The following is a 141785-nucleotide window of genomic DNA, read 5'->3' on the forward strand; positions in this document are numbered from 1 at the left end:
CAAATGAAAGATTGAGGTGGATTTATGAAAGACCGTGTAGAAAGGAGGAAAGCTTGAGATGCGATACGTTCTTTGCCAATAGTAATCAGGACGTAAGAGAAATTTTAATGCTTCATTTACTTCTGGGCATATGAAGAAGCAGCTGAAAGAAAATGTCAACAGGAGCTAAGATGGAATAGGGAGACTATTTGTAATTGGAAGAATTTCCTCCGGAACATATGCGCAGTTGTTTCCCTTTTTGCCGAAAAATGTTTTTAAAAAGTTAAAGAGGTTTAAAGTTTGTTAATTTTCACCCAATCAGGAAACAGGATTTGGAAGTTGTCGTTTTGTGCGTGACGGCACGTCTTGTCAACTGTAAACAAGGCAAATAAATTGGGTGGGTGGGAGTGCAGGAGGTGGGGTAATTGAAATAAAAAAAATTGGGGGAGCTAAAACATGAATCTGAAAATTTTTTCTTTGAAATTTCCTAGGGGGAATTCCGAAGAATTGCCCATTTGATTCCTTGTAATGACATTAGTAATTCCCATTCTCTCCGGTGTCACTTCCGTACGTAAGATACGAAGTGAAAGAGGGAAAAAACGTCTGAAACGAGCATCGAATTCTAATCAAACATGCATTAAAAAAACTGTGATATACATAAAATTAAAATAAAAACTAGAATGTCTTTTGTTCATAGTATCAAACATATTTAGCAACGTTTAACCTAAAGTTCAAACTTGCAATAAATATCTAGAGCAAGGCAGCGAGCTGGCAGAATCGTTAGCACGCCGGGCGAAATGCGTAGCCGTATTTCGTCTGCCGTTACGTTCTGAGTTCAAATTCCGCCGAGGTCGACTTTGCCTTTCATCCTTTCGGGGTCGATAAATTAAGTATCAGTTACGCGCTGGGGTCGATGTAATCGACTTAATCCGTTTGTTTGTCCCCTCTGTGTTTAGCCCCTTGTGGGTAAAGAAATAGGTATTTCGTCTGTCTTTATCTTCTGAGTTCAAATTCCGCCGAAGTCAACTTTGCCTTTCATCCTTTCGGGGTTGATAAATTAAGTACCAGTTGCGTACTGGAGTCAATCTAATCGACTGGCTCCCTCCCCAAAAATTTCGGGCCTTGTGCCTAGAGTAGAAACGAATAAATCTCTAGAGCTGATAGTGAAAAAATCTAAGCACCATTTTACTAGTCATCAAGGGAGATAACTTTTGTACAGCATTAATCTTCGACGTTTAGCAGTTGTCTTCCCATTTTCTTTCTGCCATGAGCCCCAGTTGGGGATCTGCTAAAAACAGTCTCACTGCCGGTTGTTCGTTGTATTTAAAGTGAATTGCTTATGTACATTGCATTTGTAGAGGTGTGTTTAACAATATTTAGTAGTTAAAGTTTGTCATTATTAGCTCTGGCTAATTCTAGAGGACATTTTATGTCATAAATCACAAATTTTGAACTACAAAAATATCAACTGCTTTGAAAATTTTTTTGTTAATGAGAAATTTTTGTTAATGAGAAAGCAAAAAAGAGTTTGTATGCACACAAATCCACACATAGCAATCATCACCATTTAACATCCATTTGCCCTGCAGGCATGAGTTGGATGGTTTGACAAGAGCTGACAAGGTCAGGAGCAGCACCAGGTTCCATGGTCTGTTTTGGCATAGTTTCCACAACTAGGTGCAAGAGTGGCTGTATGGTAAGTAGCTTTCTTACCAACCACATGGTTCCAGGTTCAGTCCTACTGTGTGGCACCTTGGGCAAGTGTCTTCTACTATAGCCTTGGGACGACCAAAGCCTTGTGAGTGGATTTGGTAGAGGGAAACTGAAAGAAGCCTGTCGTGTATATATATATATATATATATATATATGTGTATGTATATGTTTGTGTGTCTGTGTTTGTCCCCCCAACATCGTTTGACAACCAATGCTGGTGTGTATACGTCCCCGTAACTTAGCAGTTCAGCAAAAGAGACTGATAGAATAAGTACTAGGCTTACAAAGAATAAGTCCTGGGGTCGATTTGCTTGACTAAAGGTAGTGCTCCAGCATGGCCACAGTCAAATGACTGAAACAAGTAAAAGAGTAAAAAGAGAGTAACTGAATGCCCAATGCCAACCACTTTGCTGAGTACTGTACTGGATGCTTTTTACATGGCACCATCATGAGTGTTTTTTATGTAGCACCAGCACTGCCTATTCTGCTCCCATGGAGAAATTTTACTGTGGTGACTGGGTCTTCTTGAGTACAGCACAGCACCATGTATCTCGGTCCTTTGTCATCATGAGGCTCAGCATTTTGCAGTCGACCTTCGATACTTCATCCCATATCTTCCTGAATCTCCCTCTTTCACAAGTGTCATCCACTTTAAGTGATCAGCACTTCTTTACACAATGGAAATGTCAAACAGTAGAATAAAGAATAAATATAAAAAAAAAAAAATGAAAGATCAACAAAAGAGGACAACCAAGCTGAGAATATTTCAGGTTTTATATTTTATTTGTCAGTTGAAGTAAACAAAAATACAAACAACAAAATAGGCAGCCTGTAAACCATAACATCATTTTCATGATTAAATTGTATCAGTCATGTCCAACTGCGATATACCAATATATACAAAGATCATTCATTTTATATATTTTACATACTCACACATTCTCACCACCTGTCACATAGCTAACACATGGTCACATCAATCTAACCTTCCTTTTTCTTCACAACCCCACCTACCATCTCCTATATTGTTTTATAGCCCAATTGAAGAAGTAAAGCCAGTCAGCTAATTAACTATGGCTATTTGCTGAGAAGCTACTGATTACTCTAAAGTGAAACTATAATGACTGCATAATAAATTACATATTCACTGAGTTTCCACGGTGGTGGGAGGTTTAAAAGAACATAACTAAAAGCACCACCTTCACAGTCACTGTACCACAATAGCAGCATTAACAACAGATAAACTAAATGGGCAAGATAAAGTAACTTAGCATGGAAGTTAGAAGTCCAGAGGTAGCTCGTAAATCTATTGAACTAAGAGGATATGAAAGACAAGGTATGAATTATAAAGGGTCATTTATACCAAGCAGGGAGCTGTGGAGAAAGTATGAGTGAACTCATTTGCAATAAATAGAGAATCTAAGCTGTGAAATGAGAACTCTCTCTCTGCCAACCTATCCCTTTGGAACTATCCAACTAAAGGACTGAGTCTCAAGACATAAATATATATATATATATAGTGGTTGGCGTTAGGAAGGGCATCCAACTGTAGAAACACTGCCAGATCAGACTGGAGCCTGGTGCAGCCGCTGGCTTCCCAGACCCCGGTCAAACCGTCCAACCCGTGCTAGCGCGGAAAACGGACGTTAAACGATGATGATGATGATGATATATATATATATATATATTTATTTATTTAGAAGCTGGTTCAGTTTGCCAGTCTTTACTGAGTACTCTTGCACTAACATTGTCACAGGAAAACTAACTGACCATCCCATTCTGAAGAGGAGGACAAGCATTTGATAAGATAAAACACAGAAATGCTGGTGACTCCACTGCCATAATGGATGACAAGGTTATAGAATTTGAGGGAGGGGGAAGAAACTAGTTGACTCAATCAACCCCAGTTTACAACTGGTACTTTGATTTATTGGCCCAAAGTTGACCTCAGCGGGAACTGAACTCAGAAAATAGAAACATGTTTAAACCCTGCAAAAAGCATTTAATCTGCTGTTCTACCAGTTCTGTAGTTCTTCCGGCCTAATAATTTCTCACATTGGCACAAGGGCCACAAATTTGTAGGATAGGGACTTAGTCGGTCAAACTGACCCTATTATTTCACTTGTCCTTTATTTTACCAAACTTAAAAGAATGAAAGGCAAAGTCAACCTCAGCAGGAATTGAACCAAGAATATAAAGGGTGTAACTAAAAATACTAAAGCTCCACCAATTCTGATCAATCTACCACTTTCTTTTCCATAATCTTTACTAATGTAGGCAGTACAAGGTCACATTTATGCAGAAACAGTGGGACAGTCAATAGAAAACTGACCCTGAGATTTGACAGCTCTTTATTTCATTGACTTCTAAAGTCAACCCTGGCAGTATTTACATAGTACCAATTATGTGGGCAAGAGGCTTGTCCACTTGTTGCAAAATCCAGAGCCACATGGTGTATATGCTTTCTACCAAAAACTGACCATTGGTATCCAACAAAGGAATGCAAACTGTTATATCTTTACTTGTGACTTTTTACTCCCTAGTAATAAATATTCATAAACAAAACTGGAATAATCAACAGAATGACAAAGTGCATTGTGTACCTTGACAGTCCGAGTTCAAATGCCATCAAGATCAATTCAGTTTTTCTTTCTGAGATTGATAAAATAAGTACTAGGTGAATGATGCAATTATCCTAGTCTACAGCAATATTCATGCTCAAAATTGCATACCTTGCTCCTATATTAGGAGTCAATCTTAGAATAATAATAATAATCCTTTCTACTATAGGCACAAGGCCTGAAATTTGGGGGATGAGGGGACTAACTGATCACATCAACCCCATTATTCCACTGGTACCTTATTTATCAACTCCAAAAATATGCAAGGCGAAGTCGACCTCGGCAGAATTTGAACCCAGGTGAAATACCACTAAGCCTTTTGCCCAACATGCTAATGATTCCGCCAGCTTACCGCCTTCATAATATTAATAATAATCCTTTCTACTATAGGCACAAGGTCTGAAATTTGAGGAGAAGAGGCTAGTCGATTACATAACCCCAATGTTTAACTGGTACTTATTTTATCAACTTCAACAGGATGAAAGGCAAAGTCAACCTCAGCGACATCTGAACTCAGGACGTAATGAGTAGGAAGAAATACTGCTAAGCATTTCATCCAACGTGCTAATGATTTTTCCAGTTTGCCACTTCAATAATAATAGCCATTTCTTACACAGCCATGGGGTCACAAATTTGAGGAAAGGGAACAGTCCATCATGTTAACTACAGTACTTGACTGATACTCTATTGACCCCTGAAGAATGAAAAACAAAGATGACCATGACAGGAGTTGAACACAGAATACAAAGAGCCATAATTCAATACTTCAATGTATTTTGGCCACCACTTATGATTCTATCAATGCACAACACATTATTATTATTATTATTACTTATAAAGATGGTGAGCTGGCAGAATCATTAGCATGCTGGGCAAAATGCTTAGTGGCATTTCATCTGTCTTTACATTCTGAGTTCAAATTCCACCGAGGTCAACTTTGCTTTTCATCCTTTAAGGATCGATAAGTTAAATACCAGTGAAACACTAAGATCGATGTAATCGACCAGTCCCCTCCCCAAAAATTTCAGGCCTTGTGCCTTTAGGAGAAAGGATTATTATTATTTATAATTGCCAGCCTCGTCTGGCCCCCGTGCCGGTGGCACGTAACAAGCACCATCCGATCGTGGCCGTTTGCCAGCCTCGTCTGGCACCTGTGCAGGTGGCTCGTAAAAAGCACCCACTACACTCACAGAGTGGTTGGCGTTAGGAAGGGCATCCAGCCATAGAAACGCTGCCAGATCAGACTGGGCCTGGTGCAGCCTTCTGGCTTCCCAGACCCCAGTTGAACCGTCCAGCCCATGCTAGCATGGAAAACGGACGTTGATGACGATGATGATGACAATAATAATGATGTTAGACTTTATAAACAGCAATTTGAAACAAAAATAGGTGAAACAAGACAACTTATGTGAACTACATATCCATAGCTTGATGGTTAACCATTTTTGTGACTATGCTACATAGAGCCTGCCATTCCATCTATCTCAAACTAATTGTTTCTGTTTTCAGTAGTAATTATAATGATGTGATGTTGACACAAGTGAAGCTGACAGGGGAGGAATGACTTTTACAGGACAGCTACAGGAAGGTATATACAAATGAATATGACCAGAGACAACTACTTGCATAACTGCATCCCCACCACACACACACACACACACACGTCGCTCAGTCATAATCACTTCTGTCTGTCAATTACTTTACACACATACACAGTCATAAAGGATAAGCAATACACACACACACAAACACACACACACGACCACAAACATACAACCACATATGCACAGGCACACAAAGAAATGTGCAGGCTTGTGCTGTAAATAATGAATGAATGAATGATAGAAAGAAAGAAAGAAAGAGAGAGAGAGAGGGTGGAGGATGAGTATGAATCTGAATATTACATCAGGTTGCAGTGAGGAAAGTACAGAGATAAGAAAGTAACATAGCAACACTGCAAACCCAATAATGTGCAGCTCAAATGGAATAAATATCCAAGTGCTTAACTTCCAAACGGAATTATCGTGAAAGCCTGGCATGTTATAATCAAACATAAGCCAGAAGATATCCACATGTCTCGAATGTTGCTGCTGCAGTTATTGCTGGTGTTACTGAAGAAATTACCAAATATGGTTGTAGCTTCACATTAGGAAGAAAATGAAGGTGCTCCAGACCTTGGCACAGAATGAATGAAGTATAGAGAAGTATAGGGTGCGTAGCAGAGCATGAAAAAAAAGACAAAGAGAGAGAGGCTTCAAGTTTTGTAGGACGTAGTAAGTACATGAGCCATAAATATCTGAGTGTGTATGTATGTGTGTGTGTGTGTGTGTATGTATATATATATATATATATATATATATATATATATATATATATATATATATATATACAGACACGCACACATACATAAATACAAAGACAGACACACTTACACAAGCACATTAGCATGTACAAAGATTAAAACTATTCCATATAATGCAGTCATGTTTGTTTATCTATTCAAAGCTGATGGTTTAGTCCAACACTTAAGCATTTTATTCAATATATTGCAATAATTCGGGAAACAAAATGCTGCAAATGCCAGAGTATATAGCAGCATAAACTCTCAGCATGTTTATGGTCAAGAGAGAAGTCTCTATGGTTGGTGGACTCTGAATGACTGCAGTAAATGGACAGGATCTGGTGAAAGTTTTTCAACCAGATTGTTTGTTTTATTTTATTTTCTGTGAACTTCATTCTATATATAGGCACAGGAGTGGGTGTGTGGTAAGTAGCTTGCTTACCAACTACATGGTTCTGGATTCAGTCCCACTGTGTGGCACCTTGAGCAAGTGTCTTCTACTATAGCCTCGGGCCAACCAAAGCCCTGTGAGTGGATTTGGTAGACGGAAACTGAAAGAAGCCTGTATGTATATATGTGTGTGTTTGTCCCCACCACCATTGCTTGACAACCTATGTTGGTGTGTTTACGTCCCTGTAACTTAATGTTTCAGCAAAAGCGACTGATAGAGTAAGCACTAGGATTACAAAGATTAGTCCTGGGGTTAATTTGTCCAACTAAAGACTGAAACAAATAAAAGAATATTTTAATATTCCTCAAAGTACCATTCAAATAATCTATGGAACAATTCTATTTCACACAAAAGACAGGTTCGACAATCTCCTGCTAATATCTACAGCCAAGTACATTTTTGAGGTCTGAACAAACGGTTAAAATTTCTAATTATGTATAAAATAATTTTATATTTGGCTTTCTATAAGGGTAGAGCTTATCAGTAGGAGTTGTAATTGTAATCAAGCAATCATCATCATCATCTAATCTCACCTCATTTTCGGAGTGTATCAAGGACTACATGATACTGTATTGTGCAGTCGAGTTTATTTATCCATTCAATGATGGTAGAGGGTGATTAGGAGATTTAACTGATATTTTAGCAAGTCGAGCAATTACTGAGAAACCTTCCCCTTTGATTTTTATGATTCTTAAGTTGATATTAATGATAATTTTTAAATTGAATACTTTAAATATCTGTATTAATGTGTTCTTGAAATTATCTATGCAGATGTCATTCAAATAGCAGGAGACTGGGAGCCATCATCTCTATTGGGTCCTACACATGAAAATCTTTTTGATTCATTTTTTCCGTAAGTGCATTTAAATGTACAAGACAGAAATTCACATATTTCTGTGCCTTCAAAGTTACCCACAGACATTCAAATATGGAAAAGTGGACATTAAAACACATACACACACACAGGGAGGGAGGGAGTGAGTGAGTTGTCCCTCAATTACTCAAATGAATAAATGAGCATTTCATTAAATTAAAATAAATTACTTGTGTGTGTGTGTATGTGTAAGAGATATGAGAGAGAAATGTGTGAGAAAGAATGTGTTGGGCAATTTAGAACAGCACTTGAAACCCAACAATTCCACAGAGAATTATGAAGTGGAAATAAAACATTAATATGGGAAGAGGTAGGGCCTTGTGCTGTGAGAAAGATTTGAGAAAATGTGGAGAGCAATCTGGGTTGATGAAAGTAATGTAACAGCCTGAATAAAGATGAAGAAATCAATTAACCAGAAAAGGCTCTAAATGAATAGAAGCTAGTCTTCGATGTTGGACAAAATATCATGACAACTCTATGATTTGCATGAATGAAAATCTGGTGAGTAACTATAGAAGGAACAGAAAAAACTAAGTAATGGTTCACTTTGCAAGAAAAAAGAAAAAGCAAGTTACCTAGATATAGTCTTAACAATTCTTATACTTTGAAATATAATACAGAATTATATTACAAACATGAAAATTAGAGTTAATATAACAATGATAATGACAAAACCAAACAGCTTGATAAGAAAAAATATAAAATCATTCTTAGATAAATAAGGCAAAAAAGAAATTTTTTTTGTTTTTAGTTTTGTGGGAAGTCAGTGAAACCATTTTGCTTGGGCTAAATGGGACTATCACAGCTTTTGACATTGGAGCTTATAAAATTTACCAGTTTGCCTTTAGTAAAACATTCATTCTCATCATTCCTTTGTACAGTATTAAAGGATAAAAAAATAGCACTTAATGTAAGAAATTACCTTCATAAGCATTGAATATGTTAAAATGTATTTCACTAAGTTTCGATATATGATACAGAATTATTAATTTTGACATGGGTGAGTATTTTCACTCACTCCCCTCAACTACATATAAAACTTAAACAGGAAAAGTAATGAGCTAGAAGAAATAATTTAAATATTAGTGAAAGCTTCCAAATATAAAGAAATAACAAGATGGAGAAACTAGTTAAAGAGATGAAGATGATAAAATGACGAGAGGGAAAGTAATCATTTTACATTCAAATTCAGAGACATTAACTGTGCCAAGAATCTATCAGCAGAGATAAGACATTGGCAAAGGTGAGGACTAGATAGAAAATACAACAGAGATCAGAGAAGTGGGAGTGGAAAAGCTGAAGAATTATTCTAGTAGTACTCTTCAGAATATGAGTACATACTTTAAGTACAATAGTTTCAGCTACAGAAATGTTACAAATGTTTTTATGACTGTTCCTTAGGAACAAAATATGATAGAAGAAAGGAAAAGATAAGGAGGAAAAAAAAAAATGAACAAAAAAAAAACCACTAATCTCTGCCAACTTAATTATAAAAGATGAAAGTTTTACACAGTAAAGAATGGCTGGGAGCATATAAAGATATAGCCAGCTTCCAGTTTGAATAGAGCATTAAAGCAGTAATAACTTGTGGTGACATCAAGCAACACAGCTAGCAGCAAGGTGCCTGGTGATAGAAGGGCATGAACCAGTCTGGCAGGACTCAGTTTTCCCATCCATGTTTCACACTCATTCCCCAACCATACCATTACAGTCACTTCCAAGAGAACCAAACTCAGGAAAGCCAGCATAACTAAGAGAACAAAGAGGTAAAGGTCTGGCACACTTAATGGACATGTGCTAAACTGCCTAAAATGTGTTGTGTTCTGCTGGCTTTAACAGCTGCGCTCGTGTTCCTTGGAGATGCTGGTTGTCACATAGTCACATTCAAAGGGGTTCGCTGATGGACTGCTCCTCGCTTCAAACGGGATGACCTTTCAAGAAAAGCAAAAGAAACATTTCTAAAATATAATTTAAGAAACAAAAACACAGAAAGAATAATATGCATGTATCCAACATTCTAGTTTAGACAAAATTTGGTGTATTTAACCCTTTAGTATTCCTGTTACTCAACCAAATATAAAAGACCTCTTTTGGTCATGAATGACTATGGGGTTGCACCTAGAAACTTCTCCTCCAAGGCACAAGCCCAGGCAAGGTTATTTACGGGGGACCAGCAGTTGCCTATGCATATCAGCCTCTCCTCTCCACACCATTGATGTTGTCCAAGGGAAAGGCAAAGGTCGATGCAATTTGACACTAGTGACCTTGCAACTCATTTCTACAGCTGAGTGAACAAACTGGAGCAACATGAAATAAAGTGTCTTGCTCAAGAACACAACACACAGCTTGGTCTGGGAATCAAACTCATTATCTTGTGATTGTGAATCCCACACTAACCACTGAGCCATGCGCCTTCACTACTAAATGTAATGCTTCTTTATTCACATTGTTTTGAATTAATCATGCAATATTTCATAGCTTTGAGATTTCAATGATGTAATTGTTTATTTTTAGAATGACATTGTAGGGTAGGTGTAAAAGGCTTGATTTGGCAAGTCTGAACACAAGACAGACTATTTGGGTTGGAAATGACTGGTTTAAATGCTAAAGGGTTAAATATCTTCACAATGAAAGAAAAAAGTCATAAAAGTAAAACTTTTCAGCTTTCAATCAACACTTTTCAAAGACCAAAGCTGTAATTAATATTTTAAACATAAAACACATAATAAAGACATTGACAAGAGAAATGTAGACAGAAGAAGAGAGAAGGATGGGATCTGAATAACTCATAAGATTTCAAATCTGCTCATCAATATAGTTTGTCGCTTTTAGGACTGACTTTGTAAATATTGCCAAAAGACAAGGACAAATGAGGTAGGAATTTTAAAATGCACATTTAATTTCGTCTTTTCGTCCTTCAACTGGTTTCAGTCACTGGACCAAGCCCGCTGAGGCACCACCACCAAGAGTTTTGGGCAATTATATTAGAGGCAAAATAGCAAAAATTGAGCTGGACATAAAGGAGTGTAATTAGAACATTCAGAAACAGAGACTTGCAGAAATAGAGCTCACTTGTGCAGGGGTTGCAAACACAGGTGTGGCTGTGTGGCAAGAAGCTTGCTTACCAACTACATGGTTCCAGGTTCAGTCTCACTGTATGGCACCTTAGGCAAGTGTCTTCTATTATAGCCTCGGGCCAACTAAAGCTCCATGAGTGGATTTGTTCCCAACCAACATAATGCTTCCTTATGGCCAGACAGGTTTCCACAGAATAATGAAAGTGAAGGACACCACTTGTATGAGTGACTCATTTACAATCATCACATTATATATATATATATATATATATAGGTGCAGGAGAGGCTGTGTGGTATATATATATATATATATAGGTGCAGGAGAGGCTTGCTTCCCAACTACATGGTTCTAGGTTCAGTCCCACTGCGTGACACTTTGGGCAAGTGTTCTCTACTATAGCTGACCAAAGCCTTGTGAGTGGATTTAGTAGATGGAAACTGAAAGAAGCCCATCATATATAATATATACATATATGTGTGTTTGTTCCCCCCACCACCACCACACACAAACACATCATCGCTTTGACAACTGATGTTGGTGTGATTACGTCCCCGTAACGTAGTGGTTTGGCAAAAGGGACTAATAGGGTAAGTACTAGGCTTACAAAGAATAAGTCCTGGGGTCAATTTGTTCAACTAAAGGTGGTGTTCCAGCACAGCCACAGTCAAATGACAGAAACAAGTAAAAGAGTGCATGTGTGTGTGTGTATATATATATATACACACACACACAAAAAAACAAAGGACTTATATCAGTTTCTATCTATCAAACCAAATCCACTCAAGTGCCATGCTGAACCCAAAATTATGTAGTTGGGAAACAAACTTCTTAACCACACAGCCATGTCTGCACCTAACATATATATATATATACACACACACACATGCACACACACACACACACATACAGAGCTCACACAAGCATGGCTGTGTGGTTAAAAAATTAACTTTGCAACTTTGTGATTCTGGGTTCAATCTCATAGAGTGATGCCTTGAGCAGGTGTTTTCCACTATATCCCTGGGGCTTTGTGAGTGAATCTGGTTGACAGATACTCAAGTAAACCTCCCCTGCATACAAGTGTGCATGTGTGAGTGCACATGCAGATGTGCATGTGCTTGATAATTATCACTCGGTGAAATAATGGTGGTATATTACATTACAACCAATGGCTTTGTGCTTTCAAAGACCAGTGGAATAAAAATGATCCCCTACTTGAAAAACATGTGAGGACTGGCAACAGAAAGAACATCCAAATGTGAAATCCTGCTTTATAAATCAATCCGCATCCAAGCTATGAAGCAGGGGGTGGGTTGAAGAAAAAAATTATGAACATGCTTCCACTCCAGTTTCTCTCTACCAAATTTCATTCCCAAGCTTCTGGTCAACCTGAGGCACCTGCCCAAGGTAACATGGTACCATGAAAAGAGATTAAATCCAGAACTGTGTGGTTGCCAAGTGAAATTCTTAATCATGTGAGCTTGTCTTGGTTACTTAAGTTAGCAGACCAAGCAGACCTATTAATAGTAATTTGGAGTAAATTTGGCCTTGAGCTGACAATAACATACACAGGCAACAATAACATGCAGTAAATTATCAATTAATTCATCAAAAATCCATACAATTAACTAATCTGACTATCATTGTTTAAAATGGCTATAGTTAAGTAGTAGTAGTAGTAGTAGTAGTAGTAGTAGTAGTAGTAGTAGTAGTAACAATAGCAGCAGCAGTAGCAGCAATGTAGTAGTGGTATTAGTAATATAAGTAGTTAGTAATTTAATTCTCTTTCTCATTTACCATTAGGCCCCACTGAAGTGCCTACATTTCAAGTAGTAATCAGTGGGCAGGGGATACACATACATAGGAAATGTCTCCCATTGCCTACCTAACCCAGACCCAAGGAAGGATTTCAACCCAGTACCTTCAGCAGTTCAAACCAACTATTCAGTGACTGCTTTTGTTTGTAACTATTTATAGTTAGGGCAAAAGATGCTAATGAGAGTTCACTGTCTTAGTCAACAAGCAAACCACAATGGTAGTGATGGTAGAGGCAAGATATGAACTGCTGGTCATCATTTTTCCCTATAACAATCAATTTGACCATCTGCAACACTCACACAAGGTTAGTAAATCAGAATCAAAAAACAAAACAATGCAGTAGTATATTACCAAGTAAAAAAAAAGAAGAAGAAAAACAAGCCTTGTTCCTTAGTCCCAACATTTCTTTTTTATCATGCTCCAGATGGTCTACCCTTACTAGCTATCATTATCATTTCATTATCTATTATTTCTTCCATGCAGCAAGTGTACAAGTATTTATGCTAACTGGCTCCTCCATAACATGCACAACAAAAGAAAAGGCAGCATAAAGTTGAAGTGGCACACACAAAACTTTGAGTAGATTCACTAAATGCGGTTTCGTGTTAAAAGTGAAATTTGCTACAGAAATGAGGAATCTATAACACAGAGAGGTACAGACAAGAGTGGTGCTGAGAACATGCAACAATTACAAAACCAAAAGACATTCAGTTAAGGGGTATGTCTACTAAACATCCTTCAGGATGTGGCAAGAGTTACTTGAGCTGTCCAATTTACAAGTTATGTCATATTCTAAGCTGTTATCTAATATGTGACAGTGTCTAATAACTAAAAACAAATGTTTTTGTTTTCAAGAAAAATAACTCAATCTATTCAACATAAAGCGACCATTAAATGTGTTCGAGGTAAACCTCTTCATCAATAATCAATAATTACATGTATTATTCAATCGATATTGTTTCCCCACACAATAAGGCTTTTGTTAGCTAATTGTGTCCTGCTCTCAATGAAACTTCACCGACTTTTGTCATCAATGTTTTTTTTAAATATGTTCTAAGTGATACACCAACATTTCATATCTACTGTGAACATCAATTTCATCTTTTTCAGGAAAGAGAATGGAATGAATTAAAAACAGTAAAGAGATAATTTGTTCACCTTACATACCAGAGATGTTGTCTGAACAAGTTTCAAAGCACTGGCAGAATCTTAATAACTGTTCTTTGCTGTTTTAATTACCTAATTTCCAAATTTCTGTATAACAAAATAAAGACACTAAAAATACATTTCTCAGCAAATTTAAATGCTACTATAAATTATTGATGTAGGGTGTTCTCTCTCACAAATAATCAGCTATAAGAATGAAGAATTAAGCTGACTTTTGTTTAAACTTTCATTTCTGTTGAGACTGAGTAGACAGTTGCGTTAACCAACCAACCTCTAGTAATAGTAATATGATTAGAATGAGTAGGGTAGCATAGTCAGCCAGATAACTATTCATGGAAAGATAAGAATTTAGACAGACCCAGTCAGCTGGTGAATGTTGGTTAGTCTTAACACCTACAGCACAGAAGTAATCAAATGACCAAATTACTGACTGATTGAAACTAGCACACATACACCCAATATAATAAGTTATGTATGCTGGTTAAACCTCTTACCTATCGAAGATAAAAGTGTTTTCTGAACAGTAGAGAGCATAATTCAATTACTCATAATAGGATCCTAACAGATAAACAATGAATAGGCCATAACTATATTTCAGGCCAACATATTATTTGGTCACTGTGCTGTTTTGATGAAACTAGATAGTATTTGATTAGTGTTTTGGCTGACAACATATGGTTCTAATAATAGTAGGAGGAAGAAAGACAGTAATAACAAAGGTGCTGAAATCAGGACGAAATAAAGCCACATAATCACAAACACGAAGAATCTGGAAACTTATAGCAATAAGGAACAAAAGAAAAAGTTACTGTGAAAACAAAAGAAGAAATGAAAGGTGTAATGAACAGAAGATGTGATGTTTCAAGCAAGAGAAAGAGATGTGTGTAGGAGCCAGTAGAAGAAGAAGAAAATACATATAAATGATGCAATATTCCTCACCAATACTGCCTTTCCATTGCCTTCTATCAGAATATGTGGTGGCACTGAGAAGCTGCTGCCTGTAGGGAGCAACAACAAAACACATAACAAACACACATGCACCACAGATGTTGCTCAAGTGACAATGGTAAGAAGGATAAGCAAATGTGACAAGAGCCAATGGAAACATTGGGGGGAAATACAATTAGGAGGTCAAAACAAAACAAAACAAAAAGAAAAAAAAGAAACAGTTGTTGCTAGGGTATGCATTCGAACTCAAAATAGATCGACAACAGGAACAGTGATAAATAACATGAAGAACAAGTGTGACAATGAATGAGAAAAAAAAGAAGCTAAGATAGAAAATTCAGATTAAAACACAAGAAATGTTTTAAGACAATAAAAATAACAGCTTACATACTTTGTCCCCACAGTAAATATTAAGAAAATACCTCAATTCTCTATATAAAACATTGTATATGTACACTAAAAAAATCAAAATATAGAAGTATGTTTGCATGGGAGTGAGTGTGTGCGTGTATGTGCATGAAATTTTAAGAAAATAAAACGATTATAAAAGTAAAACTAGTTGACAGTATGTAATAAAAAAAGGTGTCAACAGTTCTAGGAGACCTGAAATGATGTAAACTGCCACTGAGACCAGTGAACAACAAATGCTTGCATGACAAAGAAAGCAACAGAATGAAATACAACATAACAACACTTACTATTACTTCTGCAATGAAGGGGGGAAGAAATTCTGAAGGATCAGAAATGCAGACAAGGCAGGGCGGAAGGAACTAAGTTTGGAAACAAAACAAATTTGGGACATGATACTCATTTTCTTGCCTGTGTCTCAGCCATTACAGCCAACATGAACAACTCTTTTGTTAATGCTTTTAACAGACTGCTAAGCCAATGTGTAACATCAGATTTCAGTATCGTGTCTGCATTAGTTTTTATATAGACTTCTGGTGAAGCAATTTAGACAGGCAAAACAACAACTGAGTTGGTTAATTGCTTGGAGATGACAAATTAACATTTCAGCTGTTGTTTGTGTTTAGATGAAAAGAATCATAATAATGGTCAGCAATACAGCAATGATAGTTAACAAACACGACGACCAGGTCTCAATTCTTGGAAGATCAGAGCATTATTTCAGGACACATCTTTGTTGATTTGCAGAACAGTAGACATACTACAGAATATGGTAGTGTTGGCTGAATTTTAAAGCTTAAGGTGTGTCGATTGGAAGGCGTGTCATCAGAGCGGAGGAGGTGCATGTCGGGCCTACCTGTCAATATGAAAAACCTTTTTCTAATTCACAGAGTAGTTCAAGCGACCGGTCTTGTTGTGTTTCTGTTTGTTTCATTGCATCCATGTGGCCAGCAGCTGTTGTTGTTAGCTCGAGGATGGCTGGCAGAGACAAGGCGTGCTGTACAATTCAGTAATTCAGGATACTTATTGACAGCATCAAATAGCATTCTCTGAAGACTTTCAATGCATTGTTTATCTGGCCGAGAAGCCGGGGACACTAGCAAATGGACAGCGAATGAAGACCTACCAAATGACAAACAACGACACAATTAGACAAAGCAGAATCAAGCAAGAACAGGGAAACACAAGCCTTGTTCCTACCCTCTACATCCAGAAATATGGCTAGGCACAGACCTGTAGAAAAATTGGATAAGTTTCCAGAATTAAAGTTTTGAATTATTTTACAACATGAAATTTAAGGAAATGAATACAGGAAGATCAACAAGCAGTTAACTGATGTATAACTTGCTGAAATCAGGTGCATGTATGGTGTTTATATTTTACTGAAGATACATTAAAACATATCTAATTCACAACAGATACCACCTGCTTACAATGAACATTATAAAAAGGAACTTTTACATTACACTAGCCATCACAACATATGATTTTAAATGATTTATAACCTCACAACAGATTACCTAACAGAAACAAAATATCCAGTTATATTACTACACAGCTAATACTACCAACATTTAAAAAAAAATCTTTCAACAATTCCATTATCAAATACCTTGTCACTTCTGACATCATATAACAAATACAAATCAACATTTGTGTTTATTCATGTTCATCAAACAATATCACAATAACAAAGACCAATAATATTAAAACTAAAATATCACAGCAAATCACAGTTCAATACTCAGCAACTTGATCTGTAAATGGAAACAACAAATTGGACAGATTGATATTCCTTGGGTTTCATTTTTTCTAGAATGGGCCAACAAAACAGGTTTTTAACTGACGTTTCAGAAGAGCGAAAAAAGGTAACCAGCAGGGGCATAGCTAGAATAAATGGCACCATCAAAATTGCACCCCTACCCACAAACCAAAATTTTAATGGCTCAATTAGAAAATGATCTTGGCCAAAATTGTATCCCCCTCAAAGTGGCACCCAGGGCATGTACCCTGTTTGTCCCACCCTAGCTATGCCCCCAGGTAACAAAACAAAAATGATACACACACTATCACTGTTCTCTGTACTAAAGAAATAAAATATGGTTCAACTACAATAGCTCTTTGAAGAATTGAAAGAAAATGTAACCATACAATTCAACTGTGTGTGTGTGTGTGTGTGTGTGTGTGTGTGTGTGTGTGTGTGTGTGTGTGTGCGCGCACGTGCGCGTGTGTGTGTGTGTGTGTGATGATCCGTAGTTCTTATGCTGTATGGATCTGAAAATATGAATATTTACACATAATTTATCAGATCTGGTACCTTTATACTGTATGCCCTTTCTATGGCTAACAATGATGTGGGATGAACAACAATTTTTTCAGCTAGAAAGTCAGACAAGTAGATTAACATACACTGCACTCTAATAAAGGGATACAATTCCTGACCACAGTTATGCATGAGTGAGTGAGAGAGAGAGAGAGAGAGAGAGCTAAAAGTAAATCCCTATTCTCATGTACGCACACCTCTGTATCATAGATCAGACTCGAGAACCTACAAATTTTACTCTATGTTGGTATTTAAACCAGCTATGTCCAGCCAAAAAGTCTACCCATTTTATGTTCTCACACCTACTTTACAACGTCACTCAAAAAATAATCAAATCAAAATATTGAAGCTACAAAATAATGCAAGGTTAATTCAAAACAATGTGAATAAATACACATAACATTTGACTAATCTGAATGCTAGGGTTAACTGATTTTCAACAGCAAAACATCAACCAAATCTATGCGAATATATATACGTACAGATATACAACTATATAACTACATGTATGTCTACATGCTCTTGCGCAGAGTTAGCACTACATTAGAACCTGAAAGAGAAGCATTCAGTATAACTAGTTTCATTAAAAATTCCATCTTTTTGGTTAACTTTACTCCTAATTTTACTAATATCAATAAGCAATAGTACAGACCATACCAATAATATTTTAATACACCTCAAAAAGAATTGACCTTTCCACTAAGATTTGGATTAAATGGAATTAAAGGGAAAATACTAGATCAAATCTATCAATTTGTTATTGAGAATTAAGCGATATTAACTAGAACTGACTATGTCAGAGTAACACACTAACCCCTGGCTCACTAACATGCTATCTCCCCACTGTCTCTACTATCACTGCCACAGAAACTATTCCTTTGAAATGGCAAATCTTTTACTGATTCCACTTAGACACTTAGCTTGTTCATCTTTTCTCCTTTCATTGTGTCACCCATAGTGTCTACCTTCTCTAGGACATCATTCCTCTTGAATTCTATCGCTGTCAGGTCCCCACCTGCAGACAACTTGCAACTACTAAAGAGAAACAGTCTCAGAGACCCAGCACTATCCCCTTTAATCAAACCAATGAAATATTTAGATAAAATAAATAAACCATGGAAAGCCTATACTTTTAATATAATTATACACATTGCACTAGTTTAATTTTTGTCTAAACAAATCTAAAACATGACAGTAACACAAGGTTTGCCTCAACCAACTTCACACTTCAAGAAAATAATTTACTACAAGCAGAAATTTGTATTAGTTAATACAGCAAATCATATCCAAAGTCACACACATGCACGTGTGTTGTGTGTGTTATATTAGAAATTTATTTACCGTTTTAAATCAGCTGTTCTGTACTAGAGTGGGTGGGAAGGTATTTGTACACAGTTGGAAGAGAGATTTCTGCATTTTCTTTTACAGCTCAACGAAGTTCCATCTGCTATTCACTCAACCATGAAGCTGTAGTGAGCTCTTGTTAGCCAGTCAGGCTGTGTAAATATCCAAAAGTGCAGAAAGGGTTCCCACCCACACTAGTGGTATATAAAATTAGATGCAAAACATTAAACACACACAAATATTAGTTTAAAAAGTTAACCAAAGACTACTACTAAAGCTATCTCTTGAAAAACAAATAGAACTTCCAGTGGCTTACATTCTTAGTTTAGTATCAAAGAGTAAATTTTTTTTTTTTAATGAAAAGTACCAAAATATGAAACAGTACAGTTCAGCACTGAATCCTCACCTGCTGCATGCTTTCAAATATATACAGTGTTCTGGTCGGAGGAGTTTCTCGTCAGCTTTTGATATTTGCTCCTATGTGGTGCCAGCGACACTAAACTGAATGTTAAAACCAGTGCAAAGTGTGAGATGCTTATTTTCAGATTTAATTCACTCAGAAATATGACTTATAGAAACAACAGGCGATGTTGTAGTCCACATGTATTTTATTTTGTTCACCTTATATCTAAATAACTTTGTCCTAAACTGCCTCAGTGAAAATGTTCAAGGGAAAAGGAACCTGCAGATTCCATAAACCATGTGTCAATTCTTCACAAACAAAATGTATATAAAAAGCCTGTCTCATGACACTCCATGCATTGTTATTTACTACTGACCAACAATTCTTTAATGCAGTCTTTGCATACAACAGTCTTACAGATGTAGAGTTGGCTACCTATAAACATAATATGTACATGGAAACATAGCTATGTGTCTAATAAACATATATTTAGACCAGTTATGAAATGAGACCCTGTGGATTTGTATTATTATGTAAATGTGTTCACAATCTTCTCTACATAGCTACATCACTTTTAACCTCTTGGCAAATGTTGAAACAAAATGAAACTATTTCAGTTCAATCCCCATCCCAAGCTGTCAAAAATCCTAGTGACTTAAACCACGGGGCCTAATTTCACAGTGAGTCTAAATATATGTTTATTAAGCTTATCAATTTACTAAATTATTAAACATATTCATACCCACACTGTAATGGTACTCTAGTAATTAAAAGTATAAGTTGTTTATAGGTATTTATTCCTCTTATTACCATAGTTACTGATGAGTAAGATTCTCACAGTTGTAATCAGCCAAGTGCAGAGGTAACAAACCAAAATACTTGTAAAATAAAGGGAAAAAAAATGAAAGCAAGAATGATCTATCGATTCAGTCTAACTTATTTGAGTGGCATTCAAACAATGAACATTATGCTTGCATTTGGGATGAAGCCTTGATACTAGAAAGTAGGGAAAGATAAATCAACCAGTTGGTTGAGGACCAACAAATAATCTAGGGAATTAGAATCATGTCTAAAAATGCATTTATTTTTTTATATATGATTGTGTGTGTATTATTGAAGATGCGGTTAAGATCAAATCTAATCCTTTTATTGAAGAGGCTTTATATTTATTAGTCTTTATGCTTACTTTAGAACCAATAATGTTCTTAAGTTAATTAGTGTTTCCTGACTTCAACCTCATCACAGTAGTAGTAGGCAGCAAAGGATTGGGAGATTAATGTTGTAACTAATAAAAATCACCTTGATAATCCAGATGAGGGGTCCAAGAAGATCTTGAAGTGAACTAAACATGAAAGACCAATAAGGAAATACAAAATATCTTTAATAAAAAAGATGACTTCACTACAACAAATTTGAATGAAAAGAGATTATATATATATATATATATATACATACATACATATATATATATAGTTTAGAAATTCATGACTTCTTCATGATAAAAGCAGCAAAAAGGTCTGTACAGCTCCTTTCATAATACTAGTCAAAATTCAGCAAATCAACTCCAATTATTTTAACCTGAAAATTCAAAACTTCATCATGTGTAGGGTTTTATGAAAAAAATGCTGAGAACGAGTAAGGGAATGTTTAATGCTAAGAATATAAACCTCTGTTCATTCAGATGTCAACTTAAATGTATCCCCAAATTCTACTAGATTTTTCTCATTTTAATAAGACTTCAACCTTTTTTGGAGTTGAGATAGTACTGTAAGAATTGAAATTACCTCTCAAAGATGCTGTAATGTCCTTGGGTATGGAACTAGTTGTAATTCTTGTTCAGCTCCAAGTCAGCCATGATCACATAGATTTATGATCAAAGGAAATCTGGTAATGACTGTCCTGTCCTTTCTTTTTATACATAGACTAGCAGTATCGCCCGGCGTTGCTCAGGTTTGTAAGGGAAATAACTATATAAGCATTTTTAGAGAGTTACTTCCCTTATAGATGCCAATTCAGGCTTTCTTAGCCATTTCTGTTTTGGTGTCTTCAAGCCATGAAGTCGTTGTTCTAAAAGAACGCTGGTCTCCTTGACAATGCTTTACGACGTTGATTTCCTTACACTCCCTTCCCCACAGCTTCACGGGGGAGGGAAGAAGGGGGAGAAGCAAACAGGTGCAGGTGACCATCGACACACGAAAAATTATGCATTAAAATGGAATAAAAAATGATGTTAAATTATTTTTAAAATCGTAGACTCATCGTAGACGCGCGCTAATACTCAGACGGGCTCGAAAATCGTAGACTCATCGTAGACGCGCGCTAATACTCAGACGGGCTCGATGTGAATCACGACTATAAGATACCCGAATTTGGTTAAACTGCACCGCAAAATGTGGGAGTAGTTAGGAATCTAAATCGAAGGGGACAGACACTCACACAACTACAGTTTTATATATATAGATATCAGAGACTATCATCCAATGTGCTATTCCTTTTTTATGATTTCAAGGAAATCTGGCTGCTATTTTTTGCAAACCACATAAAGTCTCCCCCGCAGACCCATGGATAACATTTGTTTGTGAGAAGAGTATCATAACAAAATAGATTAGAAATACAATAGATTAGAATGGCCAAAATCCTCTCCCATAAACTGTAATAAATTAAAAAAATTGAGGGGGGGGGCAAAACAGAAAACAGGGGAAAATGAAAATATTCCTACATTAACAATCAGGCCAAGACCCTATTCGCATCAGTTATTTTTTATTCGTTCTCATATAGATTAGCTAAACCTAGTTCCTAACAAGTACACATGTTAGGTACCCAATCTCTAATTCTTAATCACAGCCTGAAATACAAAAGTTAACATATGCTGAGTAATCTAGCTTGAAATATATACATAAAATGATGCGACAATGGGAACTATTAATGTTACATTGAAGAAGAATTCTATTATATACACTTACACCAACCTCATCCCACTGTATATACACACACACACACAGCTTGATAGTGTCAAGTGTTATTTTAAGTAGCTAAATTATAGTGAATCTATCTGACAATAACAGAATTAAAAATAGTTTAGCACATCACAACAAATCTGCTACAGGTAATAAACTAGTCATACAAAGAGAGAGAGAGAGAGAGGCTGAGATGTTCGTTATTACACAGCTACAGATGTTTTACAGTTTTTGCTTGTTTGTTTCATTGGTTAGTCGGGGGGGGGGGGTGCTACCAGTTCACAAAAATAAACTATAGTTTCCAAAGAAATGTTCTATTTCCCTGAAACTGAAATTTATTTTAATTGAAATATTCAAGTTTTTGGCAATATCCTGAATAAGATATAAGGCTTTCAACTGGAAAAGGAAAAGATTAGTTAAAACTATAGAAATCATTCTTCCCATTGAAACATGTTTCAAAGCAAAAAAAAAAAAAATTTTTATGGCATATGACACTTTTTTTTTTTTTTTTTTGTAACAGAAAAAAACGTCTCAATCAAAAACCCCTACCCTAAAGCCTATGAAAGTCAGGGACAAAATTAGCTTATGGGAATAAGCTAATTTTGTCCCTAACGCTCACTATTAGGTGCTAATTTTAATCCAGACAGTGTCTTCTACCAAGCCTGAACCCATAGTAATATTTACTTAAACATTATTACTATTACTAGTACAATAATAAAATGTATTCTCTGGGGTTCTTTTCTTGCATATTTTATTACTGTAATCATGAAGGGTGAAAATGCATGGCCTAGTGGTTAGGGTGTTATACTCATGATCACTAGATTGTGGGTTTAATTCTAGAACTGGGTAGTATGTTGTGTTTGAGAGTAAAACACTTCATGTCATGTTGCTTTGTGGGTGAGAGTGTGGCAGAATAGTTGACATATCAGAAATGCTTTACCAGATATCTTCCAGCTCTCTACCTTCTGAGTTCAAATTTCACCTGCCTCATGAAGGCAATGGAAAACACTTGGGTATTCATCCCAAGTCTCTCATCATGGTAACCAAAGTTTCAGTAATCTAGTTCATACCTTCCCATGTCATATAAACAGTGAAGAAGGTTCACATACACAGGACCAGCCCCTGTGGCAGACCATTGTCAGACTAGAATCACAAAGGATATTTTCACTATCACAATTTCTTGCTTTGTGTTGAACTGTACTATTAATTCTTTTATATACAGCAATGTTTTCGGCAATAGCTAAGATACATTTATAACAGCTAGATTACTTTAAATATTACATGCCTTAAAGCACTAAAATATGTTTTCTTCTTGAATATGCACTGCTCCAATCAAGGTGCATCTAATATGCCCTTGTGTCTTTTATGTCATCAAACATGGTACACAAAATGATTTTAGAAGCACTCAAAACAAACCTTCCTGTTAACATTTAAATAAATAACGTCATCAAACAAATCAGCCATGATTGCTAACAAATAACCTTGCAACTAGTTCTAGTGTGGCCTATAGTTTTTTTTGGGTTTTTTTTTTTCAATCGTTTTTGTTTTTAATCTGGTTGATTAAAACTAATTTTTAACTGTAAGCTGTAATTTTTAATTCACCAATAAGACTTAGTGTTATACTGAAATCCAACAGATGAAATATTCCAAAGATGTTTTCCTTCTGTATTTCAGTTATAATATAATCCTTATATTAAACATGACTATGACTGAGTGGTTAAGAAGCTTGTTTAGCAGCCAAATGACTCCAGGTTCAATCCTACTGTATGGCGCTTAGGATGTCTTCTAAGTAAACAGAAATTGTGAGTACATATATGTATCATCATTTTAATGTCTACTTTTCCATGCTTGCATAGGTGAGGCAGAGTTTATTGAAGCAGATTTCCTATGGTTGGATGCCCTTCCTGTCACCAACCCTCATCTGCTTCCAAGCAAGGCAATATTTTCCCATGGCCAGATGTTTGTGCAGAATATTGGAAATGAATGACAATCATTTACAACAATCACACGATGTCAAGACAAAGAGAGACAATCGCAAACACACATATACAACAGGCTTCTTTCAATTTCCATTTACCTGGGTCTGTAGTCAAAGACACTTGCCTAAGGTACCATGCAGTGGGACTCAACCTGCAAACATGTGGCTGAGAAAGAAACTTCATAACCACACAGCCATGCCTGGAATGCATTTATATTACAGGTAACACCAATGTATCAGGTTGCGTCCCTTAATGACAAAAATAGTAACCTAGCAATTTGATAGAGATAAACAGAGATTGATAAAATAAGAACCACTGAGATCAATATGACTGGTAAAATCCTTCAAGTGAAATTAAAGATTATATATATTCAATCTGTTCACTTCAAATATTAATCTGCATTATATAAACCAATAGCTCAGCTATCAATACCATGGTATATTAATACCCACTACCTATCCTGCTCTGAATAATCTATTTACTAGCTAGCCACCCTTTGCTTTCTATTTCCATTAAAGTTATCAATCTCAATGTTCTGCAACGGTTGAAATACAAGAGAATTTTATAGCATGTGTTATCGAAAGTTTAATGTCTCCAGGGAAGATACCCTGACTGATAAAACAACAAAGTTAGCTCAGCAATAAAAAGGTTTCAATATTCATTTTTTTCTTATCAAGCACAATTCCAAATTTGACAGAAAAAGGATACAGTCAACTGGATCACAACCTCAATGTTGCTGCCTCATATTTTATCAATCACAAAGCAATAAAAGAAAAGCAACAAAATCAATATTTAGGGAATATGAAACTAAATACTGAATCCTTTTAGTTTAGCAGTCTACAATCTTGACTATTCTCACTGCTCTAATAAATGGCCAACAGCACAGATTTATTACAATATAACAGCCTAGAATCAATGGATTTTCTTTGCAGTATAGCATAATAGTATAGTATAATACAAATGTTTCAGATATGAAGCCTTAATAACATAATATACATATGATCCTAAAACTGAAGAACAAGGAGGTTTCTATTCCAGATAATTTCATCCTCTTAAACAAAGTGGAAAGCAAAAACCTACAAGTTCAAGACGTCTTTGTTTTAATGTCTATTTTCTATGCTAGCATGGGTTGGACAGAATTTGTTGAAATGGATTTTCTAAGGGTGGATGTCTTTTCTCTCACTAACCTGCATCTGTTTCCAAGTGAAGTAGTATTTCCCTCATGACCAGACATGTTTTCATGGAATATTGGAAATGGAGGACACCACTTGGATGATAGTGAACTTTGCTCACAACTATCACACAATGTCATGACAGGAGACAGTGACAGACATATGATGGCCTTCTTTCAGCTTCTGTCTACCAAATCTACTCTCAAGGCTTTGGTCAGCTTGGGGTTATAGTAGAAGACATTTGCCCAAGATGCCACACAGTAGGACTGAACTCAAAATTATGTTGTTGGGAAGCAAGCGCCTTAACCACACAACCATGCATGCACTGATCAATTATTCTAAATGGGTTTTCTCAGTGCCACATAAAGTCTCACAGAGAACACAATAAGCTCAACCCTTATCTAAATTTGAAATAAACTGGAGTTAAGTGGGCTGTACAACCAGGAGGCCAAGTTTCCAACTAATCAAAATGCTTATTTCTGAATAGCGCAAAACATGTTTCATGATTTTGTCTACATCCTCACACTTCCATACAGGCTTCAATTTAAAACAACCTCAAGACAAAAATTACTGACATCACTAATATATATTGGATTTGTGCCATAGTTTTAAATGCAAGCAAGCACTGAAGGTGGTAGAGTCTATAATAGATTCTTGTATACTATGGTAATTAGTCATGATGTGTGTATGTGTTTATGCAGGCAGAGCACTGCTGGCATTTAGTGTATTAACTTCAACTGCCAAAATATAGCAGACAATGGCAGACTGACTGACAGACAGACTAAGATTACACAACTCTCAAACTATTTCTTCCTTCTATTCAGACAGATACCAATAAGAATAGCCAGCAAACTTCTACTGCTAAAAGATCATGGTAAACCAATTGGTTAGATACAAACTAAATAAAATATCTGTCAAAAAAAAAATTAAATACAATACTAACCGTGGTGAATTAACAGGGCTGCCACTAGCTACCAAACCACCGCACGGCTGCTCACTGCCAGCACTGAAATTCCTACAAGAAGCGAGCTTTGTTTCGAGTGCCTGTTGTAAAAAGAAAAGAAAAATCGCATAAGAAAAATATACGCTCTCACACAGAAATGAAAATTCATTATGTTTCTACTTTTCAAAGAGTAATAACACTGTTGTAAATGAAATAGTTCCAACATATGTTTCAAATTGGCTTGCCAAATTAGAGTGCCCATACCACAGTCCCCATGATAAGCCCAACAGTAATAAACTTCTTTTTTCTTTGGTTAAAAGGGTAAAAGGACAAGGAGACATTCCATTCCAATAAGATAAAAATGTTTCTGTATTCACCACAAGGGCAACAGATGAGAGGACATTACATAGATCGTTATTATCATTGGTTTTAGCATCCACTTTTCCATGTTTGCATGAGTCAGGTGGAATTCATTAAGGCAGATTTTCTATGGCTAGATGCTCATCCTACATTCATGTAAGGTAATATTTTCCCTTGGCCAGACATGTTTTCACAGAAGACCAGAAATGAATGACATCACTTGTATGACAGCAACACTTGCTTATAACCATCATATAATATGGCAAGAGAGACACACACACACAGGGATTTTTTCATTTTCCTTTTACTAAATCCACTCACAAGGCTTTAGTCAGCCTAGGGTTATAGAAGACATTTGCCTACTTGTGACATAGTAGGACTACCTTGTAGTAGGAAAACAAATCATTTAACCACACAGCCATACCAGAAGACATTAAAAAAAGTTATTGTAAATAATAATGATGATGATAATAATAATAATAATAGCCCTGATACAGTATTAGTCAGTGGCTCTCATGGCTTTTCATCTTAACTGTTTTGTCTTGGTATGAAAGATGGGCTACACTAAATATTCTGCTCAATACCACAGAGTTGCTTGTCAGTTGTTTGACCTAACCAGTTGAGCATGGTCATTTAGTAGCTGACAATATGTGCATTTCTGATCACGAGCAGTGGACAAGCATCAATTCACCTCTGGAAACATGGGCATTTTGTTTATCCTCCTTAAACCACCCTTATTCAGGAACCTTTTGAGCAGGATGGGCTACTTGACCTGAAGAAAATTCTTACTGGGCCCCTACCCGCAAAGTCATGTGCTATTTATCATGATACAAGATTGTGTCACATACATATGGTTATGATGCATGTGCATGGTGTACCATTATCAGATAGGTAGTCATGATGAGCTTTGTATATTTGTATCCCAGTATAACTTTGATGGCATGCATTGCTCTCTCACTCAATAATAATATAAAAATTATTAATTAACCAAGAACAAGAATGACAGCAGTGTAAATTACACTAAATACTTCAGTGTATTTAATTTTGATACTCTACATTCAGAGCTAACTTAGGCCTTCATAGGGTGGTGAACTGGCAGAATTGTTAGCATACTGGGCAAAATGCTTAGCAGTGTTTCGTCTGTCTTTATGTTCTGAGTTCAAATTCCACCTAGATTGACTTTGCCTTTCATCCTTTCAGGGTCAATTAAATAAGAACCAGTTACGCACTGGGGTCAATGTAATCGACTTAATCCCTTTGTCTGTCCCCTCTGTTTTGCCTCCTGTGGGCAATAAAGAAATAACTTAGCCCTTCATATTTCTAGGGTTTATGGAGTATGGACCAAGTAATATACTGGCATGCATTTTACCAACTATCTCAAGGTTTAGCCTTGTTTGGTCAAAAAATAAACAAACATTTGTGACAGCAAGATATACATGGAAGCAGTTAATAGGTCAATTACTAAAGTTTTCTTTACAATAAAGGACATTTGCAAACACTATTAATACCCTTCAATTGTTGGTAGTTCTTTGATGAATTAGTTTTACTCTAGCCTTCAACTCTTTGATGAATTAGTTTTTCTCTAGCCTTTAACTCTCTAGCATTCAAACTAGCCATATCAGACCTAAATAATCTATTTTGTATTCAGACTGACCAGATCAGGCCCCCTCGCAACTACCTGCAATGTTCTTCTAAACATAAACAAATGCATCATTGAAATCTCAAAGCTTAAGGGATAATATATGATTAATTCAAAATAATGTGAATAAATAAGTTATATATTTGGCAGACTTACCTGAATACTAAAGGGTTAATCTTCTATAAAACTACTTATTTTAATGCAACATTTAAAATTATACAATCTATAGACCCTACGAGGCAGTTTGGGAACATTTCTAGCATTTAAAATAAAAACACCACAATGATTAAATGAGTCAGGGAAGACTGCCTAAATTTTCAGACCATCATGTCTACCTGTTTAAAGTAAAGAAAAAGGACAGATGGCTTGTATTGATTTCTTGATGTTGAGAGGTGGAACAATAAATAATTGCAAATTTGTTTCAGTGAACCTCATGTACAAATTCCACCACCAGACCACAAAATATTTCATTCATTAAATTATATAAATTTGGTGCAAAACACATTATATATATATATATATATATATTTGTTTTTATGTTCAATTAGAATAAAAACAATTTTACATTAATCTGATGGGTTACTCTATAATTTTATAGAGTACAAATTTATCATTCTTAAACAAGAATGTTGTTGACAATAACTTCGAAGTTTCAGCTAATTAAGCCATCATCAAACTGTCAGAACTTCAAAGTCACTATCAACAACATTCTTGTATAAGAATATAAATACACACACACAAAAACATTTGTGTGGGGGGTAGGGATCAGTTGAGCTGCTATAGAATTGCAGTACCATCTATCCTGCAGCTTATGCTGAAATTAAATTAATTCCATCGCAATTTCGACTTTGGAAATCTACATATAAGTAAAACAGGTGCTTGCATGAAGCATAGGGTAACTCAGTGCTACACACTCTAGTACCAGCAGCTATGAAAAACAAATCCACTCTATCTTGGAGAAGAGAAAGATCACAGCAGCAGCAGCAACTGTGCATTTTAGATTTTCTAGAAGCTGATTAAACATCTATTTATACAAATCAAAATACCACAACTTTTCTTCACAGGTGAGGCCACAACTGATACCTATACTTCACCATCACCTTCTCATTTTGATTTAAGCTGATAAAAAATTAAACAGAATGAGAGAGGCTTACATCAATAACATTTAGAGCCTAGGAAAAGTATCTCTTTTGTCATTCTTAGTTAGCTAGGATGAAATATGAATGTGCATATATGTGTTATTTCTAGTCTGATCAGATGGTTCAGACTTCAGATCAAAACGGTTCCAGTTCTGTTCATCTTGTCTTTTTTTCAGACAATGTCCTAAGACTGAACAATTCAATGTCTTTTGTCACATTCAGTGCCAACCATAGTGGAATTTAAAATGTTACACATTTACTACTACTTTATGTGATGAGCTGTTTAAGAATTGTCTTTTCAATTGTATTTCCTACATCTTTATGCATTAAAAACCCATTTCAGATATTTTTACAACTCCCCTAAATGATGACCACCAACAGAGCTGAGTCTTTAAGTTTACCCATCACAGATGTAACCTTTTTCTCCTCCCATCCATTAATACATACAGTTGTTAATAACTAAACATAAAACTGGATAATAGAATGTAGAATAAGGCATATTACCAAATGTGTGCGCATGAAAGAAAGAAAGTATGTGATAACAAGAGAATCAAAGTTCATCATTCATTTATCATTTTAACCAAATACATTTTCATGTTTGCATGAGTCAGATAAAATTTATTTTTCTATTGAGTTTGATTTTCATGGATAGATGTCCTTCTTGTCACCAACCCTTACTGATTTCCAAGTAAGGTAATATTTCCCCATGACCAGACATGTTTTTGCAGAATATTGGAAGTCAATGATACTGCTTGTATAACAGTGACAATCATTCACAACTCTCACAGATGTCAAAACAAGGAAATAAAAGGGTAAAGACCCCATTCGGTCATGAAGGACTATGGAATTGTACCTAGAAAGTTACCCTCTGAGGCACAAGTTCAGGTAAGGTTGTTTACGGAAAACCAGCATTTGCCTATGCATACCAACCTCCCCTCTCTCCACACCACCAATGTCATCCAAAGGAAGGCCAACACAATTTGGCACCAGTGACGTCACAACTAATTTCTACAGCTGAATGAACTGGAACAACATGAAATAAAGTGTCTTCCTCAAGAACACAACATGGAGCCCAGTCCAGGAATTGAGACAGGATTCTTTCAGTTTCTATCAACCAAATCCACTCACATGACTTTGTTTAGCCTAGAGTTTATAGTAGATTACACTTATGACATGTCCAAGATGCCACAGGGGAACCCAAAATCATATGGTTAAAAAGCAAGCTTCTTAACAACACAACCATGCCTGTCCCTTCTCACATTTCATACCAGTTACTTCAGTAGCAAATGTTTGCTACTGGATGCTTGATGAATACTCAGATATAATTACATTCATAAGTCAGCAGCATGAAACCTCCAAGCAGGAGTTAAATATTCTAGCTGCCAGACATTTACAAGACTACATACTTCAACAAGAAATATATAGAAACTCTTTCTCTCTCTAAGCATGTATCACACACACACACACAAATTAACTGAAAAAGGCTCTGAACACTTCAAACAACAATTCTTTGTAATTCTGTATAAAGACCAAGATGAATGAAGACATTCAAAGGATGTTTCTTTTGTTTTTACAACACCAATATTTCATCTGACAGATCTTTCATACTTTCCGTGTTCATAATTATAATTAATCCAAATCCAGAGATGTTGATAATACTAAAACAAATATTTATTTCAGTTCCTATAAACACATTTATTGGGGAGCAAGGGGTCATGTAGTGCATGGAGTTTCAAAAAAGAAATTAAAAAAATATATTTTTCCATTCATAAAATTTTGATGATTTCTTTTAATAACCCTATTCTATTTTATTATATACTATCACTATTTTTTTTTTAATATCTTAATAATCATTTCTTACATAGGCACATGGCATTGGAGTGAGGGAAGAGAAATGGTCAGTTACGTCATCTCCAGAATTTGTCTAGTACTTATTTTTTAAAATCCTATAGGATGAGAGGCAAAGTCGGTCTCCAAGAGATTTAGAACTCAGAATATAATGGACCATAACTAAATGCTGCAAGACATTTTGTCCAGTGCTCTAATGATGCTACAAATCCTCCACCCTCCTCTTAATAAGGAAAGCCAGAGTGGAATTAATCTCAAAATTACACAAGTTTGGTCTTTTCGGCACTGATTCAAGTTCTCATTTTCGCTTCTTGTTATCAAATACTTATAGACATTACTGTTATTCAACTCATTATGAAGCAGAAACAATGGAAGCAGAACAGAATATTTATAAAAGGAAAAAAGAAATAGCTTCAAATAGCTTATCTTATCTCATCACAGATAAAGTGTTGTGCCTTTTGGGTGCTAAACTTTGCTTGCCTTAATATCTTCCCATTTCATGTGCTACCTCATTAGCTGATAACATGGTGCATGGTAGAATGGCAATAATAATGATACAGCACTACTTACACTAGTTAGCTGTTGTTGTTTAGCTCCAAGGCTAGTGAAGTATTCTGGCTATAGCCATCCTATGTTTTTACTAGGCAGTGTAGACAGGACTGCATTATCCAATTTGACCTCACATTTTTTTTTAAAAACAGAGTGCAGTTTTGAGAGGTGTAGCTCTTATTTCTAGCATGTTAAGCATCCACATAGAAACCCCATCACTTATTTGAGGACTATTTGATTGTTCTGATGATGAAGGAAAACAAATATTTCCAAAACAACAAACAGGTTCTTAATATTTGTGCACAGGTTCAAATGCTACACTATTCTCTAATTATATTAAAAGTTTTTTTTCAAATGTTATTAAAAAAAATAATGCTGAATTCCAATACCAAAATAATTAGATGTCTATCTTAACATTTAATTAATCAACTGTAAAATAAATCCAGTCTTGCCAAGGGGTGGATGGCAGAATATGTATTTAGTTGAACAATTAACCCATAATGTAACATAAGCAACTGATAAAACATTACTACTAATTCAACTTCTGTTAGGTCTCACATTTCTCAAAAATATCCAAGAATACAGACTCGTTAGAAACAGAAGAAAACAATCTTCAACTACATTGCAACTTAGCAAAGTTGAAATATCTACACCGAATCAACAAATGGCATTTCAGTGAAGTCATCTCAGAATTAATAAGGCATGCGCTGGTTTAAGTTTTCTCTTGGAAAACAGCATTAAAAAATAACAGTACTTTGCATAGCTTTCCAGAGAATAAAAGCCAAAATTAAAAATAAAATAAAACATTAAACATATCAATGAAATGTTTGCAGATTACAGGAACACTATGAGAGAAAGGCTAGCTAATCTAGGCAACTAGCTATGATGTGAATCAAAGCAGATTTTCATAATAATAATAATAATAATCATGCCTGTAAAATAAAGAAACAGAGGAACAATAATAAAATACATGGATGAGTAAAATAACATTCAACAACAAATAGGAAGTAAATGCTGTGAGTGAGAAGTAGTTATTTTAATATGAACGGTTAGTAAAGTGTCAAGCTACTTACACCAACTTTCTGCAACAAATCTCCTACAATGGAAAGAGCTGAGATTCGGGCAGCCGAGGATATGACAGAGCCTGCAAGTGCAAACAGTTGAAAACATTGGCAAAAAATGGACATTAGCTGGAAGGCAGCAAGGCATTATTTCTCCCTCTCTCTCTTTTTTTTTTTTTTTTAAACATGTCCCCCCCCCCCCCCCATTTATTTATTTGTTTTTCTTCTGTTAGAAAGTTCTCTTGAAAGTGTAATATTGAGGACTTTGAAAATAGTAAAATATTAACAACAATTAAGCTGAACATTCCCAGCCAAATGATTAAATAGGTGCAAGAGGCAAGGTCTTAGCAATAATCGAAAAAAAAAAAAGAGATTTTACACCTTACATAATTTCAGTTTATCAGTAGACCTAAATTAACCAACCACACAGCCTAGTGCTCTTCAAGTTTCACCTTTTGGCTACTCAACTACCAAGCCATACTACAATACTACTACTTTCATCAAAAATGCAGAGACTAAGCTATTGAAATGTAATTACTATCGTTTGCAGCTGTTTCAATATTTAAAATTTTCAAGTAAATACATAAGCAACCCTTCAACTTCTGCTAGATACTCTTCCCCTTTCTTTATCTTTCATTACTCCTACTGTATCTCATACCCAAAATCTTACAAGAAGCACTCTCCCAAATCCTTCTTCTCCAGAAAAGCAACCCACTGGAACTGTCATCTCCCATATTCTACCATCAAGCTTTCATCTCAAGACGTTCAAACTGAACAGATTTCATAGATCCAATCACTTTCCAGGGGAACAGCACCTCTGATTTCCCTCTCTCCACATATAGCATGTGTGGACATGCTCACACTTCCAGATGGATTTTGTTGAGGTAGATTTTCTATAGCCAGATGCCCTTCCTGTCATCAATCCCCACCTGTTTCAAAGCAAAGTATTTTCCCCATAGCTATGAAAGACAGGAAACAAACAACCTCACATACATAACAGTGATGATCATTTGCAACCATAACATTAAGTCTAAGGTAAACACACAGGTGTGTACATGCACCTATGTGTGTGTATGTATGTATGTGTAAGTATATATATATATATATATATATATATATGTATGTACACATACATTTCAGTTTCCGTCTACCAAGTTTCCATCACAAGGCATTGTTTGGCCTGGGGCTATACTAGAATACACCTACCCTTGGTATCATACAATGGGGCTAAACCAAAGACTGCAGCCACACCTTCACCTTGTACATGTGTATATGCATACATAATTCTCCACCAGTACAATAACATGAGGATCTGTAAACTCTTTATCACTACCACTTCATCATTTCTAAGAAAGCATAGGTTTCAAAATCTGCTGCCCAAGTACAGAGCATGTGAGTTACAGGATCCTTTCTTAAAATGCTAAATATTTACCCAAGACATACAAAAATAAAATTAAATAGAGTGAAGGAAAAGGTGCAAAAAAAAATGCAAGATGTTTTCCCCGTATGACAGCATTAACATACACTTGACTTCCCATAATGGAAAGGAATTTTAAAAGTAAAATTATCTCTTGCTAATTGAGTCTCTTGGCAACAAGATGAAACCAAAGATTAGGACATAACTAGCAAAAGAAAGCCACACACACTACCTCAAATACCTTTTATTGCATTAATTCTCTCTTTATTAAAGTTTTTACATATGATTCTACTGATGAAGAAAAATTTACAACTTTATCTAATACTGGTTTCTAACAGCAGGAGGAGGATATTCCATAAAGTTCCTCATAAGACCAAATTTTCTATGAATTCATTCATATGACTAAATCATGGTATATCTTAGAAATGTATCAGGAGTGAATACTGAAAGATAAAACTGTAAACTGCTACGCCCTAACAGTTGATGAATTAAGTGAAATACAATTCTCTGAACTAAATCAAAACCAGGGTGAAAGGATCAAGAAAGAAGCTTCTCACAAAGAACCTTTCTCAGAGGTTATTTTATTTTGCTGGTGGTGTATAATTACACACTCACTCTTCTCTCAAGTTCTTTTTCATTAAAGATGTGTAGAAACAAAGTGGTTAGCCTTCCCAACATAAAACACCAATATAACAGTCAAGGGGTGGGGGAGACAAAAAAAAACATGATTGTAATGAGAATAACAATGACAACCAGAAATTAGCGAATAGAATATTTACATCATATTTCAGAGTAAGCACAGCAAGAAAATAACATGCATAAAAAAATAATACACAAATAAAGCTATAATAATTGTTAGTAAAGTCCTCAAGTTCAAAAGTAAAACAAGAAAAAGGATAGGAGGGGAGTAGAAAGGAGTGAACACACTGCAGGCAATAACAACTAATTCAGGAGTTATGAATAGTTTAAACAGCTATGAGCTGGCTGCTTCAGCATAGCTACAATTAAGAAAATCAAATAGCTTTCTAAACACATACTAGAGCGTGAGAGTTCACAACATCCAAAAGAAATATTTTGAAAAAAGATTGTGACCTCTAGGTTATATGAGAGCATTAAAAGACAATTTTATTTCAACAATCTGAAGACCAAGTCATTGCTTTACTGGAGCTTCGCCCAACACACCGACTACACTAACATGATCTCTCCTTCCTGTCTCTTCTAACATTACTATAGCAATTCTTGCTCCAATGAACTAACAAGCTCAGGATACAAACCCACTAGGCTCACTTTCTTCTCTTCCTCCCTATAGTGCTACACCTGCAAAACCTTGTATTAAACACTTCATTCTAACCTCCTGAAAATCTCTTCTTGCTACAGATTTTCCCTACATGTGCCAAAGTTACATATAAGCATAACTTTGTGCTTTAATTTAGATGAATATCACAGCCTGAACATAAATGAACTGGTAACCTTTTCTTTAAAAAGAAGTTAAATGTGAAACTACTGAGAAATTATGTTAGTTCTGCAGATTAAAACTTAAAATTACACAGGTTGTGAAGCTGAGATGCTAAATCTATCACACTATTGTCATTAGTTTAAAACTTCTTGTGTAAGCAACTTCTCACTCAGAACATTGCTTCAGTATGGATGGCTAACAACAGAGTCCAAACATACTTCATAGAGGAGAGCACAATTTTTAAAATATCTAGCAGTAGAAGAGAATTTTGAAAAGAGAAATTTTGAAGTTAGACAATATTAATATTTTTGTTTTTTTTTTTGAAAGCCTTAAAAACTTGAATTAACAATCAGAACTTATGAATCAAAATCACTTTTGCTACCTTCAGAAAAGGGAAACCAAAAATAATCTGAATGAATTAATCAACCAAACCTAACAGTTTGATAACAATTAAAATCGATAATAGTAAATGTTTTAAAAAGAACAACCAGAATATTCCTTTCTACTATGGGCACGAGACCTGAAAATTTGGGGGAGAAGAAAATAGTTGATTACAATAACTCCAGTGCTCAACTGGTACTTATTTCATCAACCCTGAAAGGATGAAAAGCAAAATGGACCTCAATGTTGTTTCAACTCGGAAAGTAAAGACAGACGAAAAGCTGATAAGCATTTTGTCCAAAAAACTACCTTATCGACCATCAATTTTTGTTACATCACTCGTAGCACAAAGCTCCATTTGTAGAAGGAATGGTATAGTCAATCGAATCAACTCCAGTATTGGACAAGTCCATATTTTATCAAGCTTAGATGAGATGAAAGGCAAAATGAGCTAAATCTAGCAGGAGATGAACTCAGAATGTAACCAGCACCAGAGTAACTTGATTAGGATGACTGTATTTAGCAGACAGGATGCTATAACAGGAGAAAGTTAGACGTGGGTGCCAGCACCAACTCCAAACAAGATGGAAAGTAAAGTTGACCCTGACAAGATATGAACCAAGATAATGTTAGCAACAACAACTATAACAACAGAAATAGGATAACATGGATTCAGAGGACTGTATTTAGCGGAAGAAACATTAGACATGGCCTGTCAGCACTTCTCAAACCAATAGTGGCCAGATGCAAGGCTGATTGTGTCCATGTGTGAAAAGGATTTGGGAAAAAATATCAATTGACCCTTACCTTTGTTTGTTGTTGCTGTAGATGTAGTTGATGAGTTTTCTGCACTGTTTGGATTTGCACTGTTATCAGACATTGCTGAAGGTGTCCGACTATTTTCTGAAGAAGAAGGGGGTGTTGAGGTGACTGATGCACATTCTACGCCACTGCTACTAGGGAGGTCAGGTGTTGATGAATGTTCAGGGACATCTGGCCCAAATTTCATGCCTTTTACTTTCAATTCATTTCGTAAATCTATTTAAAAAATATAAAAATATTTATATACATACTGATTTCTACTAATGGTACAAAGAGACAAATTTATAAAGACAAGCTACATTGTTGATTTAATTAATTTCTCATAAATAGCATTTGAACTCAGAACATAAGAGGAAACACAACATAAATAGTTTTCCATTTAATCCATTGACCCATCTCTGTCATATAATCCACTGACCAGGAATTTCTGCAGATACTGCAACCTCAACATTTGCCTATATATATTCAACTGTGGCATACAGAGCTCTCTACAAAGACAGTGTTGGCCACAAAGAGTCCACCTGACAAGAGAAGGGTACCTTTCCAACAAATAGCAAAAGAGTAGATACTCCAATTTGGTAAGATAAAAACCAGAGCAAGATATGATGCTCAACTGGTAATATACAATGAAGATGATGTATATGTTCACCCCATTGACCAACATTTCAGAGATAGTTTCATTTCAGTTCATTTCGAGATTAAACCACCTCTGTAATTTTTTTTTTTTTTTGCATCATAACTTCTTTGCTAATTATTTTTACTTTGTCAATGATCACCAACATATCAAATGTCACTAATCTAATAGTAAGAATAATGCATAAATCTTTAGCTAAATATATACATTTTCCTATATTACTTCATATTTAAAAAAAAACTACCATTCGATAAATTATACAAATTTCACATTTTATATCTCTGAAGAGTAAAATAGTTGTCTATAAATGCTTATCAATATCGAATTCCATTATAGGGACAGCACATCTGCGAGACGATCATAAGATACTTTAAAAACTTAATTCGAAACTTTTAAAATGTCATTATTATATATTTATACTTATACATATTTACATATATTTATATTTTTAATACAACAATTATTTTACATACATATATTTTTCTGAAGAATTTTCTAATATTGATTTTCTGATATTAATAATAATACATTATATAAAATATATATAGTAGGAATAATGCATTCAGGCTTAGTAATCTGATGCTTGTTTATGCATCCTAACTAGATAGATTGTACAGATTATAAATTTATGCTGGACAGAAATGGATGTTGAGGCTTTTCTTCCCCCCCCCCCCCCCCCCGTGACAGATTCTATTGCTGTTTCCAAGATGTCAGCTGCTATTGTTAATAATGTAGTTACTGCTGCTAAAGTTGATTTTGCCCGTCAATGTGTCTGAATGGCCTTAAGTGGTTTGTAGCAGCACATGTGTGACATGTGGGCTTTCTCTTTTCACCTAAGTGTCATTTGCTAACTCAATCAGGTTGGGCATTTGTTTCTGGCTTCACATCTACAGCCCTCATCTTTGTCATCCAGCAACTCTTATAAGATGGAATGGGGATAAACTGCTTCACTTTTAACCAGGGAGATGGAATAGCTCACAATTGACAAAGGTATTTTTTTCTATGTTGCCTTCAAGTGCTTCTCTACTTGGGCATATATAGGTTGCTTTTTTTTTTTTTTTTTTTATAAAACTTTTCATACCTATGGAGCAATATCGTATTGTGCAATGCTCAGCACTTCCCATTACCTCCAGGGGCACAGTTAAGATGACTTTTCTGCCCTCTTTTTGAACACATCCTCAAGTTCATCTTGACCACTTTCCATCCTTAGGCACTTTTCTAAGTGCAGCTCTTGCAAAGAAGCAGCTTTGCCGTAGGGGCTGCTGCAAATGATGGTCAGCTGCAGCCAGCTGCCACAGTAAAATTTGTGGTTGTGTTGCTCAGGTTCACTAGTTGCCGTTATTTGCTGACATTTTTAATAAAAATATTTGTCTGCAAACTGCAGAAAAGAACTACAATTCTTATAATTAACAAACAAAAATGTTTAGATATGCTATTTTTCTCATAATGTCTTAATTATGACTTTTATTAATGTTTATGACCGGGCAGTTTGAAATAGTAGTAGTAGTAGTAGTAATAACAGCAAAATATCTTTACCTCTTGCTTCATCTTTTAATCTCTGAATAGATTCTCTGAGAATTTCTTTGCCATCAAGTTCATTCTCTAGGAAAACATTTCTCTCCAAAGCCTTTAGACAAAGAACATTTTAGTATATAACATATATAAAACACTCAAAAATATATATTTCCATCATCAAAATCATAGCTGGTAAGTCAGGATGACTGAAAACACTCAGTATTGACCAATTACTCAAAAGGAAGCAGACTAAATATTTTGTACTCCTGTAGCCCTGCATTACTGGACCCAGTCTACACTAGATTAAAGAATAGCAGCTAGAAAAAGCATTGATTATTTTGGTGTGTACCAAGCAATCCTTTTTATATATAAAAAAAACACTTCCTTTCAATGAATATTTTAAAGCTTAAATTTTAGAACAAAGAGGTTACAGTGACACTTAAAATCATTACTATCATCATTGTTTTAACACCCAAGTTCATCATCATCATCATTTAATGTCTGTTTTCTATGCTGGTATGAGTTAGATGGTGTAATAGGAGCTAGCAAGCTAGAACACTGCACCAAGCTTCACTGTCTGTTTAGTCATGGTTTTTTACAGTTGGATGCCCTTCCTAATGCCAACCACCTTACAGAGTGGACTGAGTGCTTTTTACAGGGCACCAGCACCCGAATTAATGCTGTAAGGTCTGTCATGAGCCCAAGGTCTCATATAGTAGGAGACTAACTGGGATTTCATGGTGTGTAAGTGACTGAGATTACCCTCTGAACAGGACACCAGTCCATCACAGCTGTTGCTAGAACTCAATTACAGCTGAAGTGTTATGGCCACATCCCATGGTAAAGAAGATTGGCCAGCAGGAGTGCTGTGCCAGTGCCACATAAAATGCACTCATGTCAGTACCATGTAGAAGCGCACTTGTGCCATGCTACATTAAAAGTACCTAGCACACACTGTGAAGTGGCTGGCATTAGGAAGGGGATCCAGCTGCAGAAACCAAGCTAAATCAGACTAGAACTTTGTACAGCTCACCGGCTTGCCAGTTCTGGTCAAACCACCCAACCCATGAAAACAGATGTTAAAGGATGATAATGAAGGTGGACCGGAGCAACATGAAATGAAGTGTTATCTTCAAGAATACAACATACCATTCAGTCTGGGTACTGAAACCATAATCTTACAATTTTGAGTGCAACATGTTATGCAACAGGTCATGTGCCTTCACAAATAATCCTGTAATACAGTAAAATGTTGTGTTATCTTATCTACAAGGTGAAGCATCATGAGATTTTATTCACCCACTGCTCACTTCTTCCTATCTAGTTTTAGTCTTCCTACCTCTCTATCTAGCTATCTCTCGACACCTAGCACACACCATTTTTTCAGTAAGTATTCCAGTATATCCAAACAAAAACTTAAGTTCAGTTACAGGTGACAAACCAGACACCACATCTGCATTATTATGGTGCTTGACTGTGGGAGGTGTCAAATCATGCATCTCTTTAGACATAGCTGACTCGAGAGATATTTAAACAACAAACTCCAGGCTTGTAACTATTAAAAATCTGCTTCAGTAATTCTTAAAAATTTCAATTTTCCATAATTACCATAACCTATACCAGGATGGAAAAATTCCTAATGAAACCTCATATTCCTTTCACCTCTGTATTTGGTTTACAAGATCCTTGATGTAAACTTGTGTTTGGAACCATGCTTTGTTGTATCTCAAGAGGTTTGTTATGGCAATAATAAACACACACACTGGTTCTATTTCACTTATTTCTTAATTGGTTTATCTATCTAACCAATTAAGTGATTGCTTGAATAAATGTTTGTTCAATCAATCAGCTGGCTTTTTTCTTCAAAGTCCTGTTTGTCTGACAAACAGACCAGGAGTAGAGAGAGTATGTCCATGATGAGGTTATGAATAGCAACAAAAGGAATTTGACAAACCTAACTGATTGATAGACCAAACAATTAATCAATCAATCAATTAGTTAGTTAACTGCTTAAAAGGTTATAACAATTGACAAATAAATAGCAAAGAAGTGAAACTGAACCTGTGTGTGTGTGTTTATTATTGGCATAGTGATCCTCCCATGATGTGATAACATATATTCCTATGTTCACAAATTAACCAAAAGAATGAAAACTGAAAATTTACCATGTTGAGATTCTTTTCAAAATCTGTCAATGACAATGCAGCAATTCTGTAAACAAACAAAACAAAAAAGTTGCAGTCAAATAAACAAACACAGGTAACAAGGTGATCAGAAATTCATAAACTAAAAAAGTTATTTATAAGAGTTAGACACTTTGATACTTCCTGGAATAAAAGCATTAAATAGGAAGTCATTGTCAATCACATATACATTATGTATATTTAGTCATCTGTGTGCATGAATGTATACAATTTACACTCACACAGAGGCCACTCTTCAATACAGTTTTCATCAACAAATTTTACTCACAGGGTACTGGAACCTAACCTAAGACCATGGGGTAGTCAAGCAAAGTTTTTCACACAGCAATGTTTGCATCTAATAACATTTAGGAATGTTTGCAATATATTGGGTTGGCAACTAAGTTTCAGCTATTTTTTTTTTTTTTTTTTTTGGAATTTATTGAGTTTTTAAATTTTGGAATCTATTTTTTTTCGAAAATTCTATTTTTGAATCATTTCGGGATCTTTTTTTTCTTTTTTTTTTCCTAGTTAATTTTAGTTAATTTCTGTTTATTTTCAGATCATTAAGATGGAATGTCAAGTTACGAAGAACAAGCATTTTCGACACGTTCTTTTTGCTTTTAATCAAGGTTCTAAGGCCGCAAAAGCTGCTCACAACATTTGTGCTGCGTACAGAGAGGGTGCCATAGCTGAAAGAACCGCTCGTGATTGGTATGCCAAGTTCAAAATTGGAAATTTTGACCTCAAAGACGCACCTCATTCTGGCCGTTGAGTTCGATGAAGAGCGATTAAATCAACTTTTGCATGAAAATTCTCATCAAACAACAATGGAACTGGCAGAGAAAATAGAATGCTCCCACACTGCTATAGAGAAGCATCTTCACTCGATGGGAAAGGTTCAGAAGTATGGAGCATGGGTTCCGCATGCTTTAAGTGACAACAACAAAAACCAATGAGCCACAATCTCTGCTGGTTTGCTTGCTCGTCACTGCTCAACTCATGGATACAAACAACAATTTCTTTATCGAATCATTACTGGCGACGAAAAGTGGTGCCTGTACATCAATATGAAGCAGCGTATGGAATGGTTTAGCCTTGGTAAAGAAGCAACACTGCACGTGAAACAAGATCATCTACATAAAATGGTGTACATATGGTGGGACTGGGAAAGGATTATCCATTACAAATTGCTTGAATGGAACCAAACGGTCAACATGGAACTACATTCAGATAGAACAACTATCGGCAGCATGGAATTCTGCTGCTGCATGACAACGCCAGCCCTCATATCGCCAATATGACCAAGGAAGCCATTCAATCACATGGCTGGGAAGTGCTGCCACACCCACCGTACTCTCCTGATTTGGCACCAACGGATTTCCACCTCTTTTGATCTCTTTCAAATGCTATGCACAGAGTTTTGTTCAATACTGATTCAGAATTTGAGAGCTTGGTTGGATCAATTTTTCAAGTCAAAATCAGGTGATTTCTACCAACGAGGTATTGAAAATCTTATTGAACGCTGGGAAGAAGCTGTAAACAACAAGAGTGAATACATTATTGATTAATTAGTTGTTATTTTTTATTAAACCTTTTAAAAAATTGAAATTTTAAAAAAACCGACAGGGACTTAGTTGCCAACCTAATATTATAGTAAACAATATTAGGAGTGGCTGTGTGGTAAGTAGCTTGCTAACCAACCACACGGTTGCGGGTTCAGTCCCACTGCGTGGCATCTTGGGCAAGTGTCTTCTGCTATAGCCCCGGGCCGACCAATGCCTTGTGAATGGATTTGGTAGACGGAAACTGAAAGAAGCCTGTCGTATATATGTATATATATGTATATGTGTGTGTCTGTGTTTGTCCCCCTAGCATTGCTTGACAACCGATGCTGGTGTGTTTATGTCCCCATTACTTAGCGGTTCGGCAAAAAGAGACCAATAGAATAAGTACTAAAGGTGGTGCTCCAGCATGGCCGCAGTCAAATGACTGAAACAAGTAAAAGAGTAAGAGTAAAGAGTAATAGTTTAGGTTCACAATATACAATTTTTCTTTGATCAAGAGCAAGGTACATTTGTACGAAAGGACAAATGGATAGCTAGATACATACATACATACACACATACACGTGTATGTTAATGAACTCAATTAAAAATAAGCTAGAAAATAGACATTTGTGTTGGATTAACCAAGATTAAAACCTACTCACCTACAAATAAAACATAAACACAGCTGACTAATATAATTATTAACTATCAGCAGATTTATAAGCAATGGCTAATCAGAACAGGATAATCTATGATTAACTCAAAATTTTGCATAGTGTAGTAAGTTGCAAAAGATAATATTTACTCCAAAAATATAAGTGAGGAGTGGTTACCAGTTGTGATAATGGTTGTGAGGAAATTAAGTGTCAACTAATAATTAATCTCAGTGACCACTAAGCCAAAAGATTAAAGGAGCTTTAAAGCAGAGCAAGTTACTGAAAGTGGATGTAGATGGAAATATATAGCCAACTGAAAGCAGGTCAGTTTTGTTAAATACACAGCACATGAGTGCTGGACATTGTGTCAATAAGATATGCTACTAATCTCAGCCTGTCTCGCCCAAAGATATAGGTTGGCCAACTATAACATTTTAATTATTCATCCAGTTCTGTACTTTGAATAGTAAAAATATAGGATTTGAAGCAGTTTAGAATCTCATCATCTAAATGAAACAAATTATTAATTAGATCTGATTTAGCATTTTCTTTTCTCTGTCACATATTACCTAATCAGCTATGGAGGAGGGTATTCTGAAAATATAGTTATCAGAATAAGAATAGGGTGGAAAAAGTTCAGAGTTATCACCTCTGCTGTCAACAATGGGATTCTCTCCCCCAAGTAGAAATACAAGGAGAGAAAGGTAAATCAGTTTATAGAAATAAAATCATTCTCATATGATACAGAAAACACCCTTCAGAGAAAATCCATACATCCAAACACTAAAATTTCAAGACATATAGTGATAAAAAAAATATTGTGATGAAGAGCCCCAGCTTAAATGTTACTAGACATGTACCCATCATAGTGTTGAGAATTCAAAACATTGTCATGTCAACTCCTCAGAATATACAATGTTTTTTTTGTTTTTTTTTCAATTTACCAACAAGCACAAACAGATTATGGTTTCCAACTCTTGAGCAGTCTGCTTAAAATAGGCAACTAGGAAAGCAGTAATCCTCAAGATGCAGTCCAGCAAATGTCAATATTTGCCCTTGAAATTTATTGATTGACTTAATGTTTATGTGTTCTGGAAAGTGATGTTTGCTAAATCTGTTGATATGAGTGGAATTCTGGGTAAACTGCATCCTCTCTTGATGCACTCATTCAGATCATGCAATGGACACGCCAGTTGAGGAACACCTTCAATGTCAATTTGTTTTCTGTCTTAACCACTGCACTTACAGGAGTTGAATTGATGGAACCACGACAGTCAGAAAGAACTCTCCTTTCCCTAACTTTTAACAAATTTCTGACAAAAAGACAAAAAAATAAATAAAACTGCTGCTTCCTAAAAAGATTGATTTACATGTTTTTTTGACATTTTGAAAATTTTTAACTTCAGTTCAAAGTGATGAGGATTTAAAGCCACTGCAGATTTCATCGGCCTTTGTTCCTTTGGAGATTAATAGAAGGATCTCACAATCCCACTGCAACTCCTCCCATTTGACATCTATTGTCAACCCAAGTCTTGCAATGTCCTTCCCAGGGCCTCCACAGTTCTATGTGCCATTGTGCATTTAACATTGACAATCATTTGCTATCTCTTAAGAGCATGTCCAGGTCCCAAATTTTTAGCAATGCTGCAAATAGATGTCTCATTTGCATCCAAGTCCAGAGTATACTTGGAAATAATGTCCTTCATGGCTTTCAAGAAGAAGTGTGATAGTAACACCTTAAGAAACAAAGGAAACGTTATGTCTATGTTGACAGACTTTGACAAGCAGTACATTGATTGGAAATGTCTTTTCAGTTATCCCATGACCATCAAGAAACAAAAATTCAACACTTCACTATTTTGCACGTAAAGAGTTTATTCCACTGCTTTTCACAAGTTAAAAGTGCAGAACATTCAGGCTTTTATGCCGTTTCTGTCGACCAATTTCACTCACACGGCACTGGTCAGTACAAAGCTATAACAGAAGAAAACTTGCTCAAGGTGCCACACAATAGGATAGATCCTACAACATATGGTAGTTACGAAGTGAACTCTATATCCATGCAACTCTGTATCCATGCAGTTGTGCCACCAACCCACCCTCCACACACACACAGTATAACACATAACCTACCTGTTCTGTCTTTCCAAATCATCATTAAGCTGCTCTATCCGAATTATGTATTTCTGGTGTTCTTCCTTCCAAGCCGTAACCTCACAAAGATCTGTTTGTAGTTTTGATACTTCGTAGTGACGTGCTGTCTGCAAGGACTCTAATTTACGCTGCAGAATAAGAAATAATAAAATAGAGATTTGGAGAGGAAATAAAAAGAAGAGTTAAGGAATAAAATTTGAAATAAGTTTCCTCTTTCATTTTAGTAGATGATTGTTTCCAATCTTTAAAAAAATTTTTAAAAAATAAAAATACAACATATGCATTTCATCATCAATGTTTCGACACCCACTTCACCATGCTCGCATGGCTTAGACAGAATTCACTGAGCAGATTTTTTCTACAGCCAGATGCCCTTCCAATCACCAAACTTCATTCGTTTCTAAGCAAGGTATTATTTCCATATGGCCCCAACATATTTTCATAGAAGATTGGAAACAAACAACCACTTGTACAATGGCAACACCCATTCATAACTATCACACAAGGTCAAGACAAGGAGACCCAAACACATTTATGACAAGCTTCTTTCAGTTCCCATAAACCAAATCCACATACAACACTATGCTCAACTTGGGGCTATAGTAGAAGACATTGTGAAACTGAACCTGAAACCATGTGGTTGGAAAGCAAACTTTTGAACTACAGCAAGTTGCTTGCGCACTTGGTTATTTTTATTATTCTAGAACCAAACAATGAGGTTTTACTGCTTCATTAGTAAACAATAACAACTAAATAACAACAAATGTCAAGAATTTTTCTTTTCTTTATATTATAATAATGACAATTATTAGTCATATTTTTGTACTTAGAATTAATTAAGCTGCTTTTCATCCATGGAATACAAAAGGACTGAAGTATGTAAATAGATATTGTTCGCTAATAAGGCCTTTTAAACTGAACATGAAAGTCAAATGGAGAAATATTAATTTTAATCACTTTGTAGTTTGTTGCAAAATTTCAACAAATCTTTCCATTAATTTATTTCTAATGAAATAGATTGCTGATGTTTCAATTAATTTTGACAATAATCAAAAGCATGGTAGGATTTACAAAAGTAACATTTTAATTAAGATAATGATTGGAACACAAGAGGTTCCAGCATAAAATTCTGATCATCAACAACCCCTGGACATCAATGTCTAGTCCTAGGACACATAGGGCCAGCTACCCAGGTTGTGTGCCCATGCCATGTAAGAGCACACGTACCAGTACTGTGTAAGAGCACCTATGCCAGTGCAATGTAGTGATCATGCCGGCATCATGTAACTGTTCCCATGTCAATGCCACATGAATGCACTTGTACTGGTACCACGTTAAAAGCACCCAGCACACACTGTAAAGTGGTTGGCATTACAAATGGCTTCCAGCTATAAAAATCAAGCCAAATCAGACTAGAACCTGGTGCAGCTCCCCAGCTCTGGTCAACCTGTTCAACCCATGCCAAATTGGAAAAGGAGGAGGAGGAGATCATAACATTCCCCTGGAACAGGATGCCAGGCCATTACAGGGTTACCACTCAGTTCTATATTTAAGAGATGGGGAATTATGTACATTATTTACATTAGACGGATATTTGTCCTCATCTTGTTTGTTGTTAACACAACGTTTCGGCTGATATAATCTCCAGCCTTCATCAGGTGTCTTGGGGAAATTTTGAACCTGGGTTCTCATTCCTAAGGTATTTTTTGATATTATTATGATTATTATTCAGGTCACTGCCTGGAATTGAACTCGGAATCTTGGGGTTAGTAGCCCATGCTCTTAACCACTATGCCACGGGCATATGGCATAATGGTTAAGAGTGTGGGCTACTAACCCCAAGATTCCAAGTTCAATTCCAGGCAATGACCTGAATAATAATAATATCAAAAAATACCTTAGGAACGAGAACCCAGGTTTGAAATTTCCCCAAGACACCTGATAAAGGCTGGAGGTTATATCAGCCAAAACATGTTAACAACAACCAAGATGAGGACAAATATTCGTCAAATTTAAATAATGTAAATAAGGGTTACCACTCATTTACAGTTGAGGGGACAGGAGCAACATGAAATGAAATGTTTTGCTCAAGAACACAATGCACTGCCCAGTGTGGAAATTGAAGAGTGAAACGTCCTAGCCACTGAGCCACAATGCCTGCCTGCACCAAAATTATGACGGAAGATTTCAATTACATATGAACATTTTAAAACAAACAACAAATAGGTAATCTCAGGCAGATTGATATTGAAATGGCTAGCAAGCAACTAACTCATCAATGCCTATTCATAAAGAGACATTCTCCAGTAACTATCTGATGCAAGTGAGTCATTAAACAAACATTTAATATGGATTTTTGCTAGGTCGGTCTCTCTTTCTTTCTCTCTCTCTCTCTCTCTCGCTAAATGTTTTATAGAGCTAAACACTAACAAAATAATCTAGGTGTAGTCATCATAAATTAGCACTACTATTACCAACAACATCAATTCATATGACTTGTCTAATGCATCCTGAAAAAGCTACATTCCTCATTTGTAAGGAAGCAAAATCATGCATTTCTGGAGACACCCAAAGAAATATCAATAAGAAAAAGCTATTAATAAGGAAGTACACCTATTAAAAAAAAATTGCATCCTAGCATGTATGCCATGCATTAATGAACACCAAGTTAAAGCAGTGTGCAGTCAGTAAGGGGTTGAAAAAAAGGCTAAGGAAAGACATGTCTTCCAGATAGGGGGCTGCATCTTATCAGTGCTATACTGCAAACTACCCTACAATCTTTATCAGCATGAGTAAATGGATGCTAAATCAATAAAGATGATGACATAGTTGCTTGTGCACATGTGAATGTGCCTGTGAGAGAGTGCACGTGAGTGTGTGTGCATGCAAGAGTGAGTGTGAGCACGTGTGAATGTGAATGTGTGTGCATGAGTGTACATGCACATGTGAAGGTGTGTGAGTACACATGCAAGGAAATGTGAACTTTATATTACACAACAGAGATAATATGCTTAGGGCAAGAGTTTCTACAGCCAGGTGCCTTTCTTATTGATATCCCTCACCTGTTTCCAAGTGAGATAACATTTTCCTATGTTTGAACATATTTTCATGAAACACTGCTTGTATGACAGTGGCATTTGTCTACAACAATCATGCAATGTCAAGACAAGGAAACACCCAATGACAGTTTTTGTTTACAGAATCCACTCACAAGAATTTGGTCAACCTAGGACACTGTAATACAAAACACTTGCCCAAGGTACCATGCAGGGGACTAAACCCAGAACCAAGAGTGTGGGAAGCAAGCTTCTTAACCACAACCATGCTGCTGAATGAAAAATGACTAGATTAGAGGAGACTCACTAATACTGTGAACACAGCAAAATATGCAAAGTTAGCAAAATATGCAAAGTTCACACTATAAAGTGTTTCATGATCTATTTAACCCATGTAAGTATGAGAAAAAGACATGTGGTACATATGTTCAGAGGAAATTATATATTTTATAAACAAGTAAAAAATATCTCCTCTGACCAAAATAAAGAAACTTTTTCTATAACTACAGCTAAAAAATATACAATAAAAGCTATTTTTACTTTCCATTTGAAACAAAGTAAAGAACCTAACAAGGAAGTAGCTGCATAGTCAATAGGTTTCTAAACATAGCAGTCAAATCTCCCCCCAAATCACACCCACCATTTTAAAATGGGGAGGACAACTGAGATAATATGGTCCAAGATACTCCTCATCAGACCGGATTGTTAAGCTGGAATGCCTTTGATCACAGGTATGCTCAATTAGGGTTGAAACAGAATAAAGAACAACTTCAACTATTAGCTAATAACAGTTCTAGAGGATTATTAAAAAAAAAAAAGGAAAGAAACCTTAAGTCATTGCATAGGGGTGGTCAAATGACAATGTACAAGATTGAAAGCCAGTTGTCTGTGCCAAACCAATGGAATGAAATTGAGCTATTTCACATCTAAAAGGGAATGTTCAAGCAACCCAAAAATACATAGTGAATGACCAATGACTGAAGCCACAGGAATTCCTTAAATCTTTGCCAACAGATATATTTAGTAGCAGTTTTAAAACAAGAATATTCTATTTTTAGATAAAATACCTCCCAGATCTTTAGTCACTTTTCCTAGATATAAATAGTTGCTATATTTTCCTTGAAACACAGTTCAGTTTAGAAGAAACCAATTGATAGAAAATTGAGACGTTGACAACAATGATATAGGTCATGCAGTCACGTTTTACTAACACCTTGAATTATCATGCAGAAAGAAGTTTGACCAGCCATTAGTCCTGTGACGTACTTGTTAGCGAAGACTTTAAACTGATAAAACTAATTGAGAAAAGTAGCAGCACAACATTGATCTGTTGACAGAGAAAGTTGTGGAGCAGTACCAGTGTGCAAATCTTCAACTACAGAATTTACACTCCAAACATTAAGAACATGTCAGAACATTCAAAGTTATCAACTTAGAATTTCCAGTCCTCCACATTTTACTCTTTATGTATCAAAACCACCTATTTGTCTTAAATGAAGAAGGTAACACTAATCCATGATATAATAAGAACAGGATGGCCATAACTGGGAAGTCAATTTTAAGTTTACTTAATTAGTGCTGACCTGAAGCTGAACAACACTTGCAATAAGTAAGGCAACTTTGAATTTAAGAATGCAAATATATTTATTATAGCTGGGTACATTAATGAAGCAATAGGTGTGGGCATGGATGTGCAGTTAAGAGGCTTACTTTGCAACCATGTGGTTTTAAATTTAGTTTCACTGCATGGCACTTTGGGCAAATTGCCCCAGATCAACCAATGGCTTGAGAGTGAATTTAAGAAGCACACAGTGTGGAAACCCATCACATATGCATGTGCTTGTGTGCACATGCACCTTTGTGCCTGTGTTTGTTGATTTGTTTATGTTTCCATAACATGGAAGTTTAGTAATAGTGATCAAGGGAATAAGTATTAGACTTAAAAATAGAAAAAACGTGGGATTGATTCAATCGCCTAAAAATTCTTCAAGGCAGTGCACCAGCATGGCTGCAATCCAAAGAGTGAAACAAGTAAAAAGTAGAAGTCAATACAATTTTAAGCTTTCCTAAGTTTACTTTGCAAACAAACATAAATCTCATCTAAAAATGAATTAGACTTGCTCAAATTAACTGTACAAAAGTCACTAGTGACTCCAAATTAAGGAGACCTGATTCTGCTCAGATTAACTGTACAGAAGTCACTAGTGACTCCAGATTAAGGAGACATGATTTTGAACATCATTTCCAAAATGTTGACCCTTAGGTGCAAATCCATTTGTCTGAATCTCATCTTTGGCACTACGCAGCTCTGTATACTGAATTCTTCCCATCTGGAAACAGATCAGGTAAAATCAGAAAGAGAAAGGATGAAAATCAGATTGTAAACTGCTCGTCTACAGTGACAAGATAGAATCTATCAACTAAATCATCATCATCATTTAATATCTCCTTTTCCATGCTTGCCTGGGTCAGACTGAATTAGCCAAGGCAGATTTTTCTATAGCCAGATGCCCTTCCTGTTGCCAAACCTCACCTGTTCCCTAGCAAGGTAAATATTTCTCATGGCCAGACGTTTTTCCACAGAAGACTATAAATGAACATCACTTGTGTGATGGTGATGCTCATTTACAACCATTATGTGATGTTTGTTACAAGAGTACATGCACAAATGTTCATGCATAAACACACACACAAAGTTTTTTACAGTTTCTGTCTGTTGAACCTACTTCCAAGGCGTAGGTTGGCTCAGACCAATAGTAAAAGACACTTATGCAAGCCAGACAATGGGACTGAACCCAAGACCATATGACTGAAAAGCAAACTTCTTAACTATATAACCAATCTTTTTTGACAAAGTATCCAGCTGTAGAAACACTGCCAGATCTGACTGGCCTGGTGCAGCCTTCGGGCTTCCCAGACCCCAGTTGAACCGTCCAACCCATGCTAGCATGGAAAGCAGACGTTAAACGATGATGATGATTCTGCTTTTAGAATAAAACCAAATTATCAGTGTATCTGCCAGAGTAGAGTCTAACAAAGATAACCTTGAGAAAAGTGATTTCATTTTTTGCTACTGTTTTAATTAAACCTCCTAAATCTTGTTGACCTGCACAGAATCATTTTATATTCACAATTCTATATGCTATATATTCCTTGTTACATTGATTATACATATAAAATTTCAAATGTAAAATGAGTGAAAAAGATTTCCTGTTTGTCTGAAACACAACACAAAAGAAACCTTATATTTATTTTTAGAACAAATGTCTTGACAAAGAGTGATCTCTATTTCCTTCAAAATTTTGCCTGAACAACTATGTAAAACAATATCACAACATCCCAAAGACACAAGCCTCTATGTGGAAGCCTCTATGTGGTTGCTCATTTTGCTAGAAATAGCAGCCAAATCAAATCACACACTGCCATCCCATTCCCATCAATGCAAAATGTATAGATAATCACAATATTACTTCTAAAACTTAATCGCTATGATGCCATCATGCTTGAGATTGCTTTTTGTTATAGAGTCATAGAATAGTAAAGGTATGGAATATTCAAGAAACCAGACAGTAAAAAATATCCAGAGAAATAAGTCAGATGCTTTCAAAAGTCTAAGGTGACAAATATCATAGAAAATTAAATATTTTTTTCTTTGAATATTTACAAACAAAGAAGACATAGAACTAGAGAGACACTCAAGTGAACTTGCATCATAAATGCTTTCTTCTATATCTTTAATCTCTAAATGTCATCAGTGCAGATTCATATTATTGATATCTTAGGATAATCAGCTCAACAAATACACACAAAGAGATGTGAGCGCATTACACAGATAATCTGTATAGGAGGAAGGGGTATTAATTTCTTTGACCATGCAGTCACGAAAAATTAACTTAATTCAATGGATATTTATACTATGTTGACTGAACTCTAGAGCCTATGGAAGATAAAGCCATTGGCAACACAACATTAGATTAAATTTAAAAAATACAAAAAATTTTTTAAAAACTAACTACATTGTTCTCTGTTCCTATGAACTCATTCACACCATACACATAAAAACCAACACAATGCATTCATCTCATCTTGTCTCAGGTGTGTGATTCACATCTCCAAACCTAAAACATTTAACAAAACGGTTTAATGGTCAATGTACATACTAAAAGAGTTCAATTTCCTGTCACTAATTTTGCTCTGCTATCATTCTAGCTACAACACTGCATGACACCCATTAAAACCAACACAATACATTCACCTCTTCTCATAACCATATCTATACCTGACACTTCCAATCCTTGCAAATGTACCACACCCACAATTCTTATAAAACTACCTCACAACATCAACCCTTATAAGTGCACTCCACTGCACCCCCTATAAATATACCACACATAACCCAATCCTAAATGTGTATCAAACCCCATCTTTATAAATGTCTCACACACATCCAATACATCCCAGTATTTAGTAGTGAACACTCCACACAATCTTATGTTTACCTTTCAATCACAACTGTTCAGTTTAAACAATCGTTGCAGTTCTGTCTATGCAACAACAGTCCAAAACTGAACAATAACCACACAAATCTTACTCAGTTACTACACACTTCAAATGGTTCAAATACAACGTGAATGGCCTCAATTAGAGTGCTGGACTAAACAGAGTACAGCTGTGCACTAACAATAGAAAATACTAATAATACTGAATGTGAGAAGACACAGGGGAAACAGATCTGTAAACACTGGACCTAACAGACTAGTGACAACAATGTTGCATGACAAGCACATCCATCTCATACCAGCAGAAAAAATACATAATGACAGGCATAGACAGAGTGACAGGTCTACATAAACAGACAAAGTTCCCATTTCAGTGAAGGTGTGGTTTACATTCCAGGACCTAGTGATGCATTATGTTCTTGAGCAAAACACTTTGTTTCATATTGCTCCAGTCCACCCAATTTCAGTAATAGCTGGGAAGTTAACCATGTGACAGACCAGTGTCCCATTCAGAGATTCATATGCCATGGAAATCATGGTTAAACTCCAGCCTTATGAGTCTTTGGGCTCATGACAAACAGACCAGCACTCATTTTGTATATGAGGAATTTAGCATACTAAGAAGATAATGAATCCTTAAAACATTCTTCTTGACAAAAGAAGCAATTATTTCAATACACTGAGCTATTCATGAAGCAAATGGAAAATATACAGAGCATTTGTCTCTGTGGAGATGTTCAAAGTTATATTAGGAACTATTCCCTTTCAGAATTTCAATGATGAAGTTATTAATGATACAGATATAATAGGTATCTTGCAATATTTAAGTAAATTGGATATTCTTTCTGAAATACACATTTTAATGACCACCTACCCATACTCATATAGGTCAGACAATTTGATGAGGTAGATTTTCTATGGTCACATAACTTTTTTGTCACCAGCCCTCACCTATGTTCAAGTGAGGTAATACTTTCCCTTGGCTAGATATCTTTTCACAGAAGATTGGAAACAAAAAGACACTGTTGGCATGATGGTGACTCATGTTTACTACTATCAGGTAATATCATGAGGACGTGATTCCATGATGCTAAACTTCATGAAAGAGACAGCAAGCAACTGCAGCAAGTGGTGAGATGCTGCTGGAACAAACGTGTCCAACTCTGCTAGCATCAAATGGAAAATTGACATAAAATGGTGGTGGTCATGACACTATCAAAAAGTATCATCACCACATGGTCAAGCACTTGTTGCAGTGTGACAGGTTGTATGCCTCAAATGAGCTATGCCAGCAGAGTGCAAATTCTTGGTACGGTTTCCCATGCTGGACAGGTCTAAAGATAAAAGCCAGACTAATATGGACCCAAAGGTAAAAGTGAGTTTGGGTAAGGGAGAATGCCCATACCTAGAAAACAGCAAGTTACATAGCCATCAATGATAATTCAGAACCAACAAGACCTGGAAGAGGAAAGATAGCCCTGAGTCAAGAAAGTTGGAGAAAAATTACTGATGACCTATGCACTCTGAGGAGCAAAGGGCTTAAGTTAGTAATGATACTGTGAGGATGAGATGAGCCAGAAGGAAGAAGTGAGAGAAGGAAGACCAGGGTCATCCTCTTTTGCCTTAAGGCACTCACTGCAGACAGACGTGTGGAGCGAGCTAGCAAGATTGGTAGTAGCAGTTGCTTACATTAGGTGCAACAGGCAGAGTGCAAGTTTTGGACTTAGTACAGCTGGATGGCTGACAATGAGAAGGTAGGTGAACCATCTCTTATTTCCCTGCATTACAGTTCCCTCATACAACAAGTTATTTTGGCATATGAGTGTTTGAAAGAGAGGATCTTTTCATTGTCTTAGCTGTACTAAGTCCAAAACTTGCACTCTGCCCATCACACCTAATGTAAGCAGCTGCTACTGCCAATCCTGCTAGCTCAATCCACACACATCTGTTTGTTGCGAATCACATCTGTTTGTGGTCAATCACCTACAATCACCTGCAACCTCAGTGTTGTGCCCTGAACCGCTATTTCCACATCACTGCTACATTTACATCCAGTTTCAATCGCCTAAACACTACTTGTCTCCTTCCACTTTTTTATCACCCTCAGGGTCACAAGAAACATCGTAAAGCCCATATCTACGAACACTTCTCCCCCAACCAAAACTTCAACTACAGACATCAACTGCACGGGCACCTTTAGTCGCTCCCTGAGACAGTTTGAGAAGCAGAAACTTCCCCATGGCCTTTTCCCTGGCTGCAATTTAAAGCGATAGGCCCCTGAAGCAGGGCTCTGTAGACGAATTACTAATGGACAATAGCATTGCATTTTGTTCAGAGACACTGAAGGAGATGCTTCATAAGTGGAATGTGCACCACTTCTTCAGAGCGACATACAGGCTGAGTGGAAATGGGATCGTGGAAAGACATCATCGAATGGGTGGAGAGGGGATGCATCTTACCACTGGAAGTAGTATTCTAGTACAATATGTTACTCCGATCAGAACAGGTCGAAGAGTCCATGCCACACACACTGATAGGTGGAGAAGAGGAAGAGAACAAGGCTCCCTCTCTACAGAGATCACAGCGTGTGAGGCATCTATATGGGTGGATGGCAGATTTTGACATGGAGTAAAGTGAGGAGGTGATCTTTGAAATCGAGGGAGTGGGGTATGTGGGTACGAAATGAGCCAGAAGGAAAGAGCTGTGAGGTCAACAGTCAAGGGGCCTGACCAGAACAGAGTGGGCGAGTGAGGAAGTGAGGGAAGAAGACCAGGGCTGTCCACTTTTGCCTTGAGGCACTCGCCACAAACAGATGTGTATGTGAAGCAAGCTAGCGGGACTGGTAGTAGGAGCTGCTTACATTAGGTGCAATGGGCAGGGCGTAAATTTTGGACTTAGTGGATGGAAGCATTCCGTCGGTTACAACGATGAGGGTTCCGGTTGATCCAATGAACGGAACAGCCTGCTCGTGAAATTAACGTGTAAGTGGCTGAGCACTCCACAGACACGTGTACCCTTAACGTAGTTCTCGGGGATATTCAGCGTGACACAGAGAGTGACAAGGCCAGCCCTTTGAAATACAGGTACAACAGAAACAGGAAGTAAGAGTGAGAGAAAGTTGTGGTGAAAGAGTACAGCAGGGATCACCACCATCCCTGCCGGAGCATCGTGGAGCTTTAGATGTTTTCGCTCAATAAACACTCACAACACCCGGTCTGGGAATTGAAACCGCGATCCTACGACCGCGAGTCCGCTGCCCTAACCACTGGGCCATTGCGCCTCCACTTAGTACAACTGGATGGACGACAACAACAAGAAGGTAGGTGAACCATCTCTTATTTCCCCCCCGCATTACAGTCCCCTCATACAACAGATACCACCCCCAATAAGCTTGTAGCTAAATGGATGAAATCAATATTTCACAATGAAGTCTTCCAAAAGATAACATGCAGGGCACTGGCACACGTTACTGAGATGATTGTAGAAAATATAACTCAATAAACCACCTACCTTTAATGATTCTACTTCTTCTTGTAAGCGACTGTTTACTGCAGTAAAGTCTTTTTTCTCTTTATCTAGGTGTTTTATTGTGGTATCCATCTCCTCTTCAAGCTCTTTACTGCTGGTATGGAACTCCAGAAACTCTTCTCGTAACGCCTGCAGGCTGCAGAAAGAAAAACACAAAAGGTGATTACAAGTAAATGAGGAAATTTGTATGTGTTAGAAATAGCAGACAAACCTTTTGAATATGGGTCTACACAGAGTCCACTTAGAATAAAAACAGATGATGATTAGCATTAAATTGATAATAACAACTGTTACACTAAATTACAAAAATTTCCTAAGACATAATGAAGGATCATCACTTTCTGAGTTAAGCTATTTCATGGAGGGTAGCATCCATCCAAATGCAGCCAAAATAACTCCTTTAAAGATCACTTCTTGACCCTAAGGACCAAAATCTAAATCCTACTAATAATACCACACTGTACTGTGCATGCCTCTAAACAAAAGGCATTAATTGCTTCAGTTACAGAAAATAGAAATTGCTTCTACTTTACATTCTTGTCATCAATGACAAAGAAAGTAACTACAAAAATCGTTTTCCAACAATATATGTAAATATTTGGTCACCATCAGGGTCATATTGTACAAATTGAATAGATGGAGAAAAAGGTTTCATGTATTTTGTAGTTGAAAAAAAAGCTAATTTAAATTCATTTTTACTTCCCTAAAAGTGAACGAGTTGCCCTTTTTCTTTGCAAAGCAAACAGAGTAAAATAGAGAAAGGGCAAAGAGGATTATTCATGCATTATAAATACTATGTTTGATGGCAATAACGATGCACAAGAATATTAGACACGCCCTAATTTCAACAGCACATATTCAGAGAAAAGTTTTTAGTACACCGAAACAAGTAATATAGGCCCAGCTTTTACCTATAAGAAGTGAGGGGAGTTTTTGAGACATTCTTTTGGAAAAAAGAACATCTTACATGTCATCAAATACAGTTAATGATTAAGAAACTTAAAAAGAGAATGAGACATTCCTAAAGTCTGGTGCAGATCTCTGTTGTCAAGTGTTTATTAATTGTGAAGGTTTCCCTAACATTGCTAAAAATAATAATTGCAAAAGAAAATGACGCATAACTAGTTCAACCAATTATTATTTTGTAATTCTTACACAAAACACATTTTTGGAAAATCTACTTGGACTTCTTTGCATACAATTAAAATCCGTAATTTATTTCAAATAAACAACATCATCATAGGCGCAGGAGTGGCTGTGTGGTAAGTAGCTTGCTAACCAACCACATGGTTGTGAGTTCAGTCCCACTGCGTGGCATCTTGGGCAAGTGTCTTCTGCTATAGCCCTGGGCCGACCAATGCCTTGTGAGTGGATTTGGTAGACAGAAACTGAAAGAAGCCTGTCGTATATATGTATATATATATATATATATATATATATATGTATGCGTGTGTGTGTTTGTGTGTCTGTGTTTGTCCCCCTAGCATTGCTTGACAACCGATGCTGGTGTGTTTACGTCCCCGTCACTTAGCGGTTCGGCAAAAGAGACCGATAAAATAAGTACTGGGCTTACAAAGAATAAGTCCCAGGGTAAATTTGATCGACTAAAGGCGGTGCTCCAGCATGGCCGCAGTCAAATGACTGAAACAAGTAAAAGAGTAAAGAGTAAAAGAGTATCATCATCATGACACCAACTATTCTTCTTCACCAATCTTGCATTGCTGGCTATTAACATTCATAATCATTGTTTTAATGCCTATTTTTCCATGCTTGCATGGGTCAGGTAAGACAACATTAGAGAAGAGTTTTCTGTGGCCAATGTCCTTCCTGATGCCAACCCTCACTTGTTTCTAAGCAAGGTAATAATCCCCCAGTCTATAAAACAATGGACAGTTTGTCCATTATGTAGAGAAATGGGAATAGATGACACTGTATAAATGTGCCTATTGTTTACAATAAGTAAACACACATGATGGGAAATATGAACTCATTCATACAAACACACATGTACATAACAGCCTTCTTCAGTTTCCATCAACCAACTTCACTAAGTAATTGATCAACCAGCACCTGCAGTATAGAATATCAACCAACAATATCCATTTAGTGAGACTGAACCCTTAACTACTACATGTTTCTGAAGTGAACTTCTTAACCACACAGCCATACCTGCACCAATTAAATATAGATGCCCAACAAAGACATATATGGAAGTGTATATATGTGTGTGTATGTATGTCCCTATATATGTCGAGGTTTTACAGAATAAATACATTCGGTGGTAATAATCACTGAGAGAAGTTGCTGCCAGAAAACAACCATTTCAATACCTTAATGACAACATATTACACTTTAAATATTGAATGAAAAATTTCTTTTTTCACCTTCAATTAAATAATTCCTGCCTACTTTTTTCTGGTGTTATTATACAATAAATTATTACATGTTGGAAAAAAGTCTGAATGTAGCTTGTAGCTAATATAGGAGAAAACTCTGGATAGATGCCAATAGTTTGATCTTATAAAAGGGTATGAATTCGGAAACAATGGTCCACAAAATGAGAAATGTGTATTTTTCTTCTTTTTTTTTATGTCTCTTTTACATCTCTTTTTCTATCTAGAGACAGCGTTTTTCCATCTAGTATAGGATGAAATAGATATTAATAAGTGGGTCATATATGTTGCATATACAAGGGTCCCAGAAGTAGAGCCGGAATCAATAGTGAAACATTCAGTAAGGAACAAAACCGTCATTATATCTTTGATCTTAGTCTATTTGAAACTGAAGTAATGAGATTCAGAAACAAGTAGCAACAAAATGTTTCAGTAGACATACAATTTATAAGCTCAGTGAAAAACTGAAAATGTTTCACTAACAGCTTGGATGTATCAGTGATCCTTACCATATTTGTGCTTGAAAAGTGGCAAGCCAGATCTCATCAAGATCTCATTGTCCATTAAGATTCAAAAATATTTTAAAAATTTTAAATACACCTTTTGTCATCATCATCATCATCGTTTAACGTCCATTTTCCATGCTGGCATGGGTTGGATGGTTCAACTGGGGTCTGGGAAGCCAGGAGGTTACACCAGGCTCCAATCTGATCTGGCAGTGTTTCTACAGCTTGATGCCCTTCCTAATACCAACCATACCAAGAGTGTAGTGGGTGCTTTTATATGCCACTGGCACAGGGTCCAGAGAGAGCTGGCATTGAACACATTTTGGGATGGAGCTTTTTTTGCCACAGGAGCCAGTCAAGGCAGTGCTGGCATCGGCCACATTCAGATGGTACTTTTTACATGCCACCGGTACAGGGAGCCAGACAGGCAGCACTGGCATCATCCACAACTACAATTCCCATTTGTGGTTTGATTTGATTTTGATGTGCTTAACCCAATAGGTCTCCTCAAGCACAGCTGTGTCTTCTACAGTGTAAAATCTTAGCTAAGTTTTGTCCCCAAAGGATTAAAACAGGAATGAAAGCATCAACACAAAAACAATTGTAGTAAGACTATCAACTATAGACAGTCATTTGTCAGGTTATCAGTAAAATGGATCTTGTTATGTGAATTTCTTGGAATTTAAGCAGAGAAAATACTTGGTGACAAATGCACCATGTTTCAATTGATAAAGAACCCAACTCAAAATTCATTTAATCATTTTTACTAAGGATAATTAAGTGGCGTATTTGGATTATCTATTGATTAGAAGACCTAAAACTACTGCTGTGAGAACGATTTCTTTAAGGTTATGTAGTTAAGCATATGTTACAAACCACTGGAGGTTATGCATAAGGGAAGTGACAAGGTAAAAGCAGAGTAGAAACTATTAAATACTCAGTAAATACTCAGGCAGAGATGGTGAAACAGTAAATTTTATAAACAACATGACTCACAAAAATACCTAAGAAACTAACAACAGAGATAGTTTAAAGAGGAACTAATTAACAAACTTATCCAACACTAAACCACAATATGGAAGGAAAGAAATAAAAATTAGAAATAATTCATATGTTCGAATGACAACAAATACTTAACCCTTACAACAAAGTAATATCCTTTAAGTGGAAATGAAATATTCCCCCACCTTCCTCCAAGAACTTAAGAATGTAGACTGTACCTATGGAACAGTTCAGAAGAGAGAGAGAGGGGTTTGTTAAAAAGAATGTGTACTGGAAAAAAACTGCAACCACCTGTTAGCTAAATGTGTTTTGAAAATCAACATGTCATGCAATCCAGATGACTGACATTATTGTTGACCCTAATTTGCTAAGGGGTTAGCAAGGCCTGTTTAGTATCAATCACATGATTCTCCAGAATAAAACAAAGCAAAAACTAGAAGAAAAAAAAGAAAAACAATTAAATCTAGTCATTGGTGTCATTTCAGAGAGTGATGTTAAATATAATGTATCAGTTGCTAAGATAAAAGTATAGGTAAAGCAATAAATGGAATGAAGAAGAGTAGCAAATAAGCTGAAGGTGTGAAGGTATGTAGAAGCAGTAATATTAACTGCCATGCATGAAAAGTGACATTGGCAATGTAATTACAGTAACACATTAAAAGTCTGATTACTAACACAACAGTAGGAATACAACTATTTTGTCCTAGCTTTAAGGTGTTACAAAAAAATTGCACAAAAGGGATGACCTGTAAAATCTAGATAGATGCTGGCATGGCTGTGAAGTTAAGAAGTTTGCTAACCTATTTTTTTACTACCCACAAGGGGCTAAACACAGAGAGGACAAAGACAGACAAACAGATTAAGTCGATTATATCGACCTCAATGTGTAACTGGTACTTATTTAATCAACCCTGAAAGGATGAAAGGCAAAGTCGACCTCGGCGGAATTTGTACTCAGAATGTAGCGGTAGACGAAATACGCTAAGCATTTCGCCCGGAATGCTAACGTTTCTGCCTGTTCGCCTTGCTTACCAACCATGTGGTTTCAGGTTCAGGCCTACTGTGTGGCACCTCAGGCAGGTATCGTCTACATTAGACCCAGGCCAACCAATGCCTTGTGAATGAATTTAGTTGAGAAACTGTGTGAAAACCCTGTCTGTGTGTGCATGTATGTGTGTGTACGCATGTCTGTGCTTGAACCACACACTGCTTAACAACTAACAACTGGTGTTGGTTTGTTCAGACTTCTATAACTTAGTAAATTCAAAAGAGACAGAATAAATATCAGGCTTAAAAAATAAGTAGTGAGATTGATTTGTTCCATTAAAATCTTCATGGCTGTGCCCCAGTAAGATGAAGGGCAAGTATTTTGTTTGATTTCAAATCCAAAAATGAGACAAAGCTTGTGCAACTAATTAGCAAATACAGGGATTGTCGAAGTAAACCAGCATTTTGTGAGATCAAATTAATTCAGGATTTAGGCACTTTTATCTTTTACATTTTCCAGTTGTTTCACTGAAGCCATGCTGGGGTACCACTTTGTAGGGCTTAGTTCAGTCATGGGGAAACTGCAGTTTGTAAGACTTTCCAAATCACATGCCTAACAAAAAAATTACCTTGAAACGTTTTAGTAGAGCAACCCATGTGATGATGTGCCTTTTCTCACAGAGCCTGCTTCTCAGAAAAGGTTACCTGTGCCTGGTTTAGTTGAACGAAACAACTCCAGCACTTATACTTTAGTCTGGTACTTATCCTATTGGTTTCTTTCACCACACCAACTTAAGGAGACACAAACCACCCAACACTGGTTGCCAAGTGGTTGTAGGGGACAAACAAACACACTAAAGGATTTCAGTTTCCATCAACCAAATTGACTCACACGGCATAGATCAGTCAAGGGCTAAAGGTGAAGACACTGCTCAAGGTGCCATGCAATGGCACAGAACCTAAAACCCACATGGTAGCAAAGCAAGCTTCTAAACCATACAGACATATCTTTGTGCATCCAATACAGTAATAATAGCATCAGTAACTTAGTATGCAATGACCATCACCATCATTTAACGTCTATTGTCCATGCTGGCATGGGTTGGATAGTGTGACCAGAGCTGGCAATCTGGTGAGGGGTGGGAGGACTGCACCAGACTCCAGTCTGATTTGGCATGGTTTCCTAAAGGGAACCATCTTACAGAATGTGCTGGATGCTTTTACATGGCACCTCATTAGCGTTCTTACATTGTCGCCGCACCAGAGTTCTTATATTGTTGCTGCACAGGTGTTCTTACCTTGTCGCTGCATGGACATTTTTATATAAAACTAATTACTGTAAGCAGAAGTAGCAGACTAGTATTAACCAAGAACAACACAGGTAGTAAATTCTGTATTAACTAATTTTATAATGCCAAGAATAGACTTAACAAATGCAAAGCATATGAAATATCTCAAACTTATCTTTCTCTTTTATTTATTTATTTATTTATCAGCTTGAAGCAGCTCCTTGCCCTAGCTTTTTTCTAATCTCCACAAGACTGTATAATAAGGGATAACTGGGTGAGATACTATGTTGTTCAATTATCTACTACAATAATGATTGGAAGAAAATGTTGGAAAATTACAATTCTGGGAAGTTGTGATTACTATAGACCCCCTGCCCACTCCCTTCAGAGGGAGATGGGAATATAGAAGACACAGCCGAGAGATGGGAGAGGGGGGGGGGCATAGATAATGCAATAATAATAATAGCAGAAAAGACAAAAAGAATACAAGTGATTGTAGAGGATTGGTAAATAAGTGAATGGCTGAGAGTGGGAAGTAGACTGCCAAAGATATGAACTCCAAACCTTATGAGTGAAAAGTCCAGTAAATTATTTATGGATTTCACATAATAGAATCATGACTGCTTAATCTGGTGTGTGTGATATAAATTTTGATGAGAAGATATATCAAAATATTTTAAGACAAACAATTCACTGTAGCTTCTAAACTCAATATGGAAATCATGTGAATTATGAAAATACTTTTAGTTAATAGTTTATTACTTCACATCATAAAAAATCCATATGCTAATATATTTAAAAGGGTTTATTCAAATATCCATTGTACATGTTTTACTAATCAACTAATTATCGTTTTAATACCTACCCACCTTTCCATGTTCGTATAAGTCAGATGGAATTTTTGTTGAGGCAAATTTTCTACAGCCAAATACCCTTCCTGTCACCAATCTTTAACTATTTCCAAATAAGGTAATATTTCCCCATAACGAGACATGTTTTTAAAGAATTAAGTACAATGCTTGCACGATGGTAACATTTGTTTACAACTATCATGTGATGTCAAGGCAAGGAGACAGTAACACACATATACTTACAAACATCTATATACAACAGACTTCTTTCAGTTTCCATCCACCAAATCCACTAACAAGGTTTTAGTCAATTCAGGGCTCTAGTAGAAAACACTTGCCCAAGGTACCATGTGGTGGGATTGAACCCAGAATCATGTGGTTGGGAAGCAAACATCCTACCATACAGCCACATCTGTGCCTATACCACACCTACATTTATAATATCCATTTCTTCAGCAATTAAAATCTAAATATTAAAAATGAAGAATATAGCATTGCATACTGAAGAATACACACACACAGTGTCAAGTATATATTTCTTCTTTGATTAGGTTCAGCTATCGTTTGCAGCTGACTATATAGCTCTGGAAAGGGAAGGTAATTCAAGCTAAGCAGTCACTTTAGAAGTTTCATCATCATCATCATCATCATTCATCATCATCGTTTAACGTCCGCTTTCCATGCTAGCATGGGTTGGACGCTAGCATGGGAAAAATGAAGACTAGCACTTATAAGGAGAGTGGTTTTGGTTGTGCATAGTGAGGAGGCCCTGTTGTAAGTTTACTTTCTATCGGTATCTGTACAGTGTTAGTGTGAAACAAAATAAGGATGTTAATTATCTATTGCAAGATGTTCCTAGTGTCTCTATAAAAGATGCAAAGGCATGAATGGGTCACACCAATAGAGGAATAGACGACCAGCCAATAAGTTTTTGTATCCATAACTAAAACTTGTTTTTTTTTAAATGTCCACCCCTCTTTAAATAGGTCCTGCACACAGTGCAGCTAAATGTTGTTAGCTGCCTGTACAGTTGATACAGACCAAGTTCAATTCCTCTTAAAGCACAATAATAGGCCAATGTCCTATCCACACAGTGGGTTTCATCCACTCATCACAACAGAAATTTGAGATAAGCACTAGCCACATTAAAACCCAGGTGATTTGGTAAAAGATAGCAGGTTGCCTGTTTAGTAGGAGGGGATCAAGTTGCGTGAAGGTGAGACTTATGCAAAGAAGGTAGATAACAATGGTTAGTATAGGAATACATAAGGAATAGTATAGGCTTAAACTTTCAACATTTAAAACCAGTCAAATCTGGTCCAAATATTTTACCTGCTCAAACCGAACAGATCCAGTGTCTCACACCAACCCAACAATGTCATTCTAAAAATACACAACCACATCTGTGAAATCTTGAAGCTACGAGATAATGTGATGCTAATTCAAAACAATGTGAATAAGCAGTATATTTGATAGAATCATCTGAGTGCTAAAGGGTTAAACTAACCCCTGAGGCACCTAGGTTACGGCAGAGTAAGAAAAAGCCAATAAATTACAATGAAAAGATCTGATGGGAGGCTTCTGACGAAATCCATAAACAAGATTCGTTGCAAAATCATTAATACCAGATCAAATCAAAGCCTTTGCTGATTAACATATCTTTACTAGCACTAAAGCTTTGAAGGGTAATTGATCGTTAATGTGAGATTAATAAGACAAGCAATTTTCAGTGGATATAGTTTAGAGTTCTTGAATAAACACTAAGTCAATTCTAACCAGATCTGCAGTCAACGACACTTCGGTTATGACCATCCTGTCATATTTTCAAACATAAACTGCCCTGGAAAACATCATCCAACATTTCCTTGAAGACGATAATGCTGTGAAGAGTGTTAGGCTAATAATTCTTGTGGATCAAATAATCATGAAGCGGTTACTTTGTTGAGTAAGAAGGTGGTCAGTTGCCTCCCTCAAATATTGTAAATAGCAGAAAGTAGTTGGAGCAACAGAGACCATTACTTTATTTCAAAGTAAACAGTCCTATGTAGAAGGTAGTAAAATGAGGGCCCCGAAAGTAGCAATAAAAGAATTAACACAGTATATAATTCAATACAAGTATATAAAAATGCTATAAACTACTGCAGACTTAAGGGGTGACATACGTAATTAACCTTTCCTGTATGAATAGCTGTAGATGAGGAATTAGTGAAAATGTCACAGCTGACACTTTCACCTAATTCAACTAGTTCAAACAAAATCCTCATTGACATACTAAAACTATTCATATATATGCTCAGTATTGAATAATAAGGCATTACATATATCTGAATATAGAGAGAGACATTAAACAGAGAGGAAATGATGAGAAAGTGGATGGTTTGAAGAGGTGGGGTACTATAAATAAAGCTAAACCTAACATGCTACTAGTGATGAAATTCTGTGTTGGTAGGATGGAGTAGGGGGGGGGTCATATCTGTAAAGAGTAAGGTTTTCCTTTTTACATAAGCTTTAGAATTAGGTGAGAAAGATAAGAATGTATGCAAAAGTTTTCTCAAAGGGGTTTAGTTAGCAACCTAAAACAGCAATACACACCAATGTTGAAATTGGGTTGCAGATTCAACATACCGAGAACTTACTGCTGCTACCTTAAATATCAAAAATCTTAAGAAAAGTTTAGGCTTATTAAATTCATTTCGTTTTTGCAACAATATTTGTGTTGCTGTAAAAGCAGGCTGCTGATAATTACTGGCTCGTTTTGTCATGTCCACTTGCCAAGTGGTGAGTATTTCTTACAAAAGATGATTCATCAAAAGTGGGCAGACACCAATTACTGACCACAACTAACAGTTTTGGCAGAAAGTAACAATCTCTCAATACGAAAAGGTTAATGACAACAGTAATTGAAATCACATGACTAAGTAAAGCTGACATACCAGAGAGAGAGAGAAGATCCATTAAACAAGGGTTACCAGGTGTGCAATTAACAAAGAATTATGTGTTATTAGTAAAACAACCAAAGTCATCTGACAATAAACAGTGACAACATTAACAAGAGGGGCAGTAAGCAACAATAAAGTGTCTGTTTTCAAAACAAAAGTTTATTTGGATATGAGAAAGTCACAAACATAATATGGCCACTGTAACAGAATACATTTATCAACTGATCAATAAAACCATGTCATCTATACAAATGGCAGGTGAAAATCTCTCAATCTACACAAGTCTTCTAATAGAAGCGTTCACTTTTCACTCTCATTCATAAATAATGAAGTATTTTCCTGGTCAACCAACATTAATCGAAATTAAGTTTTAAAAATGTAGTAAAAGTAACCCTTTACCAATTCAGCAATCAGAAATTTATTTCTACCAGTTATGAAGAGAAGCTAATAATAGTTATCAAACTCACTAAAAGGGAAAATGAAATATTCATAAAAAACGTGTATAAAACAAGAGCATTCAGAGAGTGCAAACTTCCGCCAAGGCAACACCAACGTCCTTTCAACGATTAGCCTGAGACGATTTTTAAAATGAGAATATCTGAAATAAACTTGACTGCTCTCACAAACGAGAATACTAAAAATGAACCTAACTGCTCTCAAAAATTAAGTAAAGAAACAGAAAAAATAATCCAGAATCCTTGTCCGGTAACAGATCGATCCCAAAATCTAATCAATTTGTGCCAGTTACAAGGCCAACATCCCTGAAGGTTTCATCCAAATTCATCGAGCGGTTCTCAAGATATCTTGTCCATGGACAAACAAACAAAAACAACTGAAAACAATATCACCGACTTCACTAAGGCAGAGGTAATTAGATTAAAAACTTAAATTAAAACCATATTCTCAACAAATGCTAATTAAAGTGACATCTTTTGTTGTTCTAAACTGATCAGATAAAGAATAAGGTTGGTGTATTTTTACAACTGCATGATGCAGAATTTAGTTTTACCTCTATGTTACATAAATGTAATAGAATGCACAAATCAGAGATTAGGTAAAAAAAAAAAAAAAGAGAGAGAGAGAGAGAGCTGAATTCAGTTGAGTTTCACAGGAGTGTAAAGGCTAATATCAAGGTGAACAATAAATGCTATGATGATGATGATGAGAGTAAATGGACACAAAATAGCAATAGAACTAATGCTTTTTGATGAATTCAAAGTCTATAGGGTTCGGTACCTGTACTGTTAACCCTTTAGCATTCAGATATCTTTGTCAAATGTAATGCTTATTTATTCACATTGTTTTGAATTAATCGCATATCTCATAGCTTCAAAATTTTGATGATGCAATTGTTTTACTTTTAGGATGGCATTGTGGGATAGGTACAAAAAGCCAGATCTGGTCAGTTTGAACACACAAGACAGATGGAATAGTTAGGCTGGATATGGCTAGTTTGAAAGCTGAAGGGTTAAGTATTATCAATCTTCTCTGGAAAAGTTCAATAAACTTTGGAGTACTATTCTTCCTTTAATAATAATAGATAATGGAGAGAGATTTTTTGGTAAAATTTCATGTGGCAAACAGACAATTATGAAAGAATTGAGGCAACACATTTTAAATTATCTTTCTTAGATACCTCATTTTGTTCTACCAAAATGATTATCTTCATATGACACTACTTCCAACAGTCAATCAAATCGACCCCTGTAATATGTTTTTAAAAGTCTGGCCCTTATTCTATTTGTCTCGTTTTACTAAGTATCTAAGTTACTGGGCACTAACAAACCAACACCGGTTAAATGGATTCAGAGACAAAACCCCACGCAATGGACTTTTGCAGAGCTTTATCTACCACATCCACTCACAAGGTATTCTTTGACCCAGAACTACAGTAGTAGACACTTGCCCACGATGTCATATCGTGGGACTGAGCCTGAAACCATTTGTGCTTGCAAAGCAAACTTCTTCACCCCACAGCCCTTATTACTCATACATAACTCCTCCACCCCCACCCACCCCAAAGAAAAAACTGAATACTAGCAACATAGTATTCAGGAAGCAGTTTTGTTTATGACCAGGGCTGTGGAGTCAAAACAAAAAACTTCAACTCCGACTCCTCTATGTAATTAAGTGATTGCGGTCTACATAACTCATGAAGCATATGCATACACTTGTACTTTAAGTAGGTCTATATGTTATAACCGGTTTATATTAAAGAATAAGGATATTGTGAGTCAGAGTCAATATAGTCTTACCGACTGACTCCACCTACCCCTTAATGGTTTCCAACTCCGACTCCACAGCCCTGTTTATGACAACAGAGTTCACTAGAGCATGCCTTGGATACAACCTATGGTACTGGAATAAACAAACCTTCCATGTAAATTTAACATGGCAGATCTTGTTGAATTGCCAGCCCTACACAAGAACTGATTAAATTAGAGTAGAATTTGGTACAAACATGTTCGATAATCATCAGGATATCTCAATTATACATAGAGGAGGCTTTTGAACTATTGTTTAGGGTTTTAAATGGACTTAATATTGCCAGGCAACTACCCATTTAGAGTGAACAATGTTATCAAACAAATAGGTGCTTGGAGAATACTTCAAGTGATGGGAGTGCCTTTGAAGGAAGATATGTCAAACAATCAACAGGACATATTATCACTGGCTTGAGGAGATCATTGGTTCAAGTAGTGGGACACTGGACGGACGGGCCAGTTAAATTGCTCGGGGTCTGGTTCAGTCCGGACCTCCAAATGGATAAGAACTGGGACGAGATCACGAATAGAGTGGTCACTCTCATCCAAACATGGGCCGAGAGAAAGCTGTCTCTAAAAGGTGCTAGGTGTCACTGGCTTTACTTTTTTGCAGCAATATCATGTTAAAGAGATAAGTAATAGGTTAAAATAAAACAAGTTTAACCAATAAATTTTTTAAAAGACTTAAATTTTAGTAAGGAATATATTTAAGAAAAAAAATTCTCACTTCTCTAATTGAAACTATTTTGGAATACTTCAAACAGTCTTAGTGATTTATCTTTTTTTTTTTATCTCTAACCCGTTTCTGTTACTGGACTGTGGTGATGCTGGGGCACCATCTTAAAGGGTTTAGTTGAACAAATCGACCCCCAAACTTTATTTTTTTAAGTCTGGTACCTATTGTATTGGCCGCTTTTGCTAAACCTTTTTGTTACAAGGACATATATAGAAAAATCTACACTGGTTGTTAAAGTGGTGGTGGTGGTGGTGGTGGTGGTGGTGGGGGGCAAACTTTTTTTTTTCTAAATCAGGACAGAGCAGGTTGTGGTTGGAAGGAAATTGTGAAAAGTAAGGGAACTCAGGAGATATGTAGTTACAGACCTGTAAAGGAAGAATGCAACTGAGAAAAACAATAGAGCTAAATTTTTATTACTCGCTCCTATTTGTATAACAATTACTGAGGATAAATAAATTTAAGGAAACAATGTAGACAAGAGGACAGAAAATCATTAGGATTAAAAGGTTCAAATTGACTTCCTTTAGTTTCAAATTTTGTATTTAAATACATTCTGTACACATATACATATAATAGTTCATTTGTTAGGTCAATAAACTACCAAACAGTTTATCAGCTCCTAATCCAGTCAATGTTCTACTACAACTAGTACTACAAAGTTGTTAAGGATTAGACCAGTTGTAACTGAGTAGACTTGTGATCAAAGGCATTCCGGTCAATACCATTTTATTTTTTTGTGTATGTATCTAAAACTATACTGACCAATGTGTTGTTCCACTTTAAGATATTAGGGTGTGATATGGAGAAATTTTATTGAAAATACTAGGAAGTTGAAGTTCTCCCAAAGACCAGTAACAAAGATATCCCAAACCTTGCTCAGAGAAAAAGCACAACCTTGACCACTGTAATGGGTTAAAATTGATGAGGACCTAGTGATGATAACTGGGTATGGGACATTTTGGTGCTGCCCGTTTGCCATCACTGATTCAACACCAACTTACTTGACATGGCGTTTTAAGGTTTCTCACATTCTCTCCATCCGTCTCCTTTCTATCTGTATGTGTGTATTTGCACATGTGCTTGTTTGTCTGTGTCCCTTTGCCTCCAGTATCAAAACAGGTTGAACCCAGTCAGCTGTGCAAAATCATAAGTGTCCAAACAGCCACACCAAATCATCTAATTCCAATGCTAACTGCAGCTCAGCTGTTAACTTGTACCACATCATTATCTAAGATGGTGCCGTAAGTAACTTTGGAGTCAGTTTAGACATTACAAGTAGATAATGACAACAACAGTAGCAACAACAAATGGCCACATTAAAGGTGAGGATAATGACTGCTACAATGAAGATAATGTCAAAATAATCTCGTTGAAAGTACAAAGATGAACTGATGCCAGAATAGTAAGTCACTAATCACAAAATAAATTAACCAAATGAAACATTATAGGCTGAATGTGGACTTCTCTCTTGACCTGTAATTAAATACTATAAACAGTTATACTGACATTTGGGGAACTTGGTGATTATATTTTCTTATCAGAATTAAAGATGAAATAGTGTAATTTATACTGCTTTAATGATACAAAGCAATACCATATTCAATAGTTCTGAATTCATAACCTTCATTTTAGAAAGTGAATGGCCTAAACATTCAGAGTCTATCAAGAGGCATTTAAAGTGGTTATATCCTGAAATGGGCAGGTTGCTCTTAAATTATTATTTTTTTATTTTTAATGACTGAGAAACAATTTGCCCTGTCAAATCATGTCAGTTTATCTTCTATGAATAGTTTCTTAGCAACCACACACACACACACACACACACACACACACACACTGTTCTCATATTAAGACCTATTGATCTAAACAGCATATGCTCAGTCAGACAATAACAATACTTTTTACAGCACAGCAGCTCAAGTATTTAATTACAATTCAATTAAAAGACATCAAATGACTGATTAGCATTCTTTGCTTCTAAAACAAAGAGCAAAAGATCTCATCATGCCACTAACTGTGGCTGCACCTGTAATGAAAACAAAATACAACTTTTACTTAATATTTCAATGGTTGATGTTAGGAAGACTATCAGTCACAAACTATCTGAACAAATTGAACAGGTGCATATGAAAATTGACAGATGAGTGAACAAGGGTTAACCACTCTAATGGAAAGGGGCTTGCAGAAGACATAGGAAAAAGTGGTGAGGGCCAATCTCAATGTCAGATTTCATGGAATTACAAGCATAAAATATTGCTGCATATGTTGACAAAATCTTGCAAATTCTTCACCCTTCTAAATCAATGTTCTTTTTTAATCACAAGCAGTTGTGTGGTTAAGAATTTTGCTTCCCCAATATATTGTTTCAGGCTCAGCCCCACTGTGTGACACTTTGGGCTAGTGTCATTATAGCTCCCAGCTGATAAAGCCTTCTAAGTGATAGTTGTAAATGAGTGTCACTTTCATACCAGCAGTATCATTCATTTCCAGAATTCTGCAAGAACATGTCTGACTGTGGGGATGCTTAATTACTTAGCTATGAAACAAGTAAGAGCTAGTGACAGGGAGGAAATCCAGAGATAGAAAATCTGCTTCAAGATACATCTGAACCATGGCAACACAGAAAAGTGGGTATTAAAACAACGAAAATGATGATGATGTAAACATACAGAAAAAGCTGACAAAATGGGAAAGCATAAATCCTTCATCAAATTATGATGGAATCATTGTTCTGATTATTATACATTACTTAACATCAGAAACATTTTAAGCTAGTATGAAAATTATGAGTCAGACAACCTTAAGTCAGTAGTGATGAAGTTCAAGACATTTGTGTCAAGTTTCTATGAAACAGAAATTTTACTTAGTAACATAACCATTTTCTAGGAGAGAAAATATAAAATTCATGTTGAAGGATAACTGTAAAAAGGTTCTTAAATACCTCAAAACTAGTGTCAAACTTTGCTTCAATTAACAATTCCCAAATGTACAAAATACTAAAGATTCTATCACTCAACTTATGAGGACCCTCCCCAACCTTTTGGTCTAAGCTACATGTTCTATTTGAAATAGATTTTCAAAGAAATCAACTATGTTACATAAAGTATGAAGAATCACGTTATTCCTATAAAACAACAAAAATAAATAAATTATATATATAAATTAGAACTCGACCTGCTTGCTTTTAACCAATATTCCTCCCTTAGAAACCATGTTAGAGTCCTATATGCTTTAAAACAACTGACAGAGCCCCATATGAACTACTAACCTGTAGCAGCAATAGTTTGGCTACAACATGAAAACTAACTCAAAGAATCCACATGTGCAGCCTAAGATACACACTAACTCGCAAACTTGATTTTAAAACGATACTGACATAGGAGTGGCCGTGTAGTTAAGCTTGCTTCCCAACCATGCAGTCCTGGGTTCAATCCCACTGTGCAGCACCTTGGACAAGTGTCTTCTACTATGGACTCAGGTCAACCAAAGCCTTTTCAGTGGATTTAGTAGAGGAAAAAAGCTTGTCATGTGTTTGTGTACCCTTGCCTCAACATTATGTGACGGTTGTAAATGAGCATTATGGTCATAAAAGTGAGGTGGTTTGTTTTTAATTTTCCATGAAAAACCTGTTTAGCTATGGGAAAATATTACCTAGCTTAGAAACAAAAGAGGGGTGGTGACAGGAAGGACATCCGATGATAGAAAATCTACCTTGACAAATTTCATCTGACCCACGCAAAAATGAAAGAAATGGACAATAATAACAAGTTGATAACTGTGCCCCCAGTACCAAAGGATTAAAAAAAATTATCCAAGATTGCTTTCTTTTAAATAATTTAATGAAATATATAAATTTTTGACAAGTAAAAGAAAAAGCTTCGAACAAATATATAACATTGTTAGCATTGGTTCATTCAAAATTGAATTTCACTTGTGAATCAGAAATCTACAAATTTTTTTTTATAGAAAAGAAGTGGTCTCTTCTAGGTAGTGATGATGAGCTTTTCTAGTATAGGCACAGGGCCTGGAGTTTTATTGGGGGTGGGTAGTAAATTGCCCTGTCAACAGCTAATTATTTCATCAAAAGGATGAAAGGCAAAGTCAACCTGAGCAGAATTTGAACTCAGAATAAAGACAGATGAAATACCTATTTCTTTACTACCCACAAGGGGCTAAACACAGAGGGGACAAACGGATTAAGTCGATTACAACGCCCCCAGTGCGTAACTGGTACTTATTTAATCGACCCCGAAAGGATGAAAGGCAAAGTCGACTTCGGCGGAATTTGAACTCAGAACGTAGCAGCAGACGAAATACCATTAAGCATTTTGTCCAGTGTGCTAACAATTCTGCCAGCTCATTGCCTTAAATAATAATCCCTTCTACTATAAGCACAAGGCCTGGAATTTGTGGGGAGAGGACTAATCGATTACATCAACCCCAATGTTTCATTGGTACTTAATTTATCAACCTCAAAAGGATGAAAGGCAAAGTCAACCGCGATGAAATTTGAACTCGGAACGTAGCAATGGGCAAAATACTGCTAAGCACTTTGTCCAGCATGCTAACGATTCTGCCAGCTTGCTGCCTTTCATTGCCTTAATAATCATAATTCACAATCAATTAAATACTTGATAATCACCTGTTGTGTTGTTTATAATTTATCAAGTCTATCCTTCTGTGAAGCAGAGTGTCCCAAGTATTTGAATATTACTAATATTGCATTGTGTACCTAACAGCCTCTGATACATTTTACTGTTGAACCCATGCTAGTTATAATTTATGAACTGCTGGAATTTGCAAAACCATCCATCACATTAATAATGATCAACATGTGAAATGTTAAAACTTTAATGGACAGCAACCAAAAAACAACAAAAATAATATTACCATTTTTTCATGACTATCCAAAAGGTAAAAAAAAAAATGCAACAAAGAGCTTTTTTTATAATTGCACTTAAAATGCACAGGCTTTGAATTGAGACAGCAAATAATAAAAAATGAAAGTTATTAAACTGTCAGACTTATGAGGGTCGTTGTTGAAAAGTGAAAATACATAACAGTATGAGTATGTCAATTCAGTACATGCTACACAAAAGATGGCCCAACAAAGGAGCCTCTATGTGGTCGTTCGATCTACTAGAAATAACAGCCAAATCCTTCACAAAGAGCATCCAAGTGTTTTATAAACAAAACGCACACTGAATAAGCTACTTTAGATATCCTCTGTCCAAAATAGTAACATCTGGAATGCTTTTGATCAAAATATCCCATATGAGAGAGTTCAACTGTGACTAAACAGGAAATTGACTTGTTCAACATTATATAACACAAATAGCAACAGAACAGCTGCTGGTTGTTTGTTCTTGGATGGCTTCAGCAAACTCTACTTAAGCAGGCTTAGTGTCATGAAAGAAACTGATCAAATATTATTATAAAGCATACTGTCCTACGTTTTAGGAATTCAAACATGTAGCCCCTATTTTTTCATGCTAGAAACTAATTTTGTCCTCAATCCAGTACTGAAGCATCTCATCCACGAAGATCAGTATCCTAAGATCCAGCCTCACCAATTCTTATGTCTCTCTTCAAATTGGTGAAAAAAAAATGTTCAATGATAGATTTAGCAGATCTAAAGGCTGTATGGAATCTTCCCAACCAACACAAAAAGAAAAAAGAAAATTAGTTAACATAATCTACCAAAATTAATGAGACTTCCACTCTAACAATACCAATCTTCCTTTGATAACTCTTGTTCTTCCTCTGTAGAAGACCATTACAAATTGAATGCCTTTGACAACAGTTCTGATCAAGAGTGAGCTGGAGCAAAACAACTGTAAATACATAGGAGGAATCAAAGTTGTCTTTCCAAGCTTAAATAGTTAAAAAGAAGCTCAACAATCAAATTAACAAATATGATTTGATACCTTTTCTTGAAAGTTTAACTTTTCATATACATAGAAGCTAAAGATGCCCAGTTTGGGAATATAAATGAAAATTTAAACCTGAGAAGAAAAAAAACAACAAAAAGGTTTTCTATTGAAAAATGACAGCTGAGATGTTAATTTAAATATCACACATTTAAAAAGAACAATCTGAGATAGGATTAAAAAAAAGTGATAGGACGCAAACCATCTATGTATTACTGGCCAGGCAACCACACTGCTGATTACAATAGAGTGCACCTATCATTTGCCATATTCAAATTAACAGAATAACCTAGCCTGAAAATGCTAAGAGACTATTAAATTGTCATCTAAAGACAAAATAACAGAAACAAGCACCTGCTCCCCATCCTTCTCTAATATTTAACCTATCATCCTCTAGCATAAAGCTAACCCCTATCTTGGGGGTTCATAGCCTTGCAAGCTGCATGGTGACCTCACTAGTGCCAGTGGCATGAAAAAAAAAGCACCCAGTAAACATTGGAAAATTGTTGACATTAGGAAGAGCATCCAACAATAGAAACCCTGCCAAAGCATTGTTGCTCCATGATGCAGTCCTTGAACCCATCAGATCCTATAAAATTGCCCAATCCATGCCAGCATAGAATATGGATGCTAAAAGATGATGATGGTGAATACAAGAGGAAATGACAAATACTCTATAATGAGGACTCTCAGCAAGCAATAAATATGTAGTTTGGGTTCTGTTATTTACTCTTCTCCACCTCGGGCTGGCACTTAGAATGTCCAACAGAGATTGTATTATGTAATTATTGAATTCATGTCGAAGTGAAAGTTCATAAGGAAAGTGATTGGGAAGGTGACTTATGACAAAACGAGAAATCTATTCAAGCCAGCCAGCTAGCCATGTTCTAATAAAAAGAACCAGCAGAAATATCTATGTGCTATTGATCAGCAAATAGAAATAAAACAAAGTATCCCATGCAAAGAAATAAAGTCAATAAGCATAATGGAAACAATAAGACCAGCATTCAGTTTCATATTGATCTCAACCGTACCATATACAATAAGCCTCGGGATATATTGAAATCAGTTTCAATTATTAGTGTTTCAAATAGCAATCATTTGGAACAGGTGAATTATTTATTCAAAAAGACTCAAGCATTCGACTCTTCATATACCTATTCCAGGTATGAACAAACATCATACATCACAGGTATTCAAAGATAGTTTTGATTATTTATTAGCAAATAAATGTAGGCATTTCATTAAAAAAATACCCAATTACTATAAATGTACAGTTGAATGAAAGAAACTGGTTCAAAAAGACTAGTGTATTTATAAACATCAGGAAAATTTCTCTTGAGTTAGTTATGAAAATTAGTTTCCTCATCTATCAGTTAATAGGTGCAGGCAAGGCTGTGTGGTTGAGAAGTATGCTCCGCAACTATGTATCCTTGGGTTCAGTCCCACTGCCTGGTACCTTGGGTAACTGTCTTTTTCTATAGTCCCAGGCCAACCAAAGCCTCATGAGTGGATCTGGTAAATGGAAACTAAAAGAAACCCATTGTGTGTGTGTGTGCGTGCATGCTGATCTCCAGTTGTAAAGGAAACATATGGAAGGGGTAGACGGAGGAAGATGTGGGATAAAGTGGTGAGAAAGGATCTACAAATGTTGGGACTGAGACACCTGGCAGACTGTGGTCCTTGAAAAGACACCAAGCTAAGTAAATGCATGGTTGTCCTTGCATACAGGCTCGTCCCCTGCAACCCTCTCCAGCTGAGCATCTCTAATCTCATGAGGTCAATAAGTGCTGGTGCCACATAAAAAGCACCCATACCAGTACTGCATAAAAACAGCCAGAACACCCTGTAAAATGGTTAGCATTAGGAAGGGCATCCAACCATAGAAACCATGTCAAAACAGACAGGGAGCCTGAACAACCCTTCAGCTCCTGTCAATCTGTCCAACCCATGCCAGTATGGAAAACAGACATTAAATGAAGATGATAATACACACACGTGTGTGCGCACATTGTGTACGCATCTACCCTTTGTCTTGACATTGCGGAATCATTGTAAATACAGATCATCATCACACAAGCAAGCTTGTTTGTTTCCAGTCTTCTACAAAAAGCAGGTCTAGCTATGGGAAAATATTTCCTTGCTTGGAAACAGGTAAGGGTTGGCAACAGCAAGGGTATCTAGCCATAGAAAATCTGTTTCAGCAAATTCTATTTGACGCATGAAAAATTGAAAATTAAAAATGATGATCAGTATTAATTCATATTCTAGAAGTGAACTAATCAATATGACATAAATGCAATGATAGAATATATTTGACTATCATGAATCTCAGTAACATTGCTAATTTATCATTCCATAGTGAACCACTAAGAAATCTAAACTATAAATTTACTACATAATTTTTCTATATTGTAAATTTACCTTCCACATGACTGAAAACATTACATTTCAGTTTGAAAAATTAAGGTTTCCTGTTTAATTAACAGAATTATCTTCTCCAGTTTTAGTGGATGAGAACTTCACAGACATTAGCATTGATACTGCATAACAAAGTTGGGCTTTGAAAGTACAGATGTAGTTCATGTACAGTTTCCATTTACAAAATTTCAACCACAAAGGCTTGGATAACCTGAGGTTATAATCAGGGCTGTGGAGTCGGAGCCGTGGAGTCGGAGCCGTGGAGTCAGAGTTGGAAACGATTAAGGGGTAGTTGGAGTTAGTAAAACTGTACTGACTCCAACTCCTCTTTATTCTTTAACATAAACCACTGAACATAAAGGCCTCCTCAAAGTACAAGCATATGCGTTATGAGTTATGTAGACCACAATCAATTACATAAAGAGTTGGAGTCAACGGTACCAATAGTAGAGGAGTCAAAGTCAAAGATTTTCATTTCGACTCCACAGCCCTGTTTATAACAGAAGATATACTAATAATGTGGAGACTAAACCTAGAGCCTTGTGGTTTTGAACAAACTTAATCATTTATCCATATGTCTATTACCACATACAAAGATTTATTTAGAAGTCCCATGCTAGCTAGACTTCTGACATTACAATCTGCTGCAGGATTCATAAATCAAGACCCCAGAACATACTAATATTTAACAGTCTTGGTAGGATGAAAGGTAGTCAAACTTCACAATATTAAAGCTCAAAGAGCAAAGGAACATAACCAAATACCACATGATGTTCTCCTAAAGTGTGACTGTATAGTTAAGATTACTTTGTAACCACATAATCCACTGCATGGGATCTTTAATGTCTATTATTATAACCTTGAGTTCAGCAATACCTTGTGAGTGGAATTTCACATTGACTTCTATTATATATGTGTGCATCAAACACCAATGTTTGTCAGTAAAAGATGTAAAACATTGGTAAAAAAAAAATGGTACTTTACAATAAAATTATCTAGTGTGATAATTGCTCTACCCAAACTGTGCATACAATTGATATTCTCACTGTCAGAAACAATAGAGGAACAGTGACTAGTCTATTGGGAACGTGTAACCAATAGCAGAATTGTGCACAAAATGCAATTTCAAAAAATCTGAAATACTTTTATAGAATAGTGTTTTATCCAAGGGGAAAACAAGCATTATTGGTATGTAACTAATACTGTTCTGCTCTTTTGGAGCATTAAATGCAATCAAAATAATTCAGTCAATCTCAATACTGCTTACTACAATAATGTCCCATTTATGTGATAGGCACTTACAACAAATGAAACCTTCATTGACAACCTTTTGTCAATACAACACACAAGAAACATTTACTGAAATAAATACACAGTATGTTGGAAATAAGAAATCAGCTACAACAAGAGACCTTTTGAAATAATAATCAGTTGTTTACAGAATCTACTAGAATGAATTTGCTAAATAATCTGCTGCATGACTTTCAATGCAAAAGACGAGCACACTTCTATGACGAACAGAACCTTACAACAACAGGTGATTCAAGAAGGAGCTCAAATGTCAAAGAAAAGATCTCAAAAGATTACCTGAGAAACACTTTCAAACAACTTATTTACAAAGGAATGTTTAAATACTAAAATATATCAACAATGACATATGGTTAAACTAGTATTAAATCAACTTTCAACCTTTTCTACCAGAATATCTAGTGGTATTTGATTAAGATTCTTTGTTCTTCAAATCCTAACCCTGAGAACATAGTTTCTCCCCTTCATCCTCCTGAAGTTAATACCAAAACGTATGGCAGTCAACATAATTAACAATACTTACATGGTTAATTAGTTCAATTCACAGCAATGTGATTCCAGGTTCAGTCCCACTGTGCAGCATCTTGGGCAAGTACCTTCTATATCCCTAGGTTGACCAATGTCTTGTGAATGAATTGGACCAAAGGAAACTATGTGAAAGCCTACAGTGTGTGTGTCCCAACACTTGACAAGAGTTGGTTTGTTTACAACCTGTAACTTTGCTATTCAGAAAATGAGCCTGATAGGACAAGTACCAGACTTAGAAAATGAGTATTGGGGTTGATTTGTTCAACTAAACCCTGCAAGGCAGTGCCCCAGTGTGGCCACAATCCAATGACAAACAAATAAAAGGAGGAAAAAAAAAAATCACATATTTAAAAATTACACAGAATACCCAAAAATTGCCAAATGATTATATCCAAGAATTATTTCACTCAACCAGAGTCTTGCTTTTTAAGAAACAGGAAAATTGAATTTTCAGCATGTACACCATGTCAAGAGATGGTTAAAGTTTATTTAAAGTAGGTCATGAGTCACAGGTTTTAAACGCTGCTCTACTATGAACATTCCAACTGTCAAAGTCCCTGACTTCTTAAATATTCTTTTTTGTCATCTCTTAGCCACAACAAAGAATTCTCATAAGGTGCATCATATATCATTGTCAAAATATAATGTAGTATGGTTATCATTTCATATAACCTTAGTCTACTTTCCTTACCCTAGATCTGTAAACAATAATTTTACTTGTCAGCTACTACTGTCATATCAATTTTTCAAGCCCAAGCAAAAGTGCAATTAGCTTCAATATTGTCACTTGATCTACTAGAAATAGCAGCAAAATTTACAGTCATAGATAGCTATCACTAAAATGAAAGATGGTTACAACAGGAATGTCTTTCACTATAGATCTTCTCAAAGTTGATAAACATCAATTATGATACTAAAGGTATAAAATAATTTTTTTTTAAATGGTCATTACTTAGTCATTTCAATCCTTCACACTGTTTTATTCAAGTTTCATCAAAGCAAAAGATACATTAACAATTGAAATTACAAGTATTATAGTCTTCCAGCTCTTGTTAAAAGGGGAACATTCATGAAGTTTAAGCTCTATCCTAGTCTTTTCCTATCAAGAAAGCAAAGATATTATCACCAGCATCAATGATAATTCTTTCATGCAATTTCTCACTAGAAAATAACAGTTTTGATTTTGAAGAAGTCACATGAGTTAATCAAAGATATGACATACAAGTTGTTAGATGCAGACAAGTGCAACACACAAATCTATTGTATTATATAAACAAATACCATGCCTTCACCAAGCTAAAGACTGGACCATACTGCACACTCCAACAGTGATGAATCATATATAGGATTCAATGTGACTGTCTGCACATACACTCTCCTCACTGTCCAATCTATTTTTGTAAGTGTAGTTCCAAGTAGACTTAGTCAGAGAACAATAGTTACTATTCCTCTGGTGATGTGCATCCTAACACTTTGTCTGGCATTGAGGATGCAGCAGCTATTTGTACATTTTTGTTTTCAATCACTATCAATGACTCACTTCTGACACCTTTTCACACACCCTTATATTCACTATTTAAATTATGTGATCTACAGTCAAACAGAGATTAGCACTAAAAACAAATTTTTATATCTATAAAATTTAAGTGAAATGGAAAATTGAGTAAAATGCTCAAATATGAAGCCATCATCATTTAGCTTCCACTTTTCCATATTTGCATGGGTTGGATGGTATTTGCTGAGACAGATTTTCCACAGCTTGATGTCTTATCTGTCACCAACTCCCACATGTTTCCAAGTAAGGTACTATTTCCCATGACTAGTCATGTTTCCAAAGTTTCCATCTACAAAATCTGTTCACAAGCCTTTGGTTGGCCCAGGACTATAGAAAACACTTACCCAAGGTGCCACACAGTGGGACTGATCCCAAGACCAAACTTAGGAAGCAAACTTCTTACCACAAAGCCACAATGGCTATAAAGAGGATGTTGAAATTATACAATACTAGCAGTATCGCCCGGCGTTGCTCAGGTTTGTAAGGGAAATAACTATAAAGCATTTTTAGAGAGTTATAGACAAAAAATGGAAAAAAATGGTAAATTTTTTTGAGAGTAAAAAAAGGTGGAGTTGCGTCCCCTAGACAATTTGCGGTTTGTGTTTCTGATTCTCGACCCCATGTTGAATTTATCGATTTTTTTCAGAACTGGGGGAACTTTTCAAAATTTTCGCTGCGTTAGTTTTGAATTATGACATTGGGCTATGTGTGTGTCAAGTTTCATCAGAATCGGTTGAAAGCCGTGGTCAGGGTGAGGGTACAAGCAAACAGACACACAGAAACACGCACAGACAAACTGCCGTTTATATAGAGAGAGAAGAGATTTATTTATGGTTTACTAAAATACTTCTTTCAATCTTTTTGACAGCTTGCACTTTTTAATTCAACTTTTTTCAAGGTAGCCTTTAAATTATATGGTTCAAGGTGCCATGCTGAGATTGCCAATCCTTGAAATTGATTAATCAGTTCCAATAAATATTTCCAAGAACCTTATAACTGATAGAAGAATATCAGTTTCTTAAGATCACCTGCATATTTGCATTTCAACATTTACTTCAATAATACAAACATGGACCAAGGAGGTTTCTAGGAAATATTTTAACATATTAAAAATAGCAGGAATATGTACCTCAAATCCTTATCTATCTCAAAGGATACATTGAATGATGTAGTCCTTGGTATAAAAAAAATTTTTTTAAATACAAGAAAATCAAGGACCTAGAATGTCTTAGATCATAGGTGTGCTAGCTCAGGACTGACCTTTGAATAAATATAAAACGTATTTACAAAACTGCCCTGTTAGACTTTTATAAAAGGTGGGTATTATGGTTTTTTTTCTTTTTTTAAAAAAAAAATATCAAATTTGCAACCATCCAAATTCAAAATAATTAGCCTAAACAATTTCAAGTTTCAAGAATAGGTACAGTAAAAATACTGGCTCATAGAATTAATGTATTTTAAAAAAATTTTATGCATTTGTTTAGGTTGGCTAAGTCTGTAAATCCAGACATTACGTTGAAATGTTAGAACTTAGGTTTTATGACTACAATACAATACTGATATCATTTAATCAAGAGTCATACATATGTTCAGCTATGGAAATTAAACAAGTCAAGTGCTTTGATAAAGTGCACATCATATCAGGAACAGAGAATTTGAACCAGTGACCTTGAATAGTTACAAAATATTGAGTTATCCCATAAATAATGCAGTTTTTTCAATTGTATGAACTAAAAGTCAGAGGGAGACGAGAGAAACTACCTGCATCAACTTACTATAAAAGCAGGTAGCAATTTTACCTTATTTTTATTCTTAGTTCAAGCTTGGAAGAGTGCAATTCAATTTTAACAGTTATTTTTTCAAAGTTATAATGCAAGTGACAAAGGAGCATATTCAGCATATTTTGCTTTATAAGTTCAATAAAGGCAACAACGCAACAGAAAGTGCGAGGAATATTATTACAGTATATGGGGATCAGACAATAAGTGTAAGCCAGTGTCAACGGTGATTCCAGAAAATCTGAGCCGGAAACTACAGCCTAGAAGACAAACCTGCAGAACCTGGTGGAACAAAATCCCATCATAACTGTTGAGGAACAAACATAAAAGCTTGGATTTGGTCATTCAACCATTCATCAACACCTGCATGCCATCAGAAAAGTCAGCAAATTGGGTCAATGGGTTTCTCACAAACTTTCCAAGTCTAATCACACGCAGAGAGTGAATGTGTGCTCTTCTTTGCTGTCACATCTCACAAATGAACCTTTTTTGGACCAAAAAGTGACTGGTGACAAGAAATGGGTTCTTTATAAAAATGTCAAGCACCAAAGACAGTGGGTAGGGAAAGGAGAAACACCAGCACCCCAGGCTAAAGAAGGTCTTCACTCACATAAGGTGTTGTCTGTTTGGTGGGATATGGAAGATTTAGTCCACATACAGCAAGGATGACATTCCAAAGGCTGGAGCAGTTTGATTGGGAAACAATGTCCCACTCACTATATTTGCCAGACATTGCCCCATCTGATTATCGTTTATCCTGCAGTCTTCAAAATCATTTCAATGAAGAAAATATGAATTCTCTATAAGAGGTCAGAACAGTACTGAAGGAGTATTTTTCATCACAGACAAATGAACTTTGGAAGAGGGGCTTTCCAAGTCTACCAGATAGATGGAAGAGCATTGCAGAAAATGAAAGAGCATATTTTAGATTAAAAAATAACTTTATCCTAATTTTGAAAAATAAAAGGAGTTATAAAAAAACTGCATTATTTGTGTAACGACTCAATATAAGCAAATATGCAAATGAGAGGTATGATTACAAAATCTCTAATTTTTGAAGTGTTGTAAAATATTCTAAAATGTATTTATATACATATATAACAGAAGCAATACCTATTTAATACAAAGTTTTGACTAAAACCAGGATGCTTGCATTACCAATAACCACACTTCATGCATCTCCTTTGGCTTTGGCATCACTTCTAAATGTGTACTACACTGACTGTGTTCTGTGATTGACAGTCCTACAGCTGTACCTCAGTCATTAATACCTCTATAAAATTAATGAATAAAAGTGAGAACATCATTAACTGCTGCCATTAAATACAGAGTATTCATAAAAAAAATATGTAAGCTACACAAAATGTAATATATAGTAAGCTATACTTTCAAGTACATAACAGCCAGTATTCAGATAATTTTTATGTACTACATACACAGCACCAAGCAAAAGCAGCAGACCATCAGTATGAATAGTTATTTATAGCAGCCTTTACAAGTACGGTCAGAAATTGTTAAACCCCTACCATGTTTTACGAGAAAAAGTTTGAGCTGCGATTCCTTAACAGTACTACTGGGTAGACTTGCCTACACAACGTAATGTATACTCTTGTACAGAATGGCAGTTATGTAATTCAGAAAACCAAGAAACTTACCACGCCATCTTAACTACGTAAATCAGATTACAGTGCTAAGTCTTGCAGCAAATGGACAGTTAAGAAACACGTTGCCAAAATCTGTTTTATATTTAGCAGTACTATATAAATGGTAACAATGTGACCCACATACATTAGTCTTAGCTAACAACTAGTCAATGAAGTTATAGTAAAGAAAATGTGTGAAAGGATTCCTATGAAAAAAATATATAAAAAGATGAAGCATAATAACAGTCTACTGAATGGGTACAATGCTAACAGTGTAGAGATACATAAGTGAGATAGAAAAATGCCATTGAGCAAAGTGAAGTTCCCCATAACCCCAAGAGAAAACGTGTATCTTAAGATGAAAATTAAGAGTTATCTCCAAGACATTGTTTGGTGTCACTTATAACTATTACCTAAGTTAAAGCTCAGGATGGTAAGTAGTACCAAACTCAATGCTATCGAACAACAAGCTTATCTACTAATATGACCTTGACCAAGTAAAAACAAAACAACTAGTAACGAAGATTATGTATGTGTATGTATATGTGTGTAATATATATACATACATACATACATACACACACATATTCATTCATACAATGTGCATATATGTATACATCGTCATCGTTTAACATTCATGTTCCATGTTAGCATGGGATACACAATTTGACAGGACCCAACAGGTTCAAAGACTGCATTAATAGGTCCTCAGCATTTTACAGAGGTTTTCCTTGCTGACATGGATTGCACAGGTAAACACAGTCCAAGATACCTCTTATTCAAAGTTATTGTCCTCTTCATGGATTAGGAAACATACAAACCCTTCTTACCACCAACCACTTAACAGAGTCTACTGGATTCACTAATATCACTGCCTTGTTTGTACCCGACACAATAAAAGGAGCCTTCACTGTTCTATATCGAATCTGTTCACACAGGTTAATGAGAGAGAGAGTATAGGTACATTTGTTTTTATATTCTTTTATTGGAAAGTGGTACACTGGTAATACTGGAGTACCTCTTTCAATTTTTATTTAAATCAACCTCAGTACTTATTTCAGTTTGATATCTTATAGATCTCTAGGTGTCAAACCACAAACCATGAAGAGACACGGGCACCCATGTATATAATTCACATTTTCTGACACCCAAATTCTCCTCACAAGGTATGACCCGAGATTATAGATTGAGACACTTGCTTGGAGTGCAATATAATGGGGTTGAACACAGAACTATATGGTTGAAAAACCCCCATACCTGTGTTTATATATATATAAGAAAACATTAGTAAATTAAAGTGCTACTTGTTTTTTTTTTTATCAGAAATTAAATCCTTGAACTCTCTACTTTAAAACAATGTAACAGTTTATTTTCCCCCCATTACACTATTTACAGTGATTATAAAAAAAGCATTTCTCAGGTAAAATAAAATCAAAGCACAATATGGCAGATCTTTTAGATTCGTGTTAGTAATTTGAAAAGGGACAGTATTCTCAGAAAGGGGAATGGATTTGAGAAGGGAATGAAGGAAACTAAGAAATAAAAATAAAAGACAAATTTAGACAAAGTATTGTCGATATAATTTAGACACATGGTAGTTCAATATAAATTCAAATCCTGCCTGCATTCTTCCAGGGTCACCCTCCTCCAAATGTAAGGGTCTGTTAGAAATCAATATAAATTAGGCATCAAATCATTGACGTACAGACCACTAAAAAGGAAGACAGAATACTAAGTAATTTGCAATAGACATATTAGAAGGCTAGCCTAAGGCTAAACATTTATAACTTCAGTACATTTCACATTCACACACACAAGCATATAGCTACACTATTTTATATCAAGGGGAATTATTTGTTAACAGGATACAGTTTATTGGTTTTGTTATATTTCTATTTTAATATTCACCACCAGAGGACACATTACTTCTTGCTTAGCTTCAAGCACAGCAGTTAAATTACAACTTGAAAACTCATGAATATAAGTGGTGTTCATAATTATAAACATGGTTACAAATGAAAAAGAAAAACAAACAAAAAAAAGGCTACTACCCCATCCCATATTGATCAGTCATTTCAACAAAACAAAACTGTGCTGTATTTTGTAGTTTATTTCCAGAATGGTACAAGTTTTTGTGTTAGTTAACCTCACAAAAAAGTCAGAGGGAGACGAGAGAAACTACCTGCATCAACTTACTATAAAAGCAGGTAGCAATTTTACCTTATTTTTATTCTTAGTCCAAACTTGGAAGAGTGCAATTCAATTTTACTTCAATAATACAAACATGGACCAAGGAGGTTTCTAGGAAATATTTTAACCTATTAAAAATAGCAGGAATATGTACCTCAAATCCTTATCTATCTCAAAGGATACATTGAATGATGTAGTCCTTGGTATAAAAAAAAATAGAAAATCCAAGAAAACCAAGGACCTAGAGTTTATTGGTTTTGTTATATTTCTATTTTAATATTCACCACCAGAGGGCACATTACTTCTTGCTTAGCTTCAAGCACAGCAGTTAAATTACAACTTGAAAACTCATGAATATAAGTAGTGTTCATAATTATAAACATGGTAACTAATGAAAAAGAAAAACAAAAAAAAAAGGCTACTACCCCATCCTATATTGATCAGCCATTTCGACAAAACAAAACCGTGCTGTATTTTATAGTTTATTTCCAGAATGCTACAAGTTTTTGTGTTAGTTAACCTCGCCGTTTTGTTTTGTTTTTTTTTAACTACAGTACTTTCTCATTTAACTACAGTAAATTTCAATCAGTCTATTTATTTTCCAATAACTTGTCATGTCACACTTCAGAATCCCTGGGCAACAACAAGAACACAAAACCCACAGGGCAAACGTAGGTGGCATGGCAGATAAAAGCATTGAAACACCAGTGTTCGATAGTTACATAAAATCTGCTTCTTTATTTTGTTCGATACTCTTATAATATGGTTGCTGTTATAATTATGTTCTTCCTGAATTGAGTAACAATCCACTAGCATACTGTCCATCCCTAATGAGTCAATTAAAACTAACAATATATAACAACACTTCACCATTAGCAAGGTTCATTTTCTCTCAACAACAAAAAGTCACAATTTACTTCATTCACTCATACAACATACCACATTTCTGAGTGTGTGCATGCTTTTCCCTACCTACTTGCAGTCCTCATACCAATACAACAGCCAACATTAAATTATATAGCCTAAACCCCACTAAGCATTTCCCTTAAATTAACAGGCGTAAAGATCAAACAAAATCTTATCCCAGTTGCAATTGTGATTTGAACCTTTCTCTGCCCAGGTCTAGAGTTATACTTATTTGGTCATTGAGGTCATATCTAATATTTAATCAAATTTCAGGTTAATCTGCACCAACACAAAATTTCCCAAGTCTCTTTCTTTCTTTTTCTTCCTACAGTAAGCCTCTGACTCATGGCCTGCACTAATCTGAAGCTAAATAAAGTTCAAACACATTGACCTCCTACTAAAAATAATAAAACAAAAAAAAAAATAAAAAGGAAAAAAGACAGGGGGCCACATATGAATACTTAACTCAAACTACTGTCCCTGTTAGGTCTTTTATATGACTTAGTAATAACAATAATAATATTAGAGGTTTGAGTGAGAGATAGAGAGAAACACACTCAACCAAAATAATATGTTTTTAATGAAAACACAGACAGGCCTTCAGAAAGGAAAAGGGAAGATCTAACAACCATGCCTCTTTAAAGAGCATTAACAAGGCTCCATCTGAGGTTTTAGTCAATTGTATTGACTGCACTGCAGTACTGTCTTATACGTTCCTTTTAATTTTTTTTTTTTTTTACCAACCCTCTAAGATGAAGTGGCAAAAAAAACTAGCCTGTGCATAAAGGATGTAATCAATAGGGAACTAGATATCGCAATATATTTTTATTTGAAACATTGATGTTGCCATTCAAAAAGAAAAAATGTACATCCACTATACAGCAAAAAGTTCCAGGACAAGTTATGTTCAATAAAAAATAACTTATTTACCTAAGTTTTAACTTCATCTCCTTCGAAATAGTCACCTTGCACAGCAATACACCAGTGCCAGCCTTCCTGCCACTTTTGGAATCTGGCCTGGAAGTCGTTTTCCATAAGCTAGTCAAGGATCTTCTGCAATTCACTCTGGATCTCAACAACAGTGTTAAAATGGCAACCTTTGAGCTGTCTTTTCATCTTGGGGAAGAGATGGAAGTCTGCAGGTGCCAAATCTGATGAATAGGGCAGGTGCAGAAGCAATATGTTTTTGGCAAGAAGCTCACAAGAGAGGAGAGCTCAGTGACAGGATGCATTGTTGTTGCGAAGAACTGGATTCTTCATGCTCCACAGATCTAGTTACTTTCGCTGAATGTCCTCCCTCAAATGCGTCAAAATATCACAATAGAACTTTCAGTTGACAGTTTAGCCCTGGGGAGGAATTCTCGATACACAATGCCACGGATGATAAAAAAACAATGAGCATTCTCTTGAGATGCGACTGCCGTGCGCCTGTGCCACATGAAACATTGGCAAGCTTATAGTGATGAGGTAATGGGTTGTATGCAAAGCATAGCCAATACAAACTACAGCATATATATGATCACAAAAATATAAATTTCACAACTTGTGAAGTAAACACAGCAATGTTACTTAGCACACTGTCTCATGAAGGGCACTGCTAGCTCTCACTGTGCATGCAACCGTGTGCTGCCATCTGTTGGCGCACTATAAAACTAGTCCAGGAACTTTTTGATACCACCTCGTACATATATTTATGCACACACCCAAATACATATATAATTTTATGCCTGTTTTTCTACGTTAGCACAATTTGAATGAATACGTATTGAAGCATTACTTTACAGCCAGATGCTATCAGCATTGCCTGCTTTTCAATTTGTGAAGTATCTTTTCACTTTCTCACCTGCAGATGAGCAGAGCTACAAAATAATCTATTTGCAGGGAAAATTAATCAAAAGCTTTTTTTTTTTTTTTTTTAATGAACACTTTCATGCAAGGACATGAAATGTAAATGTTCACACAAATACACACACAGACATCAGGTTTCCATAAAATGTCTGACTACAAATTCTATTCACAAGGCACTGCAGAAGAAACATACTCAAGACGCCATGCAGTGAGAGAGAACTCAAGACCATATGGTCACAAAGCAAACTCTGTATCCATACAGCTATGTACATACATTTGTTATATGTGAAAATAGCACTGCCATCACTCACATGTGGGTATGACTTACTTGGTAATCAGAACTAAGCTTTTGATAATTGCTTACATGCTTGTGTAGTCACAAGATGTAGACACACTTGACCTAGCAGAATATCAAGAATGTAAATAACTGGAGAAAGGGAGAGCTGCACCAATAGTCAGTTGGTACTCGTTTTCAATTGGGTCGTCTGAAGCATCATGAAATAAAGTACCTTGCTCAAGGTTACAAAGTGTTATCCAACAATGCTTGTATGGGCTAGACAAATACTTACTGAGGCATGTTACAACCAGATGCCCTGGTCAAACCATCCAACCCATGCCAGCATGGACAACGGATGTTAAATGATAAGTGTGTGTGTGTATATATATATATATATATATACATACACACACATACATATATCTGTGTGTGTGTGTGTGCATATATATATATATATGTATATAAAACTACAGTTTACCTTTTTAAATTACCTGCTGCTGTATGCCAAGGACCATACTTACTGAGGTAATTACCAGGAGTGCCTCTGGATACTTATCCCTTAGAGGGCTTAACCCTCTAACATATACCTTATATATATATATATAATATATATATATATATATATATATATATATATATATGACAAGCCTTTCCTAGTTTCTGTGTATTGAATTTCACCCGAAAGACTTTAGTTGTCCTGGGGCAATGAAAGAAGGCACTTGGCCCTAGAAGCTATGTAATGGGGTCTACCCTGTGGTCACATATTTACCACACAGGCATTGCCTGTGCCCATTATTCATACCTTTTCTTTTTCAGTAAAACAAAAAGGTGCAATTTCAAATACTTATGAAAATAAACAAAGACAAATGTCATTGTCCCTCGGAAAATCAACCTATTCTAAAACATGTAACAAGTTGAACAAGTTTATTAGTCATAGATAGGCAACTCTCCACTCTCACAGTTGCAACTTCATAAAAAGGCAGTATGAATACTTGTGGTTAAAAAAGCAGACCTGAGAAAATGGTGATGGGGTGATAGTACAAGCTGCCTTTTTAAACAGCAATAGGTTAGTGGGTCTGTTTCAGTTAGGAGCACAGTTTTTTTTTTTCTTTCATAGTTGCTATGACCTCAATGCACAACAGTGACAGATCAATCATGTAAATATGCTACACCCATTGATCAGCTGGTAATTGTCAATAATTTCACAATTGTTGTGTCTACAGGCTGTACACAAACACAATCATTTACAATTTTAATATCTTCTTAAACCAGGTCAACCCTACTCATGTATTCGAGCAAATGTTATGGCACAAAGATATCTTCATCAAATGAAACTTTCTAAATATGCCCATCCCAACTCCCTCATCCCATCCATTCTTTTTGCTAGTACTTGTTGCCTTAATATTTAACCCTTTAGTATTCAGATTCCTGTCAAATGTAATATTTACTCACATTGATATGAATTAGTCATGCATTACCTTGTAACTGAGAATTGAATGACGTGATTGTTTATTTTTAGCATAGTATTGTAGAGTAAGTGTGAGAGGTTAGATCTGGCCAGTTAGAAAATAAAACAGGTAAATTATTTTGGCCGGATATGGCCAGTTTAAATGCTATCAGGTTAAGGAATTAAGATATGTGATGCCCTTTTAAAAGGCAGTTCGAGAGATTTGCCTACTACGACCACTGTGTTCATTACAATTTAATTTTTATGATAAGACAACAAATTAGCAAATCCACAGAAAAATATATTTGAAATATAAATTACAGAAACATGGATTTTAATTAGTAGCAGTACACTGCGGTAGTTGCCAACATAGTAACTAAAGGGATACAGATACATGTTTGGTAGAAATTCACAGAGCCCAGAAAGGAATCAATAAAACACAAACAACCTCTGTGTGTTGCCAAGTTAGAAATATAATTTAGCAAAGAAAGAAAATCTAATAAAATCAATTATACACACCCATGTATATATATGTATTGCACATAGGTGTATGCATGGGCAAGTGGTTAAGAAGTTAACTTTGCAACCACATGATTTGAGGTTCAATCCTACTTTACAACACCTTAGCAAAGTGTCTTCCAGTGGCTTGTGAATGAATTTGCCAGAAGAAAACTGCATAGAAACCTGTTGTGTGTGTGTACGTTCCCCATCATTGCTTGACAAACAGTGCTGGTTTGTTTATGTCTGTAACTTAGTGATTCAGTAAAAGAGACCAATAGAGTAAGTATCAGACTTTAAAAATTTTGTCGATTTGTTCAACAAAATGGTCAAGGCAGTATCCCAGTATGGTTGCAATGCAATGACTGAAACAAGTAAAAGATAAAAGAGAAAAGCTGGTGGTAAAAATGACATCATAAAAGATAGTTTCAAACGAATACACAATCTTCTGTCAGCCTTCATTTAAGGGACATACAACACATCTTAAAGAATATTATGTACTTTATTTTTACCTTTGAAAAGTTAGTAGCTATCTATACCTGTATTTCTTTAATCAGAAAGATGAATGAACAGTACAGGGTTGCTTATTGTTCAAAATGAATTGCTACGATGGGTATACATTTAATATACATTAAATATATAGAGAAATTCAAAATTCTTAACATTTAATATAAAACCAGCTAACAAGCAAGGTTAGTTGAGCTTCTTAAATGCACCCCACTGCATTCATTAATCTCCTTTCACCAGTTTATAGCTACAGCTCAGTAATTACCATATAGCTGGTCACAAGCCCTGTAGCTTGTACTTTCAGCCCCAAAACCTCCAAGAAATTGAACTTGCTATATGTGGACAACTGAACAGGATTACTGCTATTTTGTACCATATTTAGGACAATGAATATTCGCTCATCTTCTGGTAATGATACTTTTCTAAAATATATAGAAGATATATCAAAAGGTATTCACCACAAAATAGCAAAGAGATTATTAAAAATATACACAGGCATAATTGTAACAAAATACAAGGTGGTATCAAAAGGTTCCAGGCCTAGTTATGTTTAATAAAAAATAACTTAGTTACCTAAGTTTTAACATCGCCTTCAAAATAGTCACCTTGCACAGCAATACAAGTCCAAGCATTCCTGCACTTTTGGAATCTGGCCTGGAAGGCGTTTTCCATAAGCAAATCAAAGACCTTCCATAATTCATTCTGGATCTCTACAACGATGTTAAAATGGCAACCTTTGAGCAGCTTGTTCATCTTGGGGAAGAGATGGAAATCTGCAGGTGGTAAATCTGGTGAATAAGGTAGGTGTGGAAGCGATAACGTGTTTTTGGCGAGAAACTTCGAAGTGAGGGGAGCTCAGTGACAGGGTGCATTGTCACCATGAAGAATCCAGTTCGCATTCCACAGATCCGGTTGCTTTTACCGAATGTCCTCCCTCAAATACTTCAAAACATCACAGTAGAACTTCCAATTGATGGTCTGGCCCTGGGGGACGAATTCTCAATGCACAATACCACATTTTCAGGGGTGACACTCATTGCAGGTCTTCCAAGGATGTTCTTCCACTTTTCAAGTGCCCATGCCACTCGAAACATTGAATACAACCGATTGTCTTATTGCCATAAGCTTGCCACAGCATGCTCAATACCTCTGTAGCAGACTTCCCAAGTTTAACACAAGATTTCACATTGGCTCTTTGTTCCTGTCCATGACAATATCGCAGACTAGAGGATGCACGTGAACACAAAAACAAATTTAACAACTTGCAAAGTAAACACAATGATGTCACTGCTAGCTCTCACTGCACACACAACCTTGTGCTGCCATCTGTTGGCACACTACAGAAGTAGGTCGGGAACCTTATGATGCTACCTCATAGAAAATGAAAATTTTATATCATTTAAGTGCTAAAAGGACTTCTGAATTACTACATATATTTGTATGTGTATACATGCACACACACATCCATTTAGTCATGCTAGTATGGACTAGACAAATACTTATTGATGCATTATGTTACAACCTTCCTGGTGATGACGAGTGAGTGCGTTTTGCAAGATTCATGTCAAATCATGAACTGAAACATTATTGAACTGACACCTGTCTCTGTTTCACTATAACCTTTCATCATCTGACAAGATCACCTCCTTCAATGCTCCCATCCCAACTGTCAGTGCAAATGCCACTTAAAAGCACCCAGTCCACACTGTAAAGTGGTTGGTGTTCAGAAGAGTACCCAGCTGTAAAAAGCACTAAGTCTACTCTGCTGAGTGATTGGTGTTAGGAAAGGCATCCAGCTGTAAAAATCCTACCAAAACAGTCACAGGAATCTGGTGCAGGCTTCTGCCTGGCCAGCTCTCATAAAACTGTCTCACCCATGCTAGTATGGAAGAAGCACATTAAACGATGATGATGGTAGTTATAGTTCACTTTCTTAATAATTATGAGCTGTATACAACTATAGCCTTCTCAATGACTACCTACAACTAGTTCCCTTCTCTCTTTATGCTTAGTATTGATACATATTTTTTGTGTGTGCATTTGTATATAGGGTGTAGTTTATAGCAGGAATTAGGTATCCGTGTCTGCAAGTGTAAAAACAAAATAAAAAACATTCATTTATCACCATATATAGACACAGCACCAACACCCCATTTACAGAACTACATATACAAATATTTAAATATGTCCACTCTGCTGGGTGGTTGATCTTAGGAAGGGCATCCAGCCGTGAAAATCATGCCAAAACAGACACAGAAATCTGGTGCAGGCTCCTGCCTGGCCAGCTCCAGTCCAACCATCCAACCTATGCCAGCATGGAAGGCAGACATTAAATGATGATGATGATGATATAAATACCAGACATACACAAAAAAGGAAGAAAGCCATTTGTGAGTTAAACCATTAACTAATTAATAAAGTAAACTACAAGTATTTGTTTCTTATAGACAAAATGATCTTTCATATATATATTATATATAGACCAGTGAGAACAGTCAAAATCAAAATCAAACCAAATCAATTCATATATCAGAAAGCAGAACCAAATTGAGGTCGATCAACATCAGTGGGAATTGCAGCTGTGGTTAAGCGAACCATCCGATCGTGGTCATTGCTGGCGCCGCCCCGTCTAGCCTCCGTGTCGGTGGCACATAAAAGCACCATCCGTTCGTGTTCGTTGCCAGCCTCGCCTGGCCCCCGTGCCGGTGACACGTAAAAGCACCATCCGTTCATGGCCGTTTGCCAGCTCTGTCTGGCCCCCGTGTTGGTGGCACGTAAAAGCACCATCCGTTCGTGTCCGTTGCCAGCCTCGCCTGGCCCCCGTGACGGTGACACGTAAAAGCACCATCCGTTCATGGCCGTTTGCCAGCTCTGTCTGGCACGTAAAAGCACCCACTACACTCACGGAGTGGTTGTGGTGTTAGGAAGGGCATCCAGCCGTAGAAACACTGCCAGATCTGACTGGGCCTGATGAAGCCTTCCAGCTTCACAGACCCCCAGTTGAACCGTCCAACCCATGCTAGCATGGAAAACGGACGCTAAATGATGATATATATATATATAACACACAATTTTGTGTGTGTGCATCTGGTGATGAGAACTCAGTTGATCGATTAAATGAGTAACCTTCCCCTGAATTATTAACATCTAAGTGGCTGAGCAAGCCAGCTGGCCATTTGTAGCCTCAATGTAATACTGAGGCAGAATCAGCTTCACAGTATGTAACAGGGTTGCACTTTTTCTTTTAATTAGACGATATACAATCCATCAAATAAGCTTCTATATAGTTTTTATCAATTCAGTTTAACTCACAAACTAAAAGTTAAGCTGAGGATAAGAAAAGGATAATCCAAAAATGATAGTAAACTTGTGTGCAGGACCCTGTAGTTGTAAAGTGAATGCAACCATTTGGCCATACAGTACCTACAAATATATATATATATATATATACACACATTATCATCTTTTCATGTCTGTCTTCCATGCTGGCAAGCCAGAGGACTGCACCAAGCTTCATTGTCTACCTTGGCATGATATATATATATATAATTTAATAACCAATGTTTTTATGTGCTACTATTAGTTTTGTGTTCAGAACATGCCAAACAATGTTTTATAACACATCTGGTGTCCCAGCACAATCATCAGACCATGCCTGAGACACCAGATGTGTTATAAACCATTGTTTAGCATGTTCTCAGCACATGAAACTAATAGTAGCACATAAAAACCTGTTTATTGAATAATGTTTATCTTCCACTAGATGGGATACTTTTTTTTTGTTGATCTTACCATATATTCTTCCCACTCTCTTCTGTTCTTTTCTCCTTTTAATCCTAATTTCTCTCTACATTTATATTCTCCACTCCTACTGGGCTCTCTACACATTCTGATTGAATCTTCCATGTGTAAACACGTACCTCCTTGCAATAATGTAAACTTTCATTTAATCAAGATATCTTTGGCTTAAAGCATAGCCTGTGATATACACCTCCCTTGGATATTTACCACTTCCAAGGTTCCACTCACTATGAAACATATGTAGCTTGGATCTTATGTACTTCATTCCTTAACTCTTGTATATCATCATCGTTTTGGTAGGACGGTTGATAGGAGCCAGCCAGGTAGAAAAACTACCCTAGGCTACTGTGTCTGTTTTGGTTGAGATTTTTACAGTTGGATGCCCTTCCTAAACCAACTATTCCACAGAGTAGACTCTCCCTCTCTTATCTCCCTATGTGACCGGTGTTCAACCAAGCCTGATCTTTCTTGGTTCGGCCATTGTCCATGTAACATCTATATTCCTCCCTGTGCCCGTGAAATCCTGTATCCCTGCCATAAGGCTTTATTTCCACACACGCCAGCTTAATTTAATTCATCCTTAGTCGAAAGGCACCTGTTGTTATGTCCTGTTATTTGTATTTGTGTAACAGTCTCAGTTTTTTTTTTTTCCGTCCTTGTTTTCATATACATTCGCTGCTTTCTTCCAAGGAATCTAATGCTCTTAGCTTAGTTCTTCTTGGGGCTGGCCAGATTGGAGCAATCTCAAGTATAACCAGCCAAAATTGCAAAGAGAATCTGGAACTCGACTGAGGAAAGAAAACTCCAAATGATCCGTCCTCGTTTTCTTTGTATCGTCTATCTGGATGTTTCTTTGTCCCATTTTTGTATCACCTAACTGTCTGGATGTTGTGCGTTCTTGTCCCATTTTGTATTTTACATACATATATATATATATATATATATATATAGGAACAGGCATGATTGCATGTTTCAGAAGCTCACTTTGCAACCATAAGGTTTCAGTTTCACTTTGCAGCACATTAGGCAAGTGTCTACTATAACCCTAGGCTGACCAATGCCTTCTGAGTGAATCTGGTAGATGGAAACTGTGTGAAGCCCGTGTGTCTTTGTATTTATGCCCCCTTCAACTTGACATCCGGTAACTGGTATTGGTTTGTTTACACTCCCATAACTTAGATGTTCGGCAAAAGCGACCGACAGAATAAGTCCCAAACTTATGTACTGAAGTCGATTTCATTACCCAAAACCTTTCAATGCTATGTCCCAGCATGGCCGCAGTCCAACTGACTGAAACAGGATAAAAACAATACATACACACAAAATATAGAACTGTATACACACAAAAGATTTCATGAATGGATCTGTTTCAACAATGAGTATTCCAGTTGTTTGATCAACTGAACTGACTATTCATTGAATATATATAGTGAGGGTAGTTACAACTTAAACGGAATTCTTAGGTAGATTCAGCGTGACCCAGTGTGAGAAACTTAGCGTTTTGTATTAAAAGTTCTGTCCATCTGTCAGGCTGTCATAGTTCCTACTTAACCAATTTAACTCACAAGTGTGGGTTAGCTTGTGGTTAAGGTGAATAAACACTTGACCAAGAGACCACAGGGTGTCATCGAACCTGCAGCACCAAACTTGTACGAAACCAACTTCTTAGCGTCTATACTAGTCATAGGCAATCTGCAGGACTTTCTTCGTGACACGCCTAATGAAAAATTACCTTGAAATTTTTCAGTAGTGCGGCCTGCTTCTCGAAAAAGAATGCCCAAGCCTCATTAGACCGTGCTTGGGTTCATAAACATACGTCATCCATGATGAAACCGAACCGGCTAGAACATCATAATGGAAGCGCAAACAGATGAAAACAGATCAACAGACTAGAAGTAAAATTGATTTTTCTCTATGAATAACTAATTAACAAGTAGAAATAATGCAAATCAAATCATAAATGAGCTAAAAAAAATTATTTTTTTTAAAAAACGCTATAAAAATATGTTCAGTGTAGACGAGTAAGTAGACATTAAATAGTTTAGTGCATTCCTCACAGTCGGAGGATGATGATGATGTAGGCAAGTCTGTTATGTGAAACGAGGAGGAAGCAAATAGCCGATTTTGACTACAGGCGATTCAGAATACAACCAGCTTAGCATATAACGGAAAGGAGTGATGGGAAAGATGATGAGGAAATACTTAGAGAGTCAGTCCTACACGCATACCAATATGATAAAAAATAATTTTGAAAGCTGCTGCTGATTACGATGGTAAAGATTGGAGAAAAGATGAATGATGGATTACTAATATTACATCCGTTTTGAGTTTTTCGTTTGTTTATATTTCGTAAGTGCTAGTTAAAAGGTGTCAGACAGCAGCTGATTTCATGATAAAGATTGTAAGAATATACTACTATACATGCGCACAGGGCAAAACTGAGCCATCACAATAGGCAAGACCTTTATAACATCATCACCAAACGACAACTGATTGAAAAGGGGGTCACGAGGAGGACATAGTTGGAGAGAAATGGGTCAACGTATGGGTGGAGCAACACAGCTTCCTCGCACATACAGCCTCGCCCAAGATCCTATTATGACGCAAACAACTGTTGGTTGTCTGCTGCCAATTTCACCAAAAGACAAGAGTGGAGAGAAGAAATGCAAAAGGAGATACTGTTACGCATCCTCTTCAAACACACTTATAACTGCCTAAAATCTGGTGAGAGATGGAGGTGCGGCCTACTCTTTCCCTCCAAATAATACAAACCAACTCTCATAATCGTAAATTCGATAGCGCACGTGTGTGTGTGTGTGTGTGCATTTAAGTATATGTCTGGGCACAAAGTGATCAATGGATTCGCATCCATAAAGGGCCTTAGCCCCACGAACGATCGTCAGACTGAAGCCGAAGGCATCATATATATATATATATATATATATATATATATATATGAGAGAGAGATACTGAGCTAATTGAACGAAACTTCAGTAACGGTGACTTTAATGCTTGATGTTATTTCATGTGAAATCGAAAGAATACCAAAAACCCTAACCCTAACCACCGGGCATATATATTTTTTATCTTCGCCGGTTTTTGTTCGTGTGTGGACAAACGGAAGAAAAGGTCGCTAAGACGTCTAGTAGCAGTTACAGGTATTATTTAAAACAGTTTGGTTGGGTTTCGAAATACTTCAAGTAGCACAGAAACCGAATCAAACAGTTTTGAATAATAATAGTAATAATTATATATATATATATATATATATATATATATCGCTGAGTTTCGGAATAAATACAATAACTAAATGTTACTTCTAGAAAATGTAAGATTTTCGGCTCTCTTCGTCACATAGGAGAGGGGGTTTTTTTTTAAATGATTTATAAATAAACTTTAATTCATTTCCGTTTTTTTTTTATATTTCTTTTTCCACGAAAATAATCTGCGCTAATTGAACTCGAAATATTTTTGGGGAAAAAACCACCACACACGCACAGTTACAACTATTCTAGTATCATATTGGAATATACTTCCACAGGTTTTATATACAGGGAAAATAAAAGAGAAAAAAACGTGTAGAAAACACGATAAAAAAAAAAAGAATTGTCAAGCTATGAGTAATTGCAGTTCACGATAATGAACATTCAATGATATTACGGATGTACATAACAAGCACATACATTCCACAGGCAAATATACGTTATTACGGGTCTAATATTTTGAATTATATATATATATTTTTTATTTCCCTAATTATAAGGAAATAAAACTATTTTATTTTTCGAATGACCGGAGAAAATATATTAACTTATATGTGAGTATAATTATACACACACACACATAAATATATATGCGCGCGCACGCAAACAGACTAAATACACACTGTAAAAGATATATATGCATCGTACAAATGATCTTGAGTATGAATGTATTGTTTAGCCCGAGGTCACCATCATGGGGCTGAATCAAGTACGTTCCAGCTATGACCACACCATTTCAAGACAGTGCATCTAGAACAACATCATTGGGCATTCTTTCATAAGTGTGTCCCTCAAAATAGGTGTGTGTGTATATATATATATATATATATATATATATATATACAAGACCGTAGACTCCTTTCTTATTTTGCGAACGAGTGCTCACCGACCACAACAGAATGTAGTATACTAAAAAGATATATTAAGAGAGCATGGTATGTATAAGGTCCGCTGAAAATATGAAAGAACGAAAGTAAAACTACAACAATATACTCAATGAGATAAAAGAAAAAAATTTCAGCAAACTCCACCCAAACACAACCCCGCCTCCCTTTTTATTATACACATCAGAGATTAATCTTTCAATAAACGAGGGTTTACATATGCATCGTCACACACACACGCAGATAGGCATGCATAAATAAATATTACATACAATATACATGTGAATATATTTCTGACACTATACGCCTGTGTGTATGTATGAATGATTTACACATACACAGGCAATGTTTCGGAATAAGTACATGACGTCAGTTATGAGTAAGTGCAGACGAAAGAATGTTACACACTCACTCATGACTTTTACCGAAAGATTGCCCATACACAATATATACGCGTGTATGTGTGTGTGTGTGTGTACACACACACAATATACATACATACGGACTGTAACATCATTCCCACCTGTTTATATATGAAGTCGTTTACTATACAAATATACACACACAACCAAATCTCTAACGTCTTGAAAATTAAATAGAAATTTTAAAATAAAAATTGGAATTCTCATGATTAGAATATCCTTGAAGTATTTGCCAATGATGACTTGGATAGACACTCACTACTCGTCCACAAGCGAAACTTCGATACGATGGACACTGATAGATTTAAAATATCTATTTTCTTTTAATACATAAAAGTAAGGACTGCCTTACTTACAGAATAAAGCACTCAATACATGGTATAGTCTAATATTTATAATAATTTGAAAGTAAATTTGGGCGAGCTTTAATTTTAGGTACATGTAATCTGCAATACCAAAAACACCTAACTTTGAAGTTTGTTTGTTGCAAAGTTAAATGCACAGCTGACGAAAGTTCGAGATTATATATTATATATATATATATATATTATATATATATATATATATATACATTATACACACACACACATACATATAAAAAAATAAAAAACCAGAGAAATTTCAGACAAAACTTACTCTCTCTGCGTTTCCTCGGCTTTCGTCCGCCAGTACTTCACCTCATCTTCCTGCGAGGCAAACCTTATATTTGAATCGAGAACATCCATCGTGAAGTCCTTGAGTTTTGTTGAGAGGGCCAAATGAAAACCCTCCCTTGTAATTAAAGACAGTAACAACAGGCTTTCTTTCAACCCTCAAAGATTGATTAAATCACACACGGTGTATGCTGTTTATAATATTTATAATCTATGATGATTTGAATATATAATTATATATATATATATACATATAATAAGGAAGAAACCGAGTTAAACGGTTTGCCAAAAAGAATTACTAGAATATTATAGAAGCGATGTTGTAGATGAAAAGACAACTATTAAATATTGTTATTTAGACATTTAGGTATCCGAGCAGAAGGTTTAATTTCTTGGACTCACGACATAACGGTTAGATAGATGGTCTCTTCAAATCATGTCTGGTCTCAAAATAAGAAAAGAGAAGAACTGGTGGAGTCGTTAATGTTGCTTTTGGTAGGAATATCTCATACTCCTGGAACGATTCCAGTAATATATTTCACTGTTTTTTGTCTCTCTCTCCCAGATGATGAAAGAAAATACAGCAATTTGTAATCCAGACTGGAAGTTTTCTGCGAGGAAAGCAGACAGAAGATGAGGGGGAAAAAAATAGAGATAAAAGGTTTCTAGGACAAAATTTTAAAATTCAAACAGGCGAACGAATTAGAACGATAGCAGCGTTGGCAGCTGTGGTCACCACTGATGCTTCTGCGCATGGCATGACATGTAGTACTTCCGGTAGGAAAACCTAACTCATGTTACTTTTATTTCTTTTCTCACCCACCTTCTCTTATTTGCTGAAAGTTATTTTCTAAAATTAGATTTGTATATTACATAAATATATATATACTAGCAGTATCGCCCGGCGTTGCTCGGGTTTGTAAGGGAAATAATTATATAAGCATTTTTAGAGATGTAAAGTATAATAGCCATCTCAATATGGCTAACCACAAAGGGGGAGGGGTGTTACTGTAGCTTTTTACGTTCTGAGATTTAATAATAAATTTTAGAGAGTTACTTCCCTTATATATGTCAAAAATGGATTAAAAATGGGAAAAATTGATGGTAAATTTTTTTTTTAATCGTAGACTCATCGTAGACGCGCGCTAATACCCAGACGGTCTCGATATGAATCACGACTATAAGATACCCGGTTTTGGTTAAACTGCACCGCAAAATGTGGGAGTAGTTAAGAATCTAAATCGTAGGAGACAGACACACAACCTCACTTTTATATATAAAGATTTCCTCTATTTACATAATATTGAGGTCTCTTTCTTTCTTTTGTTATCTTACTGTTTTTACCAATATACATATATATATATATATATATAAATATATATATAGTTACAGAGATGTACTTGCATAGCAAGTGACTTGATCTGAGATCGTGTGCTGGAACGAAAACAGTTGCAGCGTTGAAGGTGTTTATAAGCCATTTAAGAAACACACAAAAACCGTTAGATTCACTTCAACATTTAAATTTAATTTGTCAAAATATTTTCATCGCTTTGAGACCGCGACCTGTTAGCACGATATTTTTGTCAGTGAACAGGTCGCGGTCTCAAAGCGACGAAAATATTTTGGCAAATTAAATTTAAATGTTGAAGTGAATGTAACGGTTTTTGTGTGTTTCTTAAATGGCTTACAAACACCTTCCACGCTGCAATATATATATACACACATATATATATGTATGTATGTATGTGTGTATATGTGTATGCATGTATGTGTGTGTGTGTGCGTGTCTGTGCTTGTGATTGTCCTCCACCACTGCTTGACAACGAATGTTGGTTTGTTTACATCCCTGTCACCTAGTGGTTTGACAAAGGAAACAGATAGAATAAGTACAATGCTTACAAAAATAAAACGAGTTGATTCATTAAACTACAATTCTTCAAGGCATTGCCCCAGCATGGCCACAGACCAATGGCTGGAAAAAGCAGAAGAATAAAAGAATACATTCTCTGCTTTGGTCTTATGTTCAAGGCATGAGAAAGCTTGAGTTTACATGAGAAGGCCTAACAGACCTGGTAGAAACAGCAGCCAAATCTCCCTCAAATCACACCTTACTGTCTTATGTATGTATATATATATGAGCCAATGAGGGGGACCTCTACATGGTAGCTAGACCTGGTAGAAATAGCAGCCAAATTTCCCCCAAATCACACCTTACTGTCTTATCTATGTATATATGTATGTATGAGCCTATGAGGGAGACCCCTACATGGCAGCTAGACCTGGTAGAAATAGCAGCCAAATTTCCCCCAAATCACACCTTACTGTCTTATCTATGTATATATGTATGTATGAGCTATGAGGGAGACCCCTACATGGCAGCTAGACCTGGTAGAAATAGCAGCCAAATTCCCCCAAACCACACCTTACTGTCTTATCTATGTATATATGTATGTATGAGCCTATGAGGGAGACCCCTACATGGCAGCTAGACATGGTAGAAATAGCAGCCAAATCTCCCTCAAATCACACCTTACTGTCTTATCTTTCTGCTACTTGGATATAGGTGTTATATTCGTCGTAAAAAAACTTTCCTGTCACACACACACGCACACACACACACACACACACACGCACCCTCACACACACACACGCGCACACCCACACACACGCGCACACCCACACACACCCACTCACACACACGCACGTTAGCTTACAATTTTATTTATATATTTGCGTGTCTATGTGTTGAAAGAGGAAGTGGGAGGCAGAGTGAAAGAATCACTCACTACAGTAAGTCAATTACTTTCATTTTATTCGTTGCCCACTGTGTGTGTGCGTTTGCGTGTGGTGTAAACCAGACTAAGAAAAGCATTTGACACACACACCAGAATGTGAGTTTTCTGTAAATTTTGCTTAACTGGAGTTTAAATTTTAAAAACTGGACCTGGCATGACGCGATGCATTGTACTCTTAAAAATGCAAGGTAAATTGTAATTGAAGAAATCCTATATTGTAGATTTGTATAACTCCCAAAGGGAGGCAGATAAAATCTGCCTTTTATAATAAGAGATATATATATGCCTTGTGAGTGGATTTGGTAGACGGAAACTGACTGTAAGGAGCCTGTCGTATATATGTATATATAAATATATATATATATATATATTTATAAATAGATGTGAGTGTATTTTTACCTTGTTAACAATTAACACGGAAAAAATAAATAAATAGTTACCAGGGCAGCAAAAATCTCACAAGTAAAGGTGTTGTAACTCCTTGTTTATAAAGGTAGAAACTTCGTGTTTACGTTGAATATTTTGAATAATATGAATAAAAAAATGGAGTTAACGCAGGTGTAATCAAATATTTTTACTTTCGACACATGTTTCGAAAATTCCACTGATACTATTCAAAAGAATAAATGGTATAAACAATGCAATCTTCTCCTCAGGAAAGTAAAAAAGACGAAACTCGTCAATAAGACATTTTAGCAAAAAAAATATACATATATATATATATATGTATGTGTGTGTGTATATATATGTTTGTGTGTCCGTGTTTGTCCCCCAAGCATTGCTTGACAACCGATGCTGGTGTGTTTACGTCCCCGTCACTTAGCGGTTCGGCAAAAGGGTCCGATAGAATAAGTACTGGGCTTACAAAGAATAAGTCCCGGGGTCGATTTGCTCGACTAAAGGCAGTGCTCCAACATGGCCACAGTCAAATGACTGAAACAAGTAAAAGAGTAAAAGAGAGTATCTATACACACACACACACACACACATACATATAATATTATTTATTTACCCATTTCTTAAGCCTCGTTTTTACATTTTTGTTTAGTTTTGTAGTATGAAATACCAATAAGTGTAAAAATTTCAGATGTAAAATTATACATAAATATTTTAGATAGAAAAATATGCACACACACACAATTCACTGGTTTCATTTTTTACCATTTTTCTATAGTTTAGTTTGCTTTCGTACATTTGCACCATACACACACACATACACACGTGTAGATCCTTGCATTTGTATACACATATCATAATCATCATTTTATATCTGTTTTCCATGTTCCATGCTATCATGGGTTGGACACTATAATCGGGTCCAACAAGCCAAAGGAATGCATGGCGCTCCAATGTTTACTTTAACATAGTTTCTACAACTTGATGCCCTTCCTAGTGCCAACTACTTTACAGCATGCACAGTGTGCATTTGTTCTCTTTTCATCCCTCTAGTGAGGTTACCAAGTAACTTACAATACAAGTTTCCTTGGTAGAGTGGGAGTGCAAAAATATAAAAATATAAAAATAAAAAACAGACTATACACACATATATCAAAAGCTAACTCATCATTTAGGCTCCGACTGAGCTGGCACATGATCAAAACCATTCCAGACATGACCATTTCATCTTTATTCAAGCATGACTATCAAAGACTACATTATGTTTCCTCTGCTGTTTCTTTTTTTAAGACACTAAACTGTGACATGGCTGCCTTTTCTAGCTGGTCAAGCAGACACCTAGAGATTTCCACAATGATTTTCCAATAACCATGTGAATTCTTGTTAGCTGATATTTCTACAAAGTTGTATTGTACATTTTTTTTTTTTTTTTTTTTTTTTTACTTCATCCACCAATCCGATCATGGCTGTTGCCAGCCTCGCCTGGCACGTAAAGAGCACCCACTACACTCACGGAGTGGTTGGCATTAGGAAGGGCATCCAGCTGTAGAAACACTGCCAGATCAGACTGGAGCCTGGTGCAGCCTTTCCGGCTTCCCAGATCCCAGGTCGAACCGTCCAACCCATGCTAGCATGGAGAACGGACATTAAACGATGATGATGATGATGATGATGATGTGGCTTTGTGTTGGGTATTAAGAGGCTAAAGTACGACAGAGACACAGGAACAAATGTCTTATTGTAGGGCTACCCTAGCAGGAAAGAGAGAAAGAATGATGGAGATGATGTGTCAAGGCATACCTTCAAGGTACAAGGTGGTGGATAAAGAGAGAATAGGGACAGAGAAGCAAGGATGGGTAGGTTCCTGAGAGCAGGAAAGGAGAGTGACAGATGAATGGAAATGGCTGTAGAGGTGAATACAGTAATTGGTGAACATGGACAGGGATATGGTCAATGGTGAACTTCAGTTTGGTGGGGAAGGTAAAGGGGAAAAAAATTGGAGTGAGTCAGAGAAAAGGGAATGATATTTGACAGTATGTAAAAGGGAGAGAAGGTGAAAAGCAATGGTATTACGAAACTAGAAACATATGAGAAATAGAGAGATGATTTTCAAGTTTGAAGGAGAGAGAAGGGTTTACAGTGAGAGGGACAGAGGTTAGAGGTACATGGGGGTAAACATAAGGGGTGACAAAGATAAGTGGAGAAAACTATCAATGGCAGATTTGAGAGGCGCAGGAGTGGCTGTGTAGTAAGTAGCTTGCTTACCAACCACATGGTTCTGGGTTCAGTCCCACTGCATGGCACCTTGGGTAAGTGTCTTCTACTTTAGCCTCAGACTGACCAAAGCCTTGTGAGTGGATTTGGTAGATGGAAACTGAAAGAAGCCCGTCGTATATATGTATGTATATATATATATGTATGTATGTGTGTGTATATGTTTGTGTGTCTGTTTGTCCCCCTGACATCGCTTGACAACCAATGCTGGTGTGTTTACGTCCCTGTAACTTAGCGGTGCAGCAAAAAGAGACCGATAGAATAAGTACTAGGCTTACAAAGAATAAGTCCCGGGGCTGATTTGCTCGACTAAAGGTGGTGCTCCAGCATGGCTGCAGTCAAATGATTGAAACAAGTAAAAGAGTAACAGAGTAACAGAAAGGGATGTTCAGTGGAAAATAAATTCGTAAGGGACAATGTTAAAATGCATGATGGGTGACAAGAGAAGTGATTCCAAGGAGACCTTTAACTAGTAACACAAAACGATGATGGAGTGAAAGATGTGCAGTTCTGCTCTCGTAAAATTACAGCATAATGGGACTGCAGTATTCGTCCCATGATCACGAAATCGTGAGTTCAATTCCCAGCAATGCATTGTGTCCTTGAGCAAGACTCCTTTATTTCACATTGCTCCAGTCCACTTAGCTGGCAAAAATGAATAGTAACTGTATTTCAAAGTGGCATTCTTGTCACATTCTGTGTCATGCTGAATCTCCACGAGAACTATGTTAAGGGCACATGTGTCTGTGGAGTGCTCAGCCACAAGCATGTTAATTTCATGAGCAGGCTGTTCCATCAATAAGATCAACTGGAACCCTTGTCATCATAACTGACAGAGTGCCAGTTTAATGGGGCTGCATTATGTTCCCACTCCTATGAATAAACAATGAAGGGCCGATGGATGATGTGAAAGGACTCCAAGAAATTGTAGGGAAAGAGAAAGTGCAGACTGAACAGGAGATGGACTTTGACTATATGGAACATGCAAGTGATAATCTGTTAAAGTCCAAATTTAGAATCTATGGACAACTAAACTTTAACTACTAAGTCATGAGCACTTTTTTATTCACCAACACTTGGGTCACTCATGGACAGACACCCCTCTTTGCAACACCTTATTGTATGCATGAATAGGCCAGTGTGAGAAAATAAAGAAAGGGTCTTCATCATCACCATCGTCACCATTATCTTTAAAGCATTGGAAAAAGTAACTTGCAGCATTTGCTCAAGCTGTTTATGTTCTGACTTCAAATGCTGCTGAAGTTAACATTACCATTCATCCCTCTGAGATTAATGAAATAAAGTACCAGTCAAGTATCGACTAATAATATTCCATAAAATCTGTAGACCAAATACCTCAATTATGGACAATTATTAAAGGCAACAAGAGCACTCAGAGAGAGAAGATTTCTGCCAAGGCAACACCAACGTCATCTCAATGATTAGCCAGAGATGATTTTTTATTGAGAATATCCGAAATAAACTTGACTATTCTCACAAACGAGAATACTAAAAATGAACCCAACCGCTCTCAAAAATTAAGTAAAAAAAAAACAGAAAAATAATACAGAATCCTTGTCCAGTACCAGATCGATCCCAAAATCTAATAAGTTCATGCCAGTCATGAGACCAAACATCCCTGAAAGCTTCATCTGAATCCATTTAGCAGTTCTTGAGATATCTTGTTCAAGGACAAAGAAAGAAACAAACAAACGTGACTAAAAACAATACCTCTGCCTTCGCTAAGACAGAGGTAATAAGCTGGCAGAATCATTACAGCATTGGATAAAAATGCCTTGAGTTATTTGTTCCATCTCTTTACATCCTGATTTCAAATCTTGCTGAGGTCAACTTTGCTTTTCATCCTTTCAGGGTTGATAAATTAAGTACCAGTGAAATACTGGGGTCGATGTAATCGACTAGTCCTCTCCCCCTAAATTTCCAGCCTTGTGCCTAAAGTAGAAAGGATTATTGTTACTATTATTATTATTATTGAGTGAGAAAGCAACACATGCCATCAAAGTGACACTGGGGTACAAATATACAAAGTCCAATATACTCATCATGACTACCCATCTGATAAGGGAACATGAGGCACATGCATTACAACCATATGTGCACAACATGGTGATCTCATATCAAGATAAATAGCACAATGACCTTGCAGGTGGGGCACAGTTAGAATTTTCTTCAAGTTGAGAAGCTGATCCTGCTCAAAAAGTCCCTGAATAAGGGTTATTTAAGGATGATGAAACACCCATATTTCCAGGAGTGAATTGGTCAAACCCCAAAGAATCCTTCTCAACACATGGCTGTGATGCTCTTCCACTGCTCCTGCTCGTGATCAGAGATGCACATATCATCAGCCACTAAGGGACATGCTCAACTGGTTAAGGTCAAACAACTGACAAGGAAATCTATTGTAGAGAGCAGAATATTTGCTATGGCCTATCTTTTATACACCAGGACAAAACAGGCACATGATAACACTTCCAATAATTGTCATTACAACTACTACTACTACTACTACTACTATTATCATTACTATTATCATTACTATTATTATTATTATTATTATTATTATTATTATTATTAAGGTGACGAGCTGGCAGAATCATTAGTATGCAGTATTTCCCCTGTCACTACGTTCTGAGTTCAAATTCCACCAAAGTCGACTTTGTCTTTCATCCTTTCAGGGTCGATGAAATAAGTAAGAGTTATATACTGGCATCAATATAATCAATCAGCCCCACCACCCCAAAAAAGTCAGGGTAACCATGGTCTTTTTTTTTATGGGGTTTTTCCATGAGCAGCCCTCAAACGTCTCCACCCTATTGAGGATCACACATTGTTGATTTTTAAAAAGTTTTCTTAGTCTTGTTTACACGCAAAACCCTCACAACGTACACTCACACACATACACATACATTCTTTGTTTTGTCCTGTACCATCCATAATGTTTTTCTTAATGTAAAACCTTTATTATTATTATTATTATTATTATTATTATTACTATTACTATTATTATTATTTTTTTTATTATTATTATTATTATATACGTAAATACCTTTTTTAATGTAAAACCTTTATTATTATTATTATTATTATTATTATTATTATTACTATTACTATTATTATTATTATTATTATTATCATTATTATTATATACATAAATACGTTGTTTAATGTAAAACCTTTATTATTATTATTATTATTATTGTTGTTGTTGTTGTTGTTGTAGTTGTTATTGTTGTTGTTGTTGTTGTTGTTATATACGTAAATACCTTGTTTCATGAAACTTATGCTTAATGTTAATATGACTGCTGATGACTCGAGTTATTTATTTAGAATTTAGGAAATGACACATGAATGCAGTTAACGGGTGCTCATCAGATATCAACATGTGGTTCAACAATATTTATAGAAAAAGAGAGTTTCTGATTTGAAAGTGTGACTGCGTTTGTGTGCACACACCCATACATATATACATAATTACATACATACATGCATATCCATAGACACACAGATACACATGCACACATACATACATACATACATACATACATACATACAGACAGACAGACAGACAGACAGACAGATAGACAGACAGACAGATCTAGTCCATCACTGGAACTGTAGGAATCTGTAAAACTTTCCAGAAGTTTATCATTTAAATATATATGAGCATGTCTAGATATGCAACTATATGCATGAGAATACATACATAAAACATACAACTCTGCCCATACATACATACAAAAATACACTGTTGTTGATGTTGAAATTCCAATGATGTAGCCTTGGATCTAGGTTAGAAACTGGTTCTTCCTCTATTGGCAAGAAATCTTGAAATAAACTGAATAATGATATACGTACATACAGGATGCACCAGCTGAAGGAATACAAAAACACCAAAAGGGAAGGACAATATATCCCCTAATAAAACACATTCATTCAACTAAATAGGCATAGGAGTGGCTATGTGGTAAGTAGCTTGCTTACGAACCTCATGGTTCTGGGTTCAGTCCCACAGCATGGCACCTTGGGCAAGTGTCTTCTACTATAGCCTCAGGCTGACCAATGCCTTGTGAGTGGATTTGATAGATGGTAACTGAAAGAAGCCCGTCGTATATATGTATATATATATACACAAGTATGTATGTGTTTGTGTGTCTGTGTTTGCCCCCCCCCCCCCCCCGCCAACATCACTTGACAACCGATGCTGGTGTGTTTACATCCCTGTAACTTAGCGGTTTGGTAAAAGAGACCGATAGAATAAGTACTAAGCTTGCAAAGAATAAGTCCTGGGGTCAGTTTACTTCAATAAAGGCGGTGCTCCAGCATGTCCACAGTCAAATGACGGAAACAAGTAAAAGAGTAAAAAAGATTATACATACATACATGGTGGTTGCCCCACCCCTTGTTATCGAGTATGGCCATTGCGCGAAGCTTAATCAATGTTGTTATGCAATGCCTGTGCAACAGCAGCCACAATCCGAAAAGAAGAACAAGTCAACATCATCGGTAACCACTGAGCCGCAGTTTATGTCAGAGTTATCCCAGTTACCTGAGTTACCTTCTCCTAGAAGGATGCCCTAACAAAGGCTAGGAGTCCTTCACTCCCAATGGTTTAACTGCGAGATCAGGTATTCAGTCCGATTATTTCTATGTCCCCGCGCATGATACAGCCTTAAGACATTTATTGGGTGGCCCTTGCCTCTCAAGAGTTCCTCCGCCCTTTGACGGGTTTTGTTTTTCATCCCGCAGGGTGTCCAACAAACACCCTCCTCACCAAGCAAGCTTGGTGGGGTTGCTGGTTTAGTCACTGATGAGGGAACTTCCGGCAGGCCTCCCGGAAGAATCCAGCTCTGCACATAGGCACTGAAGACTTCCAAATTGGCGTCACTACACATTCATACATACACACATAGTCACATGCATACGAGTTGTCTCACACGTACAAATTCTTCTGTGCAGACTCACACTTTATATTAGTCTTACACACAAGGCCATTAAATTGTTTGGACCTCAGTCAGGAGAGCGGCCTGAAGCTCAGGGAGCCAAGGGAGGATTCGTGTTGATTTCTTGATCCCTTCCTAAAAAAGTAAAAGTTCTTGAATTTTGAAAGGAATCCCAACCTCCTGCCGTCTGAAAGCAATCTTGGTCTGCGATGCGAAATTTATTTTGAGGTCTTGTTTACACGCTAAACACACACACACACACACACACACACACACACAGACGCCAGCATATGCGCACAAAAACAGACACGCACACCACACACACAAATACACATGCACACACAACAGCACATAAATACGCACCGACACACACACAAATACACACACGGATGCATATACATGTTTAAACACAGACACACACGCATACACATATACAACACATACACACGCACACGTGTACACATACACAAACACACACACCACATACAAACACATATACATACAAGCTCAAACATTCACACGCCTACATGCAAACACACACATACTTACACACACACACACACAAATAGTCTGTTGCCCATCTTCACCGCAACTACCACCAACAATAGCAACACATCAAACCAGTCATACGCTAATCTCAGTTAATCCACCTGCCTTCTCATCCACCGTGTCTCAACATGGTTGGTAACAAGGAATATCATACTTTGTAAATCTTTGTTGAAAGATATTTAAGAGATTTTCTTTACATTCCCTTCATGCAAATATTCGTACCATTGCAACGCCATCATCATCATCATCGACGACAACAACAACATACTGATAATGTCATCGTCGTTGTCGTCGTTACTATTGTCGGGGTCAATGTTATTGTTGTTTTTATTCATTAAGTTTAATCAGCAGTTTAATTAATTACTTACAATTAGCGATTTTAAGCATATTCTACAAATTCACCGTTTGATATAGATAAGGACCACCGAAGAAGATGTAATTTTGTGTGTGTGTGTGTGTGTATAAGTAGATATGCATTAGTTCTATGTTGCCGTGTGCTTCTTTTCTGTTCTCCAAGTAAGTTTATATATATATATATATATATATATATATATATCGGAGTAAACACATAAATGTGAAACAAGGTGGAAAAAAGAGTACTCAAATACCAGGGGTAGAGTAATATGCTTTATTTAAAAGCAGCAGAAATTCAACAAAACCTGTTACTCGGAGTTTCACGTGAAACTCTGTGTAACAGGTTTTGTTGAAATTCTGCTGCTTTTAAATAAAGTATATATATATATATATATATATATATATATATATATTGTTATGAGTAGGTCAATTCGGGAAACAAATGCTATGACCTACTTTGCTCGTTGTAGTCTGAAAGTCTGGGATATAAAGTTATTGTCCTTTGTTCTGCCAGATTCACGAAAGAGTAATGACTTTCGGAGAGACCTCTGCCCTTTTTCCGGTCAAAGGAGGGTCGAGGAAGCTACCCTTTAAAAAGCGACGAGCTGTGAGTTTGGGACAGTTCGGCCGGAGACAGTGAGTTGGTAACAGGGCAGTTGAGGAGTTCTGCTGAGACAGCAAAGAGGCCGGAGGAGGCGGTCAGTTGAGAAGACAGACACACCATCTGAGGGATGACAGGCGAGAGAATGACAGTGAACTGAAAGAGGAAAACAGGCAGATGGGATTACAGCGTGAGGCGGCGACGGCGTGGAGGAAGACAGACAGATAGTATTACGGAGCTAGGAGAGAGGGACTACGGTGTAAGGCATTGGCTGTTGTACGGTATGTGTTTACTTATGTTCAGATATGTGAAAAAAAAGGAAAAAGAAATGTAAAAGAATTGATGAGAAAAGAGAAAGAAGGAAAAAGAGATTATAAAGAACATTGTGAATTGTGTTGATACGTGTTGAAAAAGAAAAGAGAAGGACTTTAATGTGATTTGAACATTGGACTGTATCGTGAACATTAATTGATCTGAAATGTATTGAACTGTATCTGCATGTTTAAATGCTTTGATTTGTTGTTTTCTTTAATGTATACCTGATGTATTTTTGATTTATTTGATGTTGTAATAATTGTATAAACTGTTGTTAAATGTAAGCCAAATTGCCTTCCGCCGTCTCTCTCTGTGTCTCTTCCTGCTCTTGTTGTTGTTGTTGTTGTTATCTCCGGTTGCCGGTTGCCGTGTTTGCTGCCGCTTCCCCCCCCACCCCGAGTTATCTCTCTCTCTCTGAGTTCCGTGGTGAGTTCGCCGATCAATCAGGCCGGTAAATCGTCGTCGCTCGACTTGGTAGGGTCCCGGGTTTTTCCCCGAAGAGTTTGAGCGACGGCAGGTGGGATTCCGTAACAATATATATATATATATTACGGAGATGTACTTGCATAGCAAGTGATTTGATCTGAGATCGTGTGCTGAAACGAAAACAATTGCAGCGTGGAAGGTGTTTGTAAGCTATTCAAGAAACACACAAAAGCCGTTCGATTCACTACAACATTTAAGTTTAATTTGTCATTTGTGTTTGTGTGTTGTGTTTGTCCCCCCCCCCCACACACACCAACATCGCTTGACAACCGATGCTGGTGTGTTTACGTCCCCGCAACTTAGCGGTTCGGCAAAAGAATAAGTACTAGGCTTACAAAGAATAAATCCTGGGGTCGATGTGTCGACTAAAGGCGGTGCTCCAGCATGGCCACATTCAAATGACTGAAACAAGTAAAAGAGTATATATAATATGATATAAATAACATACATACATACATACATACATACATACATACATACATACATACATACATACATACATACGTATGTATACAGGATGTCACCTGTAAACAACATGAAATACAAACGAGTTAAATACGAAAACAGGACAAGTGACAGAAAGAACAACCCTTCATCAGTTGTCGGCTATCAATTCCTCATTTCGACCATTTAGTGATGATATAAACCTTCGAAGACAATAATAATAATAATAATAATAATAATAATATAATAATAATAATAATAATAATAATAATGATGATGATGATGATGATGACAACAAAAGAATGAGACGGTTTTTCATAGCGTCTGTTGCCATTAATAGCCGACGAGAATGCTTTGTAGCTCTTCGCCCCGACGTTCGAAAAGTGATATAGAGAAATAGTTCTGCTTTTCGGTGGTAAATTTGCGAATAAACCACCTTTATCATTTATAATTTTCACTTTTACCATTTATGAAATTAGTGTGAGATTCCTACGGTAACTCTTATAAACTAACAAAGCGAGCTAACTTAACCCTAGGCCGGGTAAGAACCACTGACGATCATTAATAAAAATGCGAAATCACTGGTGATGTGGCTATGCTTCGGATGCTGTCGTGAACTTACCTCCCTTGTCAGTCTTAAGATAAGTACTTTATTGTGGTTAAGAGTTGTTTTTGCCTCTTATTTCTAGCAATGCTGGTGCTAACTAGCACTGTTAGTCACCTTAGTGACGTCTATAGTTCTGCCTTTCGGTTACACACATACTGAGATGTGTGTTCGTATGTATGTGTGCATGCATATATGTGTATACGTAAGCATGTATCGCTAAAAATAATGTGTGTCTTTAAAATATCTTAATTTTGTATGCATGTCTGTGTGTATTTGTTATCAGTGAAAATGATATCGCGATAATTTTAACAATCTTACTCAATTTATGTTCCCACCCAGTTTGTTTTCAGTTTGGAATTTTCTTCCTCGTAAATTCCATTCCAAGAGCATGAAATGAATCGTCAATCCAGTAACCGTTTTTTACTTTTATTGGAATTGCTTACATCGCCTTTGCACATCTTTAGGCAATTGTTTTCTACCATAGTCTCGGGTTGACCACATTGTGAATTGAATGTGGAAAAGGGAAACTGGCCAACAGCACATATGAGTTTTGTATCCATGTTTGTGTTAATGTGTGTGACAACACTGCTGGTTACAAAACGGTAACTTAGCTGATCCATAATATAATGATCGATGAAATAAGTAAAACAAAATTATTAATGACATAAATAGAATTATTTGATGAATACCGAAGATTTGGTGGTACCATACGAGTTTCGTAAAACCAAAGAAGTTGCTAATTTTTTTTACAGAAGAGAATCTAAAATGTAGATCAATAAAATACAGTAAAACCACCATAAACTAGAAACCTTTTAATAAGTATTAATCTAGCCGGAATTAGAATTATGTAATATCAATGTATGGTATAAAATATGGTATAAAATAAACAACGAAACCACCATAATCAAGAAACCAAAGGACCCTTTGACAAGTTCAACCCTATGAGAATGAAGGACAACTTAAATCAACGAGAACATAAAATATAAAGATTTATAGACCACAGGAACATAAAACATAAACTTCCATCATCAGCTTCCAAACAGATATCATTATGGTTTCGACACGTGTAACTGTATAAATACTCTATTACACAATAATGATCAATTTCTTGATTACAAATATTTATATCCTATTGTGTTGCATAACACAATAAAAGGTACTTTTTATTTTTATTTTTAGTGGTCCGCAAATTTATACTCGTGTATTTTGTGAACCATATTCTGAAAAGTGTTGCGCTTTATTGATTTAGTGACTTTGCTTTTTATCCCATGTAATCTACAAAATTAAAAGCTATTAACTTTTAATATATGTCTTTTTAAGCGAATATATGTTCATATGCAAATATAAGAAATCACCTGTTTATTATGACAAACTAGATCGGTAAGAGATGATAGATGGAAAGAAACCTAAGCAAAATTCTTCCTTAGTATTTAGTATGTATCACATAATTGGATGGCCGTTGACTCTCCTGAATTCATTTTCCATTTCACGGGTCTTGTTATTCATCTTGTAATAGTGTATGTAAGCTAAGTTCTAAAGTTAGGCGGAGTGATCGCATAAAAAAAGCGCCATGACACATACCAAACAATTTTAACTAATTTCTCTTATGTCACGCGAAATATTTCAATAGTTATAACATTAGTGAATGTAGAATAATATTACGTATAACATACGTAATATTATTCTACATTCACTAATTTCCTGATTCAGTAATAATGTCATTCTGTCTAAAACCTACAACTACGGATATCGGCGTGACGTGAAAAAGATGAAATTCCACGAGATAGTCCAGTATCGAGAGGTTACTACATCAGGGTTTGTTTTGGTTCTTCCACCTTCAGCGGCTACCAACAGAGAAGATTGAGCAGCCAGTTCAAAAACAAATGAGGTTGGCTAAATAAAGTAATAACTCCAGTAAGTTTTTTCAAGGCCATGAAATTAGCAAAAAATTAAAAAGAACGATTCGACTTTTATCGCACACGTAAACTAAAGAGTTAAAAAAATTGTTGAAAAGGCGCCAATTTTGAAAAATATGCTTGGGAGGAGGGGTCGCTCTCCTAGCATCCCTATTTGTTACTCCACTGCCCACAGGATGTCCACCATGCACACAATATGCGGTTTATTAACTTTTACCGCACAACTAATTTTAACTTGCTTTCCGATTCACTGGAATATAATGACTTGATTTAAAGTTTTCATATTCAGTATTACTAACCTTTATCAGTATACTACTAACAACGATAATTGTGTTTCTCATTCTATCGTTCTGTTTGTTGTCTTAAGTGTCAATGACAGTTTAGACTGTGGTACAAGGATAACAAGTCAGAAACTAGAAGATCAGGCATAAAGTTTTAAGTATTTGTTATCTTAAATGATTTTATAGATTGATTAAACTACGTGTCAAATTGTTACTAACTACAGGGTCATTGTTGCACGTCCAGGAAAAGATGCAGGCTAATTCATCTACGAACTGTATTTCTGTACTAATCTTAATATAGATGTGGAATAATCGTTTCTTTTTGTGAGGAACGACGATGAATATCTAATAGTTGTGTGTGTATGTTTGATTATTTGTTTTCTATGTTCATATTATGTAAACAAATATACGCGTATATAAAACCCAGAGCATAAGAGAAAGGAAGGAGCGAATTAAAAAAGAGAAAAAACGACAATCATTTGAACAATTTTGAAAGAGAACTTAAATTACTCAGATTCTTATGCCAAGAATGTCTTTATTCTCTCAAAGATTAGAAGTTGGATAAATAATGCTGTTGTCAGTCATAACTTTGGTATGGATGCTTCCAGAAAAAACAAAAAAAAAACAAAGATGTTCGATGATAGTGATTCTTCAACATCGCGCGCGCGTGCACGTGTGCTTTTGCGCTCACATATGTGTGTAAGTGTGTAACGACATAACTGGGAGGCGACGTCAATGTAACAAAATAACGATGAACTTTGAATGATGACGCATCGGAGAAATGAATGGATGAAGAACAATATTAATTATAAAGATGACCATTTATTTAGTAGGTTATATACATACATATATGTGTACAACGAAAAATACGAAGTACGACTACATGGAATACGAACTGTTTTTTCGAGCAACGAAAGACACAAATAGAAAACAAGACAAACAACATAAAGAACGACCTTTCATCAGTTGTTGGCTGTTTTTCTACTCTCGTATTTCGAACATTTAACAACAAGATACGCTTTCGATAAAACAGTTGCTCCCGCAAAACAAATTAAATAAAATTTGGGATTTTGCGGAGGGTCAAAATTGGTAACACAAACAGGAAGGGCTGCTAAGCCTAAACGAGGTTGTGGTGGCGAACGCATAAATCAAGCTTGGACAGGAGACAGACAAGAAGACGTCTTCCTTGTTCCAGCTACAACGTAGAGAAAGAAAGAAACACAAGTTAGGAGAAGAAAGAAAGATGGTCACGTGGGAGCCGCGTGAGCAAGGGAGGGAGAGAGTGTGACAGAGTAATAGAATAGAGTAGTGGGAGATGAGGAGGTAAAAGAATAAGACAGAGAAAGAGAGAAAAACAAAAAAGTGAGAAGATAGTATAGAGTGCGCATCAGAATTATGAAGATAAAACTTACTTGGAAGAGGATGCGTGGCGTTCAATAATATAACAATATAAATAATACACACACACACACATATATATATAGTCGTCATGATAGATCGAAAACGATATATGTGCGTGCGCGTGTGTGTGTGTGTAACAGTTGGTATTCGTTGCAGTCGAGGGTCACCAATCATAACGGTTAAACAATAAAATGGAACGTCGGAGTCATCACCAATTGTAACGGTTGTTGTTGTTAAGGTGTTGGTAGCCAGTATGCAAGATGGAAGAAGAACAGTGATCGAAGTTGTAAAGAGATACTTATTTACCGTTACTTTGTATATATCCAAAACCACGATGGGTTGGTATGTATAATTAGTAAATGGAAAAGTATGCGAGGTAAAAAGAGTTAATTTCGGTTGGTATATGTGTACACGTTCTCATAGTAGTATATATAGGGAGATATGGTAATGTTGCAGAGAAAAGAAAGTGTGTTAGTGAAAGTGAGAGAGTTGAGGGAAGTTGCATCACATAGTTGCTGATTGTAACTTTCTTTTCCCCCTCTGGCCGTTTGGTCTCTAGTGGCTGCCTGCTTGTGACCATGACTCTAGTTGTCTGAAAACATTTCCTTATTCAAATTCCATTCTGTTCTATTGAATGTTAACGTTCAAGCTGTGTAAATGCTCTCATCCTGGATCGGAATAAATCCCTCTTGTACATGAAGTCTTCTCAAATCTAACACGAGTTGTTGTTGTTCCTCACTTGATTGATTCTAACAGCAATCAAAGGATGACCGAACATTATATTAAATTGTTGTTTGTTCCTTCTCAAGCCACACCTGGCTCATAGGGCCGGTTTCCCGGTTTCCTTGGCGTATAGGTTCCCCACCTGGACGGGACGCCGGCTTATCGCAGGTGAGCTGCAAGATGCAGGAAGAAAGAGTGAGAGAAAGTTGTGGCAAAAGAGTCAGTAGAAGTTCGCCATTATATTCTGCAGGAGCCTCGTGGAGCTTAGGTTTTCGCTCATAAACACGCACATCGCCCAGTCAGAGATTCGAACCCGCGATCTCTCGACCGCAAGTCCACTGCTCTAACCACTAGGCCATATGCCTCCACTTATATTAAATTAGTTGACTAAAAACCCGCTAAAACATTTTCCTGTCACCCCCATCAATTTTGCCAACCACCATCATATTTTGTTGTTGTTGTTTTTCTTTCTTTCTTTCTGCTATTGGCACAAGGTTTGAAATTTTTTGGAGAGGGACTAGTCTATTACATCGACTTCAGTGCACCGAAAGGCAAAGTCGACCCCGTGCTAATGATTCTGTCGGCTCTCCACTTTTTTACTCTTTAATATTAAGATAACGCCAGGCAAGCAAGCTGGCAGAAACGTTAGCACGCCAGGCGAAATGCGTAGCCGTATTTCGTCTGCCGTTTCGTTCTTAGTCCAAATTCCGCCGAGGTCGACTTTGCCTTTCATCCTTTCTGGGTCGATAAATTGAGAACCAGTTGCGCACTGGAGTCGATGTAATCGACTTAAATCTGTTTGTTTGTCCCCTCTGTGTTTAGCCCCTTGTGGTAGTAAAGAAATAGGTATTTCGTCTGCCGCTACGTTCTGAGTTCAAATTCCGCCGAGGTCGACTTTGCCTTTCATCCTTTCGGGGTCGATAAATTGAGTACCAGTTGCACACTGGGGTTGATATAATCGACTTGATCTGTTTGTCTGTCCTTGATTGTCCTCTCTGTGTTTAGCCCCTTGTGGGTAGTAAAGAAATAGGTATTACAGTTCTATATTTAAAAGATGAGGAATTATGTACATTATTTACATTTGACGAATATTTGTCCTCGTCTTGTTTGTTGTTAGCACAACGTTTCGGCTGATATACCCTCCAGCCTTCATCAGGTGTCTTGGGGAAATTTCGAACCTGGATTCTCATTCCTAAGGTATTTTTCGATGTTGTTGTTATTATTATCATCATCATCATCATCATCATCATCATTATTATTATTATTATCATTATTCAGGTCACTGCCTGGAATCGAACTGGGAATCTTGGAGTTAAGAGCGCGGACAACTAACCTCAAGATTCCGAGTTCGATTCCAGGCAGTGACCTGAATAATAATAATAATTACAACATTGAAAAATGCCTTAGGAATGAAAACCCAAGTTCGAAATTTCCCCAAGACATCTGATGAAGGCTGAAGGGTATATCATGCCGAACACTGTACTAACAACAAACAAAATGAGGACAAATATCCGTCAAATGTAAATAATGTGCTTAGCAGTATTTCTGAAAGCTACAAGGGAACAAAATCGGTGGGACACACATGAGTAGGTATGCCTGTTTTGTTTATTTCCTTTGGGGTGGGAATCGATAAAGTAAATACCAGAAATATTCCTAGAGTTGTATCTGTAGGTTGTACCTATTCCTTCTCTAAAATGTGTGGCTTTTGCAAATTGAAAACTCGATCGATATTTAAGGAAACACTCAGGAACTTTTGCGAAGAAAAATAAACAATGGTTACCAAGACAAGTCGAGACATGTTTCCGACTTCCATATTACAGTTCTAATCCTCTTAAATTAGTGACTAGATAAGACTAGTGTGACCAAAAGATTTAACAGCATTAGGAACATAGACATTGAAATGACTTTATGGTGGCAATTCATGATAAGCAATTGAAAACTTTGAATTTTCATTTTATTTGACAATGCAGTAGCTTGCTAATCTTTTTTACTCAAATAACAAGGAATCGTAAGATTTATGCTTGGCTTGTATTTTCCAGATGACCGGTGCATTTCCTTATGTATGACACGCTGTTCTAGTGTGTCTGGCTTTTCTCACGAAAGGGTATTTTTAAGCAGCGTTGCAATCTATTTAGAGTTAGACTGACACAGTTGTTAGAAGTTGAGCATCTCAGCTATGGACAGTATAGTGCTGATGACAGGATCGAACAGTCGGTCTCTCGGCTGGTTCTCCGATATTCTATCGGCCTCCAACTTCTGTGAATACAATCCCAAAAGATTATTAGTATTAGTAAGAAAGATATCGAGTCAAGAAAATTAAGTTATTTTCTGCTAAGCTAGTAAGCACTTGTAGCAGACCCTTAGTGAAATTCTCTCTCTCTCTCTCTCTCTCTCTCTCTCTCTCTCTCTCTCTCTCTCTCTCTCTCTCTCTCTCTCTCTCTCTTTCTCTCTCTCTGTTATATATAACATAAATACAAACATAGCAGATAACAGCTAACATTCGGCCGCTTGGACCCTGTTGGGTCCACTACTTTGATTGCTTGGTATTGGCGCAATTTGTCTCTTGCTCTATTACGCGCCAATGTGCAACCCAACCAATCGCAGCCTTCTAATAAGATCCGTGACACAGTTTTTCTAAAGCTCTGTTTGAGCCTATAATTTGCTATAAAACTTCAGCGATTCACTGTATTTCGTCTTTGGTTCTAGACCTTCTAAAGTCTAACCACTGACCACAGAGCACTCAACCAGTTCCAACGACTACACCAGTAACAACTTGGAGGAACATCAGCACTTCGTCTAGCAGGATTCGGGCCCTCCATCAACGTCGCCATCATCTTATCGACGCCAACATCTCTACATACACAGCATCATTCGCTCAAGTTTAACTCCTCACTGTTTGTGAATTATTTCACTATGGTTAACAGTAAGCTCAACCTGCGAGAACCTTCAGTACCAAGTAACCCAGCAGCAGCATGGTAGCCACCACTTCTTCGTGCAACACGTACTGCACAGGCTCTGCTATTTCGCCTCAACTTCTTGTTAAAGCACTTCAACTATTGTGTACCTTACTACAAACTGGTATTTATCTTCATTGTGTCTGAACTTCTTCTAGCGTTCTGTTATAGACTCTTTATTTTATCTCACACATACACACTTGTTTGTACACTCATACACATTATGTATGCATGACGGCCTGTCTATTGTTATTATTATATATGTACTTATGTCGTACACACAGACACACACTGCTAACACAAATAAAACCTTTCTCTTAACATTCTATGGTTGTGTTGTCTTTCTTTTCCTTCTGGCACTCATACTCCTCCATTTTTGCTTTTATTGTAAGCGACCATGCAGTGTATTAAAGGAGTCATTCATTCGTCACCTCTCCTTTCACACGGTTGTTCTACACACTCTTTTTGTATGAATGAGTTAGGTCATGTGTCATTCGTCGATTTTAGTTCGGCGTGTTCACCAAATGGTGGATGGGTGTTATGTTATTATGTTGAGTCTTGAGCAAATAAGAAATTATCTTCAGTCATGTTTTATTGATAACACTAAACATAATACTTTGCAATATTTTCACTTGTCGAGGATGTATTATTTATAAATCACTTAAAAGTTCTCAGAAAAATTGTTAGTGGTAACAGGAATAATTTTTCAGTGGAGATTTTGAGAGATGAAAATTATCTTGTCAAACGCAAAACGGGAAATCCACTTAGCTTGCATCTCTCTCTATATAAACGGCAGTTTGTCTGTGCGTGTTTCTGTGTGTCTGTTTGCTTGTACCCTCACCCTGACCACGGCTTTCAACCGATTCTGATGAAACTTGACACACACATAGCCCAATGTCATAATTCAAAACTAACGCAGCGAAAATTTTGAAAAGTTCCCCCAGTTCTGAAAAAATCGATAAATTCGACATGGGGTCGAGAATCAGAAACACAAACCGCAAACTGTCTAGGGGACGCAACTCCACCTTTTTTAACTAAAAAAAAATTTACCATCGTTTTTTTCCATTTTTTTGTTATTTTTTGGCTATAACTCTCTAAAAATGCTTTATAGTTATTTCCCTTACAAACCTGAGCAACGCCGGGGGATACTGCTAGTTTATATATAAAAGTGAAGTTGTGTGTCTGTCTCCTACGATTTAGATTCCTAACTACTCCCACATTTTGCGGTGCAGTGTAACCAAAAGCGGGTATCTTATAGTCGTGATTCATATCGAGCCCTTCCGGGTATTAGCGCGCGTCTACGATGAGTCTACGATTTAAAAAAAAAATTAGCATCATGTTTTTCCATTTTAATGCATTTTTTTCGTTATTATATAAGGGAAGTAACTCTCTAAAAATGTCTACGATGAGTCAACGATTTAAAAAAAATTTACGATAATTTTTTTTCCAATTTTAATGAATTTTTTTGCTATTTTTTGGCTATAACTCTCTGAAAATGCTTACATTCTTCTTCTTCTTGTTTCAGTCATTTGACTGCGGCCATGCTGGAGCACCGCCTTTAGTCGAGCAAATCGACCCCAGGACTTATTCTTTGTAAGCCCAGTACTTATTCTACCTGTCTCTTTTGCCGAACCGCTAAGTAACGGGGACGTAACCACACCAGCATCGGTTGTCAAGCAATGCTAGGGGGACAAACACAGACACACAAACACACACATATACATATATACACATACATATATACGACAGGCTTCTTTCAATTTCCGTCTACCAAATCCACTCACAAGTCATTGGTCGGCCCGGGGCTATAGTAGAAGACACTTGCCCAAGATGTCACGCAGTGGGACTGAACCCGGAACCATGTGGTTGGTTAGCAAGCTACTTACCACACAGCCACTCCTGCGCCATTATATATATATTCTCTCCCAATTTCGCAGTGTGTGTATGTGCATAAATAAATGTATTTACGGTAATGTATCCCATTGCTTAGGTTATAATATTTCATTAATATATGTTTTGATGAACGTCAGATCTGATAATAAGATTGCTTTACACCATTCAAGGCCTCAGAGATCAAAGAGGGGTGCCGACAGAGATCAAAGGGGGTGCCGACAGAGATCAAAGAGGGGTGCCGACAGAGATCAAAGAGGGTGCCGACAGAGATCAAAGAAGGTGTCGACAGAGATCGAAGAGGGTGCCGACAGAGATCAAAGAGGGTGCCGACAGAGATCAAAGGGGTGCCGACAGAGATCAAAGAGGGGTGCCGACAGATATCAAAGGAGGTCCCGACAGAAATCAAAGAGGGTGCCGACAGAGATCAAAGGGGGTGTCGACAGAGATCAAAGAGGGGTGCCGACAGAGGTTAAAAAGGGTGCCGACAGAGGTTAAAAAGGGTGCCGACAGAGGTTAAAAAGGGTGCCGACAGAGATCAAAGTGAGTGCCGACAGAGATCAAAGAGGGGTGCTGACAAGGATCAAAGGGGGTGCCGACAGAGATCAAAGAGGGGTGTCGACAGTGATCAAAGAGGGGTGCCGACAGAGATAAAAGGGGGTGCCGACAGAGATCAAAGAGGGGTGCCGACAGCAATCAAAGAGGGTGCCGACAGAGATCAGAGGGGTGCCGACAGAGATCAAAGAGGGGTGCCGACAGGAATCAAAGAGGGTGCCGACAGAGATCAAAGAGGGGTGCCGACAGAGATCAAAGAGGGGTGCCGACAGAGATCAAAGAGGGGTGCCGACAGAGATCAAAGAGGGTGCCGACAGAGATCAAAGACGGGTGCCGACAGATATCAAAGGGGGTGTACAGAGATCAAAGTGGTGCCGACAGAGATGAAAGAGGGGTACCGACAGAGATCAAAGAGGGGTGCCGACGGAGATCAAAGAGGGATGCCGACAGAGATCAAAGAGTGGTGCCGACAGAGATCAAAGAGGGATGCACAGAGATCAAAGGGGGTGCCGACAGAGATCAAAGGGGGTGCCGACAGAGATCAAAGGGGTGCCGACAGAGATCAAAGAGGGGTGCCGACAGAGATCAAAGAGGGGTGCTGAAAGAGATCAAAGAGGGTGCCGAAAGAGATCAAAGAGGGTGCCGACAGAGATAAAAGAGGGTGCCGACAGAGATCAAAGAGGGGTACCTACAGAGATCAATGGGGGTGCCGACAGAAATCAAAGAGAGGTGCCGACAAAGATCAAAGAGGGGTACCGACAGAGATCAAAGGGGGTGCCGACAGAGACCAAAGAGAGTGCCGACAGAGATCAAACAGGGGTGCCGACAGAGATCAAAAAGGGTGCCGACAGAGATCAAAGGGGGTGCCGACAGAGATCAAAGAGGGGTGCTGACAAAGATCAAAAGGGGTGCCGACAGAGATCAAAGAGGGGTGTCGACAGAGATCAAAGAGGGGTGCCGACAGAGATCAAAGGGTGTGCCGACAGAGATCAAAGAGGGGTGCCGACAGAGATCAAAGAGGGATGCCGACAGAGATCAAAGAGGGGTGCCGACAGAGATCAAAGAGGGTGCCGACAGAGATCAAAGAGGGGTGCCGACAGGAATCAAAGAGGGTGCCGACAGAGATCAAAGAGGGGTGCCGACAGAGATCAAAGAGGGGTGCCGACAGAGATCAAAGAGGGGTGCCGACAGAGATCAAAGAGGGGTGCCGACAGAGATCAAAGGGGATGCACAGAGATCAAAGGGGTGCTGACAGAGATCAAAGGGGGTGCCGACAGATATCAAAGAGGGTGCCGACAGAGATCAAAGACGGGTGCCGACAAATATCAAAGGGGGGTGTACATAGATCAAAGGGGTGCCGACAGAGATCAAAGAGGGGTACCGACAGAGATCAAAGAGGGGTGCCGACAGAGATCAAAGAGGGATGCCGACAGAGATCAAAGAGGGGTGCACAGAGATCAAAGAGGGATGCACAGAGATCAAAGGTGGTGCCGACAGAGATCAAAGAGGGGTGCCGCCGACAGAGATCAAAGGGGGTGCCGACAGAGATCAAAGAGGGGTGCCGACAGAGATCAAAGAGAGGTGCCGACAGAGATCAAAGAGGGTGCCGAAAGAGATCAAAGAGGGGTGCCGACAGAGATAAAAGAGGGTGCCGACAGAGATCAAAGAGGGGTACCTACAGAGATCAATGGGGTGCCGACAGAAATCAAAGAGAGGTGCCGACAAAGATCAAAGAGGGGTGCCGACAGAGATCAAAGGGGGTGCGGACAGAGACCAAAGAGAGTGCCGACAGAGATCAAAGAGGGTGCCGACAGAGATCAAAAGGGGTGCCGACAGAGATCAAAGGGGGTGCCGACAGAGATCAAAGAGGGGTGCTGACAAAGATCAAAAGGGGTGCCGACAGAGATCAAAGAGGGGTGTCGACAGAGATCAAAGAGGGGTGCCGACAGAGATCAAAGGGGTGCCGACAGAGATCAAAGAGGGATGCCGACAGAGATCAAAGAGGGTGCCGACAGAGATCAAAGAGGGGTACCGACAGAGATCAAAGAGTTGTATCGACAGAGATAAAAGAGGGTGCCGACAGAGATCAAAGAGGGGTACCGACAGAGATCAAGGGGGTGCCGACAGAAATCAAAGAGTGGTGCCGACAGAGACCAAAGAGGGGTGCCGACAGAGATCAAAGGGGGTGTCGACAGAGACCAAAGAGGGTGCTGACAGAGATCCAAGAGGGGTACCGACAGAGATAAAAGAGGGTGCCGACAAAGATCAAAGAGGGGTACCGACAGAGATCAAAGGGGTGCCGACAGATGTCAAAGAGATAAAAGAGGGTGCCGACAGAGATCAAAGAGGGGTACCGACAGAAATCAAAAAGGGTGCCGACAGAGATCAAAGAGGGATGCCGACAGAGATCAAAGAGGGTGTCGACAGAGATCAATTGGGGTGCCGACAGAAATCAAAGAGAGGTGCCGACAGAGAGCAAAGGGGTGCCGACAGAGATCAAAGGGGGTGCCGACAGAGATCAAAGAGGGGTGCTGATAGAGATCAAAGGGGGTGCCGCCAGAGATCAAAAAGGGTGCCGAAAGATATAAACGAGATCAAAGAGGGGTGCCGACAGAGATCAAAGAGGGATGCACAGAGATCAAAGGGAGTGCCGACAGAGATCAAAGGGGGTGCCGACAGATATCAAAGACGGGTATCTACAGAGATAAAAGAGGGTGCCGACAGAGATCAAAGAGGGGTACCGACAGAGATCAAAAAGGGTGCCGACAGAGATCAAAGAGGGATGCCGACAGAGATCAAAGAGGGTGCCGACAGAGATCAATTGGGGTGCCGACAGAAATCAAAGAGATGTGCCGACAGAGAGCAAAGGGGTGCCGACATAGACCAAAGAGGGTGCCGACAGAGATCAAAGAGGGGTGATGATAGAGATCAAAGGGGTGCCGCCAGAGATCAAAAGGGGTGCCGAAAGATATAAAAGAGATCAAAGAGGGGTGCCGACAGAGATCAAAGAGGGGTGCCGATAGAGATCAAAGGGGGTGCCGACAGAGATCAATTGGGGTGCCGACAGAAATCAAAGAGAGGTGCCGACAGAGAGCAAAGGGGTGCCGACAGAGATCAAAGGGGATGCCGACAGAGACCAAAGAGGGTGCCGACAGAGATCAAAGAGGGGTTCCGACAGAGATCAAAGAGGGGTGCCGACAGAGATCAAAGAGGGGTGCCGACAGAGATCAAAGAGGGTGCCGACAGAGATCAAAGAGGGTGCCGACGGAGATCAAAGAGGGATGCACAGATATCAAAGGGAGTGCCGACAGAGATCAAAGGGGTGCCGACAGAGATCAAAGAGGGGTGCCGAAAGAGATCAAAGAGGGGTGCCGATAGAGATCAAAGAAGGGTGCCGACAAGGATCAAAGAGGGTGCCGACAGAGATCAATGGGGTGCCGACAGAGATGAAAGGGGGTGCCAACAGAGATCAAAGAGGGGTGCCGACAGAGATCAAAGGTGGTGCCGACAGAGATCAAAGAGGGGTACGACAGAGATCAAAGGGTGTGCCGACAGATACCAAAGAGGGGTATAGACAGAGATCAAAAACGGGTACCGACAGAGATCAAAGAGGGATGCCGACAGAGATCAAAGAGGGGTGTCGACAGAGATCAAAGAGGGATGCACAGAGATCAAAGGGGGTGCCAACAGAGATCAAAGGGGGTGCCGACAGAGATCAAAGAGGGGTGCCGAAAGAGATCAAAGAGGGTGCCGATAGAGATCAAAGAAGGGTGCCGACAAGGATCAAAGAGGGTGCCGACAGAGATCAATGGGGTGCCGACAGAGATCAAAGAGGGGTGCCGATAGAGATCAAAGAAGGGTGCCGACAGAGATCAATGGGGGTTCCGACAGAGATCAAAGAGGGGTGCCGACAGAGATCAAAGAGGTGTGCCGAGAGAGACCAAAGGGTTGCCGAAATAGATCAAAGAGGGTGCCGAGATCAAAGAGGGTGACAGAGATCAAAGGAGGTACGACAGAGATTAAAGGGGATGCCGACATAGATCAAAGAGGGGTGCCGACATAGATCAAAGAGGGGTGCCGACAGAGATCAAAGGGGGTGCCGACAGAGATCAAAGAGAGGTGTCGACAGATATCAAAAGGGGTGTCGACAGAGATCAAAGAGTGTGCCGAAAAAGATCAAAGAGGGTGCCGAAAGAGATCTTCCCTTACAAACCCGAGCAACGCCGGGCGATACTGCTAGTCTACAATAAACAGAAAGTTCTCCCACCCTGAGTATTGACTCCCAGATTTTTCCCCCTTGGAAATTCTTGAATCTTCTGGCAGCAACTTGAAGTGCGAAAACAAAAAAGTTTCCCTTGGGTTAGCATACCTACCACCAGCAGACATCGAAGATGGTTGACTAAATATTACCATATATAGTATTGTCACAAGAGTGGTTGTCACGGTGGTAGTCGTGGTAAGTTGATGTTCATGCACTAAATGAATTTTAACGTTTTTTGTTTTTTTCTGGCTACTTTTCTGGATCGAATATCACCAAATGTTGCTTGGTGGTGGTTGTTTGTTCACTTCGTTGGGTGTCACCAGTTGTTACGAGAGTGGTGTTTGGGCGTTTCGTCAAATGGGGCAATGGTAGCTGTTGAGTTGGTGAATGGAAATGTATTTTTCAGATTACTTGAAGAAGTAATTAACACTCGCAAACAATTAACAGAAGATTTCATTACTGTATATTGTGTTTTCTGGTTGTTGTTGTTTTTTTTACAAATACTAACAATAATTACATACCGAGAGAGACACGCTGCTTGGGATTTACATGTTAACCAATATAGCAATTTGTGGTCGGCCCATCATAACTGGAAAATAATTGTGCTCCATTCGAGGAGACGAACATTCCTGTCTACTATCTGCCAGGTGCCTTAATCAGCTGAATGTAGTAATGAGAATGGAGACGTCATGTGGCTACCTCAACATTCTGCGGTTACCACTTTTATATAGGACACAATGAGAAAGTTCTAGAAAATCAAATCACGCCATGGCTTGACGTTGATTAGTTGCTTAATAGACCGATCACGTGAAACTACTGAGATTTGATCGTGATGTCTGCTTGGCTACCTAGAGATTCGGTTTTGAATCACTGCTACAATATTGTTCTTTCCACACAACACTACTATATATATATATGGTCTATATTGTCAAATATAGTAATGTTGTTCTTTTATTCTTTTACTTGTTGCAGTCATTTGACTGCGGCCACGCTGGATCACCACATTTAGTTAAACAAATCAACCCCCAGGACTTATTCTTTGTAAGCCTAATACTTATTCTATTGGTTGTTTTTGCCGAACCGCTAAGTTACAGGGACATAAACACTCCAACATCGGTTGTAAAGCAATGATGGGGGTGCAAACACAGACACACAAACATATATTCACAAAAGACGAAGACAGGTGGTGTAGACAACAAACAGATGTATTAGTATAAAGCTCAGGAAGTGAAAGTCTTTAAAGTTTCGAGCCTACGCTCTTCTACAGAAAGGAACACAAATAAACAAAGAGAGAAAATAAAGGATATGTATAGTGGCTAGTGATCTATCATGGCGAATGTATATACATACATATATATATATGTGTGTGTGTAGATATATATATATGTATATATATATATATGTATATATATATATATAATATATATATATATATATATATATATATATTATATATATATATATATATATATATATACACATCGGGCTTCTTTCAGTTTCTGTCTACCAAATTCACTCACAAGGCTTTGCTTGGCTTGAAGCTATAGCAGAAGACACCTACCCAAGGTGCCACGCAGTGGGACTGAACCTGGAACCATGTGGTTGGGAAACAAGCTTCTTACCACACAGCCATGCCTGATTTTGAACATTCAAAAAAAAGTTAACTGTTGTACTCTATACCAGACATGAACAACATTTTTCGAGAGACTTCATTTTTTTTTTTTCTTTTCTAATTTTGACAATAAGGAAGCTATTTTGAAGGGAGACGAAGTCGATTACATTGAACTCAGTACTTGACTGGGACTTATTTTAATGATCCCGAAAGAATAAGGCAACCTGACCTCGGTGGCATTTGAAATCAGAAAATAAAGAGCCGAAAGAACTGCTGCTAAGTATTTACTCCAGAACTGTAACGATTTTGCCAACTTGCCCCCTTTGAGTTTGTTGTGGTATTGTATCGATGTATTTTAAACATTGTTGGAGTTGATGTTGCTGTATCAGTTGTGGTGAGTGATCAGGCTGGCTGTGTATAATATGACAAGGCAAACTCAGGAACATTTAACAGATTTTATTAAGGAAAAGAGAAGCATGTATACATACATAAATTATCAAATCCTCATTGGTAACAAACTAGGAGTTGGGGATTAACTTAACTGTATTTTCTCAGTCATTAGTTATCTGGAAAATGAGAGACTGCCGAAACCTGAAGCTTTTTCCTTGATTTCCTTGGTAAAAGCTGAAATATGTCCCGCTTGAAATGCCATTAGAGCTCTACTTCAGTCTGGCTTATGGTGAGAGATGAGATGTGTGTTCTATGTGGTGGTCTCGACCTTCTATTCTGAGATCTTCGCGGCACCGCTTATCATGCAAGGTAAATGCATGAATCTCAAGAAAATTTGAGATGATGTTCATGACATGGCTTCAAGCTGTTTGGTCAATATTTAGGTTGTTCACGTAAAACTTGCATGTTGCAATTGTAGCTTACTTATGATTGTGAACTAATTATTTTACGGTTGGTGTTCAAATCCTTACAATTTCAATTTAATGTTGACTTCTAAAAATTGAAACAAACCCCAAAATTTAGGCGGAGGATATAGTCGATTAATTCGATCCAGTGCTTGACTAGTACATTGTTTTATTGACCCAGAAAGATGAATCGCAAAGCTGGCCACGACAGGATTTGAACTCAGAATGTAAAAGATTTTAGTAAAATTCTGCAAAGAATTTTGTGTGACCCGTTAATAGGATTCTGCTAATCCACCACTCTTTTTATATATATTTCCATAATATTGGTAATTCCAGAAACAGAAAAACAAAATACAAAAACCATTCTAACTAGAAATTCATGTCAGAGCATTGAACTAAGCAATTATAAATGGTATAATTAGTTAAGGAAATAGGAGAAGCAGGGGAAGTGACCTCATAACCTTTAAAGACCCCCAACTAGACTTGTGAGAGTGATGTCATTGATGGCATGGTGGAATATTGTCATGTCGATATCTGTAGCATAAATATGGGTGGGGAAGAAAATAGGAACCTATTTGCAACGCATGCAATAAAAGATATTTCGCTAAAGACATCGAGAGATTGGGTGATGGTATTAAACCAATTAGGATATGAGGGCAGTGGACGACCAGCCAAGAAGTCAGCTGATTGAACCAAACAGTTTTATCGTTTTATTACCATTCAGTGGTCTTAGGTCTTAAGATATCTGATTTTTACTTCATACTTATTTGTCTTTATAGAGCGAATGAAATACTGATTAATAGTCATAATCTCTTAATATAGTTCCATTAATATCCAGGATGTTTTATAATAATATTGAATCAACTCATTACTAGGTAATCAGAGAAGCATAGTTGATTAAGACAAGTCCTGAACTCAGGAATGATCTCGTTTGAGATTACAACCATCTTTGTCTAGTTTAACCCTGTTGTGTCCACTGCTCTGATTGGTTGGCATTTGGCGCAGTTTGTCTTCCGACTTATTTCGCGCCAGTGTGTAGGCCAACCAATCATGGCCTTTGGATAAGGTCTCGTGACACTGTTTTCCTGATCCCTCATTTGAGCCATCTAAACCCTATAAATAATCCAGCATTTCACTATTCCTGGTCTTTCGGCTTTAGACCTTCTAAGGTCTAGTCACTGACCACAGAGCTACTCAGCCATGTTCCAGTTTGAGCGACAGACGACCAGTCAGCCAGCCAGCCATGCTACTGCTCCAGCCATGAAGATGCTATTATACACCAGTGACAGACAGGATGTTCTCCATCTCCGCCACCGTCATCACCATCGCCGACGACTTCATGTACACAACATTCACACACGTTTAAACTCACGCTGTTTGTGAATATTTCACCGAGGTAAAACAGTTCCAGTCTACCCGAAAGAACTTTCTGTACCAAGAGACTCGGCACAGCATAATAGCCACAACTTCTACACGTGTAGTAACCGGTCTCTGCCACGTGACCCCCCCCCCAACATTTTGTTATAGAACTCTTGCTATCATGTACCTCACTTATGAACTGGTAAACTAATTCCATCTTAACTCAATATGCTGAGACATTCATCTTATGCTCTGTATTTTGTTCTATACGCATACACCTCTGTCACATACACGAACTCACAGGTACAAACACTTATCGCATGCATCTAGACACAATACTGCTAGCACTCACAACGCACTATCTTTGTACACATTGTAAATAAAGTCTTCTCTCTCTCAGACAGTTGAACGGTTGTCGTCCATCATTTATTCCTTTTGGCACTGTATTTTATATTATGTATTTGGCTTCATAGTTAGTTAGGGGCGACCGTGCGGCGTTCAAAAGGAAATATTTGTCACCAACACCCCACGTACGGTCGTATTCCCTACAAGAGAGAGAAAATTCTGTGCTACTTTTGCATACAGTCTAGTGCAGTATCCATAGTCTCCACTGTGAAATGACTTGATCTGGGTTAGGAATAGGGTTATGGTTTAAGGTCAGAGTAGGGATAGGGTTTAGAGTTAGCTATTAGGGCTTAGGGTTTAGGGTTAGTTAGGGGTTGAGTTTTGGGGTTATGGTTATTTTTTTAGGATTATGGTTAGGGTTAGATTTTATCGTTATGGTTAGATTGCACGCAAAAGCGTAAATGACCAGGTATAACGTACTCTAAAATCTAAAAGGCCGGGTTGACCGCAGTTCTTAGTGTCTACATACAGAGTAACTGTTTCCTAGTTCTTCCTCGTCAAATTGTTCTGAGTAGCTGCTGGAATTATCTCCCTTGCTTTCTTATTTAAACGTAAATAGATATTGGATACACATGGCATGTGTTATAGTCGACTTGTTGCTTGAATAATATTCATTAGTCGAAGTTTTTCAACGCATATTAGATGCCAGACTATACCATACGAATATTTGAATCCATTAACCGAGTTCTATTCCCTTCACTCAACAACAAACTCCCCAAAGTAAGACACGGACGTTTAAGATTCAAATTTTCTCACAGCCATAATTTTTACGTTCTTTTGCCTGAAAAAGAAATCAATTTGAGACAGAAAGGTTTTTAAAAAACAAATTTATGTGAGAATATAGATTTTTATCGCTACGTAGTAAAAATATGTGTTACAAATAAAGAAGATGAAAACAAAAAGCTGTAACTTAAAATATAAAATAGAATAAATAAATAAATAGCTATCAGACGAGCAATATTTCAGTATTTTCAATGAATGGTTGGTTCGATAACGTAGCTTCTTTCAAAACAGGTGGCTCACACAACCTTCTAACAGCTGTTGAAAATATCTTTTTGAAACCATGTGGTACAACCTACGCACTACTATACATCATTCTACATTCTGTGAATGTAAGTGTGTGTGTGTGAGAGAGAGATGGAGGCTGTTTCCTCTTGAGTTCTTTGGATTCTATGGTTAAAAGAAAGATACCTTTGCTTGAAACATATTTCGGTTCTCCTCTTAGCACACAAACTTTATGAATTTCACACAACAATGTGTGTGTGTGTGTGTGTGTGTGTGTGTGTATGTGTGTGTGTGTAATACTTTCTAGGGCTATGTTAAGCACTCGACCCGGATTCCCTTTAACTATTTATTACGAAATTCTATGAGAGTCATCAAGAGAATCTTTAATTGAATACTCGACCAGCTAGAAATAACAACCAAATTTCTCTTAGATCATATCCTACTGCTTTAAATACGTAAGACATACAGAACAAATGGAAGTAAATATCGGTGTCATGTATCGAACACCTTGCAGCGTATTGTCCACTCTTGTCCGTCCATATGCTAAGTGTAAAAAAAATATGCAGTGAACATTGCTGCTCATTCGTCTGAATTAGCGTTCAGCAGCAGCAGCAGCAGTGACGACGATGACCTAAGAAGTTCTCCGAGGCATAAGTGTGGGTAAGGCTGTTTACAGAAGACCGGCAGTTGCCCATGCATATCAGCCTTTCCTCTCTACACCACCAATGTTATCCAAGTAAAAACGCAAAGGCTTAGTAACAGTGACGTCACAGCTCATTTCTACAGCTGAGTTAACTGGAGCAACGTGAAATAAAGTGTCTTGCTCAAGAACATCACATAGAGTCCAGTCTGAGAATTGAACTCATTACCTCATGATTGGGAGCCCAATACTCTCACCACTGAGCCATGCGCCTTCACATATTATTATTATCTGTTTCTTTATTACCCACAAGAAGCTAAACATAGAGGGGACAAACAGATTAAGTCGATTACACCGACCCCAGTTCGTAACTGGTACTTAATTTATCGACCCCGGAAGGATGAAAGGCAAAGTCGACCTCGGCGGAATTTGAACTCAGAACGTAACGGCAGACGAAATACGGCTACGTAGTTCACCCGGCGTGCTAACGGTTCTGCCAGCTCGCTGTCTCTTCACATATTATTATCATAATTGATAACACTGATTCAGCTCCATACAACTTAGTTTTGTAGGCTTCTCATATAAGTTTAGCTCATCAATCACCTAAGCCTGATGAATGAAATTCATATGATGAGCCTACGAAACTAAGGTGCGTGGAGCCAAATAATACAATTTACAAAATAAAAATATATAGCTCAGTGATCAGCGCGTTGGGCTCACAATCATGAAGTAGTGAGTTTGATTCTCGGACTGGGCTGTGTTGTGTTCTTGAACACAACACTTTATTTCCTGTTGCTTCAGTTCATTCAGCTGTAGAAATGAGTGGCAACATCACTAATGCCAAGCGGTATCAGCTTTTGCCTTTCCATTAGATGACACAGGTGGTATGGAGAGGGGAGGCTTCTATGCATGGGTGATTGCTATTCTTCCATAAACAACCTTACCAGGACTTGTGCATTGGAGGGGAACTTTCTAGGTGTATCCCATGGTCATTCATGGCAGAATTATTACTGTGCCAGGTAAAATCCTTAGCAGTATTTCTTTCATCTGTCTTTACATTCTGAGTTCAACTTTGCTTTTCATCCTTTCAGAGTCAATAAAATCAGTAACAATTGAGCACAAGAGTTCTTGTCCTCTGAAGTTGCTGGCCTTGTGCCAAAATTTGAAACCAATACATGTAAGCCCAACCAAATGTGTTGAGTGCCACTTTTGTTTGACCACTCAGTTATATATGTGTATATATATATATGTTTATGAATTTATTTAGCAAGATTCCTGATGTGGGATGGAAGAGTCACTGAAGAGGTCACAGGTGTGTGACAAAAAATTTCCAGAGAGTGGGTAAAAAATATGAACAATAATAAATGAGTGAAGAACAAATATATAGTGCATAGGTTTATTTGGCAAGAATATAAAAAATGGTCATTCCGAAATACAATAATATATATATAGATACACATCTGAGAATGTAAAGAATGGTAAAGATAAATAAAGACTACAAATGTTTCATAGCTAAACTCTTTTTATCATATATTCTTCACCTTTTGTCATCTGTACTAGCTGTATATATGCTCGAAGTTTATTATCTTCATACATAGACTAGTGTATGTATATACGTAGTCTGATCAATAAGTATCTAGACGGTTGCCATAGTAATGAATCTAAAACAGAGTGAAACCACTTGGCACTGATTGACCTTGAACTCTGCTGCACATGTGCACCAAGTTTTAACATTCTAGCTCACTTCCACTGTTTACAGCAGTGCTTGGAAGGAACATGTGTAGCATGTGATCATCGTATTGACCATGACAGAAAAAGCTGAGCAGAGAATCTGCATTAAATTTTGCCATAAGCTTGGTGATACCTGCTCAGAGGCTTATGTAAAATTTAAAAAACATGTTCATTGTTCTCGCCACAGTCAAGGAGATCTTGTGCAACTGAAACCTGAGTATCTTTTCGGACTGAACTGAACCATAACTAATCTGTACATCATCTGGTAACTCACAAATGATTTGATGATTTCCCCTCACAGCTGTGATGTTTTCCACATTTCTGCTGGTTGCAAGTGTCCCAGAACATTCGTCAATACCAACATTTTTTCGGCTATCTTGGAAACGTCTGAACCATTTGTACACTTGTGTGTGGCTCATACACTGCTCTCCATACACTTTCTGCAACTTTGTGTAGGCCTTTGAGCAGGTATCACCATGGTCAATGCGACAATCACACGCTACACATTTTCCTTCCAAGCACTGCTGTAAACAACAGAAGTGAGCTAGAATGTTAAAACCTAGTGTGCATACACAGCAGAGTTCAAGGTCAATCTTTGCCAAGCAGCTTCACTCTGCATGCTTTAGCTTTGTTATTATGGCAACAGTCTAGATACTTATTGATCAGATCTCATATATGTGTGTGTGTGTGTGTATATATATATATATATATATATATATATATATATATGTATATATATATATATATATAGTTAGTTAAAGTTAATCCAAACATCAAAGCACAAAAAAAAACACAACAACGCGAGGACGTGGAACAAATATAGTATTATTGGATGCTCAGGAAAGAAGGAGGATTTAACATTTTGAGCTGAGCTCTTCGTCGGAAACATAGAAGGAAAGATCCAGAGAAAGGAAGACAGAGGGAAAAAAAAATCGCCAACGGTACACATGCGGTCACATTTTGAATCATATATATATATATGTATTTATACTTTTGTCCCCATGGGTAATATGAGGAAATATGGCACATATACAATAATCTTAATTAAACTTTTATTCAAATCTCTCAAAATGATTGATAACACAAATACTAATTTTTAGAAAATTATTTCATACTGTCTCTCTCAATCTTTCTATATAATGTACATCATGACCGGAGAATTCAACCAACAAACAGTTTCATTGGATAATATATATAATTTAGACTTAGGAGAAGGGATAGAGCTTCCTATATCTTTTCTAGGCTTTACTCATCTGGATAGGAGCAAGTGCCAAGTGATATGTTTTGAAATCTTTGAAGGCCAATGGTTCATGGAAAACATTAGGTTAGGGCTTAGGTGAAACACAATAAAGGGAAATACATGAGGATGCTATCATTTGACTGTGTGTTCACTGAGATATTAATTGATGATATTGCAACCAGGTTTTGCCACTTTTTTGGGGGGTTTTCTGCTGCTCTCTGTGAGTCAGTGGAACTGAGGTATGATCACTCTTTGATGATGCAAGACCAGCTTTTCCCCACCTTCCATGGTTGTCTTTGCCTGACAGGAGCCTCTTGTGACATGGCTATACCATTTCAGTTTCCTTGTCTTCATAATTGTCAGCAGATCCTTGTGGTCAAATAGCCGGTGTTATTCTCATCCCCACATCATCATGTTCTTTGTACAAGCCATCTCATCTTCATTGTGCTTACCTTTTTTCTTTTCCAATTCTTTTAATGTCCAAGCATTGCGGCTGTATAGAAATATGGATATCACAAATGAGGATAAGATTAGACAGAACGGTTATGCAATATCAGAACCCAGTAGTATTCCTTGATAACTATGTATATTAAGCATGGTTGTGTGGTTTAGAAGCTCGTTTTACAACCCTGTAGTTTTGGATTCAGTTCCACTATGTGGAAATTACCTTCTACTAGAATTCCTGACCAATGAATACCTTGTGAGTGAATGTGGTAGATAGAAACAGTGAGGAAGCCCATCATATATGTGTGCATGTATGTCTTCCCATTTATTCATTTATACCACCACTGCTTGACAACCAGTTTTGATCTGTTTACATCCCTGTAATATAGCAGTTCAGCAAAAGAGATTGATAGAATAAGTACCAAACTTGAAAATATATACTGGGGTCAATTTGTTTAACTAAACCCCTTAAAGTAAGTGTTCCAGCAATACTGCAGTTTAATGACTAAAATAAATAGATAAAAGATATAAACAGCTTTGTCCAGCAAACCCTGTCTTAATTGATTTTAAGCTTCATTAAGTAACAATTTTTGGCTCTCACTATTACCAAAGGCATCTCCTGGTAAAAGTACAACCTTAACAAAGCTAAGATCTCATTCCAGCAACTACCCATGCCCTTCAAGATTAGAAGCTACTTCAGCTCCTAACATTCTGCAAAGCTCAAATGAGGCTCTTTTCTCACATTTGAGACAGTGCTGTTGCAATACACACAGATATACCTCTCGTTTTTAGTAAAAATTACTGAATGGTAGTATGAATGGAATAAAGTGTTTTATCACAGTCTCCATTGCAATTAGTGACATTTAAAACGGAGTGTTCAGGGCCAGCTTTTTTTTTTCTTTTTTGCATTTAAATTACTCCTGCTTCTAGGATGATTCAAATTACATTCTATCCAGACATATGAAGTAGTTCTATAAATCCTAACAACTGGATACCTTTTATGAAGTCTACTCTATATTTGAGCCTGTACGTGGTCCTTAGAAATGCTAGAAATAGCAGTCAAATCTCCCACAAATTGAAAAGAGAACATGATGAGCAATGTTATCCAAGGTCTCAGCTGGAATGCTTCTGGTTATAGTATAACTGCTTTACAATGATCCATTCATCCTATATTTAAGGAATTTGATTATGCCATTGTCCAACGACAACAGTAACTATCAGGTGTTGCTGCTTAACTTCAAGTGAATGATCGAATGTATACCAGCTGTGACCATCCCATCATTATAGGGACAAATAGGATTACAACAGCTAATGTCAGGGGAATGATTTCATTGCAGGATGTGGGTCACATAAACTGTCATAAGTTTCTAAAACCCTAAATAGTGGTGAGGATCAAAGCCTCAAGTTCAAACAATATAGAGGTGCTCACCAAGGAAATCATGAAATTATAAAACATTCAGTTTTTTCTCAGCAAAGAACCCCTACAAACTTTTATGCATTTGTAAGTTGCCAGTAGTACTTAACTGTTTAGCACTCAGATTATTGTCAAATGTAATGCTAATTTATTAATATTGTTTTGAATTAATCATGCATTATCTCATAGCTTTGAGATTTTGATGATGCGATAGTTTGACTGGTTTAAAAGCTAAAAGGCTAATGAAGTTTCTGGATACAGAAACAAGTCTTAGATAACTAGGAGCGGCTGTGTGGTAAGTAGCTTGCCTACCAACCACATGGTTCCGGGTTCAGTCCCACTGCATGGCACCTTGGGCAAGTGTTTTCTACTGTAGCCTTGGGCCGACCAAAGCCATGTGAGTGGATTTGGTAGACAGAAGCTGAAAAAAGCCCATAATCTATATGTGTTTGTCCCCGCAACATCGCTGGTGTGTTTACGTCCCCGTAACTTAGCAGTTCAGCAAAAGAGACCAATAGAATAAGTACTAGGCTTACAAAGAATAAGTTCTGGGGTCAATTTGCTCAAATAAAGACGGTGCTCCAGCATGGCCACAGTGAAACAACTGAAACAAGTAAAAGAGTAAAGAGTAATATTCTGTTATGCTTGATAGTAAGACAAATTAGTGATTGCAATATTTGTGACAAGTCTATTTAACTACGGACTGATTGAATAAGCCATAAGTCAAAATTTGCAATAAATTTTAGTTTCAATATTGAGTTCCTCATCAGTAAATTATAAAGTTGCTTTAAAATAACCTCAACGTAACATTTGTTATACTAAATTACGTCTATTCTTTCAGTGGTTTAATGATCATCTATTTAATGTCAGAGAATTCTGCAAATGTTAGCAGTTCACATTTTGAATTAGGTGGCCATAGTCATCTTCCATCCGACAACTAGTCAGTATTACTGATCATTATTTGATTGATTTCTCTATGCTGCTTCCCATGGTGATTCTAATTTAGTCTAATCTCTCACCTATAGTTGTTTGGGTCATAGGAATAATGGAAATCCCACTACAACAATCAAGATAAGAATCATTAAATTTAAATCAATAATGCTGATAAATAGCAATCTTTTATTTTTAACAATAAATGGAAAGTACTTTCCCATTTTTTCATGTTTCTAACCAAACAGCAATCATCAGATAGTACATTAACTGGGTCCCCCTACCACTGCAATAAAAATATACAATGTGTTACTACTACTACTACTACTACTGAGTTCTCTTTCACATACTATACAGAGACAAACATTCTTTCCTTCTAAATAAGCTTGGTATAGCAAAATAACTGTACGCTGTTCTTGAAGAGTTATCGAACTTGCTCAAAGCAAATGAAAAATAATAATCAGTAAATGCAATCTTCACTATAGAAAGAACTTTTTGTTTCGGTACAAGATCTTTTGTACAATATGGTGGATAAAGCAGTGACTTGCAGATATTTCATCAATCCCTTGTATCTTTGCGAGATGGTTCTGCACTTTGTA

At 37.0% G+C, this 141785-nt stretch overlaps 1 protein-coding gene and 1 long non-coding RNA gene across 9 annotated transcripts; one reads left to right on the forward strand and one right to left on the reverse strand.

Moving 5' to 3' along the window:
- Positions 1–7933: 7933 nt before the first annotated feature.
- Positions 7934–102546, reverse strand: LOC115215026 (nuclear distribution protein nudE homolog 1). 8 transcript variants are annotated; one of them, XR_003881948.2, is made up of 11 exons: positions 101773–102545; positions 56946–57099; positions 45860–46008; positions 41503–41548; positions 39359–39449; positions 37174–37404; positions 33125–33195; positions 26517–26617; positions 19469–19563; positions 14979–15037; positions 7934–9910 (listed from the first exon to the last, which is right to left on the reverse strand). XR_003881948.2 is itself a non-coding variant. In XM_036505206.1 (11 exons), exons 1-11 carry the CDS (start codon positions 101859–101861, stop codon positions 9897–9899), a joined length of 1038 nt encoding a protein of 345 aa, XP_036361099.1. In that variant the 5' UTR covers positions 101862–102545; the 3' UTR covers positions 7934–9896. The 8 variants fall into 8 exon arrangements, 7 of the variants coding, with proteins under 7 accessions (XP_036361099.1, XP_029640014.1, XP_036361098.1 ...); XM_036505206.1 differs by lacking the exon at positions 19469–19563 and adding an exon at positions 16596–16628; XM_029784154.2 differs by lacking the exon at positions 14979–15037 and adding an exon at positions 16596–16628.
- On the forward strand, positions 26967–54430 carry LOC118764479. The gene is made up of 3 exons (XR_005000286.1): positions 26967–26979; positions 33982–34056; positions 54402–54430. It is a non-coding gene; the product is annotated as an uncharacterized LOC118764479 (long non-coding RNA).
- Positions 102547–141785: the final 39239 nt, after the last annotated feature.

The sequence above is a fragment of the Octopus sinensis genome, linkage group LG8 (genome assembly GCF_006345805.1).
Source record: "Octopus sinensis linkage group LG8, ASM634580v1, whole genome shotgun sequence".
Taxonomy (NCBI): Eukaryota; Metazoa; Mollusca; class Cephalopoda; order Octopoda; family Octopodidae; genus Octopus; species Octopus sinensis.

Coding starts and splice junctions, on each gene's coding strand:
- LOC115215026 (XM_036505205.1), bottom strand. CDS start 101,861: ATGGATGTTCTCGATTCAAATATAAGGTTTGCCTCGCAGGAAGATGAG. Junction 41,549..45,859: donor GATTTGGAAAGACAGAACAG/GTAGGTTATGTG, acceptor GTTTGTTTACAG/AATTGCTGCATTGTCATTGA. Junction 33,196..37,173: donor TACAGCAACAACAAACAAAG/GTAAGGGTCAAT, acceptor TTGCACTTGCAG/GCTCTGTCATATCCTCGGCT.